This window comes from Rhinolophus ferrumequinum, chromosome 18 (assembly GCF_004115265.2).
Source record: "Rhinolophus ferrumequinum isolate MPI-CBG mRhiFer1 chromosome 18, mRhiFer1_v1.p, whole genome shotgun sequence".
NCBI lineage: Eukaryota > Metazoa > Chordata > Mammalia > Chiroptera > Rhinolophidae > Rhinolophus > Rhinolophus ferrumequinum.
The window spans coordinates 45,655,796-45,799,974 of NC_046301.1; positions in this window are offsets into that span (position 1 = coordinate 45,655,796).

A 144,179-nucleotide genomic window follows, 5' to 3' on the forward strand; every position below is an offset into this window, starting at 1 on the left:
CCAGGCATTAGGCCCGGGGTCCAGGAAGAAAGGTGACAAGGATTTGTGCAGAAGTGAGCCCCCCGAGGCAAGCTTCGCCACTGCAGACCCAGGAAAGTGTCATACACCTGCATGAAGGTGGACATTTCCACAAACACCATGCTTCCTATCCCCAAGTGCCTGGGCCAAGGGCACTTTGAATTCTATCTCAAAGCTCTTATCGACAGAGAGGCCATCTGCCCTGCCATTTCCGGCGTTACTTTCCATGTCAGGGATTTTGTGCTGTGGTCTCCTCACTAATTGTCAGGCTGTGTGTACGAATTTTGCCCCAAGAAATTATCACCAAATCTCCGAAGGTTAAAGATTCCAGGTTACCTTTACAGGTTAATAAATGGGGAGACAATGGAGGCAATTGTGTTTCTATTACAATCTAAAGCTCTAGAGAAAACAGGGAGTCCTAGAGGAAAATCTTGAGCAATCGCAGGGTATTAAGTGCTTTGAGTCTGTCTGAGGGAAAGGCACCTGCGTTTTGCAGGTGCACCTGCAGTGACGACTCGCTGCCCGGACGCTGAGTAGTGTTAGCGACTGTGTTTGGACCCTGAGGCTCCCTCCCGTTGGTACTCTGTCTTGTCTAATCCCCACCAGCCAGAAGAGCCTTGCTGGACCCAGCTGCTGCCCCTCTGACATGGAGGTCCTGGCGTCCACTGTATTCTTAGGTTCTATCCAGGGGGCTCAGCGTCTGCGTTGTGGTACATTCTGTCAGGGTTATTCTAACTTCCTTTTTCTTTCTTTTTTCTTTTTTTTTTTTACCATGGTCCACAGTTAAGAAATATATTTTCACACCACAACACCCATTCAAAACCGAGTCAAAAGTCCCCCCAAACAATACTTACAAGCACTAAGTGTATTTTTATGTCACAGCCTGCAACACCGATACATGACCCTAACAAGTCTCCACTTGCAAAGTGGAAACTTCTCTGTTATCGAGAATCATAAACACTCGTTTATTAATTTACTTCACGAATACTGAGCCAGCACAGGGCATGTGCCCATTTCTGTGTTAAGTGTTGTTCGAGGATAAAGAAGAATACGGACGTTTCTCCCTGCTAACAGCTCACAATCGACGTATTTGCAGAGCTTTGACAGGCACGCAAGGAAATGGAAGGAGCAGTGGCAAAGAGTCTGGTGTTCAGATGCCAAATGGTCTGTGCTGTGGGCACTTCAAGGAGGGAGAGGTGGGGGAAGATATGTACAGGGAGCTGGGGAAAGCTTCTGGAAACTCCTACCATCCTTGAGGGAGGGGTTGTAGCTCCTGCATCTCCCTGTCCCCTACAGGCACCCACACATGGTGGGCTTTGAATAGTTGTGCATTAAATGACTCTATGATTAGATAATATCACAATTGCTACTCGATCCAACAGCTACTGTTTGTTGAGCAACTAAAGTGTTCCTGGCCCTGTGCTGACAGTTTAACCTAGTTGTCACATTTAATCCTTGTGACAAGCTAGTGGAGCGGTTGCTATTATCCCCAATTTATAGGTGAGAAAATTGATCCACAGATATGATCGATGGCTTACCCAAAGGTACACAGCTTAAGTCACTGGAGGATCTAAGAATTAAACCTGGACTCCTTGAATCAAAAGCACATGCTCCTTCCACTCTTTCAGAGGATGGGGTGGGTTTGGGAAGCTTTGCCACAGGCCGATGAAGGCTGTCAGTCAAAGCAGAGAGACGACATAAGCCTGCTGCATGGAGTCTTTCGGGAACAAAAGAGGAAATCAGCAAAATAGAAGTGGAAGAAGTTTTGTTGTAGGAGAAAGGCAAGCAAGGGCCAGGTTAGAGGGTGTGTGAAGGGAACGTAGCTGGTAAATAAGTTTAGATTGCTGAAAATAACAACAATGAAAACAACATCAATAGCAACCACAGTTTTTTCAGTATTTACAACATGCTAGGCACCATTCCAGGGTCTTTACTCATTAATAATCTCATTCTACAGTTGAAGAAACTGCGGCACAAAAAGGATGAATAACTTTCCAAGATCAAACAAAACAATGTTTGCTGCCCCCAGGCATGTGTGACACTGATGTTGCCACTACTAAGTACTCCCTTGGCCCCTCACTTTTCCTCACCCCGTCCTCTCCTGGATGCTCAGTGGGAAGCAGGAGCTCAGGGTGCCTGCAGTGGACACGCGGGTATCCTCCTCAAGTCCCTCATCCGGGGGAGTCGTCCTGTCCCCGGCTGCCTGGGGGCTGACTGGGAGCTGCCCTCTGCCACAAAGAATCACCTTCCCAAGCTTACACCCCTCCCAAGGGACAAGCTGTGGCCAATGATGGGCTGATAGGAGAGTCAAAGGCTCAGCACCTTTCTTGTTTCTTTTCTTTTTCTTTTTTCTCAACTGGGGAAATACTGAAAAGTCATCCTAGCTCAAAGCTCTCCATGGAATTGGCTGAATCCTCAATGGAAACTACATTTAAGGTCTTCTTCTTCTTCTCCTTCTCCTTCTCCTCCTTCTCAGTCTTCCTCTTCTTGTTCTTGGTCTTCTTGTTGTTCTCCTTCTTTCCTTTCTTTTCTTTCTCTCTCTCTGTCTCTCTCTCTGTCTCTCTCTCGGTCTCTCTGTCTCTCTCTTTCTTCTCCTCCTTTTTCTTCACGAATCTTGTTTTTCTCTTTTTTCTTTTCTTTTTTTTGACAGGTGTTTCTCCAGCAAGTACTCCCCAGTGAACCTGGATGAAATGCTCCATCTCACAGTGTGTTTCCAGGGAACCCAATCTAAGCCAGTCAGCACCAGGAGTGATCCTGGGAAGCCGACTATAAAGTGGGAGTGGGACTATAAAGATGATTACACTTTTGCCCCCAGGGCTTTGTTAATTTACCTTTCCGGATACCGAAGAGACTGAACATTCCACAGATTATCAGATTAGTCTACCATCTTGATGATATCATGCTAATTAGGCCAGGTAAGCAAGAAAGGGCAGAAATTTTGGAGGCCTTGGCAAAGCACATGTGCTCCAGGGGCTGTAGATGAACTCTGAGGTTTGGGGGGGTCTTGCCACAGCAGTGAAGTTTTTAGTATTCAATGGTCTGGGGCATAGAAGGGCATTCCCCCCAAATAAATGACTATCCTATTTCATAACTCCCACCACAAAGAAAGGAGCACAGTGCTTTGTAGGCCCCATTGGGTTCTGCAGGCAGCATATTCTATCCTTGGGAAACTGCTCTGGCCCATTTACCAGGTGACAAGTAAGGCGGCCAGCTTTAAGTGAGGTCTAGGAAGGGCTCTGCATCAGCTCCAGGATGTGGCACAAGCATCCTTTCACTTAGCTGTACAACCTGGCAGACCTTGTACTATGAGAGGTTTCTGTGTTTGAAAAAGTCATCAAGTAAAGTGATGGCACGCCCCAAAAAGAATCACAATGTGATGCTTAGGGTTTGGGAGCAAGACCATGCCATCTGCAAAAGACATTTCATTTGAAAAGCAGGAACTGGTTTGCCACAAGGCCTTAGTAAAAATGGACTGTGGGAGCATGGGCATCAAGTGGCCATGTGGCCAGAGCTGTCCATCATGAACTGGGCTCTGTCATACCCACCAGGTCATGAAGTCAGGACAACCCAGCATCTATCCTTTGTAAGCGGGGAGAGGCCCATCAGGGCATGGTGTACCTCTGGTCGGCAAGTAAGCTACATGAGCAGGTAATCTCAATCCTCCTGTCACCTAGCGTTGCTGCACTGGTGCTTCTGTCCCACAGGCCATACCTATTGCTAGGGCTAGGACCTCAGGGGAGGGCTCCCTTATAGCCACTAATGCAGGAGGAAAACTCTGAACTTGGTATATGGATGGGTCACCTTGGTGTGTCAGTGTGAGCTGGAAACAGACTGCTGCTGCACTACAGACCCATCAGGAGGGATCCTGAAGAAGAGCAAATGAGGAGAAATCCTCCCAATTGTCAGGACTTTGGGCAATGCTTCTGGTCCCATTTTGTGGGGAGAGGCATGGCCCAAAGTAAAAATATTCATAGACTTAAAGCATCTTTGATGGGACTGGCTAGTTGGACCAGAGTCCTGAAAGGAGAAAGATTGGAAGATTAAGAACAAGGTCTCAGGAAGCTCATCTAGATGGACAAATAAGAACGGAAATAAAATGTGGACATTTTAGTATCGCATATTAATAGCCACCAAAGCACAGCCGCAATGGAAGAGATACTAAACAATCGAGTGGACAGAATGACTTGGTCATTTGACATCAGCCACTATTTGTTATGGGCCCCCTAGTGCAGATACAATGATACAGTGGGCGTATGAGTGGGGAAGTCACGGTAGAAGGACACAGCTCTACACTGGCCCAACAGGCGATACTCCCATCACTGAGGCTGATCTAGCTACGGGGGCCACTGAATATCCGACCTGCCAGCCACAGAAACCAAGGCTGAGCCCCCTCTTTGATACCATCTTGACGAGATGGATTAGGCACTTGGTGATAACTCTCAACTCCTTTCACGCTGAAAGAGGCAATGATTCTCTTTGACAAATAACAACACATACGGCCAGTACAGGCTTGCCTTCTCTACTCCTTGGGCTTTGGCCAACCCAACTATCTGAGAATTAGAGAGGATTTCTTCAGCTGACATAAAATCCTAACCAACATTGCCGTAAGCCAAGGGGCCCACTGTATGGTAAATAAATAAATAAATAAGGGCAGCGGTGGCCGTGGGCATTTGACCATGGGATCCACTGGTCCTGCCACCTACTACACCTTCAGAAGTCACAAGTAGTGGAATTGTCTCTTCAAGAAGCAACTGAGATGTCATTTTGAAGATGATACCATTGTCTAGAAGCAGGCTGGGTCCTAAATTGTACTGTGTCCCCTAAGGGTAGAATCGTGAGTCAGGAAACCAAAGGTTGGAAAGAGGAGTTGGCCCACTTATCATCATCAACTTACATCCCGCTTTGGGATTTATGCTCCCAGTCCTACAATCTTAGACTCTGTGGGTCTAGATGTCTCATTTCTCAGCGGGAGAACCCTCCAACGTGGGGTCTCAGTAAAAGTCCATTAAACTTGAAGCTACAACTACTAAGATATGACAAAGGCTGGGGATGCTTCTAGACAGTGGGGGCAGGAAAGAATATCTTTGACACTAAATTGATCCACCGAGGCATTTCTTAGTGCTCATATGCCGTGTTTGAGCCATCAATTGACAGACAGTAGCCATGTCCTAAGAAGAGCATAGTAACCAGGATCTCAGACCCATCTAACCACTTGGACTAGTGAAAGTGTCAGCCAAAGGGGCGGGGTATCTAGAATGATGGAGTAGGGGGATGTTGAGTATCGGTTATGGCTTCAAGATTAACTGTAAAGTCGGAGGTATGGTTTGTCCACTAATCCTTTGTCTGTAAATTTCTGGAATATGAGACCAGTCTGAATCCTGAAGGACCTGTTTCTAGATGCCGTAAGAAGTGAGTACAAAGGGTGGACGGCAGTGGATACTGCTGTTGTCCTCCCAGGTCCCTTTTCCTCCTAACAGCCATTCTCCTGCTGTTGGGACTATCGCCGCCAATAGCTCAGAGCTGCATCCCTCACTAGGAATCACCTTTGGCTGCAGGTTCATCCAAAGTTATTCTTCCTCCCGGGAGGTATCCCGTAGCCAGTGACTGGCAGATGCGAGGACACAGCCGCTGCACCCTTGCCTCAGTGTGGGACAACGCTGAAGGTCTGTCTCAGCTCCAGACCTCTCTGTGGGATCAGCCAAAACGTCAGTTGCAAGAGCATTGCCTACCGTTCGTTTCCCCCACTGCCTGATCCGGTCATCTTCATTTTCTCACAGGTGTATCTCCTCAGAGCCGTCCACAGGAAGCCCTGTATATGTGTCTCTTTGTCTCGGGTCTGTTTCCAGTTAAGCTAAGCCAGTACATATCACTTCCCTGCACTGAAGTTTACATCAGTGCACTTTCCTGTGTGGGGTGAGAATGCCCTCCCCCACCCACACCACTCCTTCAGAACGAGCGAGAGCTGATCCCCCACAGATATGTACGGGCTTACGGGGAAGAAGTCTGTGCATAACTAGAGTCTATCCCAGCTTGTTGGATTCACAAGGCTTACAGGCTGAAATGCACCATAAATGAACTGGAATTGCTGCTCTGGAGAGTGAGACGCACATACTTCCACCCAAACACGTGGGAGGCTGCAGACTTGGGAGGTGGAGGGCCAGCAAAGTAGGGCTTCTGCAGAGATGTCACCACCCACATCTCCCCCTCAAACAGCGGAAAGTACAAGTAGGACTGCCCTCTCTACACGTGCACCCACAAGAATCCTTGAAGCTCTCTTGTAATGGGAGTAAATAGTGTGTATCTGGATTAACATCTGAGCAGGAACATGTTCTAAATTACCTCAGTGGCCTCAAAATGTACCTGATTCACATCTATACTTTTTCCTCTCTGCTCCCATGAGTCTTGGTACATTTATAAATTTTAGCAAGCACCCTACTATGCTATAGTTATTTACGAGGGACCGTTCTCCTAACGTCGTGTGAGAACTTTTAGAGCAAGAACCCAGAGTCTATTCATCTTCGTGTTCCAAGGGCCTGACTGAATGAATGTGGCTTCATGTGTAGGTCCCAGGAGATGTAATAGATGACATGTCACCTCAATCTATCTCCAAATGGCAAACATCAAACCAACTGAAAAGGCTATTTAAATATATGTGTGTGAAAAGCATATACGCATACATTCTTGGATAAAACTCTAAGTACATTTTTAAATAAACACTATAATTGTTTTCTATAGATTTATCTGCTTTCTAATTTCTTCACACTATGTGGCATGTGTCTGTAATGTTTGTTTCTTCAAAGAAAGGAAGAAGGAAACAGCAATCTCTGTGGATTCTGTCCATTGTTCTAACGACTGGTTTTAGGCTTACTTTTGAAGGTTCTTGGCTTCTCACACATGCTTCTGTGGAAATGGACCAACAGGTCTGTGAGGGTTCTCCAGAGAATAGGACCAATAGGAAACATATACATATATATGGACAGAGAGAGAAAGAGAGAGAGAGAGAGAGAGAGAGAGAGAGAGAGAGAGAGAGAGAGAGAGAGAGAGAGATTTATTGCAGGAATTGGCTCTCATGATTATAGAGTCCAAGAAGTCCTGCAATCTGCCATCCGCAGGCTGGAAAACCAGGGAAGCTGGTGATGAAATTCAGTCAAGTTCAAAGGCCTGAGAACCAGGAGCACCCACGTCCAAGGGCAGGAGAAGACCAATGTCTCAGCTCTAGCAGAGAGAGGGAATTCCCCCTCTTCCAGCGTTGTGTTCTGTGCAGGCCCTCAGCAGATTAGACGAGGCCCACCCTCATTGGGGAGGGCCACCTCCTTTACTCAGCGTATTGGCTCAAATGATCTGAACACCAAGCCTCTAAGCCCTGTGCCTTAGAAATGAGCCAACGGAGGCCCACCTGCCCAGATCACACCACTATCCAGTGGCAAAGCCAGAAATAGAGACCCTGGCCTACTGACTCCCAAGCTGTTCATTTCATCCTTCCACATTCTCTATCTCATTTGTAGCTGCTAAGGCTCAGGAATCGACAAATGATCACTAAACCTCCCTCCCCAAACCCCTCTTCAAAAAAAGAGGGGGAGGGCAGAGGAGGGGAGGAGACTGGACAGGAAGGAGAGAAGGGAGGGAAGTAGGAGAAGAATAAGGAAGGAGACCAAAGGAAAGCAAAGGAAAAAAAGAAAAGAAAGGGAGCGGAGCTCCTCTTATCACCTGGCCAAGCAGGCAAGGAGCCAGCCTCTCTCCAGCCCCTATCTGTCCCTCCCATTCTCAGCTGCCAGCAGCCTCATGTGACATTGCTTTCACTCCAAAGTACCTTTGATCTGCATGCAGGCGACCACTAGTTAAGAAGAGCATCACAGGGCAGAGTATGACGGTCCCAGCCCCACTCTCACTAGAAATGGGCCCAGTAAGGGGCGCCCAGGACATGAAGGACAGGCCCGGACTGGGGGGGCGGGGGGTTGCCTTACTGGATGAACGGCAGAGGGAGGGAGGGAGGGCACGCTTCTTCCTTGAACGGTGCTCACTTTGCCAGGAAGTAGCTCTGTCTGCCTTCCCTCCCCTCTGTGAGCAGCTCAGAGGAGAAGGGGACGTCTCCTTTATTAAGTGAGGTACAAACACTGAGTGCAGAGCGCGCGTGCACATTAATTTCTGCCGGCTGTCGCCTTTGTGTTATGGAACAAGTCAGATTCCTCCGTGTAATTGCTGGATGAAACATTCCCATCCATTCTGTCAACACTAATTATACACTTACAAACGCGCGCCACCCCAACCCACGCGACAGCAGTGAGAACGCGGCTGACTAGCCCTGGCGGGGTGGGCTCCCAGCCGCAGCCCAGGGCCAGCCCTCCTGCTGCCCTCCTGACCCAGCCCAGCCTCCAGACCTTGCCACTCGTTGTCCACCTTCGAGGGACCGTTGCTAGGAGACAGAGATACCGCTGGCTGAGTCCGTTGCCTGTCCACTGTGGGTGTCGGGGAGTAGGGCAGGAGGGCCCAGAAACACAACACATGGCCTCCAGGTCACAGATACCTCTGGGCCTCGGAAGGGGCTCCTCTGTGGGGAGACTCTTACCCATAGAGAGGGGCCTCCCATGCTCGGGGGGGGGGGGGGTCTTTCACTCCATCTCCGATGGGTTTGTTGGAGTGTTTGTCTAAAATGTAGAATGTATGTGCACGCACACACACACCCCTATGTACATACGCACCTCTACACACATACCCCATACACATACACACACCTCTACACATGCCTACACAGACAGTCCTATAGACACACACACCCCTACACTGACACACCCCTACTCACACACGCCTACACACCACATCCCTACGCACATGCCTGTACATATACTCCTGCACACACCTGCACAGACAGCCCTACACACACCCCTACGTACACCCACATACACTTCTACACGCACAGCCCTGCATGTGCACCTCCACACACACATACCTCCACACACACACGCCCACACACATCCCTGCACGCACATCCATACCTGCATACACTTTACACACACACCTTTTCTCCACATAATAATTATTAAGTCAAAACACATTTGCATGCCATCAGGACAAAGAAGGTGTAGGCTACATCTGAATGTTTGTGTCCCTCAAAATTCACATGTTGAAATCCTAAACCCCCAAATTCTAAGGTACTAGGAGGTGGGGCCTTTGGGAGATGATTAGGTCCCCTAATCACTAATGGATTAGTGCTCTTATGTATAGGCCTTAGAGAGCTCCCTCGCCCCCTCTGTCGTGTGAGGACATCAGCCCTGAACCTCCCCTGACTTTGCGGGCACCGTGATCTTGAACCTCCCAGACGCCATAGCTGTGAGAAATAAAATTACATCACGGTGTTTTGTTATGGCAGCCAGAATGGACTAAGACTGATAGTAGTCAGCTTGGACTGCCATACAGGTGGCTTAAATACTGAAATTTATTTTCTCACAGTCTGAAGTTCAAGATCACGGTGTCAGACCGGTGGGTTCTTTGTGAAGCTTTTGTCCTTGGCTTGCAGACAGCCCCCTTCTCTCTGTGCCCTTACGTGACTTTTCCTCTCTGTGTGGGTGTGGAAAGACCTCTCTCTCTCTCTCTCTCTCTCTCCCTCTTCTTATAAGGCCACCAATCCTATCAGATTATAGTCCCACCCTTAGGACCTAAGTTACCCTTTATTACCTCCTAATAGATAGCGCTGTGGCTCTATCTCCAGACACAGTCACATGGAGAGTTAGAGCTCCGGCATATAAATTTGGAGGGGACACAGTTCAGTACATGACAGAAGGAAGTTTCTTGCCCCAAAGATACCTGTGGATCCTCTAGCTAAGTGAAGACTCCATTTATAACATAAATATCACGGCCATCTGTTCTAGAGCTCAACAGTTATGGTATTAAGGGTGTTTTACAAGTGGGAACACAAAATCAATTTAATTTTGATCACACAACCAGGAAATACAAATTAGGAAGGAACTGCCGTTCCCCACATGTTCCAGAGCCACCCCTTCCACTGTATAGACACTGAGGCACAAGAGTGGGAAAGGTGGTTCCATGGCCCCCACCAGTGCCCTCCAGCCATACCAGGCACTACCAAGGAATCGTGTCCTCACTTGACCCCCATGGGAGGGCTGTGTTTGGTCCACCTCTTACCCCAGGCCGGACAGAGCACACAGGGACCTCTCACCACGCCCTATGGAGTGGGAAGAAGACATAACAGCCTGTACCCCAGCCCACACTTGCACCCAATTTTCCTTCTCTCCTCAGCACTGTAACCAAGATTGTGGCAGTGTCAGAAGAGGCAGCATTTCCCAGATGGTGTAACATCCTCTGGTCCATAAAGCACTCCCCTCCACCAGAAGCTCTTTCTGTGCAGAGGGCAAGAAATGCAAACAGAGCAGGAGGAGGAGAGCAGTTGGTGTAGCTGACTCCACCCAAGCCCGGAGGCCATTTCACGGGACCACCCCAAACTCCTTCCCCTTGACTCACTTGCCAGCTATGTGACCAAGGGCATTATACACGACCTCTCTGAGCCTCGGCTTTCCCATCTGTAAATCGGGATACGAAAGCTTACCTCATCAGGTCCTGATGAGGATGAAGCCAAGTAACGAGCACAAGGAGTATGCACGTGGCCAGTAGCAAGTAAATCCTCCTGAAGCAACACTCCCTGGACCCAGGAAAAGCCTCGTCAACAGCCAACTAAGCTGCAGGAGCCAGAGAAACCTGTGAACTCACTCAGCCAAGGTATTCGGAGCACAAGAACGGGGGTGAGGAAACTGCCTGCAGAGGTGACACGGCTTTCCCAAGGTCACCCATCTGGCTGAGGACAGAGCTGGACTCCTACTTGGGCAAGTAGAATAGGCCCCTCCATAGTCCACTTTCAGCCCAAAGAAAGAGACTGTAAGGGTTTGAGATTGAGCCAATCGCTGTTTGAAGAGTGACAGCTATTTCTAAGGCGGGACTACCATGTTTCCAAATTCCCAACAGATAGGAATCTTCCAGATTTGGAAGCAAGAAATCGGAATTCCCAAAATCATGTTATTTTTAAAATACTTCTGACTTTCTCCCTACTCTTCACGTCGTATTGTGAATATATTTCTTAAGAATAAATATATTACTAAAGAACTGCAGCCTATGGTTACTAAGTAAAACTGGAGTTTTAGGTGGCCTTCAAATACGTGACATCCAGGTCTCCCTACCAGGGTAACGGCAACGCACAAGATCATGTGTCAACTCGCCAAGTTATTTTGTTTCCAAAATTGTTATTTCTTGCAACACCATTCAAAGTATCGTATACAGTATACTGCATACATAAACTTAGTAACACGGGTTTTATTTGCAGGAGTGACTCACCATTAGCAGCAGACAGGGCCATAAACTCAGGCTTTCCCTTGGCAATGACTTATGATCAGATCATGACGAGTCTCTTCCTGTCCGGCTCTGGGAATGTCCACTGTCACCCTCAATTCTGCACCTCACGATTCAATTCTGCACGTTTCCTGCTCTGGCTTTCTACTCCATCTCAGTGGATTTCTTCAAAGCTGTAAGGGTTGTATGTTGACTGAGGGCTTTCATTTTTGCAGGAGACAGTATTTTTTTCCCATTTTCCTGATTTTTCCTCATGATTCAAAAAACTAAATCTCCTCAAGAAATGCCAGGAAAGATATCCTATATGAAACCAAAAGCCAGAGTGTGCCCTTCTGCCTGCCCAGTGGCCTATGCCCTGTGAGGGCTCCTAGCTGGACACAGGGGACTCAGAGGTCACACACTGGACATGGAAGGGGCAGCAGTGTAGGGAGTTCTTTCATTCAGCCAAGGAATGCACTAGACCAGGCACCCTCCCAGGGCTGGGGCTCTTTGTGAGTGTCCTGTGGCTGCGGTAGCAAATGACCACAAGCTGGGAGGCTTAAAACATCAGAACATTGTTCTCTCACAGTGCTGGAGCTTAGAAGTCTGAGATCAAGGTGTTAGCAGGGCCGCACTCCCTGTAAAGACTCTAAGAGAGAATATTTCTTACAGTCGGTCTGCGAGAGAAAGAATCCGTCCTGCCCCTTCCCAGCTTTAGTGGCTCCCAGCGATCCTTGGCACTCATTGGCTTGTCGCTACATCACTCTGATCTCTGCCTACATCTTCACATGACCTTCTTCAGACCCTGTACCTCTACCTCTAAATCTCTCTCTCCTTATAAGGACACCAGTCATTGGATTTGGGGGCCCACCCTAATCCAGCACGATTTTGTCTTAACTTGATTTTATCTGAAAGACCCTATTTCCAAATAAGGCCACATCACAAGCACCAAGGTTAGGACTTCAACATATTGTTTTGGAGAAACAATTCATCCCACAATAGGCTCCAATAGCAAATGAGTCAGACACTGTTCTGGCCAGTGCATGGTTTATTAAGTAAATGGGCAGCAGGTACATGTAGTGTGACAAGCAGCACACAGGGACAGTGGGGAAGCCTGGCCTACCAGTGGAGCAAGAAGAAAGGCAGCTCACTCAGAGTGTGGTGATCAGGGAAGGCTTCCTGAAAGAAGAGGTATCTATGTGGAATGAGTTAGGATTCAGCCTGGGGACGAAGCCAGAGAAAAAGAGCAGCAATGACTGCAGGTCTGGGGCTAAAGGAGCCAGGTTTCACCCAACCTGTCCCCTTTGCTCAGAAGGTGGGTCCCCAAGATGGAGTCCTCAGGCCTCAGTTTGAATGTCACCTCTTTAGGAAGACATTTCCCTGGTCAGCCTTCATCTGCTCCTCTCTACCCATCACTCAAATTATTCCCTTCAAAGCACCATCACAACTGCATTGGTGATTTATTTGCTCCCTTATCGTTTTCCTTCAACACCAGAAGTTAGCTCCTTGAGGGCAGGGATGCCACCAACTTTTTCACAGATATCCCTATAGCACTTAACGCAGGGCGTGGTGTATTGCATGTGATAGAAATACATGCAAAATGATTGAATATATGAATGAACTCACAGAAATTGGTTCAGATGTTGAGGCAGGAAGTGGCAAGAGAGAAATCTGGAGAGGAAAAGGTGAGCCAGAACATTCAGGTGGGACCTCCAGGTGGAGTCCCTGAAGCAGAGGGAGGAGCTTGGACTTGTTCTAAGAGCAGTGGAGGAGGGGGGCAGGTTCCTTTAAATAGGAGACAGTAAGGAGGATTGTACTTGGCATCTAGCATTGGGCCAAGATCCCAAGGTCTCAGTGGGAACAGATCTGGAAGGAGCGGGAGATGTGCAACTAGCAAGTGCATTACACGTGGTAGGTGCTCAGTAAATATTGTTCGAGTGAGAGAGTGTATAAAAGGGCCTCAAACAGGAAGCCATTCACTTCTAAGTTGGACATGGGGAGCCAGGAAGAGGTCATAGAATCCCTGGAAACTCTGCACCCCTGAAGTTCTCTCCTCCTCACAATTGTAGGAAGCTTCGTTTCTTTCTCTTTTCTCATCTACCCTCCTAGCCCAAGCAAAGGGAAGCCTGCACACTGCTGGGAGAAGACAGCGATACCAAACAGCCAGCCAAAAGCCAGAGGACGCAGAAGCTGGCAGGTGAGTGCCAGCACCTTGCTGCTCCAGTCAGCTGAGTTGGCTTCACAGGCCTCTTCCTGCAGTCAGGATACAACGCCTCCTGCTGCGTGAGCCCCTGGCAGCAGCTTGGCTTAGAGAGTAGAGGCCGGGCGGACGCCTGGCCAGGTTCAAAGGGGCTAACAGGCCCCTTCCCGTACTCCCTGGGGGGACTAAAAGTCACCAGACACCTGCAAACCTCAGATCTCCCTTTGTATCTGCACAGCAGGGATTTTTCAGGCCCCTGGGTGTTTCCTTTCTTAGGATGAGCAGGAATTGGAAAAGACTCGGCTTGGTTTAGTTTTGTAGTTTTCTTTTTTCAATGTGCCAGGCTGCGGCCACTGCGGCTTTTGCTATTACTACTCAGTGCAGAGACTGAATTTGCTTGATGAAGCCAGAGAGCCTCTGGGGGCTTAAACAAACCCAGGGTATTTTGATTCATTTCCTATCAAGACACAGAAGTTATCATCCAGTCACCAGGCAGATTAAGTCCCTCCTCTGTGTCCTGTCCCAGAGGAGGCACAGAAGCCAGTGAGGGTGTGGGCAGCCCAGCCCTCTCTTCTGCTGCCCATCGGGTGTGAATCGGTGCTAGGCAATTTTCAGGACTTAACCAAAATAACAAAAACATGAACCCTTTGACATACCTTTTCTCTTCCTAGGAATTTATCCCACAAATGTACTCATATGCATGTGAAACGATACATTTATCAAGCTTTTTATTACAGCTTTGTGTGAAGAACACAGGTGTGGAAAGAGCCGAAATGTCCATCAAGAAGGCACCGGTTAAAACAAACCATACTGTGTCCAGACAATAGAATGTAAAATAGCTGTGCAAAGAACAGACACACCCCCGAGGTACTCAACAATTGTGTTCCCTTAAAGCCAACACAGATACTATCTCCCTGTTTTGCTGAGCAGGAATTCACATTCTGCTGAGCTGGATGATTCTGGCTCAGGGTCTCCCATGAGCTGGAGTCAAGCTGTAGGCTGGAGCCCTGGTCATCAAAAGACTCGTGCCTGGGGGGATTCTAGTCTAGTCCCGTCCCTGTCGGTCGGCAGGTCTCAAAAGACCGGCTTCCACACTCCACACAGTGTGGGAGGCCTCCATCCCTCATCTTATGCACAGGCTGTTTGAGTGTCCCCAGGACACGACAGCTGCCTTCCCCAGATAAGGGATTCAAGAGAGAGAAAGAGCTCCCAAGACAGAAGGGGCAGTTTGTGTAGAACCCAATCTTGGAAGTGTCGCCCCATCACTTTGGCTGTATTCTAGTCACTGGAAACAAGTTACCTGCTCATTCCAGCCCACGGCCAAGGGGAGGGCAGTTCACCTTCTAAGGAGATAAGCATCAAAGAATCCGTGGACATATCGTTATTTTTTTTTTTTAAACACTTTTACCTTTGGTTGTGGTTGTAGACATACCTTTGAAATTACCACACCAAGATATAGATCCCCAAGCAAAAATCAAATAATATAAAGCAAAATGCAGTGTGGTCTGTAAGATTGGCTACTACATAGGGAACAAGGGGGGAAAAGAATAGTTAGTATGTATCCTCTTGCAGATACAGAGAATATCTCTGGGAGGATACACAATAAACTGTTAATGCTGGTTGCCCCCAGGGAGAACAATCTGAAAGCTTAGAAATGCGTAGGAGGAAAATTTTACACTAGGTATCTTCATCTTCCTCTTGAATTTAGCACCAGGCTAAATTACCTGTTTTGAATGGGTATCAGATAGGATGCAATCATTTTGTTATTCCATTAATATTTATGGAGCAGTGTGGACCAAGGCCCTAGGGAGTGTCATACCCTTAAGGAATTTGCAGTCTCTCCACATAAACAAGATTCCAACACAATTAAAATCTTTTGGAGATAGTCTGTCATCAGATAAGTTAAATGTCAAGCGTCCAGTGCAAATAAAGGACCCAATGCATAAAGGACCCCATGCAGGTGGTCTTGGCAGGCTGGGGAGGGGAGGAATACTCCATGGGACTCTGTTGGAAAGTGCAGGATAAGCAGTGAGAAAGGGGAGGTGGAGGGGCATGACAAAGGGACCAAAGTGAGACTGGGGGCTGGAAAAGGGGAAGGAGGGGCTTTGGGGAGACCTGCCCAACAGAGTCAGAAGTTTGTGTTCTTCATTTATTGCTTTTCCCTGATGTCTTAGTTCTGCTCCTGGCTCCTGATGCTTTGAAGAGAAGGCCCTGGTTCTTCCCGAGTCACCATGTGAAAATAAATATGACCTAAGAACAGAGCTCCTGCATCGTCCATTCTGCAGAAGTCATTCTGATGCTGGAAACAGAAATCCATTCACTTCCGATCAAATCAAAAGGTTTCCTGAAGAGTTCAGAGGAACCTCATAGACCCCAAGTAAAGCTGAGCCTAGTGACATGACCTCGTAGCAGGAGAGGTGGAAATCCAGATTCTCTCTCTCTCTCTCTCTCTCTCTCTCTCTCTCTCTCTCTCTCTCTCTCTCTCTCTCTCTCTCTCTCTCTCTCTCTCTCTCTCTCTCCCCTCTCAGGCTGCAAGCTCTGGTGGGCCTGCCTCTCTGCACACCTGCTCCGTTCCATTTTCCCCCTGCAGCCCCTCTCCCCTTAATTGGTCCCAGTTTCTTCTCCTCCCTCGTTATGCATTAAATTGTGTGTCCCCCAGTCCATATGTTGAAGTCCTAAAGTCCAACACCCCGGAATGTGATCTTATTTGAAACTAGGGTCAGCGTAAGTATCATTAGTTAAGATGACTTCATTAAGGTGGGCCCTAACCCTGTATAATCAGTGTCCTTATAACATGGGGAATTTGGACACAGGCACACACACACAGAGAGAGAGAAAATGTCACCTGAAGACGAAGACGGAGACTGGGGTGGTGCTTCTACAAGCCAAGGAAAGCCACAGATTGCCAGGACACCACCAGAAGCTAGAGGACAGGTATGGATCAGATTGCTTCCTCACAGCCCTCAGAAGGAACCAAGACCACCCCCACCCTGAAATTGGATTCCAGCCTCCAGAACGGGGAGACGATACATTTATATTAAGCGACCTGATTTGCAATACTTTGTTACAGCAGCCCTAGGAAGCTCATCCACCCCTCATGCCGACTTGTTCTTGGCGCTGGCTTTCCAAAGATAAGGGATGAGAGAGAGAGAGAGAGAGAGAGAGAGAGAGAGAGAGAGAGAGACCGCGCGCTCCCAAGACAGACCGGGCAGTTTGTGTATAACCTGCTCACCCTGGAGCACAGCACAGACTGACCAATGGACAACAGCTGTCAGCTCACCGTCCCACAGAGAATCTGACGACCTGAGTCATCTGTTTATGGAGGAGGCTGGTCCCGTTGGCTGAGAGGGATGGTTCAGATCCTCTGCTATAAACTGCTCCCCCAGGTGCATGCCCACTGCAGGGGCTGGGGAGGGAGGTTGAGAACAGATGGAGGGTCCCAAAGTGTAGCCATAGCTGCATCCTGCTCCTCTCTTCACTGTTCCCCGGGAGCCCAGTCCTCAGCCTGAACTGGAGGGTGACCAAGAGTAAGGGGTACTTGTGGGGGCCTCACTGCTCAGTGCCCTTATTCATTCAAGAAATTGTAAAAGCCTGTTATACGACAGGTGCAGTGCTGGCTTCTGGGAATATCAAGTTGAAGAAGACACTCTTTTCTGAAGGAACCCCCACCCCAGAGGGACACCGACCGACCATAATAATAAATACCCATGTTACCAGAGGCTTCGCTTACTGCGCATTCATGCTTAGCAGGCTTTACACAATTTGATCCGCTGAACAGCTCGATGGGGTGGGCTGTCTGTCCCTCTTTTACAGGTAGGGAAGCTGAATCCCACTGCAATGAAGAAACTGGCCTGAGGTCACGCAGCTGGCAGGTGGTACAGCAGGGCCATGAACCTGGTCTGGCTGGTTCCCTGCCCCCGACCCCACCCCAGCTGCCTTGTGTTCAGATATGTAAACACTTGACTCTACTGAGAAGTCAGGACTATATCATATGGAGCTAGAGCTGGAGGTGCCCTAGGAAACGGAGAGACAGAGTGCAAGCTGGTCCCAGAGTGCAAGCGTGTGGGCCGATGTAAGGAGAGCTGTTGAGGGTGGTCCAGGCTCTGGAGGACACACCTGGAGAGCATCTTTCTGGCATCGATGGGGGTGGAAGGCAAAGTGGGCCCAGGTGAAGGAGGCCGGACAGGAAGTAAGGGGTCCGGTGGAAAGGCAGAGGCCTTGCACGGCAGGCCGAGGTATAGGGAATGAGAACAGTAGGACCACAGTCCCATTTTCCGCACATCAAGATCTAAGCCTACTTTAAGATGCTTCTGGCAGCCCTATGAAGATGGACTGTAAGAGATGAGAAATGGGACACAAGAAAATGTTGTGGAGAGTGTTGAAACAGAGAAGGACTGAATAAAGAGTGACAGGGGCTTGAAGAGACACTGGGAAGCAGAGGACAGAGGACGTGTTCTGTCTGGTATGTGAGCAGCAAGGGAGAGGGAGGAATTCAAACGGTGTGGGTCTCTCCTGTGTTTCTCCTGCAGGTAACTCTAACATGTGCCTCTAATACAAAATTCCAGTTTCTGCCCACAGTTTCCAGCATTATTCTTTCTACTCAGTCCCGCAGTTTCAGTCTGCACTGCACACACACACACACACACACACACACACACACACTCTCTCTACTCTGACCTAGTGTCACATCTAGCACCTTTATTTTACTGGAACTATCTCTTTGCCATGAGAGAAGGTAATCAGAATATCTTTTTCAGGAAGGCAAGAACAGTTTATATTCTTGACCTGATTCCAAACACCCAGCAAATCCCTGGAGAGCAATTAATTAAATGGTTATCTCTGTGTCTGGCTTAGAGATTTCTCCCATCCCCTCTCTCTGTCTTTGTCTCTAGCCCTCCCTAATCTTCCCTCTCCCCTTTCCCCCACATTGTACTTACCGGTTAAGATGCTAAATTTCATTTCCCTTAGTGGCACATTGCTTTGTTTTTCAAAGACACTCACAATCTAAGAGCTTTATTTCTTTTTCCTTTGTAACCATGTTGATGCTATATTTAGTAATTTTATTAACAAGATAATTTACGTAAATTCCATACCAGAGCCCTGCTGAGCCGCAAACTAACTGATTCTGTCCTTCTTATTAGGGAAAACAGACAAACCAAATGAGATTGCAAGACTAGACGAATGAATTTGCGTCTGTGCTGAAGTCAGGCCTGGGACCTGAGACACGTGTCTAGGCAGCTGAAGAACAGGACACCGAGTTCCACCCACCAGTGCACAGTTGAAAGGAGAGGGGTCGGGGGAGAGGAATAGATTTCGTTAAAAGGACAGAAATGCAGCATCAAGAGTTCACCTGGGCTCAGTGGGCCTCTCTTTCAGAAGAGCATACACAGATCTAAAACGGAATGTCCCTCCTCCTTGCCCCCTTCTGTGGGTCTCAACCACAATTCACAAGTGCAGAGGGAGAGAAGAGCTCCCCGAACGTGGCTCTGTTTGCTCTCTGACATCTTTCAGCTGCTCCCGCCTGGCAGGGGAGGGACCAGGTCTGATAAACCCGCTGGCTCGTTCAATCTCTGTCAGCAGCGCCAAGTATGTATACGTGGGCTTCTTAATAAATGCAAGGGAATCCCACTTCCAACAAAGCCAATAAATAAAAAAACTGATTTGTACCAAAGACATCGAGGGGTGGTTATTAGCTTTACAAAAAGACAAACTAGAGAATTCTTTTAAATCCCAACACCCTTGGTGCATTGGAAATGAGATTCAATTTAGAAAAAAAAAAAAATTCAATAGATACACAACTTTTGAGGATACGCTGCTGGTGCAAAGAAGGCCCAGCAGGGACTAGACGCTGGTGGAGAAGGAAGTGGACATATTTCCTTCCTTCCCGTAGGACTGAGGTGATCGTGGAGTGAGAACCTTTCACACACTTTCGCCAGGTCTCGTTCTCAGGGCCACCCTGGGGAAAGGAGCTTCGCTGTATCACACGGCTGAGGAAACTGAGGCTCAGGGAGGATGAGGAGTTTGCCCACAGCCAGTGAGGGCTGAGTCTTGTACCCTTGGGTCTTGTGCGTCCAAGCCCCGCTTCTACCCCACAATTCCCTCTTCCTCAGAGACACATTTCCATGGAATCAAAGGTTGGATTTCCTTCTCTACACATACCTGCTATAAGATACGACAAGTAAAGTCCCCTCAAAGTCAATATATTCTTCTTCTGGGAAAGCAATTGGGTCACTCAGGCTGGGTTGCCCGTCTGGGCTATTACAGGTTGTAAGACTACCAAGGGCCTTCTATAGGGTCATGTGAAACAGGCCTCCAGCCCTGGGTGCCAGCCAGGGTCAGAATCAAGCAGTGGGCAGAGGATGGAGGGCAGCCGGGGAGCTGACCCCCAAGGGCTCTCTACCCCGTGATCAGTCCCCACCCCCACTGGCAGCGAATGCCGAAGTCCTTTGTGTCCAAGGCAGAGCCGCAGGTCCCCAGCCTCCCCTGCAGTGTGGCCACGTCACTGAGCTGCAGCCAGTAGGCTGTGAGCAGGGGTGAAGTGGCCGGTGAAACCGCCCAGGCCTGACTCTCCACACTGTTTCCTTCTCTGGTACAAACGAGGACAGCAGCCTTGGAAGTCAAGAGCTGCCAGGGTGGCCCCACCAGTTGAAATTTTTAGCGCAAAACTTGGGGGAGTCAGCCAGGAACTTTAAGGACAGGATGTGGCGTGGCAACATAGCCAGGCCAGAGAGACCAGGCAGAACGGGTTACAGCTGCAGCTCCAGCACTTGCTTTGACATGGGTCTGTGGTCACACAGCAGCCTGGCCGTTTGTCCCCCCCCCTCCAACCTTTCCCTAAGGAAAGAAGAATCTGTGGGACTGTGCCTCTCTGGGATGGAGTTTATAATATCCTGAGTCTCTCCATCTGGTCTTCAAGAGAAGGGTCTGCAGTCAACGATGAGTAAGATTCCTCACGGGAGGGACAACTCAAGCCAGACTGGACCCCGTTGAGACCCCAATGAGCTGTTATAAGAAACAATAGGAGGGAGCCTTGCCCCGCCTTCCTCTTGTGCTTGTGGGAAGCTGCTGCTTGCCTCTGCTGCTCCCTCTCACCTTATTGTGAGGGAGGCCCATTAGAGCGATAAGATCTAGGTCTTTCTGCTCAGCTCATGGGACAGTTTCACCCTGTGAGACTCTCTCCCCCAGGGTGGTGCACACCGCACCTTAGTCATCTAGGGACAACATGCTTCGGCTGCTTTGGGACAAATAATTGGGTATTGAAATCATTTCTCTGAAGTGGTGTAAGAGTTTCACAGACCCTGCCTCTAATCACGTGATGTTCATTGTTTGTAATCAATAAATACTGTCAGTGACTCGATTCGGGGCTCCAGTCTCTTGAGACTGTGAGCCCCTTGTGATTTAACTGTATGTGAGTCTCTGTCTCTTTATTGTAGTTTAACCCTGGCCACCTCCCTCGCCTTCCCACGGCTTGTGTTGTGCAGGTCGCAACATGGGTCCAGTTTCCATCACTGTTTTCATTTAGGCCAGGAGTGGAGCTGGCTGAGTCTGACATGACAACACCTCTAACCACCCACAGGAACCAACAGGTGCAGAAGCAAGACCCCAGAGACTGTGTCAGTTCGACGGGCTGAACACCAACCCCGTAGCTTACACACAGCCAGAGCACAGCCTAGGACACCGAATGCTGCCTTTCCTCCCCTTTCCTCTGGTGCCCACACCCCTTTCCCAGGAGTGCCTCTGATACCATAACTCTGCCACCTCTTCCCTCTTTCCACTCTGGAATGACCAAGGCCATCCAAGTTAGGCAGGGAGCAGGAAAGGGTGCTACCAGGTTGTGAGGACAACCCCCTCAGCTTCGCTTGAGGATGATGGGAGAGTGTAGGGGGTCGGTGGATATAGATTTGAGGTTCTGTGAAGGTATTTTTCCCCCTAATACTATCTGGAAGAAGAGAGAAAATTGCATTTTATAAATCTCTTTTACATCCCAAAGGTCATCCTTCCTACGTCTTCTACACACCTCTCACCTTCTCAACAACTTTTTGGAGAGGGTAGGAGAGTCTTGTTTTACGGGTGAGAAAACGGGCTCAGCGAGGTGGAGTGACTTATCCAGTATCAGAGTCCTGAGATTCAAATCCAGGTCCCTCCCTCTGACGCTGGGATTTATACTCATTCCTCTGCCTTCCGGGCCCCTCCCTCCCCATATCTCCCAGCTGTGCTGGAACGGAATCGCTGACAACTGTCAATCACGCTTACATTCTCCCTTCCCAACGGCCTGGGCTTTCTTTGGCTCAGAAAAGAGCCTATCATTCTCTGGATGGCGGTCTTTCTTGCCTAGTCTCGGTGACCTCAGAGGACCACGTGGCTCTTTCTAGGAGCGGAGAGGAAAGAATATCTGTTCATCCACCAAAGTTGGGACTGGAATGAGGCTAGAGAGGTGCCCCAGATGCTGAGTGTAAGGAGGCGCTCCTTTGTGAGAGCAAAGCCTCCTGGGATTTTGTGTCACGGCACCTGTCTGGCTTCACCCCAGCCCCAGGCTAGCTAACCCACATCTCCAAAATCACATGCTCTGAGACCGAGCAGTGCCATTGAAGGTTGTACGTCTAATGGTTTCTAAACTTTTTCAGCAAACTAGCATTTTCATGGAAGCCCAAGTAAGAGAGTTTCTCTGGTGACCACAACCAAACTCACTTCTGAGTAGCAGGAGAGCCCAGAGACCCCCAGGTCACTGTCACAAACCACACACACACTACTAACTGAGGCGCATTCAGCTGTCTGTCACTGATGTTTCTGACCCAGAAGAGACATGGCTTCCCTGGTTCACAACCCAGACAATCTGACAGGCAGATCCTGGAAGCAATCGAGGGAGGGCAGGAGGGAATCCATCTTTGATGGAAAGCTCAGGAGACATTCCTGCCAGCCAACTCTCAGTCAGCTCCAGTCTCTTCCTTCTACAGACTTCAGGCCTTGCTGCGTTCTCCAAAATAGGTATCAGGAGAGACGACGCACAGCCTCCCATTCTGTGCTAGGCCCACCCGTCGGAACCCCAGTTCCCAGCCCAGGACACCGCCCTCGCCTGTGTTCCCTCCCAAAGAAGCTGCAAACTAGCGGAGGAAGCCACACAGTCTTGTTTTCAGCGTTGTTATTGAGAAACACTGCTGTTATCCTATGTCCCCATCTATTTTAAAACTCTTGGTGAGGGCTTTGAGCTGGCTGAGGGGGAAACAGCATTCCAGCAACAGCTCCTGGACGCTTGTCCTAACTGGTTTGTGCTTTGCTGTTCAGACAACATTGAGTTTTGTTTTGTTTTGTTTTTAATTGAGCTATGGAAGAGCAGGAACAGGCTCAAAGAAAATACACAGGGAACTAGAGATTCAGGGTCTGGGAATTTCAGTTCCAGCTCTCCCTGCTTGCAAGGGCTTCTGGACAAAGTATTTCAACCCTCGTTCTGCCTATTTCATGCCTCCTGCAAATGGGCGTAAGTATAATTGTTCTCCTGGTGGACGGGTGGCCACAGTTGATTCTCACTGAGGACATAAAAGTTTGGGGTCGGGCTGGGGGCTGATATTAACTGCTGGAGAAACCAGGACTATGTAGAAGCCCCCAGCACAATGATCACCCCACTCTCAGCCAGAAGACCTGAGAGCTCCAAGGTAAGCTGAGGCCTCAGTTTGAAAATTCAGCCCTAGTTCACCTGGGATACCTGGTCAAGGGCCTCAGCTTCTTATCTGTGGAGAAAGGGAAAGCTGTCTACATTCAGAGGAATATCCGTGTAGGAGAGAATAGGTCTGGCCCAGGGCAGACTCCCACTGGCCTGCCTTCTTTGTTCCTCTGGCTGTAAATGTGCAGCGTCATAGGCTTCACTCTGCAAATCCCCTTCTCTTTTGGTCTTTCTTAGCTTTTTCTCCACTTCTCCTCCCCAGAGGGTTTTCTCTTCTTCAGTCCCTGGATGCCCAGGGGCCCAGGCAGCCCCCCGGGATAATAGGAAACTCCCCTCTTCAGTAGTACCAACCGCACTTCTCCAGGTTCCAGAATCAAGGGAGAGGCTCCCGTGACTTCGAATGGCCACGAACAAGTAAATTTGGGGGTCTAGGCCCAGAGAATATCCTTCTATAGTTTTTTTCCTATGGCCACCTTGGCCCAGAACTTCCATCTTCTAACAGCCTGATTGAGCCTTCTCCTTCAAGACCAGACGCACAAAGCACGGCCCGGGACCTCAGGTGCTGTCTCTGCGGGATTCCATGATGTCTGATACAGGCTCCTCTGGGACATCCAGACTCGAAAAGACTGAAGCAGGCACAGGAGATGTGCTTACCGCTAGGGCAGAGACTGCGGTTTACTTGGTGATAACCAACAGGTAGGAGGGGAATGGGTGTCACCTGTGATGTGGAGGAACCGCTTCTGGACACAGAGGTGGGACATATGGCTTCCAGGCAGGATAGGATTTCTCACGAGCTGCAGGACCTCTCCAAACCCTGCACCTGCTTATCACTGGGTTGTTGTGAGATTACGCAAAATGAATCTGAAAAAATGTGGTAGCCTTTTGAGAATGAAACCTACAGATATTTCTGCTGGATTCGGTAGGTGTTCAGAGGACATAAGGTATTCCTTCTTGCTGGGGGAGAACTGGAAACATGGATAAGAGACAATCTCATGAAGAAGTGGTCTTTAAGACAACCTTGAAAAATATATAGGATTTAGACATCCCTAAATGGTGGGGGGGGGTAGTAGGAGGCCAGGTAAGTAAGTAATGAGACCAAATGTTGAGAAGTTAGAATCAATTTAAGTCAACAAATTTTACTGAGCAACTATTATGTGCCAGCCACTGTTCTAAGTACTGGAGATACAGCAGTGAAGAAAACAGACAAGGTCCTTGCCCTCAGAGGGCTTGTACTGTAATTGGGAAGGACAGACAATAAATATGAACAAATAGGAATACACAGTGACTTCTGATCGTGATGAGTGACAAGAAGATGAAATGTTAGGATGACCTTAGGGAATATACTCTAGATAAGATAGTAAAGAAGTGATGACATCTCAGCTGAGAAGAGAGTGATGAAAGAGATGGGCTGAGGCAGAGCATGTGGTAAGAAACAGCAAGTGCCAAAGCCTTGGGGCAAGAACGAACTTGGCACCTTTGAGAAACAAGCAACAACAAATGGCCATTGTGGCTAGAGCAGGATGGAGAAAAGCAGGATGAGATGAAGTCTGAGGTCCTATCTAATGAATAGTACGTTGTCGACTGGACAGGGATTGAAGTCACAGATGATCCTGGAAACCTAATTTGGAACTAAAATTAGAAAATCTCACACCCTAAATTAAGGTGGATATACTTCATTCTTCAGGGGCAGTTGTCTCATGCATGCACGAGCCAGGTCTGCAAGGAAGATCCTTGGGGACAGCCCCCAGATATTTCTTATAAAGGAGGGTGGCTTTGGGGATGTCAGAGGCACAAGATCCAGAGCACTAAGACAGCGAGACTGTTGGCCATGTTTTACAGCAGAAAATCTGAGCAGACAGTCACCCAGGGCTTCTTCCTCACTGAAAAAGGAAATGAAGCTCAGAGAAAGAAACTGAGGCGTAGGAGGGGTAAGAGCAGAACGTAACTGACGTGCATCCATCCTGCTTCTCTTCTATGACCAGAAGGGATCATGTGTCACTGATGAGCCAAAATAATTGATGGCTGGTGTGAGGCTCTGACATCCTGCCTTGGCCATCACTTGTTAACACGGGGTGGTCATAGATAGCTGCATTGTGGAGTGCCCAGCCAACATCCGGAGGGAAGCTGCAAAAGAGAGACATGCAATGGTGTGTTATGTCCCTGCGCTAGCTGGGGTTGTGTGTTATGGCAGGATAATCTAACCTGCAATGACTAATAGAGTACAGGTAGAATAACCCAATCTGCTATGACTAATATGGTTCCTGTTAGGTGTCCGATTGTTAGGTCTCAGAGACCTTGACTTATAGCCAGAGCCATGTCTGCAAGAAAACAGCAAAATGTCTGCTGGCCTGCACCTGCAGGAAGAGCCAAACTTGCGGTAACAGAAAACGCCACAAAACAGCTACTGGCTTACAGGCAGTCAGCATTTTCTGTTCAAACAATGCTACCCTGTCAGCACAGCCCCTATAAAACCTTCCTCACCCCCTCCCTCGGAGCTGTAGTCTCTTTGGATGCAGCCCACGCAGTAGCCGTCTTTGCTCAGCCCGATAGACTTTCTCTTAATAAAATAGACTTTCTCTTAATAAACTTTCTTAACTTGCCTGACCGTGCGAGTTCCTTTATCGGCCAACTTATCAGTTCCTACTCCACAAGTTCTGTAAGTTTTTAGCAGGCGTGTGTGTGCCCGTGGAAGTACAAGCAGGGTCACCAACGAGGAGCTATATGTGTTCACCTCTGGGGGCACAAGTGTGTCTGAGTATTGCCATGCTACCAGGACAACTGTGGTGCCCTCACCGCACACCCTGACACCCTGGCTGAGCCCGGGCAGACTCTGGGAAACCTGCCAGCCCACCTGTCGTGTCCCTCTAACACTGGGTTTATGACTTGCAGAGCTGGGGTCTGGAACAAAAAGGGGGTACTGCCTCTTCTCGTGTCCCAGCAGGCCATGTAGAGTCTCCTGAGTCACTCATTTCCAAAAACTCGCTCCCACTATTTCTATCCTTCCTAAAACTCCAGCCAGGGGAGCTGGCTGCAAAGGCCAATTGGAGGCGAGCTGCCCAAGAGTGAACGATAGAAGCAGAGACGCTCAAGAAACTAGAGACCTGAGCCCTTTCCTCCCCTCTCCCCACCCTCCAGCCCCTGGGAGGCCCTCTGCACAAGCTGGGTGATTGACACTCACCACAGCACTCCATTTGTACCTTATTTTATAATAGGGAGGCCGCTCCTTGACTCTCTGTCTCCTCACTAACACCCAGGAAAAGGCTGGGCAGCAATGGGACCCATTTCACAGATGAAGAAGTGAGGCCCAACCACAGGTGCTAGGTTTTAGCTCCAACAGCTTGTGATTGAGAAGAACCCACGCCACCTTCTCTTGCCAGCTCGAGTGTTCCTTCCCACACACCTTCTTGGACTGATATCAATTGGCCAAGAAAAATAAATAAATGCTAAATTTTCCACCTCTCTGAAAATATTGTTGATCAACCCCACCCCCTCCCCCCGACACACACAATGCCAACAAGACGAGAAGAAGAAAAGAAACAATTTCATCAATACCTCTGGCTTCTCTGAGTACAATTCTAATTAAAGTTAGACTGCCAGGGCCTTCTGGAAAAGACTAAAATTCAACTAAGGGCATTTTTGGATTGGGGGAAGTAGTAACGGGGAGGGCTGGGGAGAGGGGGCGGGCTGGAGGGCACAGCAGGGTGCCAGACCCTCAGGAGACAAGGCTGCCGGTGACTTTTAATGAAGGCAGCAGCTGCCCCAGCCGCTGGCCCCATTCACGTCTCTTCCTCAGTCTTCCCTTTGAATAATGTGTTTTCCCGCTACTTCAGTCTCAGTCCCCCTGGCCACATTAACATGTATATTGCTTGGTTAAGGGCTACCTGGCCAGTTGGTTCTAAATAACTGGAAAGTGACAAGAAGGTGATGGGGGCAGGATGGACGAGGGGCTCACGAAAGCTCTTGACTGCCTTTGTCATTTAGAAACAAATGCTCAACTGGCTTCCACAGTTCCTTTTTCAACTGCGCTCTCCTAAATAGAGGGGGGCAGCCCACCCAGGCTGCCTCCTTGATCTCCCCCTCCCCCAGCCCTATCACCCCCCCCAACCATGGGGCCCTGTAGTCACCCACTGCAGGGGGCCAGGCCATACTCAGGGCTACCCTCAGGGAGCTCACAGCCTCCAGAGACAGACACTAAACCAATAAAACAACTTATGTTGGTACATGAAGTGCCCAGACATGACAGGGGCAGGGCAGGGTGCTCTGGGAACACAGAAGAGGGGTCCTCCACCCAGAGGGGTTGTGATCCAGGAAGGCTTCCTGGAGGAGGGGAGCCCTGATAGGAGTGTAGACACACAAGTAAATATTAGCCTCTTGTGGGTTTAATAATCCAAACCCACCATCCCCTCACCTCAGAGACTATTACGTTATGTTGTTTACTTCCCCACATGGCCTTTCCCAATCATACATACCTACATATACAAACTAATAAATAAATTCAAAATATGTATGTATTTTGGCTATTTATTCTCTTTCTAAGCAGTGTCTCTCTCCACTATGTAATGTAACCTCCTAGGGACCAAAAACACTGTATCTTGTTAACTGCTCTAACTTCAGCGTCTTACATCATGCCTGCATATAATAAGAGCTCAATATTACTTGCTGAATTAAAGGACAAATGGATGGATGGGAGAGTATGTTGGAGGCAGAGTAACCTGCACTTGCCAAAGCCGGGGCCGTGAGGAGGCAGTGTGGGGCATTGGGACATCACTCACAGCGTTGCTGGGGCCTGGTAAGAGAGGCCGGAGCAGCGGACTTCGTAGCTGTGCTAAGGCCTTCAGACTTTAAAGGCAGGGCCCTGGGGAGCCATTGAAGGGCCGTCAGCAGAGGATGGCCTGATGGGGCTGGCCCTTCCAGAAGATTGTACTAAGAGGAGAGGAGAAGAGAGGCTGGAGGGCTGAGTGGCGACTGGGAAAATGAGAAGCTGAGTTCTACTCCAGGAGAGAGAGGGCTGAGTGCCAGAACCACGCTCCTCCCTCTGCTAGACGGGCAGCTGCGTGGCTTTGAGAAGCCAGCACTGGTCTAGAACCTGGACTCTGGGCAGCTCACACACCTGGTCTGGTGGGGAAAAAGCGGGGTACAGAAGACAACACTTCCCAGCCGGGAGCAAACAGCGGGGGACTCTGGACCAGGAGCTGTTACCTCTGATTTGGCATCAGCTTATCTCCCCCACTGCTGCTCTCTGGGGTCAAAATCATCACAATACAAACCATCCTGCGCACCCCTTCAGTGCCAGCTATGTGTTCCAGGATCTGATACACATCATTTGGTCCCACAACACACTCTGAAGGGACCTGCTCCATAGTGAGCACTCAGTATACAACAGCTGTGCGTGTGCGACCGCTGTCCCCCTTGTCACGCTGACATTGCTGGCTCACCATCATCCTCCTCATAAAACACCTGGGAGGTGTGGGATGAGGTTTTCATCCCTCGCTTCACAGGTATGGAAACTGAGGTCAAAAGGACCTGTCACTTTCCCAAAGGCACATACTATGTTTCCCCAAAAATAAGGCCTAGCCAGACAATCAGCTCTAATGCGTCGTTTGGAGCAAAATTAATATAAGACATGGTCTTATTTTACTATAAGTCCCCAGTCTATAATATAATATATGATATGATATGATATGATATGATATGATATGATATGATATAATAAAATAATACCGGGTCTTATATTAATTTTTGCTCCAAAAGATGCATTAGAGCTGATTGCCCGGCTAGGTCTTATTTTCGGGGAAACACAGTAGTTAAAAGGAACAGAATAAGTGTAGAGTCCAGCTGGTTCCTAAGAGCAGAATGCAGGGCTACAGAAGGAAGGACAGTTTCACACAGACAGGCCCTGAGCTGTGCACGCCTCCATCGTTTCTCCCAGTTACGGTTCACAAACAAGGAAAGTGGATGTCATTATCCCCCTTCTGTTCGCAGATGAGAACACAGATTCAGAGAGGCTAAGAGACTCACTCAAAGTCACACAGCGTGTACAAGGAATAGTCAGAATTTAGTCACAAATTATTCAGGCCAAGGTCCGTGTTCTTTCAATCCCGTCACCCTGCTGGGATTCTGAACGCTAATCCCCTGGACCCATCCGTTCATTCCACAATTACTTATTTCACTCCTACCCTGGGTGTGCTGAGGTCGGCACCTGTCCTTCCCTGATGCAGTACAGAAGAGAGGGTGTTTCAGGCTGGGGTTGGTGGTCCATGGTGACTCTGATTTGGGGAGCTGGGGTACCCCGTATGGCTTGCAGGACAATGCCGGGGGACCTTCCTGCAGTGGGGAGAGGAGACAGCCCTGGTCACTGCCCTCACTGGTTTCCCAGGAGAGCCACTGCTGCTTGTAAACATTTTCTCTTGCAGCCCTCAGGCTTTGGGTTACAAGCTGGTACTAACCTTCTTCCAAAAGCACGCACCCCGCCCCTCCACCCAGCATCGGAGCCTCTGCCAGAGTCTGTGACGCTGTCCGTGAAGCTACTGTGGGTTCAGACCCGGCTCTCCTTCCCTCCATGAGTCCTGGCATGTCGCTGTATTTCTCTGAGCCTCGGTGACCTTCCTCATCAAACGGGGTAATGAGGCACTTCACTGGGCTGAGGCCTGTTGGAGTTGACGCCCTGAATTTCTGAGCACGTGTGGACAGGCCTCATTAATGAGGTCTCCCTTCTTTCCTTCTTAGGGGGTCATGTAGGGCCTGCCAAGAAGACCCAGTCCGGTACTGAGGCAGAGTGTTCAGGGTCTGCCCGTCCAGAACTTGCAGACTGACTGTCTCTTTGGTCTGTCGGTGGGTCTGTGAGGCCAGCCTGCTGCACAGTCAACAACATGCCACTAACCAGCTGCAGAGTCCTGGGAAACCCGTAAGACTCCTGGTGTCTCCTCCCTCAGACGGGGGCCTCGGGCCGGTCTCTGCATCGTCCAGATCCCACGCCCAGGCTGAGACTGGGGAGAGGCGGTAGGTAGCTTTCTTCAGTCCTCTTCTGTTAAATAGCAAGCGCTTCTGGGGGAAGTCATGCACTCCCTCTATGCCCATTAAAGGGGGTTTAACATCTTCTGGGACAACTTCCTTTCAATGTTCCTCCTCAGAGATGTGCAAGCCTAACAAAGAGAAAGGACAATGCGTGGAGACCGATGGGCTATCGGATGAAATCACAATGAATTAGTTCATCTTTACCACAATTCTCACATGCTTGTCATCAACACATATTTGATGAGCACCCGCTGAGTCCAAGCTACTTTGCCAGGTGCGAAAGAGGACAAAAGAGTTTCCACAGCCCCAAAACACCTGTATTCAAGGTGGAGCAAGAGGACACATGTTCATGAAGAAACTTGAAATGATGACGCTCGTCGCCTCCGGGGAGAACAATGAGAGCTGTGGAGACAGCAGTGTGGGTGGGTTTAGGGTTCTCCAGTCCTCCTGGCTCTTTCCCTCTCTCCACCCCACCAGCAGCCCTTTCTCTCTTGTTCTCACCTTTCCCTCTGACACGGCAAGTGTCTCCCTGCCTTCATCCTGCCCAGCCAACCCTTTGAAAGCTCCTCCCAGAAGGAAGGGCATCCATGCAGGTTCCATCCTGCCACTCCCATCCCAGTACAGCTTCTCACTTAAGAATAAGGTCCAGACTCCTAGCAACTTCATGGTCCAGACATCCTATTACCACTTGGAACTGACCTAACCATGCATGTGCCTCGGGCACGCTTGTCTCAGTCTGTCCGGGCAGCTGTAACAAAGTACCACGGACTGGGTGCTCGAACAACAGACATTCACTTCGCACAGTTCCGAAGGCAAGAAGTCTAAGCTCAAGGTTCCAGCACATTCCGTGCCTGGTGAGGACCTGCTTCCTGGTAAACAGATGGTCATCTTCTGGTGTGCCTTCTCACGGCAGGAGGGGTGAGGGAGCTCTCGGGGGTCTCTTTTTATAAGGGCACTAATCCCATTCATGAGGGCTCCACCCTGACGACCTCATTGCCTCCCAAAGGTCCCACTTCCTAATACCGTCACATTGGGGGTTAGATTGGAACATACACATTGCCGGGGTGGGGGGGTGGTTTACAAACATTCAGTCCCTAGCAATGCTCTTCCATCAGCCTTGGAAAGTGTCTTTACAACAGTCCTCCCTCTCCTCCCTCTCCTACTCTCCGCATTGAAATTCAGCTCACCCTCGAGGCACAATTTAAATGACATCTAAGTCGTGAAGCTCTTCCTGATCCTGCAAGTAAGAATTAATGGCTCTGTTCTCCTGCCCCCCCATTGTTCTTCTCTTTCTGTCACAACACTGCACTGTCCACTTTAATTGTAATAAGTTGTTTACACATCTGTGTCCATTGGACTGAAAGCTCTTCCAGGGCAAGAGTCATCTATTATCTGGGGTGCATCCTAGGCCCTTGCTACTCTCACGTGTTTGTGAGTCAGCAGCAATGTCGGACCTGGAGACTCGTTAGGAATGCAGAGTCTCAGGTCCCGCCCCAGACGTACTGAATCAGATTCTAGTTTTAACAAGATCCCCGGGTGCTTTGTATGCACAAGGTATGATAAGCTCTATCGACAGAACACCTCGTGTACAGTGCCATGTACAAGGCAGTCATTCAGAGAGTGTTTGATGAATGAATAAGTGAGTGATTATGGAAAGGATCATCAAAAGGGAGTCAGTTTCATGCACAGCTGTTCCTGAAACCTGGAGATCTTCCTTAGCTGTTTAAATAGAGTCACACACACACACACACACACACACACACACACACGCCCTCTGACATTCTCCTCTAACTTTATTTCTCTACATCCTCCTCTAGAATCAGGCACCGCCCACCTCCCAAGCTCAGAAATGTAATTAGAAAACATAGTTTTGATGGCAGCTCATCTGTAACACACCCCAAAGCCATACCTGTGCAGGGGAAGTAGTTCAGCAGGGGCTGTGAGTGATGGTCCAGCTAGTGGGCCATGGTGGGAAGGGAGCCCCACACCCATCCGTCATCCGTTCCCTCCATAACCCTGCAGACCGCACAGCAAGGCGGGACGCCGCCTCCAGCTCTGCAGGTGGGCAGCTGCTCTTCCCCAACCTCTGCACTGCTTCCCCTCCATGGAGCACCACCCTATAGTTTCCAGGGTCAGAAGCCTTCCACAAACCTGCTGGGAAATCCCCATGAGACAGGCCTGTCACCAGGGTATAACAAGGACAGCAACTGACCCCTTAACTGCCTGTCCCCCTGTAATGGTTAATTTTGTGTGTCACCATGACTGGGCTAAGGGATGCCCAGACGGCTGGTAAAACATTATTGCCGGGTGTGTCTGTGAGGTTGTTTCCAAAAGAGATTAGCATTGAATCAGTGGACTAAGTTAAGATCCCCCTCACCAGTGTGGCCCTCCTCCCGTCCATCGAGGGCCCAGATAGAACGAAAAGGTGGAGGAAGGGAGGATTTGCTCTCTGCTTAAGCTAGGACACCCATCTTCTCTGCCCTAGGACCTCACCCCTCCTAAGGACAATATATCATTGGCTTTCCTGGTTCCCAGGCCTTCAGCAGGGGACTAGAACCACACCGCCAGCTTTCCTGGGCCTCCAGTTTGCAGACTGGCAGACGGTGGGACTTCTCAGCCTCCGTAATCTGATCAGCCAATCCCTCATAATAAATCTCTTTCTATATTTCTCTCCCATTGGTTCTGTTTCTCTGGAGAACTCTGACTAATGCACCACCACATTGTCATCCCCCTCAAACACCTGAAAAACCATATAGATGAGTAGCTTGCCTGCCCATAAAGCAAACAGTAACCGTCATCTGAAAATAAGTCAGACCCATGGATTCTTAGTCAGAAAGGTCACTGAGACTACTCTCCCCGCAACACGTCTGCTTTTAATGAATCAGCCAAGGACTCCATGTTTGTTCTGAGGCATACAAAAGAAAAAGAAATCATATTATTTATATTACTTTGATTTTGTGAAATGCTTTACCCCTTTCAAATGGCTTTTATATCTATTATCTCCTGAGTCAGGCAGACAGGAACTATTATCGCCATTTCACAGATGGGGAACCTGAGACCCAGAAAGCTTAAGCCTCCTCTTGTTTTTTCATAATTTATACCTTCCCTGTGTCAGAAAGGATTTTTAGTAGCTTAAAATAAAAGCATATTTACATAATGACTAGCACTTGAAGTTTAACTGTAAAAACATTTCCACATTTGGTCAAAAACTACGTGCCAAAAGCATGTTATGACAATTTAAGTACTTCAATTCATGAAGAAAATCACCATTTTCAGGTTTTATTAGCTCAATAAACTTATAGTGAACGGTTAAAAAACACAACTACTCCTATACATGTAAATATAAAGTATGAAAGAAATCAGACACCAGATAGGCAAAGGAGGAGAGTTTATGCCAAGAAGCAGAAACGAGCTGTTTACTATATCTAGCTTTCAGTTTGCCTCTGGGCTTCCTAGCAGGCAAAGCAAAAAGGAGAACACGGTGTGTTGCAAGATCTTGTCGTCAGATGACAGAAAGAGAGCACACTTATTCAGAAGAAACAAATGATTCCTCGCATGAGCTGTAAACAAAATTGATCAGTGGAGTCTAAGAAAAGGAAGCGCGTTAGATATTACATTATCTCTTCAGCAATGACCAACCAGGATGGGGGAAGCTCCGAAACACTTTTTATACCAAGGCTTTGCATTTGAATGTTAAATTTGATTCAATGCTCTGTCCTCGCTGAAACATCTCATAGATATTTCACAGATTCTTGGATCCTCTGTAGCTGCTACTGGCTAAACTCCTTCCTTCCTTTCTCAAGCAAAAGTTTGCAAAGAATAGTCCACATTTGCAGTCCCTACTTCCACACCTTCTTGTCACGCTCTCGTTCACCAAAACCACACTTCTGCCCCAACTCTCCCCTGAAGGTGGCTCTCCATAATGACTTCCTGGTCACCACCACTGGGCATGTTTTTACCTTCTGTCATTTGATACTTTACTCCTTGGCTGGAGTAGCACCCACTGCCCTGGCTTTCCTGTTGGTCCCATGCGGCTGTTCATTCTTTGACTCCTGGGGGCTTCAGCCCTCTGGACGCCTCCTCCCCAGTAAGCCTAGGCAGTGTGGAGCCGTGAACCACTACCCGAATCTGAAGGGATCCAAATCTCCATCTCCAGCCTGACTTCCCCTTCCTCCTCCATCAGATTCATCCACACACAGCTGCCTGCTGGACACCTCCACCTGCAAGGCCTCAGATGAGAAGACAGAAAGGCATTACAGGAAAATGATGCAGCTCAAGGAAAGGCAACAAAAGACTCACATGAGCACTTAGGAGGTGTTAGAAGATGAGAATGTCTGAACAGGAAGGAGCTCAGGTACATAAGGCTCTTGACGTCAGGTGTGGGATTGGGGGACCACGGCAGAGAGGAGCATAGATAGAGCACTGGCCTTCGACTTGGCCCATCGGGGTTTGAATCCTGCTTCTGTCTGTGGATTGGATAACCTCAGGCAAGTTACTTAACCTCTCTGAGCCTTTTCTCAATTGTTTGATCTCAGAGTAAGCTCTTGACTTTGGTATTCTTTTGAGGTGCCTCGTGTCATGTCGTAGAGTCACCTGCTTCTTTCCTACAAAACAGCTCAGGCAGTGCACAAGGTAGACTAGCCCGGGTCTCTGGGTAAGATGAGAACAGGGGGACATTGTGGGAGGGAGATTCTCAGGGCTGTGAGCACTTGCTTGGCCTCCAGCAGCTGCCAGACAATTTGAATAATAAAAAGTGTTGCAGGCCTCATTCAAGAGGCTCTCAGGGTAGAAGTAACAGGTCATTGCCTGGACTTTGGGCCAGCTCATAGAACTAATAACGATGATGATATGATGGTGTGTGAACGATAACATACATATGCACTTAATATGCACCAGGCACTGTGCTGAATGATATTCATTAAACGTGTGTCATTTAATCCTCAGAAGCCCTCTGTGAGGTAGCGACTACTGTCGTCTCCATTTCGTATACAAGAAATCTAAGGCTCAAGAGGGATTAGGTAACTTGCTCCAGGCCGCACATCTAAGATGCATCAGAGATAGATTCAAAACCCAGGTAGTCAGATTTCATACCTACACCCTTTAGCCCTGTGGCTTATAGGCCAGATTAAAACTAGACATGATTATGAGAATCTTTTAAAAGCGGAAATTTCTAGGGCTTCCAATCGCAGTGAACATTAGCTGTTTGGGACCACCCAAGCACCCATCCTCTTACCTTCTTAACCTTCTTCTGTTAGCAGCACTGCCCTTTGTTATTTAGAGAACTTCTTCTTCTCCAGCTGACCCATTTGACTTTGTGAAAGCAGCCAATCCGGGTTCCCCGACCCCTTGGGCTTCTACTGTGACCCAGGCTGGACCAATCAGAGTCCTTCCCTGGAATTTTCCCTAGTTGGAGGTGAAAAAATTGCTCTTTCTCTCGTGGGATTTCTAGGTGTAAGGATGTTGCTGCATGGCCCTGTGGAGAGCATGAGAGAGGGAAGCCAACCCACAGATGGAAACTGACTTGAGAAATGAAAGGAGAGAGAGCGAGAGAGAAAAGACTGTTTCTGTCTGTCTGTGTCTTTTTTATCTTTATACCTGTTTATTCGAAAATCAGTTATATCTTTTTTCGTGAAGCTAATATGAACTGGGTTTCGGTCACTTGAAACTGAACAAGTTCTGACTAAAAGATTGTAGAGGAAATTCCATACCCAGCTTTTCCTGGAAGCGTATTAGAACAGAACCTTGATTTTTTATGTTTTATTTCTAGGGCTATTACATTAGAGTACAAATTTTCAATACCTTTGTGTAGAACAGGGGTTTAAGGTGATCCGCTGGCAGGTGATTCACGGTAGTGCCTTTGATTTTGATAACGATAATGACAGTCTTCATTATAGTTCTCTTATCACCACCGACTTGTTGAATGCTCCCTACGTGTCAGCTATTGTGCTTACAATTGTACATGCTTTACCTCACGTGGCCTCTTATTATCCTTATTAACCAGAGAAAGAAACTGAGGTACAGAGAGGGTTAAGGAATAGCAGGCAAGAAGCTCGGGCGAGGTTCAAACTCAGATCCGTGTGATTCTATAGACGCCTGACACACGCAAGCACTTCCCAGAGATCACCTGAACATAATGCTACACAAAGCTGGTGACAAACACAGCCCTTGTGAAATGGGACAAAAGATAATAAATTCATAGCTGCAGGGGCAGGTCATCTGCCAGCTTCTGAGGGTCAAAGAAGAAAAAACAAGAACAACTCAACAGAGGAGCACTTCAGAAAACAAAGCTCAGGAACCTAAACATTACAATAAGCTTTAGAAAAAGACTATGTTTTGAAGAAACTGTTATTGAAACAGTTGTCATTTGGCTGAGCCAAATGTCCAATTATGGGATATCAGCTCCATCTCAGAGCTCTGTGATAAAATGGACTAAAAGCAATGCCATCAAAAAGTGTCCCTAGGGGCAGCCAGATGGTTCAGTTGGTTAGAGCGTGAGCTCTAAACAACAGGGTTGCCGGTTCAATTCCCGCATGGGATGGTGGGTTGCACCCCCTGCAACTAAGATTGAAAATGACGACTGGATTTGGAGCTGAGCGGCGCCCTCCACAACTGGATTGAAGGACAATGACTTGGAGCTGATGGGCCCTGGAGAAACACACTGTTCCCCAATATTCCCCAATTAAAAAATAAAAGTTTCCCTAGTCCAGCTTTCTCCGGATGGCCAACTCTAAGAGGTGTCAGTAATCAGACCTTACAGATTTCACGGTAGAAATCAAAATAGTCTTCCCAAGTTCAAGTGGGGATGAGGGTCATGGAAATGGGAAGGGAATCCCTCAGAAAAAGCCCATATGGGATGGGAAACTGTTACAGATCGTTTCCTGGGGTGACAAGACAACGGTGTTGGTTTTCTTATGCTCTCTTTCCCCCTCACCACACGTACACTGGACCTCCCCCTGCTGCCACTGTTGTGGGATGGTTTAACCACTTCTGTCGTTGCATTGCCCCATGTCTGGGGCCTGTGTTGGCCTCTGTTACTGCTGACTTGCTGTGGGAAGGCACCATCTGTTCTCACAGCCGGCCAGCATCCATCAGAGCCCTCCGAGCTTCCGCAGCCAGGAGGCAGAATGGAAGCCGAAGGAAGGACGCGTTCCTAGGTTAGACCCTGGTTCCTTTTCTGTATCCTCCATATGCCAGGCTGCTGGTCAGCCCATGTAAAAACATCTACAATTAGCCATCAAGGATACACACTTCCCCAACACTGCTCAAAAGAAGAAAATGAAAGATCTTTAGGGTCACATTATGAGAGTCAGAAGCTTTTGCCATCCGATAATACCCATCATCCCTCTTTATTGCATTTGTTTACAAGCCCTCCTTCCCATATGCTCCCTCTTGGTGACTTCTGCACCTACAAAGTTGACCCATTTTACACCCTAGCTTCTCACCCTAGCCAACTACCCACACCAATAACCCCGATTTTGTCATTACCAACGGCACCATCTCTAATATCTTGATGTCAAACATCCAACTGACCATCCACACCAATTTTCCAGTTTACTCTTTCTAGTACCTCCACTTTAACTATTTTTCATCCTCCAGAACTTCCAGATCATAAAACCTATGCTGACTCATTGTTCCATTCCATGTTCTCCTGTTAAAATCAATCCAGTGAATAAACCATTAATTTGTTGTCCTCCTGGAAGTCATCCTGGACACCTCTAACCTTTGGTTAAACCCAACTCTCCCCCTGCCTCGTACCTGCATCCCGTTGAATGAAATGATGGAAAACATGCAAACATCTCGACTCCTCATCCCTTAAATCCGTGACCATTGACCCCAGGTGTGCCAGCATTCCTACTTCATCTTCCTCCTCGTTTCATGCTCTGACTCTATGCGGTAATTCTATCACTTATCAAATCTCCAACACCCCTCTCCACCGCTTCACTCTTAGATGATGGTCTATTTCATTGAGAACATAGAAGCAATCCAAAATTCTCTCTCTTCCTAAAGCCACAGTTCCCAGGCTCTATGCCAGCAGGCTCTGCCTTTTCTTCTGTCACAGAGGAAAATCTCTTCCTAGAGGTCACCGTTTCTACACAGGATCATATTTCTTTCTACCTATAACACTTTAGCCTTGTAGTTTTTCTATCACTCTCCTGCTTCAGTTTTATATCTCTAGATCAATATGTTACACACATATGTGCTGAAATAACACGCATGCTTAAAAAAAAAAAAATGCTGTCACTTGTCCCTAGTTCCCTCTCCAGCTACTACCCTATTTCCTTGCTCCCTTTATAGTAAAATTCCTGGACTTTTCTATAATTCTTATCTTCACTGATTCACCTTCCATTTTCTCTTAAACTCTCTTTGTGGAAGATTGATTATTGTTCCCAACTATTGGCTCCTCCTTTCTCTGTAAGGATTATGTGGCCCTGGTAGTTACCATGTGACCTGTGGCACCTCCTGCAGGCGGAGTCCACCGGCCATCTCATTAGCCGGCTTGACCCAGTGGCTGGCTTTATTCAATAGAATCAAAATAGACATGATACGGGCCATGTTCTAGTAGAAGATTTAAAAGCCAACCTTGCTCTTCCCCTCGGCCACAGTAACTGCAAACCCCAGATTGGAGCTACTCCTTCAGCTTGGGTTTTGAAATGAGAAGTTATAAGGAGCGGGATGAGCTGGCCCACAGCTGCCAATAAGTAACAGAACAACAACGACAAAACATTGCTGTTTGACAAGTCTTTGAGTTGGTAGTTAATAATTACTACAGCTCTCCTCAGCAAATTCTAACTTTCCAAACAGATTTTTGTCTCCATCACTCTACGGAAAAACTGAACTTCTCAAAACCACTTCCATGCTACCAAGTCCAGTGGCCAATGTTTGATCCCTTCCTTATTGAACCTTTGACTATACCACCCTCCTTAAAACACTTTCACGTCTTGGTATCAGGAAACCCACTTTCTCTGTTTTCCTCCTACTGCTTCACTGGCCCCTCTGTTCATCTTTTTTATTGGTTCCTTCTCTTCATCTTGAGATGTAAGCGTTGAAATTCTAGAACATGTCTCTGCTTTACCATTTTCTCTTTAGGTAATCTCTTCCACCAGTGGATGGGATTCTAGAACTAATGTTTCTAGCCCCTATTTTTCCCCTGAACTCCAGGCTTGAGCATGTAATTTCTTACTCAGCATCACCCCAGCCTATCCAAAACAGTACTCTTAATTACCTGCAACCACTACTCTTCCCCATTTCAACAAATGGCACCACCACCACCACTTCACACCTGGTTGCTCAGGCCAAAAAAGACTTGATATCATCTTTATCCCTCTCTTTCTCTCACAGCCCACATTCCATGCTTGCAAGCTCTAGCACTTAAACATCATTATCACTCTGATCTAATCTTAGATTACCTCTTGCCTGGACTGTTGCAGTAGTCTCCATTCTGTTCCCGCTTGTCTCTCCTTCTGCCACCTTGCACGCCTGACACACACTGAGCAGTCAAAATGGTTCATTGTTTCTTAATGTAAATTAGATATCATTATTGCCCTTGCTGAAACCTCTACAATGGTTTTCCATAATTCTTCAGAGAAAAGCCAAAGCCCTATTCATGGATACTAAGGCCCTACAAATTCTAGTCCCTGGCTGTCTTTCCAGCTTTGTTTTCTGTCACTTTCCCCCTTGCTTATCCCCTCAGGTCAAACCAACTTACTTCATATTCCTCAAACCCACTATACTTTTCCCATCTCAGGGCCTTTGCACTTGCTATTCCCTCTGCCTGGAATACAATATTTCCCTTGATGTCCTCAGACTGGCTTCCTCACTTCACTCAGGTTTTGCTCACATGTCTTCTCTTCTTAACCATCCTATCTAATCGGCCACTTCCTCTCTATTATATTTCATTCCCTGATCTATGCTCCTCCTAGCACTTAGCACTAATAGGAGACAGTATAGATTGGTAGTTCAGAGCGGTCTGGCTGGCTTTGGCAATTAACCTCTCTGTACATCAATTTTCCCATCTGTAGAATGGAGATCAGGGTAGCAGCACTTATCCTATAAAACTCTAACAAGGCTTAATGAGTTAATGCCTTCAAAAGGCTTAGTAAAAAAAAGAAACAACAAGAACAACAACAAAAACAAAACATGGTAGCATGGATGCAATTGTTCCTGGCTATTTTACCATATGTGAACTTCTCTAAGTATGCATTGTCTATCTTCCCCATAGAGTGGGACCTTTTTATTAGTTTGGTGCAAAAGTAATTGCGGTTTAAAAGGTTAAAAATAATTGCAAAACCTGCAATAACTTTTGCACCAACCTAGTATTTCTGGCTGACTGCTATATCCCAGTACACAGAAGGTACAGAAACTGTTGATAGAACTGCCTCTGCAAACCCATCTTAAGAACCTATACTTCTTTTTGTGCACCACTTTTTAAAATATCATATTTAAATTGGGTTTCATTTAGTGTGACTCACCCTCTTCCAATCACAGTATTCCTTTATCATTATTTTGAATTGATCTTTAATTGATAACTTCAAGATAAAATCAGGAGAACTGATAAAGATTCCTAATTTGAAAATACTCATTCTCTAATGGTCTGTGTAGAAAAATTTCAGTCTTCACCTACTGGATTTACATAAAATCGATTCGATCACCACTTGGGTTAATGTTGCATAACCTGCCTGGGGTCACTGAAAGTAAATGTCATACTTAAAATGATCACTCATGAGTTCCTGAATCTTTTGCTGACTTCCTGAATCCCAACTACAACCTGGTCTATATGGGAATAGACCACGTGCTCCTTAGCGGGGATACGGTCTGAGAAACACATGATCAGGCAATTTCGTGCGTGTGCGAACATCATAGAATGCACGTACACAAACCTAGATGGTCTGGCCTACGACACAGCAAGGCTGTGTGGTACAGCCTGTTGCTTTTAGGCTACAAACCTGTACAGCACGTTACTGTTCAAAACAACATGAGATTAAATCAAGCACAAGAGAAAATGATGCAACCAAGAGAAGCAGTGAACACACGTTGTCTGAGGCTGCTGCTGCAGCATAACACAATACAGTTTTACAGCGAACTGTTTTTTTTATAAGTTGAAAGAGTATACACTAAACTAATGATAAAAAGTATAGTACGCTAAGGACATAAACCAGTAACAGTCATTTGTTATCATTATCAAGTGATATGTACTGTACATAACTGCATGTGCTATACTTTTATACAACTGGGAACCCAGTAGGTTTGTTTACACCAGGGTCCCCCTAAACATGCGAGTAAATGCATTGTGCTAGGATGTTATGATGGCTGCAGTGTCACTAGGTGACAGGAAGTTTTCAGCTCCATTATCATCTTATGGGTCCATCATTACATACGTGGTCCATCATTGACTACAATGTCATTATGCGGCACCTGACTGTAATTAATAATAATCCCTTATGTAGCATTTCGTACGTACAAAAGCAGCCTCGGCAAACCATTGATTTCATCTTTAGTACTACTCTGGAAGACAAGAAGAGGTCCTTGTCATCATACACAAAGCACAGGGAGCAGAAGGTTCCTGCCCTAGGTCATTTGGAGCAGGTTACAGTGCCAGGGGGGAAATAAAAAGCTGTTTATCACCACTGGCCTCAAATGGAAGCTCCCCAAAGACAGGAGCCGCAGAGAAGCTCCAGGGCTATGAATCACGCTCAGAGCTGTGCCGCTGGGACCCGCTCTCCCATTTCACGGTGCCATAGAATCAGAAGCTGTTAAACGCTGAAGGACCTCAGAAATCACTCTGGAGATAGCCTCTGTTTTTTCCATACGAGGGACCTCCGTATATTGGCCAAGGTTGTGCTGGCTGTTGTAATAGATAAACCCTCACGTGCCCGTGGCTTCAAAGAATGCAACTTTCTCTCTCCCAGTGGTAATTCGGGGATCCCAGCTCCTTGTACGCATGCCTCCACCATCTTTGGCATGTGGCTTCTAGGGTTGCTGAGGAGGAGGAAGAAGCAAGGAGGTCATGGGTGAGAGGTTCTTACCAGCCAGACCTGGACGTCGTACACATCACCTCTACCCACGTCTCACTGACCAACACTCCATGATTTGATTGCCCTAACTCAGAGAGGCTAGGAAATGCAGCCTAGCTGTGAACCCCAAAGGAAGAGAGAATGTGACTAGTGAACAGATAGTGTCAGCCACACCAAGCAAGTCATGAAACTTTCTGGAGTCCGTTCACCCATCCACAAGTGGCGAGCTGCGGGTTGTACCCAGGACCTGTTTCTGGATGTGGAGCCCTGCTACTGAGAGTCCTCACCTTTCTCTCCTGCTCTCCTCTGTGTACTGGCCTTCATTATACAAGTTCTCTCTTGGTTCTAAGTTCATCTTTTCCTTGACTCTCACTCCCTGGGCTATGAAAAAATAAAATAAGAAAAAGGAATCATTAGCTGTCAGTTATTCAGGTGAAAGAGCACCTGAGAGGAGAGACTGCTAGTAACAGAAAGAGGAAGTTGTCCTCTTAGAAGTGTCTGGCATCTTAACCCCACCTGTAATCAACTGTAATCAACTCCGATGTTTCTCCCACTGGCCCCAGGTAATAGAATGTTAGAACTGAAAGGAACTCAGAAACAACTGAAACCGAGGGAAGAAGCGGCCGCTCTTATTAATCCATCATGGAACCTTAGGCAACACCCCGGGGCCTCTCAATGAAACAAGTGAGAATAACGCCTCACACCAGGTTGTCACAAAGATTAACTGTGACATTGTAGACAAAATTAGCTGGCCCAATGCCTGGAACACAGTAGGTTCTCAATCAATGCTAGTGGGTTTTGAACCTGCATCAAGCTCACGGCTGTCATGGTATAGAATGTTCTGGAACCCCCTGACCAGGTGAGATTAATTTGGTGCCTAGGCTAGGGCCTGCACCTGTTAAACGACACCAGTGGGGTATGTAGGAAGCCATTGTCACCTGGAGAGATTCAGGAGCTGCCTGCCAGAAATGAGAGCAAAGGCTGGCCCAAAAGCTGCTATCACACACTTGTTTGTGATGCTAGAGCTAGCAGCATGCCTACCCACCCCCAGCCACCATTCCTCTTTCTTTTTATCCTTCCTTCTGTTCAACAGACTCAATGCCGGGAGCCCCAGCCTCACCCCCACCCCGACAAGCATCACAAGTCCCATCGTGAAACCCACCCAATCACAGATAAATTCTCATTTGCACTTCCATTTCCTTGCTATGGGACTTTGGACATTTAATAAATGGTAGCTATTATTTTTATTATTGAGTTCATTATTATTTGCAGAGCACACTGATGCTACCGCCCTTTGAGGGTCTCCACTGCCTCTAAAAAACACATACTGCCCACGACCAAGACACAAAGATATATTGTCTCATAAGGGAAAGGTGAGTCGATTCACACCTGGTTCTCCTAAGCATCAGATCCAGCCAGGCTTGCGAGGCACTCTCTCCAACCGGCCCGTGAGGCATGGAAAGATGCTTTAAAACAATTACGAAGAATCTCTTCTAATAAAGGTCTCCAGGGTCCTGATGATGTGTGCAAGGAGATCCCGGGCCAGGAGGGAGGGAGCCTGAAAGACGGTGATAAGGTTATTGGCTTTCGCACTGGGGTTTATGAAGTTCTAAGGAATGAGGAGGAAGAGACGACGGCATGGAACTCCGGCCCCCGAGCCCAGCGCTGCCTGAGCTCACAGTGTTGAGACATGCAGGGTCATTTCTGCCGGCCCCTGCACGGCAGGCTCCGGGAAGCTGCCCCGACGGCAGCACCGTCCAAAGCGCCGTGCTCTTCACGCCTGATCACTTCTTACCCTGTCCTTGACCCCAATCAATGGCACGAGCTCTGTCATGTGTTTCCAAGGTCCTCACCACTCATTCCCACCGCCCCCGAGATGTCATTGATTTTTCTTTCATATTCCCATAGCATTTGCACATAACCCTTTACCAGAAACAACACGTTAGATTGCAACTGTCCATTTCCTCGTCTCTGTTTCCATCAGTCAGGAATCAGGTGTTACTCCTCACCTGTGGTGTGCAGCTGTTCTTAAATGTTTGTTGACTGACAATTGGCCTCTTCTGCCAGATACCTAAGTTCCTGACCTCTGACTGTCCCCGGGCACTAGATCCCATCTCTCCCCTGACCTGACTTCCAGGCACACCCATGGCCAGTCTCCTCCCGCGCCGGTGCCCCGTTCTGATATCGGGAACTGGCTCTGCTCCTAAACTCTGGGAGTGCCTTCCCTAATCCCGCTTGGCCTCCCACCTCCACATCTGAGAGCTGCCATGGTAGGCGCAACCCTCCCATGTCCTGGGCCCAGGCAGCAGGGACCAGTGGGACATGCACAGGGATTGGCAGGAAGACGCCAGGGGTCCACCCCAAGTTTCCCAGCTCAGGAATAATGCCACCTACCATAAATCACCGACCATTACCTCTCCTCAGCATGTTCAATTACCCATGGATGAAACGGTACCAAACTCAGAGAAGAAATCAGGAATGAAAATGCAGGTGAAGGCACCTTGAAACCCAGTGTTTGTTCAGTCAGCTCTTTCTTGGACCACAGCAGAAAGCCAAAGAGCATTCGCCCACACTAATGTTTGGATAAGGGTGCCTCCACATGTTCCCTCCACCCTGGAGGACACCTCTGTCCAGGTAAGAGGATGGTTGGCTGGCCCTGCACCTCTGACACTGATATTTCAGACTACAGAAATTCCCACAAGTGGGCTTTGCGGGGAGCAAAGGAAGGTGGAGGTGTTTCTTTGGCATTGTCAAATAAGTGGATCAGCAAAATAGGAAGTGGCAGAGAGCAGAGACTGCCTGTGTTATTTCAAGCTTGTGATCACATCTCACATGCTCTGCTGAGCCAGTGAACAAAGCAGCCCTCAGAAAACTGGTGTTCAGTGTGGGCGGCATGCAGCCAGCCTGCCGCAGCCCCAGCTTTGCTCCACTCCCTCCCCGGGGAATCTGACCTCCCCGGAGGGAGTCCATCACCAGCCTCGGTATTCTTGGGGGTTCGTTCAAGTCAATATTTACTGAACATTTACCAAGACCAAGTATTACCCTGCTCCCTGGGAGAGCTGCAGAAAAGAAGACCCACCCTCCCTGAACTCCATGACCTCTCAGTCAGGAATCATAGTTCAGAGTCCCCTCCCCTAACACTTCCAGCAGGTCGCTGTCCTCCTGAAGCACTTGCAATAGCTCCCTATTCTTTAGTGTCAAGAACAAAGTCCTCGCTTGACTTTCAAACACTCACCCCCAACCTCGGCCCACCTTAGTTTGCTAACTGTAGCCTAAACCCTGCACCCCTGCAGGGAAAATGTTCTAACTGTGCCAGGCCCTTCCTCCTGGCTTCCCTAGTCATGCTGTAATTTCTTCTTACCTAAATCTTTGAAGACCTAGCTCGGGTTCCGTAAGCCCCATGTGATCGCGGTCATTTCTAAATTCCAGATCACTGAGAGTGAACAACGATCCTGCACTAAATTCTTCTGTAATTGCTTCACGCAGTCTTGCTCTCTCACTAGATTATAAGGTCCTGAGGGCAGACGCTATTCAATTAAGCTCAGCTCCACAAATATTTAGCGAACACCTACCGTTATCCCCTGCCTGTATTTGTGGATATGTTGACTGACAGGCTGGTACAGGCTCCGGGCTCCTCCAAGCAGATGGGCAGCTTTCCTGACAGAGTTTAAGCCACAACCTTATGCGAATCTCAGCACCGTGCCCTTCCCTTAATGACCTCAGGGCATCCCTGAAATAACATGACACTACAGCCCATCCTCAGAGCCACCCTGAGAAACAGGAAACTATTTCTTCTTTCCTGTAAGGCCAAGCACCCTGAGAGGCCCACCTGAACATAGCAGTAACAGGCGTGGTAATGGCACCTCCCCTGCCTGGGACCTCCTTCCCACCCAGGAACTGAAGCCCCAGTGTCTGGGTCTCCCGCTGAGCCAGGGGATGAGCTCCCAGATGGGGGAGGAAGGCAGCCTTCACACAGACTGCCTCGTCCTCTTCTGCTGCCTTGAAGATGCTGCAGACCCACCCCATTTTCCAGGACGGATACCAAAGGTACTACCTCTGTGTTGGTTTCCTGCCTCTCCTTTCAACACCCTACCCCCAACCCTTCCTCCCGCAGGGAGCAAAGTGCAGGTTGAGAGAGGGAGGCATCTGGATTCCGCTGGCTTACTTTTTTGCATGTTTGACTATTGCCATCTAGTGGCCCATGTGGCATAAATCAAACTCCCCTCCCACCTCCTTGACCGCTCTTTTCTCCCTTCTCTGAAAGGGCGGGAGAGAAAAGAGCGCTCCTTTTCAAGCCCAAAAGGTCCTAGACACTACAAAGGCTGCCAGGAGCTCCAGTATTCTCAGAAAATTACTCGAACGCCTGCCAATCTATAGAGTTCAGATCAGGGCCCTCCCTGAAGCAATAGCAGAATGGGCACAAGGCTTTCTCAAAACTAACTGAGGAGTCTGAAGACAGGAAGAGGCAAGTGGGGAGAGAAGGGGGAAGAGGAGGCAGAGGAAGAAGGAGAGGGATGGGGAGAGATTAGCAGTGATTACAGACCCTGGGCCTGAGGCCTGAAGAGCCGGACGGATGAGATATACAAATGCCGGGCTAGTGAGGGGAAGGTGTGCCAGAAACACCCGGCCCCACATCATTTGAATTACTTGCAGAATCCAAAGCGAGGACCTTGAACCTTCCCTGGGCTCTGCCCTGGAAGACAGCAAGGCTGCCATGGTACAGGGGTGAGCCCTGTGTTCACCAAGTGCACGTTCCTGCCTTCACAGGGACACAGCTCACCTGGGGGGCTGACCTGCTCCCAGGGGTGGCACACCTTCTTTGTCACTGACATACATCCATTCATGACTGCGACCGCCATCTTTCTGTCACCAAAGCGGTTTTCACTGAACAAATTATCCACCTGGGCTACGAGCAAGGTGACAGGACGCCTGGCATCCCCAGGCAGTAGTGGCTTCACCTCCTAGCCAGCCCACCCCTTCCCTCCTGCCAGCTGCTCCAAACTCTCCTCTTCCCACTCCTGCCTTGAAGCCTCCAGCTCCGTTTGGGAGAAAAATCTTCTTGCTGGAGGAAATAAAAATACAACCCTTGTCTCATCTCCTGGGAAAGGCAGCCAGTCCCCACAGCCTGACTGGGACCCGCCGAGGTGATGAGGAGGGCTATTAAGCAAATTCATTATTGACTATTTCACATTAGATTCCATTTTTTTTCCCTTTGATGCCAACACAACTAATAAAAATGCACTTTATCTTCTTGGATTTATGGGCTCGTAAAGCTGCTTTCATGTACCTCAGGGAATTGGGATTAAAGGAGAATTAAACATCTCAGTGAAAGCCGCTCAGGTAAGGGGGTGGGGAGGAGCCAGGAGGGGGTGGGGGCAGAAGAAGAGGAGTGATTCAAGGACAAGAAATAAACTGAAGTAAAAACCTGGCAAAAATATGGCTTTAATATATTGTAAAAGAATAAAAACCTAATAAAAAGTTATCACCAGACATGAGGAGTTCGTAATGCCACCCATTGTGGATTCTGGGAGGAACTTTCTGGGAGATGAGAATCATTAAGTAAAAGTGAGCCCAGAGCCGGCAGGGAGAGGCAGGAAGGAGGCATCGTGGAGCTGCACACAAAGGTTGCCTGAGAAGCTGCCAGCCCAGGAGCTGTGGGGACCGACCACCATAGAGCTTGTGACAGGGGAAAGTCCTGTTTACAGGACATGGGGCTTCCCACAGGGGTCAACGGGAGAGAAGGCTGGACCCCAGAGTCTGGGGAGGAGGGAGGTAGTCCTGGCTTTTGCCGACCAGCCGTGAGACTCTGGGCGAATTGCTTAATTTCTCAGTTTCTTATTTTCTTCTCTGTTAACCTGGGACAAAAGCCCCTGGCTACCTTCTTCCCAAAGTCATTGCAAGAATCAAATAGAGTAGGGCAAGGCATGGAACTTGCTTTGATTCAAACCAGAAATGTGGAAGCCATTCTTATCATTTCTTTACCTTCATCGCCAAATTTAGGCCATCACCAATCTTGTCATTTCTACCTCAAAAATCTCTCTGCTCCTTTTCCTTTTCTCCATCTCCAGCTCCCAGGTGCAAGCCCCTTTTACTTCTCACCTAGACGGCTGCAGCATCTTCCTGGTCAGCCCCTTCCAAATTCATTCTCCACACAGCGACTGGAACGATCTTGTAAAAATATAAATCCGATTATGGCCTGGCCTGCCTAAACCTCTTCAGGGGCTTCCCATTGAGTTAAGGATAAAATGCAGAATCCTTACCCGGCTCTAGAAGGCTCAATCTACCCGGGCCTGTTTCCAAACTCATTTGTCGTTAGCTGGGCCTTCTTTCTGTTCCTCTGCCACAAGGAGCTTTTCCTGCCTCTGGCTCTTGTCTTTGTGTAGAGAGCTCTTCCCCACTCTTTCCATGGTCACTTGCTTCTATGGATCAATTTTAACTCAGGTGTCATTCAGACTTCCACCAAATGTAAGCCACTTGTGTTTTGACCCTCTATGCTTTTCCTACATCACAACTGAGGTACAATTGACATCACAATTTGATCGATATATTTACCTGTGTATTTAAATTCCATATCTGACTCAACTACCAAATTGTAACTCTTGGAGGGCAAAGAGTATGCCTGCTTGTAATTCCTCAAATCCCCAGAACTTAGCACACAGCCCAGCTCCTGGTCAGCCCTCAGTCAATATTCATTGAGCAAAAGGCAAAAGAACCTTAAATTTCTACTAAATAGAAGTTCAGGGCTTCCCATGGTAGGCGTAGAAAGGAAGAGAGAGTTTGGGAGGAGGCGTGGAAGAACCTTCTGGGTAAGAGTAAGATGGGAGGTACAGAGAGGAGGTTAGGAATGACACAGAGACAGAGGTGGTCAAGCGAGGTACAATCGCCTTTTCCTCAGGCCTTTTCCTCTCTGCATTGCTGCGTTTAATTCAATTCATCACTGAGTGTAGAATGCCTGTCATGTGCAAGACGTCGTATCCAATGAGGCTGGGAAATCCCGGCAGAGTGAGACATTGCCCTGCCTTCCAAGCCAGGTAAGAGCAAAAGTATGAACAGGAAGGGAGCCAGGGACCCAGAGATGAGGACTGGACATCATCGAGCATAGGACACGGTTCTTGAGTCCTGGCATCTTGTCTTGACGGCAAGGAGAGGCAGACCGGCCATCACCCGGGGCCTCACAGCAGCCACGTTTGGTGCAGTACTGACAGCTCTGGATCCAGTCCTCAGCTTTGCAGACAAAAGAATGTATTTCCTGACAGTGACAGGGCTGACTTATCCTAACCAAACTTATGAAAGACCCATACGTAAAGCAGAATGCCAGTCTGTTTCTTTTCACTGGGGAAATACTTCCACCCAGAGGACCCCTTCCGGGTATCAAGACTTGCATGAAGGCTTTTCTGTGTCTACCGTGACACTCTACCAGCCGAATTAGTAGAATTGCTTTCAGAACCTGTAACACACCAAGCTCCTGTTTCCCTCTGACCTTGGGTTCTTCACAGTATCTGACTACCCTGCCCTGACCCTCCTCCCTGCCTCTCTGTATGGATAGCACCAGGTCCCCATTTCAATGCCTCTGGCTCTCAAATCGCTTCTGACTTGTAGGCTAGATTAGGTCTGCCTGCTGAATGTTCTTATCGTCCCTTTTACTTTTGTTCATCACTTACCCAACAAATATTTACTCATACCTCTTTGAGCTACCATGTGCCAAGCATTGCTCTGGCAATTGACAAAAATCCCTGAGCTTTGGGGGCCTAGATTTTACAATCACACAAACAAATACAAATGGACCGTAAGCTCCTTGGGAACATTAGATGTGCATTACATTTCTTGGCATTCATTAATTTATTCCTTCATCCATTCCTAAAATAGATATTTCTTGTATGCCTGCTCTAGGGTCAGGCATTGTGCTACCGTGTTTCCCCCAAAATAAGACCTAGCCGGACAATCAGCTCTAATGCGTTTTTTGGAGCAAAAATTAATAGTCTTATAGTAAAATAAGACCGGGTCTTTAATATAATATAACATAATATAATATACCAGGTCTTATATTAATTTTTAAGGTATTACTGGCATAACAAATACACAAGATCCCTGCCCTTATTTACCATATGACATAAGGGGAGCAATTACCACTAAAATAAAAACACAAATAAACAGCAGGTGCTGTGAAGGAAAGAAATGGAGTGCTGTAAGAGAGCACAATAGGGGAAGGGTCTAGTTGAGATGGTGCGGTCAGGGAAGCCTTCTCAGAGGCAGTTGCGTTTATGAGGAGATTACAAAATTAGGAGGAGGAGGATGAGCCAGCTGTGGGAAACACGAGAGGAAGAACACTGTGGGCAGAGGGAACAGTGCATATGCGAAGGTCCTGAGGGAAGACAAAGTTGGCACATCTGTGGGACTGGAGAAAGGCCAGCTTGGCTGAAGACAGTGAGGAAGAGGGAGAATGGTAAGAAAAGAGGCCAGCTCCTGCAGGGCCTTCTAGGTCAGGATAAAGGTTTTTTATTTTATCCTATGTGCAAAGGGAAGCTGTTGAGATAGAAGCTGAGGTGTTTTAGGGCAAAGGTAGAAATGAGGAAAACATTTAGAAAGAAGGCTGTTGCTGCCGGTGAGAAGTGACAGCGTCTTGGACTGGAATGATGGCGCCGGAGATGGGGTGTGACTTTGGAGAGTGAATCCACATGCTTTGGGACCACCTTGGACATGGTCATTTAACTGTCGTCCACAGTGAATGCGTAGTACAGAAGATTCATCAACTTTTATTTCCCTGATACACATCAATGTTTGTCGACACCCACAACAATTCTTCCTCCTGTTCATCTTGTAGAGTTTTATGTTTCTTTGCTTGGTTTCTTTGTGCCAAAGAATTATCAGTGATCCAAAGTGCCTTGATAACTAGTGGGTACATTTCCCCTTTGTGTTGACTCCAGCTTTGTTCTAAGTCGTTTTGGAATTCCCCAACAAACTTCCTTGCCTTTGAATCCTTACTGTTTTGATCACAAGCCTTACAAGTGTTGTGTTTAAGTGGATGGAAGCAATGCTGCTCTGGGAGGCCTCGGGAGCCAGAGGCCTGGGACGGTGCTGCTTTGAAAAATGAACTCAGAAGGAATTGGATTCAGAGGACATTGATTCAGAGAAGAGGCTGGGCTCGATTCCTGAGAGCCCGTGTGAGCTGGGACAGGACACACCCCCACCTCTCAGAGCCAGGCAGACCCCCGTTCTTCCAGCCCCATTATCGAGGACTCCTCTGTGTCAGATGCTTTCCAGGTGCTAACAAGATAACGATAAGTGACAAAGAAAGCACCTTGGTGGATGAAATGCTTCAGAAGGCTAAAAACTGTGTATATACTCGTACATGAGGTGCTACTACAGCAACTTCTGGCACCCAAGAAGCAGGGACCCCCTCAGCTGTTCAGACCAGGTCTTCAGCGAGTACTCAGCTGTTTCATCAGGTCTTCAGCGAGTACTCAACTGTGAGCTACTGACGGTTCACTTAACCTGTCTTCCTCCCCCTCACGGAGAGATCATGGTTTGAGGAAAATTTCCTGGCAATCAGCTCATGCATGATTTATAAGTTTATGGTTCTAGGAGGCATCTGAACATGGGGCATAGATCTCAGTAATTAATCCTAGGAGGTCGCTAATGACAGAGGAGACCGTGCTGTGTGGAAGTTGCTTTAATACTAAACAGTTTGTGTTATCTAACAAATGAGAACATGTCACACCCAGTAAATGTCACTTTGATAAATGCGACTAGTGGTCGTAAATCTGAGAAATAACACACACGTAAGACCTCACCCACACTTGCCCTTCCCCAGCCCACCTTCTGCAGGTCCTCTCACTCCCTGTACTTTGGGGATGGGGATCCCACTTCTGTCTCCACTGTGAGCCCCAAGGCTCTGTGTGGGGAGACACATGGTCAGCCTCCCCATTGAACCAACACCAAATCCTGGCGGAAGCTTTGAGGTGCAAAAATGGATGATTCAAACAGATAAATAAAGAAAACAAACCAAAACAAGAAACCCATGCCCCTGCTTTCTTCTCTGTGCTCTTATTTAGGACACATCAGAGACTGTTGGGAATTGGCTAAAATGATAACAATCGCCCCCAGCTCATCATCAAAAAGCATTTAAGTGACTAACTGTGCTTTACTGAACCAAGGAAATGGCAAAGATCCAATCTTTCCTCCCGGGGTTAACAGTGGAGCTGTGCTATTTGCTACATGGAGAAGACGTTTGTCTTGTATATCACTGCTTCTCGATTCCACGAATGGGCCGGGATGACCACGGAGGGACAGGAGGCTGGGGGTTTCATCACTCTAGGATGAAGGCAGCAGCCAAATTAAACTGAAACAGAACATAATTGCTAAAAGAGAAAAGGGTCCTGTATGATTCTAACTCTATGACAATCTGGAAAAGGCAAAACTATGGAGAGAGTAAAAGGGTCAATGTCTGCCAGGGTGACCAGGTGAAGCACAGGGGTGGCTTGCAGGGCAGTGATACTCTTTCTGTATGATGTTGTAATGGTGGACACATGAAACGTTCGCCAAAACCCCTAGAATGTACAACACAAAGAGTGAATCCTAGTGTAAACTATGGATTTCAGTTAGTAATAATTATATTGATTATTATTTCATACATATTAATTATATATTAATATTTATATATATATTAATTATACCAACATCGACTCATCAATTGTAGCAAATGCACCACACTCATGCAAGACGTTCATAATAAAGGAAATCTCAGAGTGGGGGGAAGGGGATATAGGGGAACATTCTATACTTTCTGTTCAATGTTTCAGTAAACCTAACACTGCTGTGAAAATTACATCATATTAATTTAGAAAGCGAGAGGACTTAAGGCTTCTTGGGCTCAGGACCACAAGACTTCGTGAAAGTACCCACCGTCCTGACTGTCCTCAATCAGCACGGGACGTCCTGGTCACACCAAGCTCACACTGACAGCAGGCGACGGGGAGCCAGATGGCTCCCAGGTCATCTCCCAAACCACCGACCACTTTCTTAATTTCCTCCCCTCACTTGCATCTCTTCATACCTCAAGTGTCGTGGCCCATGGAGTGTGAGCACTATGATAGCAAGGTAGACCTGGTCTATTTTGTTAACTGCTGTGTCCCTCATGTCTGGAACTGTCCCTAGGATACATGAGGTCTGACAATTAAGTTCGCGAAGTCATCCAAGAAAAAGTGCTACATACCTCACTGCTGGATATCACTACAGTCACCTTCGAAGTACTCCCCTTGGGAAGCTATGCACTGACGCCAGCGCCTAGTCCACCCTTCAAAGCAATTTGGGAACTCTTTTTCTGGAATGGCCATCAGAGCTGTCATCGTATTACTCTTGCTGTCCTGAATGTCATCAAAATGTCTTCCTTTCAATATTTCCTTTACCTTTGGTAAAGAAAGAAGTCATTGGGGGCCAGGTCAGGTGAGTAGGGAGGGTGTTCCAATACAGTTATTTGTTTACTGGCTAAAAACTCCCAGACAGTGCCGTGTGAGCTGGTGCATTGTCGTGATGCGAGAGCCATGAATTGTTGGCAAAAGGTTCAGGTCGTTTTTGTCTAACTTTTTCATGCAGCCTTTTCAACATTTCCAAATAGTAAACTTGTTTAACTGTTTGTCCAGTTGGTACAAATTCATAACGAATAATCCCTCTGATATCAAAAAAGGTTAGCAACATCATTGCAGCAAGTTCGCGAACTTAATTGTCAGACCTCATAGCAGATACTCCGTAAATAACTGTAGAATTACTAAATAAGTGATTATAGTCGCACATCCACCTATTCACCCAATAGCTCTCAAGTTCCTCTGACACACCATCCCAGGAGATGTGAAGACAGTAAATACTTGTAATACATGGTCTCTGCCTTTAAGGGGCTTAGAGTCTGCTGGAAAGAAGTCACCTGAATTGCATATTACAGTTCTAGGCGGTACATGATAATCATTCCAGGGGTCACAGTCTAGTTCTGTCTGCCCAACATCATGAGATACCATGATCCAGTAAAGTGTCCTATACAGTGCCTGGGAGACTCCACAGATACTTAGCAACTCCCCTTTCAAAAAAATGCATAGCAGCAAATTGATTACCAAACCCTACCCCCTCCATTTTCATGGCAGCATCCTAATGCTACCTATGGGCCTCTTGGCCTGATTTTTGATAAACAACAACGACAATCATCTTTTTAAATTGCAATCTTATGGTTTGTAAGTATAAGGTACTGTCATATGTATATACATAATATATGTAAATACTCATTCATATGTGTGTATATATATATATATATATGTATATGCACACATACATTTGGCACCCCCAGCCCTGGATATCAAGACTGATAGGAGACTACCTAGTTGGCATCTGGAACAATTTCAAGAGGGGAAGGAGAATTAAGAATTTGCAGGGTGACTAGGGGTGCCAGGCCCTGCACTGAGTGCTTCACGTAGCTATCTCATTTCCCCCTCCCAATGGGATACTAGAAGGAAGGTGTTATCAAGCTGCTAGAGAGGAAACTAAAGATCTGAGGGATTATGACACTGTGCTAAAAAGCATCAGAGTGGGGATTAAAATCCAGGTCACTCTGATTCCAAAGACCAGACTCTTTCCAGAGACCAATTTATTGGGAGACCCTGATGGCTCTAAAATCTAGAGGTTCCACAACTCTTCAGTGGATGGAGGATTAGAATTTGAATTGTACACCAAAGGCCAATTTGATAGAATAGCCTGCTTCTCCTTCCTTTCTAATAGGATGTCCCTAACATCCTCTATGACTACCCCTAACGTTTACTGTGTGCTAAGCACTTCAAATGTATGCTCTCATTTAATTCTTATAACATTTCTATGATCTTGAGAGTCCTGGTATCTTTATTTTATAGATGAATTAGTTGAGACTTATAAAAGGTAAGTAACTTGCCTACCTTCATACAGTTTCGAAAGAGTCTGAACTGACACTGAACTTCATCACTCAAATTCTGGAGCCTCTGCAGGGAATGCTTTTTCTTCCAAGGTCTCAGGTGTTTCCTAGTCAGTATGAGTCAGCTCAGGCTGCTATAACAAAATACCATAGACTGGCTGGTTTAAACTATCAGAATTTGTTTTCTCATAGTTCTGGAGGCTGGAGGTCCAAGATTGGGGTTCCAGTCTGGTTGAGTTCCATCACGAGGGCCTGCTGAGGACTAAATGTCTGTCTTCTCTCAAAACTGACACGTTGAAACCCTAATCCCCAATGTGATGCTATTTGGAGGCGGGGCCTTTGGGAGGTGATTAAGTCATGGGGGTGGAGCCCTCATTGTAGGATCAGTGGCCTTATAAGAAGAGATACCAGAGAGCTTGCTTCCTTTCTCTCTGCTTTCTACCATGTAAGGATGCAAGAAGACAGCCATCTATGAAACAGGAAGTGGGTCCTCACCAGACCCTGAGTCTTGTCAGTACCCTGATCTCAGATTTCCAGTCCCCAGAACTATGAGCAACAAATTTACGTTGTTTAAGCCCCTTTGCCTGTGTTACTTTTGTGATAGCAGCCCACAGGGACTAAAAGAGGACTCCACCCGTGACCTTGTCTAAACCTACTCCCCTCCCAAAAGCCCCATCTCCAAACACCACCACATTTGATGTTAGGACTTCAATGCATGAATTTTGAGGGGACACAATTCCATCTACACCACCTTCCCTTGGCTTAATCGGACTATCCCTTGCTGCAAAACCAGGTCATTTTCTTTTCAGCCTTTGTGTGTGTGTGTGTGTGTAGCCAAGAATAGCCACGTAAGTCAGGCTTGGTATTGTTCCTCTGAGCCAGGCTTAGATACTGACTCATTAGGCATTTTCAGTCTTAGAAGAAGAATCAACTCAGGTTATTAACAGGACGAGACGATTGTCTTTTCTTTCTTTCCTCCTTGTTTATTCTAAAAGGGAAGAGTAACAAGTTAGCTTCTGTTGTCGGAATAACAACGAGGGCATTTTCTGGCAGTCAGTTCGTAAGGAAATTTGTCTTGTAATTGGAGCTTCAGCAGCTCACCCGGCATCGATGGCATCCATAGTATAAATTAGCCTCTTCTCTACATTTATAGCTTTTATTGTAATTATTGCAGCTAGTCTGGATACAGCCTGTTCAACTTCCTCATTTAAAACTCAGCCATAGCAGGGGCTCCCCAACCTGGGACAGAGCAGGCCCCAGGGTCTTTCATCCTCATATGAAAGCGCTATGGGGGAGCCCACCCAGCATGGTGTTAACACTGCAGTGAGAGGCTTCTCTAGGAAGCTGCAGAGGCCCACCTCCCTCCGCCTCCTGCCAGTGGCTTCTGGATCGACTTTGGCTCCTTCCGGCTTCCTCAGTGCAGGAACAGAGAGAGAGAACAACCATCCTCTGCCTTCCCTCCACAAAGGACCCGGAACATAGCATCATGCTATCTCTCCAATACCAGATCTTAGCTCCCTCAGCCAGCTCGAGCTGCCAGTCCCTTCCTTTCTCTCCAGTCCTACTGACCCCAAGCGGAGCTGAGGTCCTGAGTTACCGAGAGTGGATCTGTCTTGCCAAATAAGGATGCTGGCTCTGCCGGCCCTGGGCCTCAGCAATGGTCTGGCCATAAAAACTGAATGTTGGCAACACAGGACAAGAAATTCTTCCATAGGAAAGACATTTGACCAGAAACCTTGTTGTAGTTCCAGAAGCAGAGTCCTCTGGTCCTCACGCAGGCAGGCTGGCGAGGAATGCTCATCCTAGAATGGGTGTACTAGAAAAAAATCGCAAGATCGGTTATTTGTCTAACCTTTGCCTTCCACAGAGAAGGCATCTCAGGACCCAGAAGCGACGCCTCGCGCTCTCCGGAACCCTCAGCCAGGGGGCGGTTCACAGCACCACAGAAGAGGAGTCAGCCCAGGACAGCTGTGCCCCAGCCCACAGACATGAGCACCCTCAGCCAGGTGAGAACCCCACCCCCTGTTTCCAGCTCCAGGCACACTCCTAACCTCTCTCTACAGAGTTTCTTCCTTCCTGCCTGACCCCCAGCTTTCAAATGAAAAGCTGGAGTCTGGGTTGGGGAATTGGCTTTCCTGCACTTTCCTCAGGAAATGAAATTGCTTTCAGACTTGGCTGTCTTGTGCAGAACCGACCCTTTCATTAACTTGCTTTTACCACGAAGCTTGGGAGGGGTACGAGAATAAGCAGGAAAGTAGGTTTTTCCAGACCCCATTTCCTTTCTTTCTCTCTCTCTGTTTTCAAATGGGCCTGATTTGGGCTTCCTATTACTTCCTAATCCATTTCAAACAGCTTAAGTCCCACACAGGCTTACCAACAAGTTCTTACTAACAAGTGCACCTCTGGCTCCGTTGTTCACCCTTCCTGTTCTATATTCCAGCCTATTGTGCTGTCTGTGTCTTATTACGTAATACCCCCGCTTTGTTAATAGTTTCAGTGGCCTCTGCATTTACAGCCTAGGTGATGGGATAAAGTTGGCCGAGGATAGGCTCTGGGCTGATGCAAATTGAAACTGAAAAGATATTAGACTAAAAGAGTCAGGAAGAATATAAGAAAAATCTGCTTCTTAAGTTGAGGCAGTGCTGCCCTCGAATGCTACTGTTTACCAAAGTGAAACCACATATGGAATTTTAGTGCTGGCTCATGGTATCAACCCCTGAGTCTCTTTTCTCCAAAGCACCATATAATAATCATTGCTAACATTACTGAACACTTACTAGGTGGCAGGAATTGCTGAGTGCTCTGCTTGCAATATTTTCTTCCGTTCTCATAGTAGCAAGCCTATCCTGAAGGTGCTGCTCTTATGTCCATTTCACAGATGGGCTCACTGAGGCTTGGAGATTTTTAAGAAAGTTGGTCTGGTTCACAGAGCTAACAAGTGGTAGGTCCAGGATTGGAGAACCCAGGTTATCCTGACAAGATGGGCTGTGCCCTGACTCACTGCTCTTTAACTGTTTGCTTTCTCTAAATAAATCTCCAGCTTGAGTGCCTGGAGAAAAGCCAAGGAAGATGCTGTGGGCCGAGGAGAGGTAGCTCAAGCCAACATGAAGCAGCAAATCAAAAAAGATGCCCAGTTCTGTCATTCAGCTCCAAGCTGTGGGCTCTAGTTCTGTCTTATCCTCTCTTAGTACTTGCCAAGAATGTCAATGAAAGGGCTGGTCAGAGGGTCTCCCTTCTGTCTTTCGGGGGTCCCATTTCTGGTAACGGGGGGTTAATATAAGAATGCTACTTGAGCAGAGCATGGAATGGCCATCTCCTCATTACTGCCCAGCCTCTTTCCTTCAGTTACATGTAATGAATGAGAATTCTACACCAAAATGAACAAAGCAGAATAGAAAGAGTTTTTCCTACTGCACTATTGAAAAATAGTAAAGTGTAGAAAGCTTTTGGCTAATAGGATTTCTTTTCTTTCACACTCATCATTGATAAATTTCATGTGTTCCCAGAAGCAGTCATAAAATCTGCAGAGGAAGGAAAGAGCAGGGAAAGGCTGAATGACGAGCTCATGTCTCACGGGTCTGATGATTCAGCTTTGTCCTGATGGTTACCCTGATGTCAGAGAAGCCCCGATAGGTGTGAATAGGCTGGTAGAACAAAATTACCTGCCCTGGACCTCTTAACCTTCTGGTTACATATCCTCACTAGTCTCACAGGATTGACGTCTAGCTGGTTGCAGGGAATAGGGACAGCTAGACAAAACCACTAGCATGCTGGTAACTACACGGAGACTTCGTAATATGACGAACTGGACAATGGAGATCCCCGGCGGACAGGTAACAAAGGACCGCTGTGGTTCGGTACTTCCAGAAAACGAAACATTTGATGACCTAATTTCCCAGCTCATAAGCCGAATGCTTGAAATTGGGCTTGGGAGGATAATGGAGCTCTGTGGCCTCTGGATGGAAGATCTATATTTCAGGCCAGTGTTTCCCACCTGAGATGATTTGGAACTAGGTTACAGAATCACTGGTTTGTTGACTTTGCCAGCAGGGTACATAAGCTTCCTGTGTCAAGTTTAATGAAGACACCAGGATCTCCCATCCTTGGAGGAAGAGAGCCTCATAAAGTGACAAAGCACAAATACAATATCTGTGAAACCCTGCGAGTAAACGAGACCGGCCCGGGAGCGAAGGACTAAACCCCAGACTACACCTTATGGATGGGCCTGAGGGATGATTCCTTAGGGACCAGCAGAGACAGCTATTGGTTCAGGATTGAGCATTCTCAGAGTCAAGACATGTTCTTATGGCAGCAAAGTATGGTCCCACTGGGTGAGAAGTTGGAGTTGAACAGAATGAAGACTGAGGCAAGTAAAGAGTCCCGACGTTGACCTCAAAGAGACACGATCCTGACTTCAAATCCTGATCCTACTAATTGTGCCCTTCGTAGCTTCACGTCCCAGGCTTCTTATGGAAAAACAGGGATCATCATGCTTTCTTCCTGCAGATGCCATTGGACTTGAACGAGAAAGTGGAAATACACCTGAAGATGCAGGGCCTACACTTTTGCAAATTTATTCATCAATTCATTCAGTGAATATTTGCTGCATACATACTAAGGGGCAGGAACCAAGGAGGCCATGATCCAAGCAGATATGGGCCACCCTCAGGGCACTCACAGTCTAGGGAAATTCAATAAGAGTTTTTTTCTTCCTTAGAGTTTAAAGATACTGAATTGTTTCTGGCTAGGTTGGATGGTCCCAGACAAATGTGTGGTGTAGGAAACAACTTGCTCTCATTTTCCGGATGTTCTAGGGATGGTTTTTATGCAGCGCTCAGACCTCAGCAGTCTCCCCCACCTTCCCACCAGGCCTCCAGCTGTGCAGTAGGCTTGCATTTTTCTGATTATCTACTATCCTCGATGCCAACATCTCTAACTTCCTGGCCTGACACCACCCCCTTTATTCAAAGCCTTGCTAGCTAACGGATGAATCTACTTCTCATAATGCAGCCTTCATAAGGCCAGGGATTTTGTCTAATGCATTTGCTGCTGCTTCCCAAGTACCTAGTCTTTGGCATAAGGTAGGCATCCAATGAATGCTCAAATCACTGAATGTCCTGTCCATATCAAGGCATTAGATAGCTGAGAACTCAGACACTTTGTCAATAAGGGAGAGAGTGAGCCAAGCTGTCAGTGATGGGATCGGGCTATCAATCAGAGGAGGTGCTTTGAAAGGGGATCTTCCAACCTCTGCTGAACACGGCTGCTATTCCACCTGTGCTAAACGCCTGCTAGTGCACCCCTACTGAACCAGCTGTGAGGAGGGAGAAGCAGCACCCATTGAGAGAGTTTGAAGTTTTCAGAGTGCCGTGACTGCCCACAGTTTCCTCTCCCTACTCCTCCGCCTTGCTTCACTTAACAACAACAAAAAAAAATGACTATGGCATGGATAAGAGTCTGTGAGCCCCCAGGAAGTACTCTCTGCCTTCCGCTTACTTCTCAGGAGCCATCACCATCAATCTCCTGAACAATTAGGACGTCCAGTGGGAGGAACCAGGACTGGAAAGCAGGAGCAAGGATGAGCCCCTGACACCCGGGGTAGAAGCTCAGCTCTGCCTCTGACCCAAAGCAACACACAGCCACCTGGGCCTCGGTTTCCTCAAATGTAAGGAGAAGGCAAAATGTCACTTTGAGAATTAACTGAGGTTGCATGTTTGACAGTGAAGATGAAGTCTGATGGCTGGAATGACATAGGATTCCATCAGTGTATACCTCCCATCTACACACCAGGACAATCGGAGGTGTCCTGTCTACATTAATCTGTAACTGTGATTTCTTACAAAATTACTTCACTGGTGTTTGAGTGTTTCTATACTGTAAGGTTAATAGAATACAGAATCCAAGATGGCGGTATTTTTCTCTGGCATTAAATAGGTCAATAAACATGTTAAAGGATTAAATAAATGGATAAATGGCCTCGTGGTACCTTTCTAATTTTCTCTCTCATTGTTCCCTCACCCAGATTCTTATACCCAGCAATACTGTCTTCTTACTGCCCCATGCTCATGTCTGACGCAAGGGTACCTCCATGATTTTATTTCCTCTGAACCAAACAATAAATATCTAATGTGTACCTATGTTGTGTCCAGCACTATTTGAGGGCCCATAGGGAATAAAATAATAAAAACAGTAAGATGTGGTTGTATTCCCCCAGGGAACTTACAATTTGGTTGAGATGGGGAATGCCAAGTGAACAAGGCAAAGAGTGAATGGTGGAAAAGGAGAGTTGAGGTTAACAGAGGTTTCTTCAAGGTTGTGGTATTTGAGTTGGGTCTGAAAGGACATATGACCTGAGGCTCAACAAGCAAATGCCACCTTTAAATGAGACCTTCTTTCTTTGATGAGATCTTCATCGAATTATCCCTAAAATAGTTGAAGTCTGTCAACTTTAAATATAAAGCTGTGTGTGCCACTTAGTGAAAAGACACAAGTTTGAATTTAGGAATTATGGCAGACTCCGCTAATTGACAGCCACAAATCTATTCTTGCTTTCTTCCTTACTGTCAGAAACCAAATCCTGTTTGGGGTGGCAATGTGCCCAGGTAAAAGGTATTCCATTTTCCACACTTCCTCCCATTTGAGGGTATCCATGTGACCTAGTTCTGGACAATGAGATAAACCAGAAGTTAATGGATGAGGCTTTTAAGCAGAGGTAATATTCAAAGTAAACAACAACCAATTATAAAGGATATCTGATATAAACTGTTGGCAAATCTAGTCCTGTTCCCAGGAAAGTTCTTTTAAAGGAACAGGCTCATTGTTAGTGCTTTGCTGCTTAACCCTTTCCCTTCTTCCTGCCTAGAATGTAATCCACTACCTGAGGACACACAGCCATCTTGCAATGACAAAGAGGAAAGCCAAAGAAGCCAAAGATGATAGAGGTAAAGATAGTAATGATGACAGGGCAGGAAGAGAGAGAAGCCTGGGCCTTCCATGACTTTCTTGACCAGCTAAACCTGAGGACTATTTCCAGAGCACGTGTGACATTTGATAAATGAACCCCTTATTTATTTAAGCCACTCTTAGTCACGTTTTCTACTGCTGGCACCTGAATGGAGTCCTAACTGATATAGGCATCAGGCTATGTATAAATATAAGAATGTCATTGGCTTTTAATCTACTATTATAAAAGGATCTGAGATTTACTTGTGCCTGGCTGCTCAGCCACCCAATGCCTGTTTTATCTCATTAAGAGTTACCCAGGTGGACAGGTGGTTCAGTTGGTTAGAACGCGAGCTCTGGACAACAGGGCTGCGGGTTCAATTCCCACATGGGCCAGAAAGCTACGCCCTCCGCAACTAGAATGAAGTCAATGAGCTGCAGCTGAGCTCCCGGGTGGCCAGATGGCTCAGTTGGTTGGAGCGCGGGCTCTCAATCACAAGGTTGCCGGTTGGACTCCCACAGAGGATGGTGGGCTGCACCCCTGCAACTAAGATTGAACATGGCACCTTGAGCTGAGCTGCCACTGAGCTCCCGGATGGCTCAGTTTGTTGGAGCGTGGGCTCTCAACCACAAGGTTGCCGGTTGGACTCCCGCAAGGGATGATGGGCTGCGCCCCCTGCAACTAAAAATGGCGACTGGACCTGGAGCTGAGCTGCACCTTCCACAACTAAGATTGAAAGGACAACAACTTGACTTGGATGGAGCTGATGAGTCCTGGAAAAAACACACTACTATTCCCCAATAGAAAGTCCTGGAAATACACACTGTTCCCCAATAAAGTCCTGTTCCCCTTAAAAAAAAAAGAGTAACCCCAACACCCCGGTGACCACAAAACAGATGACTCAATAGAGTCCAGCAAATACCTAGTCTGTATTATTACTGCTGCATCTTCTAAGTCCCATTGACAAAGGTGCAATCCTGTCCCAACAAGACAAGGAAAGGTGTCATTTCATTGGTGAGCTGCAGGCTCACCAAAATCCTCTCTTACCTACTTTCAGGATGAGCCAAACCCTGCCTAGAACAGGGAGAAATTATAACTCTTAACTTCTTTGGCTAGAAACATTCCATTTTCTTCTCCACTGGCTCTTAGGAGGCCAGGAGGTGGGTTGCTTTGATTTGCTTGTGTTCTGCCCTTTCCCTGTGAGTCTGTCTCCGTGTAAAGAACCGCTCAGTTGGAGATAACCAACCCAGTTAGAGAATCAGCTTTGGAACTGAAAATTGACTGTCAGTCAAATTCATACTTAGGGGAAAAGTTCAGGAGTCTGAGAAAAGGGGGGAAAAAGGCATTTGAGGGACAGTAGTCAAAGGCATAGAAGTAGGGAAAGATTTGGGTTTTTGCATGGGACTGGAATAGAGCAGTCTCAGTAGGATGGAAAGGACACTTATGGGAGATTTGAGAAAAAGTCTGGGAAGATAAGCCAGGAACAGACTGTTTAGTGCTGGGCAAAAAAAAACCCCTGGGCTTTATCACATAATAATGAAAAACAAAACAAAATTGTAGAATTATTTTCAGGTTTCAAAATGCTTTCACCTATTTAAGGCCACCTGATCCTCACACAACATCTGAGATCAGTGTAATACAGATTTCTCATATCTTTGTTTGAGAAAAAAGGCTCAGAGAAGTGAAATGAGTTGTCCAATGATGTCCACTAGAAATAGTAGATTGAGGCTCAAAACCAGGTCTTTAGCTTCTTAATCCAGTGTTCTCTTCACGCTACCCTGCTGAGAATGGGAGTGACATGACTTTTGTGTTCATGCATTTATGCAGACAGTCGGAGGTAGGTGTGGAGGCCGTGGGACCAGCAAGCATGCTTTTGTAATAGTTCAGTTTTAGACAAGAGGGTGTTAATTAAACTTGTGTCAAGAACACACTGAAAGAAGGAAAAGAAGACAAGAGTTCTGGTAAGGTGGAATCAGCAGTACAGGAGAAGCTTTCTTACTCAGTTTCCACTCAACCAACTCTCCAGATAGACCCATGTTCTTCATCTCTTCCATAAAACAAAATGATTCACCCCCATGGGAAAACGAATGCTTGTGATCAGCAGGCAACGGTCCAGTTCACCGAGCTTTCTACTCCCACCAGTTGAGTTTGTTCCTAATCTTGGTTATTCCAGTTATTCTTGTTGTTGCAATGACATGATTTAATTAAATATTACAAATTTTGTTTTTATGTAAACCAGTAAGTCAGATGCTTCTGGAATAGTCAATAAAGATAAGTCACTAAAATGAACTCTACAGATGCTTTGGCAAAATCTTTAGTACTTGCTCTGCTTTCAAGAAACCTGAAAAGGAGATACAGGATGGAGGACTAGATAAATAGTGTGCCTAATTTCTTCCTTGAACACATTACAACTAAATTATAGAATAATCAACCTGGAGAACCATCTGAAGTCTAGCCAAACAGAAGTTTTATAACTAAGGATATAAAGAAGAAGCCATGTTGAGACTGGTAGGAGGAATGGAGATATGAAATGGGCTAGCCCCAAACTTCCATGTGGTGGTGGAGGAGTGGGAGGAATATCTCTGCCAAAGGTTCCCCAAGAGGAGTGAAGGACCCCCAGCTGCAAACCAGTCTCCCCAGCCCGGGAGCACTAGCGCTGGAAAAAGGAGCCCCTACAACATCTGGCTGCCAAAAACAGTGGGGATTCTGACCATCCGGGTGGGACGGAAAGCTGAGGGAAACCCAGAAATCCTCTTAAATGGCCCACGCACAGATTCTCTCACTGGCAGGCACTCACCTTGGGCTCTGGCAGAGGGACAGTAACTCAGGGGGTGTCAGAGACACACAAGGGGCAGACTGAGGTGCGTGGCTTTGTAGCAAGGGCTGGAATACAGTCGCAATTCTCCCTGTGTGTGGTCCTTCTCTCATGCTGCTAGCATATGGGCACCATTTTTCCTGTGTTGAGCCCACCCCCACAGGCCAAATCTGAATCTGATTGGCTTGGTGAGCTCTGCTCACTCCACCCTGCTGACTCACTGGTATCCCGCCCCAAACAATGCACCCAACACCAGAGGCACTTTCTCTGGAAACACCCAGCCCTGCCTGCATTGCAGTATTTCTTGGAAAACTATCAGAGTCCATAGGCCCCAGGCAGGTGGCAACTGGCCTAGGTGTGCTCTGAGACTTTTGCTGAATAGCTCCAGGCTCAGCACTGGCACCAAACCAGAGTCTACATTAACTTAGTGAACACAACTCTTCCCACTCTAGTGACTCCCTGAGACTCTGCCTCACCCAACTTGTGTACTGCATGAGTCTTTATCAGTGGCTGAACCTTAAGGGAGCTGACAGATGACAACAGGCCTCGGGGTGTCCTGGCATTTTGCAGAGCTACCCCAGGCCCAGTACTAGTGGCAGATGTCCTCAATTTGCAGTGTGGTCTTTCCCCAGGCCCCTAGGTTTAGCACAGGCAGCAAACAACTGAGGATTGCTTTGTAGCTCCTACTAGGTAGTCCCCAGCTGGGCACAGGCAATGAGCGACCTGGGCCTGCACCAGAGCCCCTTACCAGAGGCCCCAGAACCAATATACTTGGAGGTGGGCTCAGACCACAGCAGAGCACCACTCAATTAGTCCCACAAGTGGTTCACCTAAAATGTGGTCTCAACAGGCACCAAAACACACTGGGGCAAATCCCACTCAGTGGAGTAAGCCCCTCAAACAGCAGACTGTAAACTGTGGATGTGACCAAACCCCACAGGCAATCAGCATGAGGGTCAATCCCACCAACTGATGTACCAATAGCAATCAAGGCTCAACTATAACAGGAAGGTACACACAAGCCACACAAGGGACAATCCTGGAACACATGGAACAGGTGACCAGGGAGACTGTACCAGGGCCCCACAGGGCATCTACTATATAAGGACACCCAGCCAAGACTGGGAGATATAGCAGATCTACCTAATACATAGAAACAAACAGAGAGGAAGCCAAAATGAGAAAACAAAGAAATATGTCCCAAATGAAAGAAGAGGAGAAAACTCCTGAAAAAGAACTAAACGAAATGGAGGCAAGCAACCTACCAGAGACAGAGTTCAAAACAATGGTTATATGAATGCTCTAAGAACTTAGTGAGAATTTCAACAAAGAGATAGCAAGCATAAGAAAAAACCACACAGAAACCATAAAAAAGAATCAGTCAAAAGTGAAGAATCAATAACTGAAATGAAAAATGCACTAGAAGGAATCACCAGCAGACTAGATGAAGCAGAAATCGAACCTACAATTTGGAAGACAAGGTAGCAGAAAACATCCATTTGGAACAGCAAAAAGAAAAAAGAATCCAGAAAAATGAGGATAGTTTAAAAGACCTCTAGGAAAACATCAAGTGTAACAACATTAGCATACCAGAAAAAGAAGAGAGAAAGCAAGCATTTGAGAACCTATTTGAAGAAATAATAACTGCAACTTTCCTAACCTGGCACAGGAAATAGACATATAAGTCCAGAAACTCAGGGAGTCAAAAACAAGATGAACCAGAGATGAATCCTAAAAGTAGTAAGAGAAAGGCAACTAGTAACTTAAAAGGGAGCTCCCATAAGATTGTCAGCTGATTTCTCAATAGAAACTTTGTAGGACAGAAGGGATTGGCACAAAATATTCAATATGATGAAAAGTAAGGACCTACAAACAAGATTACTCTACCCAGCAAAGCTATCATTTAGAATTGAAGGACAGATAAAAAGCTTCCCAGACAAGAAAAAGCAAAACGAGTTCATCACCACCAAACCAGTATTACAAGGAATGTTAGAGGGACTCCTTTAAGATGGAAAAAAAAAAATTAAAATTATGAATAATAAAATGTCAATAGCTACATATCTATCAAATACTACTTTCAATGTAAATGGATTAAATACTCCACTCAAAAGACTGGATGGATGGATAAGAAAACAAAACGTATGCTGCCTACAAAAGACTCACTTCAGATTGAAAGAGACACAGAGACTGAAAGTAAAGGGATGGACAATTTATTTCATGAAAATGGAAACAAAGAAAACAAGAATATCTGAAGTAGCAATACTTATACCAGACAAAAATAGACTTTAAAACAAAGGTTATAACAAAAGACAAAGAAGGACCCAGTGATCCCACTTCAGGGTATTTATCTGAAGAAACTCAAACGGTACTTCAAGGGGACCAGTGCATCCATGTGTTCACTGCAGTATTGTTTACAATGGCCAAGATGTGGAGGCAATCTGGTTGTCTGTCAGTGGAAGAATGGATAAAGAGGCGGTGGTACATATATACAATGGAATATTGCTTGGCCGTGGAAAGGACTGTGTTCTTGCTATCTGCAGCAGTATAGATGGACCTGGAGGGTACTCTGCCATGATAGGAGTATAAGACAGAGAAAGACAGATGCAATGTGATTTTTGCTTCTATGTGGAATTTAAAGAACAAAATAAACAAAATAGGAACAAACTCATAGATACAGAGAACATATTGATGGTTGCCAAATGGGAGGGAGGTGGGGAGTAGGTGAAAAATGGGAAGGGATTAAGAAGTGCAAATTGGTTGTTACATAGTAATGATAGGGATGTAGGGTATTTCATAAGGAATATAGTCAGTAATATTGTAATAACTATGTATGGTGTCATATTGGTACTTGGTTTGTTGTGGCGATAGATGGGAAGGGTTTGGGAGGCAGGGTGTAAAAGGTGAAGGGATTAAGAAGTACAAACTGGTGGTTACAAACTGGTGATGTAAAGTAAAGCACAGATAATATAGTCAATGATACGGTAATAACTGTATAGTGCCAGGTGAGTACTAGACTAGTCAGAGAGATCACTTCTTAAATTATATGTGTCTAATCACTATGGTATGTACCTGGAATTCATATAAAATAATATTAAATGTCAGCTGTAATTGCAAAATTAAAAAAGGGAGGGAAAGGTGAAGGGGAATAAGAGGTCCGAATTTCCAGGTATAAAACAAATAAGTCATGGGGACATAATGTACAGTGTAGGGAATAGAGTCAATCATATTATGACAGCGTGGTACGGTGTCAGATGGTTGCTGGACTTATCACGGTGATCACTTCTTTACGTATATATATGTTGAATAACTATGGTGTACACCTGAAACTAATATAATATTGTACATTAGCTACATTTTAATGAAAATGTTTTTTAAAGTAAGTATATATAAAGAACAAACTAATAGAAAGGTAGCAGGGGTATTTGTATCATAAACCTTCTGATTGTACATTGAAACCTTAATATCCAAAAAGTAAAATAAAATAATTTAGTTCCTTAAAAAAAAAAAAAGAAGAAAGAAAGAAACCGGAAGATCTTAGATCAAGCATTAACGATATAGTTTATGTGAAAAAGATTGTCATAGAAACACTACCAGCAGACCCATACTCGAGGAAAGGCCTTGACCCTACATCGAAAGATTGGCTTTCTTTCATTAAAATAAAAAGTTTAGAGTATCTAAATAGCATTTCTCAATTTTCATTGTTCTTTTTTCAATTAATTGAGTATCAATTCTAATCCTGTGATGAGAGGTCTCCTTCTGCAGTTAGAATCATAGAAAGCTGCACAGGACTTTGGAGATCAGCTAACCCAGGGGTTCTGTAACCTTCCTGTGTATCTGAACCACCTGAAGATTTGGTAAAACACACATTTCTGGGCCTTGACCAACTTTTCTGATTCATGGGTTCTAGGTGGGGCCTGAGAATCTGCTTTTTGTTTTTTTTTTAAGGAGGGCGCAGCTCAAAGTGGCCCATGCGAAGATCGAACCAGCAACCTTGGTGTTAATAGCAACGCACTCTAACCAACTGAGCTAACCGGCCACCCAAGAATTTGCTTTTATAACACATTTTCAGGTGGAGCTGATGGTCAGGGACCACACCTTGAGGACCACTGAACCCACGCATCACTGAGGAAGCCCTAAGCCTTGGAGATGAGAGGGGGTTCCCTTAAGCTCACACGTGGGATGGGATAACAGGAAAGCTAAGACCAGCACTCAGGTCTCCTGGAGATCTTCCCTTTGTCCCCTGCTATCAAAATGAGAAGTATAATATTTGTGATAGATTACAGATGGCCACAATTTCTTTGACACTCTTTCCATCCAGAGGAAGCATCAATATTCCATCTTGATTTGAGCTGGTTCTATCATCGTATGACAAGCACCAAATGATAGAAGCAATACTACCTGTGTGTTTAGACCCAGTCTTACGACAGTAGTGACTTCCAGTTACTCTCTCTTGGAACTTTCACTCTGGGAGCTCTGAGCTCCCATTTAGGAAGTCTGACCACCTTGATGCCAGCATGCTAGAGAGGTCATGTGTAAGAACTCTGGTCAATCGTTGTAAGTCTGCTGAGCCTTCCAGCCATTTCCAGCAAGGAGACCGAAAACTGTACTATCTTGCACTCCCCAGACCTGCCAACACTCTGGTGAATTCCAGTGAGTGACCTCTCTTGATGCCACATGAAATGGAGTAATTGCTCGGCCCAGACTCCTGACCCACACAATCATGAGGTATATTAAAATGGTTGTGGTTTCAAGCCACTAAGTTTTGGGAGTAGTTTGTTACACAGCCATAGATAAGTGGAACAATATTGAAAAGACAGAAGCTGTGAGGACCTGGGGTTCTATTCACAGGCTGAACTTGGAGACAAAAGCAATCTGTGTGAAATGTAATAATGGGTGACTGATGAGATATAGGTAGCTAGTGAAAGCAAAAAGGCAAATTTAACCATGTGTTTTTGCTCTGGAGACTGTGAGTACAATTGGTGATATGTAACGAAATCGGGTCGGGAAGCAGGGTTAATTTTCAGATATCTGGGGAGTAGAGAGGTTGATGTAGGCATGAAGCTGTTAGGTACAATTTTAGACAGTTTACGTCTCCCAGCCGGAGCGCCCAGCCTCCACCTCCATTCCCAGATGTCTTTCAGGGCCCTCTTCACTTTCCCCCTCTGGCCTTCCCTGCCGCTCAGTTTCCGCCTGCTCCCTCCTCAGGCCTCTTGCCTTGCCTGCCTGGCTCATCTCCGCCCTGCTTCATGGACTGTTTTGCATTATCATTTGATTTCTTTTCACACGCTTCCCCCGAATGTAGTTGTAAATTCACGATGAACGCAATCTGCCTTTTACCTTCTCAATGCCGAACACAGTGCTGTGCACACTTAATGTCCCCGACATTCCCAAGTGGGAATAGTGTAGATTGGCTCACAAACAACAGTAGGAAACAGAAAGGGGTTGGTTGACGTGGGAGCACCAAGGGCTGGATCTTCTCAACACTAACATCGGGCTTGGCGGCCGCCTCCATGAAGCACGTCTCTGAAGATGCCTATTTTGAAGCGCTATACTCATTTCAGTCTGCTGCATTTTGGGCTGTTTGTAAAAACATTACTTTTGGGTGCAGATATGAATATACCTGTATACCTTTAGACCGTTACTGTGTTATCTGCTTGGCAACTCAATTAAATTTCTCTTGCTGTTCTAATTCTTGGAATCGGTAACCAAGTTCGAAGTTCAAATCAAGTCTTCTCTCTGCCCCTTTGACATGGACAATCCCATAAGAGCCCTTCACCCCTATTAAATTAGCCGATTAGCAAATGCTTTTTCATCTCCTTCCTCTGTCAAGCACTGTTGTCTGGAGTAAACAAGACATATAAAGTTCTCCGAGGGATAAAAGGAAGAAAGTTCACATCCAACTGGTGCTCAAATCAGGGCCTGCTTCATAGAAGAGGTGGTGTTTGAAATTAACCTATAAAAATGAACAAAATTTAGTAGACAGAAGTGATGGGCAGGGATCTGCAGGTCCAAGGAGCATGTATTCTAAGATAGAAAGAACGTGAGGTAATGTGGCTTAGCCAAAGTATGTGCAGAAAGGTGGGTTGGGGCCATGTACACGGGGCCTTGGATATCAGGACTACAGAGTTTGGCTTGAATTTGGCCCATAGTGAGAAGCTATTGAGTTATAAGAATTAGAGGGGCAGGATTTTCTTCCCACTTGATACTCTCCACAGTCCCTAGCATTATGCTTTTCATATGGTAGGCGATTATTAAATATTTGTTGATTGATCAATGAACTGCCAAAGCCATTTGACTGCACTGCTGGTGCCTGAATCTTTTGGGGACTTAATTCTCTCCCCTCTTTCTTCTCCACTGTTCAGGCAACATTTATTCTAGGAAATAGCTCTGGCTTTAAAGACAAAGGAGAAGAAAAACTCCCAGTAAAACCGAGACCGTCAAAGCAGAACCATTTTTAAGTGGAATGATTTCTCTCTACCCAAACTTTACCGCAAGGCCCCATTAAAGAGCTGCAGAGCCCCAGCACAAAAGAACTATAAATTATGAGACTCCAGACATCAGGGACAGAGAGCCACGATTCCCACAGGAATTGGCTGTACATTTCTCCTTGCAAAGCATCCAAGGCAGATTGAAATCCTGGCTGAGAAACTCATCGAAAGAGAGAGCTGAGGCAAAGGGCAAAGGCATTAAATAATATATAGATTTTCACAAAAGATCATTTCTGCTTAAATAGCTGGCTGCTCACGTTGGTGGCCAGTTTCGGGAAGGATGGAGGCTGGCCCTGTGACAGTGGAGGGCGCAGAGCTGATGAAGTCAATAGTTACACAGTGACCGTGTTTAACAGGCTTTTAAATGCCCCCAAACTGGAAGTCCAAATTTCTAGGAAGGCTGCGAGGTGGAGACAATTTGTCCTTGTTTTATTAATCCACATGAAAACCCTTTTCTCTGCTTTAGGATACAATCACCTATCTGATAGTACAAGTCAAAATTCCAGACATGCCCACCCCAACCAGGACACTTTCCTGCCTCCAAGATTTCAGAAACATGCTCTCCCATGAGAACCCCGGCCACGCTAGGGCCCCCATCCTTATCCTTCTTCAAGAACACCATCCCCACCAAGCCTCCAGGGCTGGTGCACTTGCACCGAATGGAACCCTGGCCAGCACAGGGCGAGGGGGACAGCAGGCGGCACTCATATCAACTGCCTGATTTGATTCAGCCTTGCAAATAACTACCTGCCCGTTCACCCAAGGCAAACGTTGATTTATACTGAATGCTAAGTGAGTAGAAAAGAATGATGACTCACTTTCATCGGATGACCTTTCTACTTTCACAAGGAGAAAGCAGACAGTTTAGAAAGGAAAGCCGTTTATCCTCTGCTGATTTTCTCTTGTATGAAGTCTAAATTCCCCTGCCTGATTGTTCAGGCGCCGACCTTCCAATGCATGGCCCACCACTCGCTAACAGAGTCCGCAATCCTTGCTGTCCGCTTCCACCTCCAATACCACAGGCCTACTTGTGTTTCTCCACTCATGGTGTTCTCCTCTCCTCTCTGCTTTCCAAATCCATGTCACTCGAGGCCCTGGTCAGGCACCACCTTTTCTATGAAACCTCCAACTCTCACTCTTCCCAGGAGCACTCATAGACTTACCAAAGAAAGGCAGAACACTGTCAGGCATTTGTTTTCCTCTCATTGTTTGAGGAGCTTATAAATTTTATTTCTCTCTAAACTGTCGTTTGTAAGGGGGAAAAGCCTGTCTTTTTATCTCTGCCTCATGGTGAGCACTGTGGTTTGCAAAGTGGAGGGCGCCGGGAACACTTATTAATAGCAAGGCCAATCCATGTGGCTAACGTATTAGTCCACAGAGGCCAGCTCATTTGAAAAGTTAAGAGCCTTTAAGCCATCCATGTACCGACCACCCCACCACTCCATGTTTTTCTGTACTTCATTGGTTGTTGCTGTAGTGGCTGTGGCTATTCCTCTATCCGATGATGATGATAGGATGATGAGGAATATTTAATATTTACTGAGCGTTTACTAAATACCAAGCACTGTTTTTAGCACTTAACCCATACTGTCTCACTTAATCCTCCTTGCAATTACTGAAGAAGCTATCGGTATTTTAATGCTGAGGAAACTGAGGCAGAGGACATTAGTAGGACATAACCTGCCTGAGAGCATCCAGTAGAAAGGACCGAGTTGGGGTTTGAATCCAAGCCGTCCACCTCCAGCACCTGAGCTTGAGCCCTGAGAGGTACATCAGTCCTCACACTTCCTTTCACCTGGTTTGTACAGTACCTAGAATGACTGGGAAGTCATAACCCTTTCCCTGAAGGCATTAGGAATTATTTAGCACTTTATTTTCTTTCTAAGTACTTTCTCCTGCGTTAACTCATTTGGTCTTGACAAGAGACCTCTGTGGAAAGTAGGTTGAGCGTTTCTATACTTAAGAATAGGTAGGGAGATGGATGCCTTGCCCAAGAGCACAAAGTGGGTCAGCAGGGCCAAGACGTCATGGAAACAGAATCACAGATCCTAGAGAAGGGGAAGAGCCAAGATTATACTAAACACCCATCGTTTTAGAGCAAAGCAATGGAGGCACCAGGAGGCGACGTGCTCAGGACTAGGCCACTAACACATCCAGAACTAAATTGTGCAACTTCTCATCCGGGCTCTTCCATGGCAGCTCCCCAAAAATGAACAGTGAAAAGAAAGCCCTGGTCACGTATGTCGGGACCGACGACAAGAGAGTCATAACTCACAGCCTTCGAAAAATCATGCAAAACGCTTCATAAAGTCACTCGACCAAAGAAAATTTTAAATAACTTCCATTAATATGCCTTTGCAGAACTAGTAGTATTCTATGGAGGTCAATTTGGGAAACAATGCATAACAGTTATATTGGGGTATGTGTATATAAATAAGTGTAATTCTTTTTTTCCGCTCTTGGGATTAAATGCAAAAAGGAAAGAAATATAGTTCCTCTTTTTTTCTTTCTTCTCACCTCCGAAAATCCCCCTTGTGTCACCATCACCAAATCTATGCATCACAACTTCTCTACCCTATAATGAAACATACATGGGGAAAATGTCACCCTCTCAGATGAAACATAATTGAAAATTCACATTCTCCAAAGAAACACCTGTACTCTTGTCTGTATACACACCACATACACACACGTGCCTTGAATTCTAGTGCTATTTTTAGTTTCTTAGGGTTGTCACATTACTGTTTTTGCATAAGCGAGGGTCAATCATATTGCTACTGTTCTTTTGAGATTAGTTTGTAAAACATTATATTAGTCTGATCAGGCTGCCATACAAAATACCGTAGACAGTGTGTCTTAAACAACAAAAATGTATCTCTCACCTTACTGGAGACTGGAAGTCCAAGATCAAGGTGTGGCAAGGGAGGTTTTATTCGGAGGCCTCTTCTCTTGGCCTGCAGGCAGCTGCCGTCTCACTGGGTGCTCACGTGAACTCTTCTTGGTGCAGAGTATCTGCTGGGGGGTATAGAGGAGAGAGAGAGAGACTGAGAGCTCCTGGGAGAGTGAGGCTCTGGTGTCTCTTCTTATAAGAACACTAACCCTATTAGATCGGGGCCCCACCCTGATACCCTCATTTAGCTTTAATTACTTCCTTAGGGGCCCCATCTCCAAATATAGCCACTAACTAGGGGTTAGGACTTCAGCGTATGGATTTTGAGGAGGCCACAGTTCAGTCCATAACACAGATGGAGGACATAATGATGACAGCCACAAAAGTCATGTTTATGGTGAGCAGAGAGGTCTCAGTGGCAGATTAAATTTGATTTTTAAAAACTGAAGAAAGGAACTTGAACAAACAATCCACGCTCTGCTGCCTCATGCCCTTTTCACAAGTTGGTGGGGGGAAAAATTAAAGAATTTCAATGGATCACAACAGCCATGTCTGAAAATATTAATCTGTTATGAGCTGAAGTAAGGTAGCAAATTTATATTAAGGTATAAATAACTGACATTCTTTCCTCTGAGCACATGTCTGTGGTAGAGGGAGACTGGAAGCAGGCTGCACCCACCCAGGACAGACTTGCCCGCCACGCACCCAGGGAGCTCACTGAGGGGCCAGAACCCAGATCCACACATTTGCCATCTGATCTCTATCGCCGAACCCAAAGAGAGCAGGCAGCCCTGGGGGCAACCACAGCCTCTCCCCTGGGCTCCACCCCCACCCATCTGCCAAGTGCAGCCAGCCAGGCAGGACGCCAGGGAGAGAGGAAAAGACATGTAGGAGGGAAAGGGCACCAATCTCTGGGGGGCTGAGGGCGGCCTTCAATGTTCTAAGAAGGACCTCACTGATCACTTCCTTCCTCATTATTTCAGGATTATTGTAATTTCATGCAAACACTCCTTCTTCCCCACGCAGCTTCTGACGGCCAGGGTTCTTGTTTGGTGCCGGCCCCCAGCAATGCTAATAAACGGCTTCCGGATCATTTTTATTCATTTTGCGCATTTCACTCACAGTACTTCATGTGACTTATGTAGCCCCTGCAGCTCATATTTCTATTTGAATTGCAGGGCAAGTAGTGAGTTTTAACATTCCAACTGCACACACATTCTTCTTTCCCTCGAAATGAAAGATCATTTGAACTTTGAATTGCATTAGCATGACATTTTTCTACTAAATTACCCTGGCTGCACTCAACAGCCTGAAAAGAAACAAACCTCTTTTAACTCTATAGGCTATGAGAGTGAATAAATACCGGAGGAGACGCCAACAGAAAGGAGGAGGGGCACAACCCGGCAAGGCTGGGCACTCCCCTGCCAGGGGGAGCCCATCTGTGAGGCTGGCCCGGAGACTGGGAGCCATACCATCCCACCCAAGCCAGGCCGCAGCCGGGTCATTTGGATGGATGGGGGAGAAACTTAATGGTTCTGAGCAGCTGTTGCTTTGCAAAAAAAAAAAAAAAAAAATGAGGTGCGGCGTCTCCTATCATTTTTAGAAAGTAATAATGTTTGCTTCTTCTTGTATTATAATTGTAGGAAATGTTCACTGTGGGAAATCTGGGAAACACAAAAAGAATGAAGAATAAAATGAAAACCACCCATACTCTCACCACTTAGACAGAGAAACTATAGCTTTCAGGGTTGTATTTTCCAAATCCTTTCTAGGAAGGGGGTAGAGCCCCATTGAATTGTATGTGTACAGAGCTTCATTGTGTTTATTTTCCATAAATTAGGAATATATATATGTATGTGTATATATATATATATATGTATATATATATATATATAAATTTGGATCATATGTATGATTTGAATCTTTTTATACTTGACATTTCTTTTGTGAGCATTTTCTCATTTTTTTTAAAAATCAGGATATGCAATGGCTGCATTATATCATAGGATTATATCATAATCTAATCATTTCTTTATTGGTTATACATTGATGCCACTTTCAAGGTTTGTATTTATAATTTTGTGAAACAAAGTTATGATGAACATCATTTTGCACATAACAGGTCTGAAAACTCACACTAGCTACCAATTCTTAAGCACCTACTAGGTACCAACCATGATAACAGACACTTCCCGGAGAATCCTTTATATATAATATTAATATAATATGTCACAGTATAATAATCATAACATATATTAGCCCTTGTAATCTCCCTAAGAAGACTTAACTTAGTCTAGGCTAGGCTAGAGAGTCAAAGAAGTCCTCCCTGAAGATGGGAAACTTAAAGAATTTCCAGTCAAGACGGCGGAGTAGGTAAACGCGGTGCTTACCTCCTCTCATGACCACGTCAAAATTACAACTAAACCACAGAACAAGCATCACTGAGAATCGCCTGAGATCTAGCTGAACTGATGCCCTACGACCAAGGACAGACAGAAGAAGCCACTTCAAGACTGGTAAGAGGGGCAGAGACATGGAACGGGCTAGTGCCACACCCACAGGTGACCATTAAATATCAGGAGGGTTATCTCAGCTGCGGAGGTCCCCACCAGAGGGAGGGTTCCCAACCCCACACCAGGCTCCCCAGCCCATGGCTCCTCTGCCAGGAAGAGAAGTTCCCATAATTTCTGGTGTGAAAACCAGCAGAGATTGTGGCTGAGTGGGATAGAGGGCGGCTGCACTCCCAAGTGCTCCTCTTGGAGAGCCCACACACAGACTTACCTGCTGACGAACTCACTCACTTTGAGCTCCAGCACTGGGGCAACAGCTCAAAAGGCAAAAGGGACATACAGGGAGGAACTGAGTTGTCTAACTTCAACGTGAGGGCTGGAGGGGCAGCTTTCTTCCGGATGCAGGAGCTGGCAGAAGCCATAGTTTCTTTGTTAAGCCCTCCCCCTTCCCACATGCAGATGCAGGCAGATGCCATATCTGAATCTTCATCAAGCTGGCTAATACCGTTCATTTGCCATGCCCTGGTGATTCGAGAGCCAGCCCCACCCAACATTCAGGCACACCCAAGCTGCTTCCAGTGCCTTTTCCTACAAACCGCCTACTTTGGCTCATGCTGCAGACTTTCCTAAAGTCTCTCAAAGGTTCACAAAACCCAGACAAGCATCTGGCTTCTGCGTGTCCCATACCTCTGGCTGAGAGGCCCTAGGCTGGCACTAGCAGCAGACAGCTTTGGTTTGAGGCTTGGCCTCTTGAAGCACCTCCAAGCACAGTGCGTGAGGCAGCGGCCATCTGCAGATTGCTTTGAGGTTCATTCCAGGAGGCCCCAGGGAGGGCACAGGCTGCAGTTGAACGTGGCTTACAGTGGGTCCCCTCCCTGGTGGCTCTGGTGCTGGCACGTCCATTGGCCAGCTTCAAACCAAGCTGGAGCATCACCCAGCTGCCTCCAAGAATGACACACCCCAAGGGCAGACTAGGCAGGCACCAGAGCCGTGCTAAAGAGAACTTGCTCTATAGGTTCATTGGCACCACAGCTCCTCCTCCACTGTAGTCATGACCAATCCTCACAGCCAATGAGCATGAAGGTCAATCCCTCCAACTGATGTGCAACCTGCAACCAAGGCCCAACTACAACAGGAGGACACACATAACCTATACTAGTGACACCTGGAACACCCAGCTCTGATGAGCAAGGGGGATTGCACCACCGGGCCCCACAGGACATCTACTAAACAAGGCCATTCTACTAAGACCGGGAGACATAACAGCCCTACCTAATATATAGGGGGAAAAAAGCACAGGGAGAATAAGTGGTGGCCATTATTCTCCACAATTTATGAGCAAAGAAATTGAGGTGCGGAGGTGAACGAACTTGTTTGAGGTCACAAGCAGTAAGGAACGAGTCTAGGATTGGACCCCAGCATTTGTCAACTCCAGTGTCTATGCTCTTTCACCTGTGTTCTGGGTGTTACCACAATGCACTCCCAACTCCTACAACCCTTCTCTGAAAATTGTAGGAAAAGGTGTTCAAGGTCACCTACATCAAAACCCAGCTCTGCCTCGGAAGTCTCTCTAAATAGGCACTGGGTCAGAATTCCAGGAGCTCAGCAGGAGTTTGAGAGTTGCCTCCCTCGTGGAATAGGCACTGAGCTTCTGGAGGTAGGTTGGGGAGTGGAGCTTCTGCTCTGGACACCTGCAGACGCACGGTTGCTCAGCTGTTTGCCAGGGTTGGACTGGATGAAGGATTTCACAGCCCCTAGCAGCCACCTGGACAGAGACTTCAGACACACTTGCTGCTGGGTGCAGGGCGAGGGTGGCCACCCAGAGGAAGAAAAACGGAAATAGAACTGGCGCCTGCTCAATGCTTCTTAGCATGACAACCCAGTAATATGCTTGACATTTTGTTTCAGGAGATCGTTTGGAACCCCTTGCAGGTTGACCTGTAGGCATGTTATTCCTGAGTGAGTTACTGGTGGTAAGCTAGTGTCTGGGTGGATACATCACAGTTACCTTGGTAAAGGTACACAGAACCGTTTAAATACATGAAGCTCCACGGTAAAGCAGTCGTCTCAGCAAGCCCTCCCTCTCCCCAAGACCGATGCAAGGCAGACTTGGCCTTCCAGCGAGCCGGAAATGGCATCCACGCGCCCCCTCATGTTTACCACCCCCAAAGGTGAGGTCTCAGTTTGAACTCCATCGCTGCACATGCCAGGCAATGTACCCAGGCAGGCACCCGACACGGGCCTAAGCAAGTTGTGCTCCCACAATTCACAGACTCTGTTCAGGGCCTTGGGAGAGCTGACTAGACCTCAGCCCCTGCATTCGGGCTATTTCAGGGTGTCTCTTTATTCCTCTCCCAAATTTTGTGAGATAGGGAGCCACGTTTGGCACAAAAATACAAGCTTAACCTGAGCTCATCTAGAACTTCTGGAAAAGACAGCCCAGTGTTTGCAGCAGAAAGACACAGTGAGAAACAAGCTTGCGCTGGAGATGGGCGACCTGCAATGGCGTCCTGACACCGCCAGTTATTAGTCAAGTGACCTCGGGGAAGTCAGCAAATATCTCTAAACCCCAGTTTATCCAGCTACAGAATCCACTCGTTTATTGCATTCATTTAATTTCATTCATTCATTGACTACCTGCCATGCTAATAACAGGTAATATCTATTGAGTGATCACTAAGTGCTGGCACCATGATAACTGCTGTTTAAACTTGGGCAATGAAACAGGCGCAGTGTCTGCCTTCATGGTATTTGCTGTCCAGTTGGAGGTAGTCAAGAAAACAACGTGAACAAGTAACCATATAAACACAGATTGGGGTGAATGCTATTAAGTAAATAAACAGAATACAATGAGACTGAGAAATATCAGGATGCTACTTTATCTTGTAGGAGATATTTGAAAACCCTGCAAAATACCTGCATTAGTACATAAACAATAATTGGTAGTTATTATTACTTTTATTAAGTGGATATCAATTTTGATTAAGTGGATATCCCTGTCCCTTGAAATCTCCTTAGGGAAAACCTCAACCTCCAATTCCATTCTTTGCGGATGTCTAAAGCCTACTCTAAAATGTTTGTAAAATTCCTAAGGGAAATTTCTCTGATCCTCCCAGCTCTGAGCTCTAGTTCAGTTAATTTATGGATCATTCAACTGTCTCATACATACTCTTTCCGTTATGTTCCACACTGACCCAGATGGGAAATCCAACCCCCACCTGGGTTTCCACCCTAAATAAATAAATGAGTGAATAACACTCAGGCACAGCCATTCACGTGTTTAGCAGAATTCACGGAAGGTGTAGAAGAGCAGTGGAGAGGGTTGTACATGGCAGCCGAGCAAAGAACTTAAAACTGAATATTAGGTCTTTCCTCTCTAACATGTCCTTGGACTTTGCATGATCCACTTCCCTCCAAGTACATCACAGTTTACCATCAAACTTGTCTCAAGACGAAAACTCATTTTCCTCTTTTATTGTCCTTGCAACTGTGAATATCCGTATTCTCCGAGCTTTACCTTCTATCCTAGACATCTTATCAAGATGTTTTCTCAAAGGCAGCATTCTCCTGGAGAGAAAGTCTGCTGCAAACTAATGACTATATCCTTTTTTACTCCTGCTTCTTTGCTATAGCCATGATTTGTGTTATTAGTAACATTGGGATTAAGCCTGACACCTGAGGAAAGGGTTTCACAGATGCAGTCTCCGTGAGTTTTACCTAGGAAGGGTAAGTTTTTACATATGAATGTGCCTATGATACCATCACCTCAATCAAGACAATGAAGCTATGAATCAGCCCCCAAATCTTCCTCCTTCCCCTTTGTAAACGCTTCTTAAAACAACTGCCACTCCTTACATCCCCACACAGCCACTGATATGCTTTCTCTCACTATGAATTATTTTGCATTTCTAAAATGTTATATAAATGAAATCATACAGCACACACTCTTTTGTGTCTGGCTTCTTTTACTGAGCCTATTATTTGTGATTTATCTAAGTTGTGGCTTAGATCAGTATTATATTCCTTTTGATTGCTAAATAGTATTCCATTGAACGGACATACTATCGTTTGTTATATTCATTCACCTGACGATGGACAGTTTGGCTGTTTTCAGTTTGTGGCGATGGCAAAATAAAGCTGCTATGGATATTTATGTACAAATCTTTATACGGAGGTATGGTTCCATTTCCCTTGGATAAAATACCTAGGAGTGGACTAGGTGGACCATATAGTAGGTGTATGATTAACTCTTTAAGAAACAGCCAAAATGTTTTCCAAAGGGTTTGTGTTATGTCACATTCCCACCAGCTGCTGAATGTTCCAGTTCTTCCCCATCTTCAGCAACATTTAGTATGGTCAGTCTTTTTAATTCAGGAAGTTCTAATAGGTCCGTACTGGTATATCATGTGCTTTTCATTTGCATTTTGCTAATAACTAATGATATTAAACACATTTCCATGTGCTTCTCTACCAACAGTATATTCTTTGGTGAAGTGTTGTTTCAATGTGTCCATTTTCTTAAACTGTTTCTTAATTGAGTTTTAAGAATTCTTCCTAAATTCTGAATACAAGTCCTTTATTTACAAGTCAAGTATTTATTGACTTGTAAATAAATACTTCCAGTCTACTTGTTTATTCTCTTAACAGTATATTTTGAGGAGCAGAAGTTCTTAAGTCAAATTTATTAAGGTTTTCTTTTATGGATCATACTTTTTATATTATATCTAAGATATCTTTCCCTAATCCAAGAGCACAAAGATTTTCTTCTGTTTTCTTTGAGAAGTTGCGCAGTTCTGGGGTTCACATTTGGGGATATGATCCATGTTAATGTTTGTGTATGGTGCAAGGAATAAATAGAATTTTATTGTTGTTGTTTGGGGTTTTTTGCCTATAGATATCCATTTATTCCAGCACAATTTGTTGAAAAGACTATCTTTTCTCCACCAACCAAGTTGCCTTTGCATCTTTGTTGAAAATAAATTGACCATATATGTATGGTTCATTTCTGGATTCTCTATTCTGTTCCATTGATATATTTGTCTATCTTTATACATATACCATATTGTTTTAATTACTTGAGCTTTATAAGTTTCAAAGTCAGGTAGTAACAAGTCCTCAAACTTTGTTTTCCTTTTTCAAATTTGCTTTAGCCATTGTAATCCCTTTGCATTTTTTCTATAAATTTAAGAATCAGATATATTAAGGGAGCTAACTGCCCAGTTCAAAAGGGGAGTTTTGGAAAAATGCAACTTAGCAACTATTAAAGAAAAATGAGTATTTTATGATTATGCCTCAACAAGATGTCTCCATTAAACTGGTTATATATTTTTTTTCAAGTTCTTTAAAAAATAATATGGCAATCAATACATCAAGAGTTATAACAAGTTTGTACACTTTGGTCAGTGTTGTACTGGCAACCCAGCTCTCCAAAAACAAAAATAAAAACCAAAAAGCCGTGATTTTGCAGCATTTGAAAAATTTGTGTGGTGTAAATAGTCCTGCCTATCACAGTGGATTCTAGACAGCTCCCTGAGTGCCAAGTTGGGAAGAGATTTGCAAAATAGGTCCTCACAAACTGGTGTGACCCCGCTTTAGCACACAACCGCCTTTGATCCTTCTCCTAGAAATTAACCCCAAACAACATAATTTAAAGAAGAAAAAAAAGCTATCTATATAGGTTGATGCAAAAGTAATTGCGGTTCAAAAGGTTAAAAAAAAAATTTGCAAAAATCACAATTACTTTTCACCAACCTAATACAAAACTGTCATTATATGGTCGCTTATGATAGCAAAACAATATGTGGATAATCTAAATAGTTTATCTATTTGTAGGATGAAACATCATATAGCTATTAAAATAAAAAAAGAATGGAACACTATAGAGAAACATTTAATGTAATGTAAAGTAGATAAAGAAGAAAGTAAAATTTTATGTTCACTATGATTACATGGATGTAAACTATGTATGATTATGGCCAAAGTTTCCAGGACACACAAAAATAAACCTATTTTGTCACAGACTTGTGATTGGTTATTCTTCTTTTAAAAGGGCCTTTAAAGTTGTTAAAATAATATATATATATTTTTAAATACAACAAAACAAAATCAGCAGTAGTTGACTTCATCCCATTTCTAAAGATAAATGCAGTTTCACACCGGAGTAGGCAAAGGTCATCCAGGCAGGTGCAGGGAGCACAGCTTCAACAGGTGCTAAAACGTCATTAGAAATCTGGTTAAGGAAGTATTTACCAGAACATCTAAGAAGGGAACCTCTAGATTGAGACCCCCTCCACCCAAAGGGCAGGCTGAAGTAAGAAGTGATTGTCCAAATGTCTCTAAGGAGGATGGGTCTGTGTAGCTGTCTTTTGTTGCTCTGAAGAGGTCTGAAACTGGGGGTGGTTCCTTAGCAGCCCTTTGCTCGCTCAGCCTTCAACCTCTTTTTCTAAATGATTGTTGAGAAAATATTGAACAATGTTGCCAAGTTGTTAGCTTGTCTGGGGCATACAGGTGTCTCTCTCTGGCCCTAAACATATTCCACTAATTTCCTTCAATTCCATTCAAATCAACAAAAGTTAAGTGAGTCCTGATTCACCGCCAGGCCCTGGCCAAATTCTGGGGACACAGCGAGGGATAAAGATGCAATTCTTGCCTTTGAGAAGCCTGGGATTGTAAACTAGTCGTGAAACAAAACAGCGGCGCGTTGCGGTAGGTGCTGCTGCGTGTGGGAATCTGACGGGTCCCTTCCTGGAGCCTCGCCCTAAGAACCTAGGAAAACATGTTGACAGGATCCCCTGGTGCCCTTCAGCGAAGCCTGCTCCAAGTCGATTAACCTCTCAAGCTTTCTTCTCCATCTGGGTTCCCTTTGCCCTCTGCCAAGATCTGGCCATTCCCTGCACTGACTTGTTCCAAGGCAATTCCAGCCTAAAAGGCTGCAGCTTGCTCAGCCCAGCATCAGGTTGCCAGGCCTGCCTGCCAACTGGCAGGGGCTTCCTCACCCTCCCTGCCCTTATCTGTCTCCTCCAAGCAAAGCAGGTGGCAGGAACCTGGCAACAGGGAGAGGCCACATCATGTGCAGGCCCCAGAGCTTGCCAGAGAGGCCCAGGTGCCTCTGACCACCAGTGCAATGAATAGAATTAGGGCAGCTTTCTGGCTCCCAGAAGCCACTGTGGGCTCTCTAAATGAAAATAGCTGAAGAGAAGAATATAGTACTGATCCCAATGCAGAGGCTAGAGGAAGAAATGATGCAGAGATGCTCTGTCTGAGGGTGCTTAGTGTCTGAGTTGTGAGCTGAGCTTCCATGGCCCTCTTCTTCCCTGCTCTGCACAGACCAGCCTAAGGCATGGGGCATCTTTCCAGCCCCCCTGAGGGCCTAGACAATGGAAGGTGAGAAGACCGACTCTCTTACCGAGGATAGGAAATGATGAAGATGATGGTTATTCAACCCTAGGAAACAGCAGAGATTGAGCTAAGAGAGTTCCTCTACTTCCTTCTCTGGTGAGAGACCAAAGAAAGCAAGAGCTCTACAGGTACACGGGGAAAATACAGTGGGAGTGGATAAAAAGGCGAGGTATTGAACAGTGCCATTAAAATATAGTGGAATTGAATGGCCAAATCAGAGTTCCTAAAATGTATGCATGGCCCTCAGATACACACAAAGAAATGGGGTTGATATCACCATCTTGTAGCTCATCACTCAGCTACTTCTTCCCCCAGAAAGTTCACCAAAGTATGATGCCTCAGAAAGAACACAGAACGTTGCATACTACAAAGTGCACAGAGTGCTCTGTGGAAACTGATGCTTTCACGTCGGAACTGCAAGTGAACCAAAGAAAGAAAGAATCAGTCCCAACAAACTCGAGTGGGTCCTGACTTGACGGAAGTTTACTGATGATACAGATGGTATGCTGCGTGTGCAGGTCCTGAGGTTGGTAAACTAAATGAAGAACTCGTCGGAAGGTACTTATAAAACATTCAGACTTGGGTAGATGGATTCTAATTAGATGGAAGGGAAAGCAAAACTCGTTCCCATGGAAACCGGCTTTTATCTGTCTAGGTTATCTCAAGTCGGAGACATCAATCCTGATGGCTTTGAATGGCCCTAAACGGTACGGTAAATGTGGATATAGTTAATCTCCTAAATATAAATGGACTTATTTTTACATTTGGGCCATCACGCAATATTTTATAGCTGCTGTTCAACAAGAAGCAAGATATTAGCTGGAGGTATTTCAGGTAAATCAAAAGAAAAGCACCCCTGCTTCTTCCGGTCTCGCTCCCCACCAGCTGTGATCCTTGTGTCAGTGTAAGATGTGTTATCTCTTCACATGATCATTTATGTTGTTTTTGTATATTGTAAGTAAAAAGCATTCAACTTCTAAGCCAGGAATTAGACATAATAATAGCACAACACTTACTGAATTCTTGCTATGTGCTATGTGCTTTGCATGCATTTTCTTAATTCATCTTTTTAAATGCCCTGTGAAATACATGCTGTTATTATCCCCCATTTTACATATAGAAAAACCGAGGTTCAATAACCTGCCCAAGATTTCGCAGCTGATAAGTGTGGGACTGCAACTTGAACTCAGAACTTTGTGGTCCTGTTTCCTAGAGGCCATAGATGTTTGCCATCTGCCCAAAGAGTTTCCCATAGTTATTTTTACTAGTCCTCCTCAGTTCTTACTCCACTGCTCGGAAGGGTTGAATTCAATCCTATTTTGCTTATTGTATTGTGCATGTATTCAACAATAATATATTAAGGGCTTCCTATGTGCCAGGAACTGACTAAATACAGAGAGAAGACACAGGTCATGTCCTTGGTATACTCACAGTTTAATAAGAGGACAAATGGTACATAAAAAGTTTAATCCACTTTTCTTCCTTTGAAAAGACTATTGGACTATTGGGTCAATGTATAGCTATCCATCATTTTCTGATGGGTAGATCCATACTGTAGTGAGTAATACTTATCAGTAGTCAGGTGACAGGCACATGGCCACAGGGACCTTCCCTTTGCCATGGTACGCCAGAGTGATGACTAACAATGTCACCCATCAGAGATATTAGCCTGCCTGGACTTCTAATCCTGTCTTCTCACACTTTAAGCCAGGCTTCCTTTGGAAGAAGGCTGGATACAGGACTCCTTTTATGTGACCAGAACTGACCTGCAATGGTTCCCATTTTAACTTTGACCACCACCCACCCACCATAGCCGACTGTCCCTAATTCCTACCTCATGTATTTTGAGGCTGTCCCATTAGTGTAACCATTTTTCTATCTATTCACTCATGAAACAGTCACTTATTAGGATTCCATTATATGATAAAATTAATGACCCAGTCAAGGAGTAAAATAAATGAATGCAAAAATAAAGATACCTAAATGTTATGATAGAAAGGATTCAGGTAATTGTAAGGTGAGTACAAAAACACATTCATCAGTGTTTTATAGTTTTCCATGTATAGGTCTAGGTTAAATTTATTCCTAGGTTTTGTGATGTTGTCTTGTTTCAGGTCTTATGTTTCTATCACTAATGACAAAATAATAATAATAATAATAATAATAATAATAATAATAATAAATTAGAAGGGCAGGAAGAAATTTTGGAGGTGACTAATATGTTTGTGGCATAGACTGTGGTGATAGTTTCATGGATGGATACTTATTCCAATCTCATCAAGTTGTGTACATTAAATATGTACAGCTTTCTATATGTCAATCAAACTCTAATAAAGTGCTTTTAAACCACACATTCTCATTTAGGTTCAAGTGACTATAAAGCACTACTTCTAGGAGTATTTGCTTTTGAAAAGAAGGCTGCAGAAAGAAAGCCACCTTTAACCCAAGGGGAAGAGTGATCAGTGGCTCAGTGACCGTTGAACTTGGGCATGATTTGGAAGACACTGGGAGATAGCAACCTCCCCAGTGACAGCCAGGTTTTACAAGGGAAAGACTGCCTCTCTAGTGCTAAGCCTAGCCCTAACAACCACAAATATTTCATTCTCTTGAGCCCTGTCTACCAGCCTGAGAAGTATTCAACATCCAACTGGGGAACAGAGCGGCATTTTGTCCCTGCGTCAAATGAAAAGGTCTTTTTGCTCCACTGCTTCTATGCACCAGCCTTACTGCAGGTTCGATCCCATACTGGCCCACTCTCCAATTCACTTCCACCTGGTACCATGGCCTCTTTTCCTGACTCGGCTTCCAGGCCCAGGTGCTTGCTCTCTGGCCATCACAAATGATTTAAACCCAAGAGAGCGAGAGCGACTTCAGTAATTGGCCTGAGCAGCACACCACCTGTGGCCTGAATATTTTTCTGTTCTCCATCCCACATAACCCCTACATTTCAGGCGTCTGGTTTGGAAGTGGTTTCGGAACCACCCCAAGAGTGCTGCAAGGCCCAGGAGTTCGAGGGGGTGGGGGAGTGCAGGCAGCGGTCATCCCTTTTTCTCTCTCCCTGCCGTATGCCACTGCTCCTGCCCCCTCTCCCTTCATCACCTCTGCAACTCCAGCTGGGCTCTTACTTCATACGCACCTCCCTTGCCAGCGCCACTTCCCTCCCCCACTCCATACTTCTTCCTCATTTATAAGAATCTCCATCTGAAAGGAATTATTTTTTTCTTAAAAAAAAAACACCTCCCGAGTTGGGAACACTGCCGATTGTAACTATAGTGATACATCAATCAAGGCTCAATAATTGCACAGCGCAGGGTTTCCTGTTAGGGCTGAGCTACCTGCCAGAAAATGGCAGCAATCAGGCTACTGGCAGCAGACAATCAGGCATCATTTGTAATTCTCTACAGCTGCGTGTTTCCTGGCCCGGGAATTGGATGCTAATCAATCAGTTGTCATGGCAACCCAGCATCCCACAGCTATCGATACAGGAAAAAGATGGGAGAAATTATGAGGGCAGCATGTGCCATAATTCCTAGAAGGGAGTGCCAGGTGACCGCAGGAGGTGCCAACCCATGAAAACCAGGACCAAGAAAGAGCCGAAGACTTCAAAGGGAAAACATCGTAGCCAGCCCAGGGAAGAGCTGTTGTCTTAACCAAAAAGTAGCAGCAGGTGGGTAATTTTTGGGTCACATCATTATCCTTGGATACCGGTTGAGCTTCCAGGGGCAGCGATAAACAGACATTTTGAGAAAAAAAAAAAGACAAGCCCTAGTGGGGAGATCAATTATCCAATCGGCCAGCAAATGTTTATGGAGTATCCAGCACGTCTGAGGCCCTTCATGCGGCAAATACTGGGCTGCCCAACATAGACAACACAAGCCAATCAGGACCCACAGCAGCCTTTCAGGTGCCAGAAGAATGGTACCATCTTTAAGTGACACTGTACAGGAGCTCAGAAATGGGAACAACCAATGTGACCCAGCATGGGGAAGGTGATGTATCAAAACCGTATGCCGGGACTACGCTAAACATCTTGCCTACCTTGTATTAAATTCCAACAACCTGGGGAGGTAGGTTTTATCCTGTCTCTCTTACAGCTGAGGAAACTTCAGCATAGAATGGTTGAGTAAGCTATCCAACATCACACAGCTAGCTAGGTAGGGCCGAGACAAGACTGCCCTAAAGCTCAAGCCTAGTCTTCACCCAACACCATAAGGACAGTGGAGCCTGGGAGGGTCGGGTTCATTCAGATTCTCAGGAGCCCTGAAGACCACACAGATAGTCCAAAGACAAGATTTAGTACAAGACAGATTTATGAGTGGCTTTGCTGCTAGTTCAGAAACATCCCCCAGAGATATCAGTTCAGCTCAGTGTGACCCTGGGAAAGTCATTTTATCTCTCGTGTCCTCAATGTCCTTTTCTATAAAATGAGAAAACAAACTCCTTTGACGAGTGCTGATGTTTAGATGAGACAGTGTCCGTGAATGCTTTTAGGGTAATTCCTGGCGCACAGTCGCTTCTCCATTCCTTCTTTCCTTCCTCAACTATACAGAGGTACCCTCGATCTAGTCTGCACCGATAAGCGGTCTCCTTGAGTGAGGTGAAGAGTCTGTTCTAAAAAGCTTTCTAAGCTTTCCAAAATGCCAGAAGAAGAAACTGAGACTGGGCTGGCTTCTGCGTCTTTAGTCTCAAGCCCTGAATCAGTTACGGTTCTCAGGTAAACAGCACCAGTAGGAGACAGATATGAAGAGATTTATTATATGTAACGGTCTCACACAACTGTGGAGGCCGAGAAGTCTCACGCTCTGCCGTCTCCAAGCTGGAGACCCACGAGAGCCAGTGGAGTTATTCAGTGGAAGGCCAAAGGACCCAACGACCAGGGGCACTTAGGGCAGCGTAAGAGCAACGTTGCAGCGCAAGCAATCAGGCAGGAAGGGCTGAATTCCTCCTTTCCCTACCTCGTGCTGCAAACGCAGGCCCTCAACCCACTGAGTGATGCCCACCCACAGGGGGGAGAGCCATCAACTTCACTGAGTCCACCATTCAAATGCTCCTGTCATCTGGAGACACCCTCACTGACACACCCGGAAATAATGTTTCGCTGAGTATCTCTGCAGCCTGTGAGCCAGGCTCATAAAATTAACCATCACAGGCCTTCTGTATCTCCTCCATCTCAACTCTGTGGGAGGCTTTGAGAGAGAAAGGCAAATGGTTCCCACACAACATAAGCCCCCTACCCCAGTGCCAAGCACACCTCTTTTCCATCAAGGCAATAACGTTGCGATGAGATTTCGGCTCATCAGGCAGTTCCTGGCACGACACTGTGGCATTACAAACCGTGACACACAAAGCACTGTGAGTGGGAGTCTAGTTACCAACCAATTAATTTATCAAATTGTTTTTATCAAAATAATTACATAAGTTAAACTCATTGTTTTTAACCCAGATGATATTCAGGCTTATTTCATGATGCACAGCTTTCTTGCCAAACTCTGTCAATTTTGGGGCAAATGTTTCCCAGCCTGAGAAGGGGTTTCCAGTAGCAGCGTGGTAGAAAAAAGTATAAGCCTTCGGTTCTATTCCTGTTTCTGCCACTAGTTGTTAGCTCTGTAACCTTGTACAAGGGACTTGCTCTCTGAGCCTCCAGCCCTCATCTGTGGAGCGAAGGAGCAGCATTTCCAAATGTGTTCCTCAGGGAATCTACATATTCATATAGAACATTAGCATATATGCACTTACATTCAGACCTAAGTAGGTGATTGGGGGAGAATGCTTTCAGCAGTGAAATAGTCAAAACAAGTTTGGGAAACGTTGAGTAAAGCCCTGTTTTTTAGGTTTCCTTCCTGAATGAATTCCTGGAGCCTTTATGAGGCCGTTAGAAGGGTGGCATCTAAAATGCCGTACTTTTCACATTTGTTTAACCTCTAGGCCTTTTTGTTTGTCTGTTTATTTGTTGTGTGTGTGTGTGTGTGTGTGTGTGTGTGTGTTTTGTCACTGAGCATCTCTAAAGGCTTGTATGCTAAGGAGCAGACCTGAGAAAAGGCTGAATTGCAAGCTCTCTGAGCATTGCCTGCAGTGACAACCAGCTGGAATAACCAGGGTGTCCACTGCTTGTGGCAGCTCGCCTCCTCTCCCTCAGGGAATGCTGAGCAGCCTCATAGAGAACAGGGCAGACCCGTGTGTGTGTTGGCATGGAAATTTTCCAACATGTTTCATTCAATGCAAAAAGCAAGGTGCAAACTTTATAAAATGCCCCCTTTGCGTGTGTATGTGTTTAAATCCAGGTGGAGGGGTGTGTCGGTGCAAGACTCTGTACGAACGAGTGACTGTGCATAGTGACTTTCTCAGCACGTGGATAAAAACCTCTTCACAGAAGATCCCTTGTGGAGTGGCACTGAGGGGGGACATAGAGAACGTTTTTCCTTTTCATTTTATACCATTAAGTGCTGTTGGAATTTATTTTTACCAGGTCATGTATCAGTTTTATAATTTTTTTTTTAAAAGTCGACAATTTTGAAAGCTCTCTAAAAACCCTTGTAGCTCAAGTTCCATAAGGTTTTGTTTTCTTGAGCCCTACATTGAGGCTAATTTAAGCCTGTTTTCTTGATGAGAAATGGTCAAAGCTTTACACCCTTGGGTCCTCTGTGTTTTCCAGCCCGAAACCATCAGTAGAGCTGGGGGGGATGGGCACCCAGGCTCCTCTCCTGGGGATCCACACTTAGGGGGCTGCATCTGGGTCTCCAGAAGGCCAAAGAACCCAGCCACAGGGGTAAGAATGGAACTTTGCATCCCTTAATTGTAGGCAAACATGAAGAGGCAAACCATGACCAAGCACAGAATCCCAGAATCCAAAAACATCTGAGTTGGAAAGATCTTCTACAGAGGAGAAATCTGAGACCCCCCAAGGAATGACATAGAAGACCAGACCCCAGACCTCAAATCCAGGACTCCTGATCCTGAATCTGGGAGAATTTCCACCATGGAACATTTCTTTCCAAAACAGAGAGGACACTCCCGGCCACCAGCCCGAGCTGCCCACATGGAGACAGGAGGACGTTCCTGGCTTTGAGAATGACCAAGGCTGAACACAGTGAAACAAAGGCCAACCAGAAAAGGCAGAGCCAAGATGAGAAGAAGGTGAATCTGTTTAGCTAACTGAACTCAAATGGAAGATCTTGAGGAAAGGGTACCAAGGTAGAATAGAGAAACAGAAACAGACACAAATCAAAGATCAACACCAATCTGCACCCACTGATAAAGGAAACGGGTGAGAACTACTTAGCCAGTTGCCTTTGGTATCTACCTGGCATACCTGTGAGGGATTCCCTTCTCAATTTGTTATACATGTTGTAATGGTAACTGTGAGCCACCAGAATTGGGTGGAGATAAGCTCTGCCACCTGAGTGAGTTGCCCAAAAGATGGCTGTCTTCTTTCAATGCCAGAACTGCTATGTATTTTACAGTGTTTATGGAAGTCTCTGTAGAAAGCGTGGTGTGCCTCCCTGCCTTAGTAAACAGAACATGCTGCACATCATTTAACCTTTGCCTCGAGTTTTTGATTCATTTGTTTGCTTTTGCATTCAGAAAAGAAGTCCTTTCTCTAATTTTTTTACACAGAGAGGCCCTTGGAACTGCTGGGGTATAACAGGCTCTGCCCTCCTTGCCCGTCCCTCCCTTTGGACTCTGTGTAGGTTTTACAGAGCACTGTTAGGTCTCAAGGGATTCATTCTGTTCTAGGAACAACAGTTACTTCCGGAAGGAGGAATAGGATCTGGGGGAAGGGGCTGCAGGAAGAGGTAAAGAGTGTTTCTCTTTTAACTCTATGTACATCTAAATCATTCCTTTTTTTTTTTTTTACAAGTAAGTTGTTTTTATAACAAACAAGTTTGTTATTTTTGTACCAAGCAAATGAACAGAAAAAAGAGTGAGTGAAAAATGAGAAAATAGCGCACTGACCCTTGTTCCCTCATTTGACAGGAGCCCAGAAGCATTTGGGGTTGTAATTATTGCCATTTTACAGATGAGGAAGCTGAGTCCCAGAGAGACTTAACAGGCTACCCAGAGAGCTACCAGTAGAACATGAGTAACCTCGGGTGTTCTGGCTCCCAGGCCCCATACCCTCAACTTGGTAATGTGGGCCCCTGGCCAAATCCTGCCACCTTGAGTGCCAAGCTCAACACATTCTTCACGGAGAGTCTAGTCGACCTGTCTGTCTGTCTGTCTGTCTCTATTTCTTTTTCCCACTGTCATCATACCTACTCCTAGCAACCTCTGCTCCCTTCTAATTTGCTGTTTCTCCTGTATCATGGTCTGGAAAGCCAAATACCAACTCTCTAGGCTAGGGAAGAAGAGGAAATAAGTGTCCCTCTGTGTACAGGATTGAGGCACTGCCTCTGATAAGGGCACGAGCCTCACTCCGTGCTCCCTGGAACGATCCTGCCTGCTCTGAAACCCCCTCCCTCCGTCCTCATTTCTACCAATGTTCCAAATAACTGATGTAAACTCTATGATATACATAAAGTCTGTCCACCCGTAGCCAGATTACTCAAAAAACAAGCCTTGTTAAGGATGTCTTGCTTTTGTGATGATGTTGGTTGGTATAAGAGAGTGAAGAAAGGAAGGAAGAAAGAAGGGAGGTGAGATTTGGGCAAACTTTGTTTCCAAGATTAAGCCATAACAGTAGAGGTGACATTCATGAAACATAGGCAGGTGGCATGGGCGGTGGCCGGGGTTACGGGGTATTCTAGTGTTCTATCCCTATAATCCTCATCAGACCCCTAGGCTACCCCTACCCAACATACAGTCCAAGTACAAACATTGTACCTGCTATAAAACATAGCTTCTAGAGAAGGCTTCTAGCTCCCCTTCAACATATTGCCACTCTAAGCTCCTCCTGCATAAAATTTCTGGAAGCACCAGCATTCAGGAAATCTGCTGGTCAGTCCTGGCTTCCCAGCGCACTTGGATAAGGTCTTCCCCAGTGACAAATCAAGACACCATGACCAGTAAAGATCCCCATTGGTTTCCCAATGCTGGAGGGAACTCACTTCCTGCCTTCCCCCCCCACCCCCCACTCCACTGGCCTGCTGAGCCCAGGCCCCCCGTGAGTAAGCACCAGAACCTATGGCAGTCCATCGATTCCTCTCTGTGGCCCGAGTTACAGACGTTTATCTGACATCAGCACACACGCAAACTCCCACGTGTCCTTCAACCCTGGCCCACTGCTTGTAGGTAAGAGGAGCCTGCCAAGTCCTGGGGTCAATGTCTCCAGGCTGCCAGGCGATATTCACAAGGGAGGACGGAGAGGCGAATCCCTGTGTGCTGCTCAGTTAGAAAAATAAAACGACCCATAAGGCTGGTAATAACCATCCCTGTGAAGAGATATGAGTGACACTAAAGCCGTCATGCTAGGAAAAAGGACTGATGGCTCATGTCTTTCCCACTCTCCTCTCCAGTCGCAGGAACCTTAGACACACATGGTGATTTATCCTGGGTTCAGCTGGGGCTGGTCAGAAAAAGAACAGAGCTGGCTGAGATGGATTTCTTTCAGTTCAGGCAGGCATACCAGCCCTTACAATGCACCCAGCCCTGTGCTGGGCAGTGTGGCACAGTGGTCCCCGAGCTGGTGAACTCAGAGCTACCCAGGTAACGAAGACACATCCAACGCTCCACTCAGACCTACAGAATCAGAATCAGACATCTGCGATGTGTTTTGAGCTCCCCAGGTGATGCTGGTATTTAGAAACCTGTGCAGGTGGGGAATATAAGGTACAGTTTGTCTTTACGGAACTTATTACATGAGCAAAGAGATAAGACTCATTCATAGGAGGCCGATTTAATTACTCTCTCATCTGTGTGCAAATATTGCTTGTATACATGTCTCTGCTATGGCTTTTGCTTCCTCATGCTGGAAATGTTCATTAGCCTCTGTCCTTTATAAGCATTCTGTGAACTATTTGAAAGCAGGAACTACGTTTATTCACCTTGGATACATCTATTCACACCATCACTTAACCACTCATTCAGTCCTTCACTTCAGCAAATACTGAGTCTCCCTCGTACCAGGCCCTGTTCTAGTAGGTGCTGACAGTCCAGCAGAAAACAAGGCTGATGAGTCCCAGCTTTCCCAGAACTTAATTCAGGAGGCGGTGAGGGTGGGGAGCAATGAAATAAACCACGAAGAATAAGACGAGTGCTACCAAGAAAATCAAACAAAATCATGGGGAAAAGATGAACCATGAGGCCAGGAGGCAGCACTTAAAACAAGGTGACGGGAGGCTTCTCTAGGTCAGTGACAGTTGAGCTAAGCCCTGCATGAAGATGACCCAGAGTGAGTGGCATAAACATCTGGAAAGAGCACCCCAGGCAGAAACAGCAAGTGCCAAGGCTCAGACGCTGGAAGGCACTGGCATGCTGCAGAAGTGGAAGGAAGGCCGGGAGGCTGATCCCGGGGACCAAGGGGAGAGAAGCAGAGAGATGGCCATGGAGGAGGGCAGAGGCCAAACAACAAGCAGCCTTATGAGCTGTGGTGGGGGTGGGGGTGGTGGTGGAGGGGATGGTGGTGGTGGTGGTGGTGGTGGTGGTGGAGGTGGTGGAGGTTCTATTTTATTTTCTATTTCTATCTAATTCTAATTGCAGTAGAACACCACTGGAGGGTTTAACCAAGGTGATTAATCAGTACTCTGATTTCCTCCTTTAACACTCACTCTATTTCATGGAAAATAGATTGTATGTGGGCAAGAATGGAAGTGGGAGAACCAGTGAGAAGACTGTTTTGGAAGTTCAGACAGGAAATGGAGGAATGGAGGTGTATGTGGCCTGGGCACGGCACACATCTTGGAAGCATCACTCTGCCCACATGATGGACTGGTCATAGGGGTGAGAGAAAGAAATCAGGGTGACTCTAGATTAATGAATAAGCCCAACATCTCGGACAGAGCAATAAGCATTTGATGGTGGTTATGGAACAATTTGAAAAATGAGGATAAGACAACTCAACACAGCATGTAGGACATAACTGCATGCCGACCGGTCTGGTGCAGACAGAAGGGCTCTGGCCCATCAAGAAAGATGTCAGTGTGGATCCCAGCTGTCTAGGAGGTAGGAGTTGAAATTCGACTCAAAAGATGGATAGCTTTGGAATAGAGAAGCGAACACAAGGGGAGATTCTAGACCAGAACATAAAAATAAGCCTGATAGGTTCGGGGGTTTGTTTGTTTGTTTGTTTGGCTCTGGGATATTTTGAAAGGGTACAAGTTTCAGGGTAAGTATAGAGACAACTGTATTGGCAAAGCAGAGGCTAGAGAGACAGTTGATTGAATATGAAGACAGGAGCAGAATATGAACCATCTTGAAAACCAGGCAGTAGTTTGGATTCGAAAAGCAGCAGAGATCCATCACGGGTTCTTGTCTAGGGAGCGGCACACCAGCAGCGGGTGATTTATGTCTTGAATTTGGATGGTCTAGGGCTGGAGGTGGGTGACACAATACGGTGAGACAGCAATCGGACAGAATTATAGTACGCTAAGTGCTGCGTTCACCAAACTCCCCCCTCTCTGGAAAACAAACACACACCAACAAAAACAAAATGCCCCAATGCAGGAGGAATACAGCCGTGCCTGAGGCTCCTGGGGTTGCCCAGAGGGGACAGGAGGGCAAGGGGTGGGCAGGTGGTCTGTAGGAGAAAGCAAGTCAGCTCCCAGCCAATAAAGAGCCCTTGAAGAAGACACAGGAGTTTTCGGCTGCAGGTGGCTAGGTGTCCTGGGCCAATCTGTGTATTTTGCATCTCCCCCAGATTCTACCTCTAAGTCAAATTCTTGGTCCTTCCCTGGGCATTTGCAGCTGCCGTGAGTGGGCCATGTCATGGGGAACATTCTCCTTGATGATGAGAAATTAAAGACGAGCCATGATCCAACCACAGCCTGGCAGCCTCCCAGCCTGTGCTGGGAGTGCAGAGACACGCTTAGTGGAGAGTGGAGGAGAGAGAGGTGAGACCTTTTCCTGTCACGTTCAATATGCTGCTGGAACATGGCCCTTTCCCACCGTATATATAGGAGGAGACAGAAAGGGCGTAGACGATGGAGCCAGGTTTCCTGAGTGGAAAGCTAAGGACAGAAGGAGAGAGAGAATGGCAGCAGCAGCCTCTGGTGGGAACTTGCCGTCTTACAGCCTAGAAGTTGGCTGGCTTCTCCTACCCAGGAAATAGGGGAAGCAGGCCCAGCACCCAGTAGGCGGCAATAAAAGCCCGATTCCACTAAAGAGGCTGGAATGCTTCTAAATGATAACCATCTGCTCAGGAGCGCAGTGGAGCCTGGCTGGTCGGAAATGATTCATGATCGGGCCACACCCGGGGCCGCCTGGCTGGGTCGTGGAGCAGTCGGTCTTTCCTGTGGTTAGACACAGATGGCAGCTTCCATTCTCCTATTTGTTTTTGAATCATGGCAACTAGTATCAAGGATGCAGTCTATTGACAAAGAGCCAGGAACCTGGTGTGTTCCTTTCTGCCCCAGGCTCCTGGCCTGTCTGGGTGTGCACACCAGGAATGCCACACGTGTGCACACCCAGACACACCATTAATCCTTCAACAATATACTGAGCGTCTAATAAGTGTTAGGTATGATGCTAGAACCTAGGGACACAAAGATGAATATGACAGGGTCCCTGACCTCTGGGGGAAGACAGCTAGGTACACAGATCCAACTCTGTATGAGAGGGTAGCATTGTTACAGAGAGAAGGTGGGACAGTTAGGGAAGTTGTACTAAAGATGGTCCCTCTGTGCTGTATCTTGAACGAAAGGAAGGGCATTCCCAATCAAAAAAAAAAGAGTGATAAAGAAATTTCCAGAAGATGAAACAGCACATAAGAGATACACCATTTTCCAAGAGTCTAGGGAAAGGTCCAGGGAAGACCACAGGTTACGTATGACCAGCAGCAATGGCAGAGAACATGAAAGCGGCCCAGTCAGTGGGGACAGATTACGAAAGGCCTTTGCTAAGGGGTCTGGGTTCCTGCGCAAGGTAAAGATACAATCGACAGGGCTTTAGAAACAAATAGATGGTGGCATCTGGTGACCAAGTCATGCCTAGTCATACCCAGCAGGTCACATGGCCTCCCTGCGACATTTTCAAAGGAGCTTGCACATAAGTGACAGGATCATTGGTTGTCAGGCCCCATGTGACCACAATTCAAGACTCAACAGGCGAAGTCTGAGGGGAACATGTGCCTTAGGCTCAAAGACCTATGTGGGACCTTCTCCTCTCGGGACCAAACACATGGGCATAGCTGCGGAGAAGGAAGGCTATTGTGTGACCAGGCCCTGCCTAAACCCTCTCACCACGCGGCTCTTGACAAATGAGCTGTGGCCAGATCGCCCCCTGGAGGCCGGTGGCAGAAGAGCAGCCACCCTGGGTGCCCAGGACCACAGCAAAGTGACAGAGGGAATAAACATTATCTTATGTCCCACATCAAGGGGACTGCTCCCCAGGTTTTCCCTGTGATCTATCAATGTGGTCTCTGAAAAAATCCTGGATATTAGCAGGACTCTTCCTTCAGCACGGGAACCCGGGGTACCTTCCCCTGGATTGAATGTGGTTCCTTCCACGCCCCAAATGTGAATGAATCCAACCCTGAGCCTTCCAGGTGTTCCACTGTCCCCAATTGCTAAAGGATGTGTAAGGTGCACAATAACGTCACTGCACTCAGCCCCCAACACAACTTCAAAATACAGAAGACAGAACTGAAGCACTAGCGCTTCCCAAACAAAAGCTAATCCCTACTTTGTTGCCAGTCTGAAATATAACAGAGAAATATCCAAGGAAAGAGAAAAAAGAGAATCCTAAACTAAGGCAGAAGGAAGTTGCTATTCAGCTGACTTGTGCCACCATGTGCAAATTTGATAGAAACTCAAAGTGTTACTGGGTCTGCAGCAGTGGCAGGAGGGACCATCAGCATAGTGACCTGTAGCTTAGTGACCTGGCCCACCAGCACTGGAGGGTGGGAGTGGGGGTGCAGGCTGGGGAGAAGCTGTGAGTGGATGTAGGTTTGTTAGACTAGCAATTCTCAAGAGTATCTCCAAAGGCCAAATGAGAACACTTTCCTCAAGCTGTCTAGTCCTAGGACCTTGACCGAGCAAAGTGAGCAAAGTTTTACAGGCGTGTGTGACTGTGCGTATGTGGAGGGCATTCACGTAGGGCCTGTGGTTTGTTTTGTTTACCTCTGTAACCCCAGCATCCATTATGGTGCCTGGAACACAGAAGTTGCTCAGTAAATGCTTGTTGAAGATAATGAACGAATGAGAAGAAGTCCAGAAGACAGGTATTCTCCAGGGAAAGGTCAGAGGCCAGAAACAAACCCCTGGAGGCAGGACTGAGACCTCATTCTTCTTGTATGATCTCCACAGTGTCTTGGCCAGTGTAAGAAGTGCCCAGGAAATTCACTGCAACTGATGTATCTACAGTTTTGCTAGGACAGGGAGAGCCTGTCCTGGCTGTCAAAAACGAGTCTCGCCACCAGGGGGCAATGCAGACCAAACACCAGGGTTTTCTGGTCCAAATCCCTGGTTGCTGACTGACAGCAGGGGGCCCCCAAATGCCATTTTGGACCATCAAATACAGCATTCCCTCCCTGCAAACTCATTAATATCAGAATCTCACCTAAGCAGCTTTACTTCTCAGACCTATAACAGACATAGTAGTTTAAAGAGCCATACTGAAACCCACTCAATCAATAAAAATAGCGGCCTGTCCCGGGGGAAAGGAAGAAGAAAACTGTTGTTGGGATCATTTTTAGGAATATTCCCTACTATATATTTCTAAGCAACCAAGATATGATCCCTGAGGAGCCTGGAGCATCCCATGGACGATTCATATTGAACAGATACATAACATGCAAGGAGTACTGCCTAACGCCTATGAAAGCACACAGAGCCTTTCTCAGGAACGAGGTCAAGCCCTGGCATATTATCCACTATTTGCGATCAAACTGGGTCAGGATCTCAGATAGTAGGCTGACCCCTTCAGTGTTACATTGTAAAAAGGGGTTGACAGCAGGAAAGAGACATGCTCACGGTAAAGAAGGGAGCAAAAGGGGGGCAGTTACGGATCTGGGTCCTGCCTCCCATTAGGCATTAGAGTCCTGGATTAATTCCACCTCTTCCAGGCTATCAGTAACACCCGTTTTCTCACATGAGAAACTATGTGAGGGATGACAGCACTTTTTGTTTTATGTCACTCGTTCTTTCCTTCAGCGTTTATTGGGCTCTTATTTTGGGCCGGGAACTGTGCTAAGCAACAGGGATACCGAGAATAGAACATAAGACCTAGATGATGGGACAGATGGACACAGAGATCGTTACAATTGAGTGTCATGAGGATTATAGCTCAGCTCTCCGTTAAGCTAAGGCCTCTACTGTGGTACACTTTGCTGCATCTACTATACAGCCAAACCCCTTCCCCAAGGCAGGGCCTGTCATGTCCTCTCTGCATCTCCAGTATTTAGACTAGTACCTTGTTGCACTCCACAGATGGCTGAGTGACCAAATGCATGGAGAGATGGATGATGAATGGATGGGTGGATGATGGATGGATGGATGGATGATGGATGGATGGACGGATGATGGATAGATGGATGGATGGATGGATGGATGGATGGATGGATGGATGGATGGATGGATGGACAAATGAATGAACCAATGAATGGATCCTGGAGACCACTGGTCAAAAGGGGGAAAGAAATGAAGGAGTATTCAGTGAGACAGTGGTAGGCCTTATTCATAACTATGTTCTTACTATCTGCACAGATATTTGACCTTGTTAGCATGTGATAAACCCCTACAGAGCAAGGAACTTTCCCTGTGTGTTTTCTGTTATCCACAGAGCCTCACAGTGTCAAGTACCCTCTAGGTGCTCAGTAAACGTATGTGGAATGAAATGGTATTTTCAATGTTCATACTCTCTCCTGATCCTTTGACAACTCTGGAGGGTGAGGTAGGGTTCTTCTACCTTTCATGCAAAGAGGAAAACCAAGCAAAGTGCCTGGGATTCTGAACTCCAGGTCTTGGAGACGCCAGTGCCTGGGGCAAGTCAGTGAGAGAGCGTATGGCCTTTGGAAGAGTCCCCAGAGTTCCCAGCCCCGAGGGGTGAGGAGGATCTCCCAGCTGTGCCTAGAGGAACACCTCAGGCCCAAGCATCCTGTGAGCTACAGGCATCCACAAGCATCTTTGAGTGGGTTAGGTGGGCTACCACTGCCAGAAAGGGGACTGTTGGGAGCTGGGGTGGGCCACTCTGGAAGAGAGAGGGGAAGAGGAGGTGGAGTAAGTGCCCATTGGCCAAGGAGGGGCCTTGGCAGAGCAGCAAGTGTCTCCCCACATCCAGCCCAGGCAGCTCAGAGCACGTCCTCCTCACACCTCCGCAGCGTGAGGCTAAGTGAGGGGCCACCCTGAGGACAGGGCCTGTAGGGAGGCAAGAGGCAGACCCTGGATGTCTGAGGTGCTGCGTTTTGTCCCTGTTTTGTAACTAGTAGGCTGGAAGTCCGCTGAGAACCCATCTCCTTCTCTGTGCCTTGGTTTCCTAATCCCTGACATGGTGTCCTTGAGAAGATGATGTGAGTTATTGCATGAAATCTCCTGATGGTCCTGGCACATAATACATGCTCAGGAAACACACTCCCACCCCCGTCTCGTGGTGTTCCTCCCCAGTTTCCTCATACGTGAAATGGGAACAATAGCACCCATGCCAGCCTCGCCTCGGGGGTATGATGAGGACCCAGTGAATAGATGTAAAAGCACTGTGATGTCCACAGGTAAACATGCAAAAGCAAGGTTAAACTAACATCGAATGGAAGAGGCCAACTATCGCAAACCCTCTGAGGTAAAAATATGTGAGTGAAATTTCCTTCTGTCCCTCTCAACCTGCCCTGTCGCCTGCTTGTGGTGCCTAGCCCCCCAGCCTTCCCCACAGCCCCACCTGGTCAAACTCTCTCAGCACCTAGTTCCTCCAGGTGCTAGAAAGGCAGCTCCCGCCTCTTCAGCTGATGGGCCTGGACGTAGGCAGCCATCGCCAGTGCTCAAATTCCAAGCGTCAGCACAGGCAGGCTGCTGCCTGCCCTGCGGCATCTGGGAAGAGGACGGAAAAGGTGAACCCACCGGCCCCTCAGTGTCCTAGAGGAGGACCTGCTCAAATACGCCTCTTTTGTGGAGCCCCCCCCCCCCCGAGAAAGCCCCTTGGCAGAGCTAATTGCTCCTGTCAGTGATGGGCCCGGTGCAAAGTGGCTGGACTTGGAGTGGGGGTGGGGAGCCGAAGGCCAGGTCTGCCTCTGAGGTAGCGCCCTGTGGGACCCTGAATCCATTCCTCAGCTCTGCAGACCTCGACTGCTGCATATTCAAGGTGATGATTGTTTTGAGGCTGAAATAAGGAAATATAAATATAGACTATAAAGCAATATCTGGCCGGGAGTTGGCCCCAATAAATGTGAGCTAAATAAAAGAATGGACGAATGACCCTCAATCTCGGGACCAGTAAAGAGCTCAGCTTTGAGGTGGCTTCAGTAAACCACAGTTTTCAACTGGCTAAGCCAGGCATACCTGTCAACCCTCCATGGAAGAGATGGGGAAGAAACTTTCCCTGAGGCATAGGGCTTGTGAGGGGGAGGGTGGGGGCTGTGAGTGTGGGTACGGAAAAGAGGAAAATGTAAATTCCAAAGCTCATTGCCAAAACAATTTAAAAACTATAATTTTAAAAAATGCCTCTGCTCAATATCCTTCAATGTCTCCCACTTATCCAGATCTGAATTTTTCAGCCAGCATCCAAGGCTCATCCTTGGCGTGACCCACTCTAACGTCCCACCCCGATTTCTCTCTCTTCTCACTCTCTCTCTCTCCTCCTTGGGACTGGTCTGCTCATCAGTACCTGGATAGGCCGCACACACCTTGCCTCCCCCATTCCGTCTTGTGTTCGAAAATGAACCCTTAAGTCTCTGCAGTTCCTTCTCACCCTCACTCGGGTCCACAGGGGGCTCTCCTTTCCCCAAGCTCAGCACTGGCTGCTCCAGTCACTTTTGCCTCTTTTTATTTTCACTCTTTAAATATCAGGTTGAGTCTGTACAGCTAGACTGTAAGCTCCACAGGGACGAGGGAGAGAGAGAGAGAGAAAGAGAGAGAGAGTTTATATTGGCATTTACATGTAAATATTGACATAGTCAAGAATATTGAACTATCTACCCATATCTACGTCTGCATTCACATCTATATCCAGATATAGGCAGATGATAAAGACAGAGACAGACAGAGAGAGAGAGAGACAGAGACAGAGACAGAGAGAAGGAGAACGGTCACAGGGACGCCCTCTCTCGTCCTCTGTGCATGCCCCTTTAAATGGGACTTTGATCTACCCCTCAAAAAATGGAGTCTCTGCCTCCTTTCCTTGAATCTTGGTTAGCCCTGTGACTTGCTTTGACAACTAGACAGGATAATTCAAATATGGCAGATGTGACATGCTTTGGCTTCCTAGCCAGCCTACCTCTCAAAAGCATTTACAGCTTCCACTCTTGCTCTCTTGGATTAGAACTCTGCCACCACCTTCTTGAGGATGAGAGACTATGTAGAGAGGGGCCTGGATGACAGCTGGTACAGCCACCAGATGTGTGCGTGAGGCCATCGTAGACCACCCAGACCCAGCTGAGCCACCAAGTGACTGCAACCATTTCAGTGGCCTCTGGAGAAAGTACGAATCCTGGCACTGTCTAGTAATCTTCCATTTCCTGTCTGGATCTTCTTCCAGAGCTGAGCCCGGCACAAATAGTTGGTCCACAGACTTGTAAGGAAATAGAATGGTTGTTTTCTTAAGCCACCGAGTTTTGGGGTGGTCTTAGTATAAAGCAAAAGTATATAATACTATGCATGTATGTGTTTCTGTGTGTCTGTGTGAATAATTGAATGCTATGTACATATTAGCGTCAGAATTAAAGTGAATAAATGAATGAGTGGTTGATGCACCCTACTTCTAGAGTTTGCCTTCTGAATCCATTAGAACAGAATTTGTTTGGTGGAGCTAACTTTACTCCTCTCTCTTTTCTTTCAGCAAGAGAAAAAAAGTAACCAGGATTTGAAGGAAATTTACCTAGCGCTTAGGAAGGTCAAGGAGGTAGAGGAAAGGCCCAACCCATTGGTTTTTCTTTGATGCACAAAAGGCTCCACAGTTTGGTGTCAGGGAAGGGAACTGGAGGCCAGGCTTTGGCTGCTCGAGGCCTAGTTCTACCACTCGTTGGCTGTGTCCTTGAACATCATCAGTTTCCTCTCTCTGGGCCTCAGTTTCCCTGTGTGTAAGTGGGAGCTTCAGTTAGTTAGGCCTACGGCCTCTCTCAGCTCCAGCGTTCCCTGAATTATTGGGGAGAATGTTTTAACCTTTTTCATTCACCTCGTGACTTGTTCCTTTGAGGACTAGTTTACAGTGAGCAGTAGGACGTGGATAGGGAGGGCCTCTGTCTCTGTGGGGTCACAAAATAGGACTTAGAAACGGGAGTTGAGACACCTTAGATTGAACTGGAAAGCAGGAGGGAAGCCAGAGTTAGGATACAGGCACAAAAGCTGCATTTTGGAGACTGACCCGGACGCTGGGGTTACACTGAGTCTCGGTCCGGTATGTCTCATGTGATGTGGCATAGCAAACTGAGGTGGAATTCACAGGAGATAATGTGTTAGGAGATGATTTTGACTAGGCCTCAGAAATGGCTGTGGGAAAAGATGAATTTTTATCTTGTCGTAAGTCTGACAGGAATGTGCAAGGAACAAATCACGTCTGCTTTTTCTGCCCTCGATCGGTTGCCACCGCTTTTCTGATGATGATAATGGCAGCCTTGATTAAAGGTCTGTCTTGCCAGCCACCTTGCACTGGAGACATTATTCATCTCATTTTAAATCTGAAGAAATCCAGGTTCAGAGTGGTCAGGTAATTTATCCCATGTCACATAATTAGGAAGTTCAAAGCCAAAAAATAAACCCAAATTTATCTGCTTCCAAAACTCACTATCTTCACCATATCCTACAGTCCCTGGCACCATCTGATAGTCTCCTCTTTCCTGCCGGGGTCCTCTTCCAGAGCTAAGGCCGAGGGAGGGGAGGGACTTGGTACAGAACACACTTAGCACCCAGGTTATAGGGCTGTTTTGAAAACTGAGCTGGCTATGAGAAAGGCCACCTTGACATGGCTGTTACATCCACCTTGGATAGAATCTGGGTTGGATTGGATTCATCCCACATTCTATCCTTCTAGAACATTGACATATCGCATAATTCTGGTGGATAAAGATACATAAATGGCTGCAGAAGCTCGGAGCCCTGTCTGAAGCCTCGTAAGACATGGCTTCAGGTCCTCCTCCCAAACCAAAAGCTGTCAGGGGATCACACCATATTGGGCACAGGTACAAGGAAATATGGGACAGGGTCCCCAACCCAAAGGAGATGAACCTCTCTCTAGTCAACGTAAAAATATAGAAACATGTAAATGCTGAGCTTTGTGAGATCCACTTAGGGTAAAACAATAAGAGAAAGATTGTCAAGTACTAGAAGGGAAAGAGAAGGTTTCATGGGACAAAAGGAATCTGAGCTGATCCTTGAAGATACAATGGTCTGGACCAGAGAAGAAAGAAGGGCCCTCTTGGCCGTGGGAACAGCATGTGCAAAAGCCCGGGTGGGAGAAATGACTGGGTTTATGTGGAGGACAGTGAGAAGATAAAGCAGTCTGGGGTCTGGGACCTGGAAAAGGAGATGGTAAATGGCCCCAGAGTGGGCAGGAAAGCCTGAGATCGGCAAAAGAGAGACATTTGGCACCCAGGCTCCATGCGTCTCACTTTCTAGAAGACTGAAGCCATGTCCCTCTACCCACAAAAATCAACACAGACACATACACATGTGTGTGTGTGCGTACACATGAACGTGTATGCGCACACATGTACACACACACACACACACCCTATTGTGTGTTTGTTCCTGTCAGAAACCAGCCTGTGAGATTGTTGTGGATTCCAAAGGAGGGTGGAGAGGGCTGAGATAGCAGATTGTTGAGGCTCTAATTACATATCTTTGAGGTGGAAATTTAGTAAAACCACAGACTTGGAACAACATAAAAGTACATAAAACAGCCCCATCCGTTCATTATGCAAAGGAATTGCTCATTTATGGAGTTTGGATTACAGTAGAGAGCTTATAAAGCAAAAAGATGGTGTTTTGTAGAATCCCATAAGCACCAGCCTGTTCTCCGCAGGAGGAGTACACCTGTTGGATGTGGCCTAAGCACTGCAGGTGGGGTTCCCCCACCCGCTGAGGGATGACCCCACAGTGTCACCCACCTCCAGGAGGGACGAGCAAGGACAAGGGCCAAGAGAAGCTGGCTGAGAGAAGGACTGCCTAGAACAATTCTGGGATCATAGGGAGAGGGGTCCACCAGAGAGCCAGTTATTATTAAAAAAAATAATAAATAACGTAAATATTGTCATACTGGGGCAAAGGACTTAGAAAAGGAAGATGATATGAAGTCATTGCCTTATGCACTAAACAGAGCCATCTATTTGTGATGTAAGGAACCTGCTGAAACCGAGATCCCTCAATTTTAAAAACATCTTGACTCTAAGACTCTAACTCACCTTAGTTTTTCTGCTTTTTATTACCTACTTGCCTTTTCCTTTACATTAAAATTGTTTTGGTGTTGGTTAGAGCGCAGTGCTCATACCACCAAGGTCGCCAGTTCGATTCCCACATGGGCCAGTGAGCTGCGCCCTCCACAACTAGATTGAAAACAATGACTTGACTTGGAGCTGATGGGTCCTGGAAAAATACACTGTTCCCCAACATTCCCCAATTTAAAAAAAATTTTTTTTAATTGCTTTGGGGAATGATTAAGTCATGAAAAGAGCCTTTCTCACAGTAGTAGTTCTTGTGAAATACTAGTTTATGAGAGAAAAAAATGTTTGGTTGATAAATCTGTACATTTGGGAAATTTCAAATTCAATTCAGACCCCATACCACCCCCTCTTGGAATGCATAGCAAACATTCACATGAACTTGTTAAAGGCTGTGAAAAGTCTCACAAGAAAGAAGTTTAAATTTGTTTAACTTGAGCTTGGCATTTCTAAAATTTAAGTAATCAAGAAATCTGTTTTTTTGTTTGTTTCTGTGTACAAAACATCAAGTATCATCTTGAGGAACACGTGTTTTACAAAACAAGCTTTGGGAAATAATGACCTCCTTGGCTGGTTTCTCAGTTTCTGTCATTGGGTGTAAATTCGAAAATTGTTCAGTGATTTTTTTTTCAAAATCTATTGACTTGATCCTTTTGTTTTAGGGTAGCCTGGTCAAGCTGTACCCTAACCCTCTTAGATAGAGTTGTATTACTTACTCACAAAGAGATTTGATTATCAGGTTTCCCCAGGTGGAACCAGGGGACTCTTAAATCACAGGTTCTCTGGGACTTAAAAAGTCATGTCTTCGTCAGCAGTGAGGGAACAGGAATCAGGGGGCGCTGGTCAGGAGCACTCAGCCACACCTGGGTACCAAAGAGAAGACCTATTAGAGTGTCTGGTGTGTGTATGGTAAAAAGCAATAGTGACACCGGAAAAAAATGAAAGCCCGTCAACAGGTAAATGGATAAACCGTGGTATATCGATCCAATGGACTACTCCTCATCAATCACATCGGGTAAACTATGATACAGACAATACGAATGAATCTCAGCATCATTACGCTGAGTAAAGAAGAGTGCATGCTGTATGACAAATTCCTATAAAACTCCAGGAAATGTCGACTAATCTATCCTCAACCTTGCTCCTTTTCCCCCTTCCCCTTCTTGTTTTTTAAGGGACAGCCCAACTCTATGGCACCTGAGTGATCAGAATGGTGAAAACAGATGGGTGATGTCAAATGAGGGGACAGGGCTTTGTGTATCCCAATGCGTCAAGACTATTAGAGCCATAAGACTCCTCCGGTGCGTATTAGTTTCCTGTGGCAACAAAGTACCATGATCTGGATGGCTTAATATAATAGGAACTCACTGTTTCACAGCTCTGGAGGCCGGAGTCTGAACTCAAAGTGTCAGAAGGGTCTGTTCTCTTGGAAAGTCGAGGGAGGAGCCTTCATCACCTCTTTCAGCTTCTGGTGTCACTGGCAATCCCAAGTATTCCTTGACTGAAGACGCGTCGTTCTAATCTCTGCCTCCACCATCATGTGGCATTCTCCTTGCATGTCTTTCTGTCCTGAGTCTCTGTGTCCTTTTTTCTTCTTATAAGGACACTAGTCCTGTTGGATGAGGGCCCACTCTAATCCAGTATGAACTCAGCTTAATTCCAAAGACTCTTTTTCCAAAGAAGGTCACATTCTGCAATCTGGTGGACATTAATTTGGGGAAGATACTACTTGACCCAATGCAGGGTCCTCGATGTCCCATTCCCCTGAAGAGAACGAATCCTAGAGATTCAAGTGCCTTGGTCTAGATTGTACAGCCACTTAACGGCAGAGCTAAGATTGGAGTTCAGGCCTTTTGCTCCATGTCCAGGGTGACTTCTCGGGCACCAATATGTCTCCAAAGAGCACTGATTGGACTCCAAGCTGAGGGTGAGGAAAAGAGACGATTTTGTTTCTAGAGGCTTCCTGTGATGAACTAGACTTATCATAATAATGGGTTTTAGGGGCATGAGCTCTAATCTCTGCGACAACAGTGAACATACTCAGAAAGCGTATCCTAGGCCAGCCTCTGTTCTTAACACTTAAACATGTATTAACTTTTCTAGCTCTCCTGACAAATGGGATCTGTCTGAATCCCAAGCTCATGGCCTGCCTGTAGCATCAAGCTGCCCAAATGAGAACACAGAGTAAAAATGGCACTTTCAACAACGCCACCCCCACCGAATGCCTCTGAGTAATTTAAAACTCAGTGGAATTTGAAAATGTCTACCTAGGGAACGGGGTAACCGCAAAGGACGGTTGTCTATCCAAAAGCCAGCTGCTAGCCAATTAGCTGGGAACCTCCCAAAGCCAAATCTTTGGATGTGCCCATAGATTGAGACAGGACAGTCAATTAAGCCCATTCCAGCTGACTGCTGTGGTTTCCGGACAGGAGATCCGACAGATGTGCAAGGGCAGTCTGTGCCGGTCAGGGTACAGATGTGGGACAAATCCCTCTGGCATGCTGGTGCTGAGACAAGGAGGGGCAGAGAGGAGGAGACCAGCTCAGGCCATCTGTGCCAACGGCTCAGCTTGTAAGTCCTGCTGGTTGGATCCCAGCGGCCCCGGCTCACCTCTCATTACAGTCTGGGGGACTGTGGGCTGTGGTTACCAATTATCTGATGCATTCAATTCAAGCCCAGGAACAGGCTCAGTGGGATGAACTGACTCTCTGAGAGGGGGTACAGAGCAGGAGAAGGCCATCTCCTCCAGGGCCTGTGGAGGCAGAACGTGCTTGGGGATGCCACGGGGGATAAAAAAGGAACTGGAATTTCCTTTGCCCCTGACACTCCCTTGGTAATGATAGTTCTTATTTGAGGAAAGACAGATGTGAAGGTTTCAGGCTCTGGAGAGGATTTATTTTGAGGTCACACTCTGGGGTGCTAGACCAGGTTTTTAGAAGAGTGTGAACAGACTGCTCCTTGTGACTACTCATTTGTAAGGAGGCTAAGGAAGCAGTAAACAGCAAGACTGGAAGCCTTGAGACCCGCGGCCCCAGGGCGCTTCATCACTGTTCGTCATGTGACTTTGGATAAACCCTGGAACCTCCCTGCATCTGAGATCCCTCATTTCTCAAGTAAGGATAACGACATGCATTCTGTCCTTCTCTGTGGGCTATTGTGAGACTCAGATAGGACAAGATACACACAAGCATTCCAAAAAGCACTATTTCGGTAATAGGAACAGAAAGTACTGATGACTAAGAGCCCAGAGGAGCCGCTCAGCCACCAACTAATGAGCTGTGGGAAATGGGGAAAGTTATCATAAAATTCTAATAGTGCACTACAGCCTTGGGTCATGGAGCTTTTTGCAAATCTAACCAAAGTGATGGACCCACGGCCCCAGAAAAATACCCAAGGAAGCAATACTGTTTTCACATGACCTCAGAAGCTTCTGGCCCCTCTAGGCCTATTTGTGGGTCTCCAGCAAGTCCCTGGATCCCCAGACTGTCGAGCAGGAGCACGATAGCAGTGGCCTAGACCTTGGTAACATACCTTGAGAAAGAACGTCTCACTGTCAATGGGGACCATTCCAGGCAGACCAAAAGTGAGGAAATATATTATTTCTTGTGTTTACCAGGATCATTATGAAAGAACTACTGTTCACAGCCTATTTTTCAAGCAGCGTTTAAGGGGAATCCACAGCGCTTTCCTACACATCTTCTCAGCTGTAGCTTGTCTTCTAGTTTATCCTTCTATATGTTCCCATCTACTTCATGTCTTTCAGAAATTCATCAAAATCTCTGTGCCCACAGAGCTACCCCTGTTGTTCTCAGCACAATCATGAGTTGATTTCCTTTTTATATCTTTGCTGCCATTTCAGTGGGATTTTGGAAGCAAGTGAGGCAAATAAGTGAACTCAGGCTTGAGCCAGAAGCTCATGTCTTTCAGATTATTAAATCTCCACCTGCTCCCCCCAGGGATGGCAAGATGGGAGACACTGCCTTGGTTTGCTTTTGTAGTGTCATGTCAGGCCATCCACCTCTTTGACCCTCGGCCGGCCCTGAGTGCCAGCGTCCACGCACAGCACGGTCCCAGCCACCCTGAGCCAGGGTGTGGCAGGGGCGTGACTTAATTACCTAATTAAGTTCCTATCTCCAAATACAGTCACACTCTGAGGTCCTACTAGGGATTAGATTTTCAACATATAAATTTGGAGTTGGGGGGAGAGACATAAATCAGCTCAAATTAGGGACTTGTTGGTCTCTAGAGTCATTCCAGCTCTGACATTTGATTTCTCTGACAGTGGTGAATTAGGGACTTTGGCTAGGCCGTCCTCCCTCTAATGAACAGTTCCTGGTAAAAATGAACATGTTAAACAACACTGAAAGAATAAAGAACCCAATTTAAAAATGGGCAAAAGCCCTTAACAGATATCTCATCAAAGAAGACATACAGATGGCCAAGCACATGAAAAGATGCTCTACATCACATGTCATCAAGGAAATGTGAATTAAAACAATAATAAGTTACCACGACCATGTTTCCCCGAAAATAAGTTAATATAAGACCGGGTCTCATATTAATTTTTTGCTCCAAAAAGACACATTAGAGCTGATTGTCCAGCTAGGTTTTATTTGCGGGGAAACACGGTATGCACCTATTAGAACGGCCAAAATCCAAACACTGACAACACCAAATGCTGATGAGCATGTGGAGGAACAGGAACTCCCATTCATTGCTGGCGGGAATGCAACATGGTACTGCCACTTTGGAAACAGTTTGGCAGTTTCTTACAAAACTACACATATTCTTATTGTATGATCCAGCAATCAGGCTCCTTGGTATTTACCCAAAGGAGCTGAAAACATATGTCTACACAAAAACCTGCACGTGGATATGTATAGCAGCTTTAGTTATAATTGTCTAAACTCGGAAGCAATCAAGGTGTCCTTCAGTAGGTGAATGGATGAACTGTGGGATACCCAGATAAAGAAAGATTATTTATTGCTGAAAAAAGAAACAAGCTACCAAGACATGAAAAGACATGGAGGAATCTCAAGTGCATATTACTAAGTGAAAGAAGCCAAGGTGAAAAGGCTATACACTGTATGAGTCCAACCACACGACATTCTAAAAAAGGCAAAACTGTGGAGATATTAAAAAGATGAGTGTTTGCCAAGGGTGGGGGGAGGGGTGAGTAGGTAGAGCACAGAGGATTTCTAAGGCAGTGAAAAAACTGTATGATATTGTAATGATGGACATATGTCATTATACATTTGTCCAAACCCATAAAATGTACAACATTAAGCATGAACCCTAATGTAAACTGTACTTTGGGTGGTTATGATGTGTCAGTGCAGGTTCATCAATTGTAACAAATGTATCACTCTGGTGGGGACGTTGACAACGGGGGAGGCTATGCGCGTCAGGGCAGGGGGTGGACGAGAAACCTCTGTATCTTTCTCTTCATTTTGCTGTGAACCTAAAAGTGCTCTAAAAAAAAAACCCCACAAAATCCTTCATAATAATTTTTAAAAGACAACACCTTATTGTTTATGTAATCAGCCTGGAAATGGGTAAAACTGGGGGTGGCGGAAGATAAATGCATAGTCCAATGATGTTTTGTCTTCAGCAAGAAAGGAACTGCTTGGTGTCAACCAGCCAAACAAAGCATCCAGGCTTTGAAAATAATGAGGGAAACTAATCAGCATAATTTATTATTATTATTATTGCTATTATTATTTTTATTATTACAACGTCTACTACTAAGAAAGCACCACCGTTTAAAGCATTTAGATATTTTAAACCCATTTAAAACAATGTATTTGGAAGCTTATCATTTGTCAAATACAATTGCACTACATTTTTTAAAATGAGTGTGTCAGGGCACTTACAGATACCGTGTGGCCCCGAAAATAAGACCAGGTCTTATATTAATTTTTGCTTCACTAGAGCTTATTTTCAGGGGAATGTCTTATTTTTTCATGTACAACAATCTACATTTATTCAAATACAGTCATGTCATCTGGAACATCGTCATAACGTACTAAATGCGTCCGTCTGGCTGACGATCTTAACTGGGGCTTATTTCCGGGGTAGGTCTTATGTTCGGGGACACATAGGCTGGATTGGCATCTGTCTCTAGATGTGGTTGTGTTGGGGCCCGGATGCCTCGTCTAGGTGGAACATTCGTGCTGTGGACACTCATTAGCAATAATAAGCTGTGACTATCGATACACATAACCAACCACATGGATGAATCTTCAAGCGATCTGCTGTTTTCAACCAGCAGTGGTCACAGCCAAGACAAAGGACTGTCCATTTGATGCAGACACAGCTGTACTGGCGACGCAGCATTTCTTAGCAATCAAATGAATGTATTGCTTGCTTTTTTATTTTAAATAGAAAATTGTTTTCTGAAACTAAAATACTTGAACTGTCAAACTAATATACTGAGTGAGAGAAGCTGACAACAAAGTACTTTCTGCATGATTCCATTTACATTGAGTCTAGAAAAGGCCAACAAATCTGGAGTGAGGAAAACAGATGTGTGGTTGTCTGGGCAGGCGGTGCAGGGAGAGGCCAGAAGGCAGACTACAGGGGGCACGAGGATGCTTTCGGAGGTGGTGGACGTGACCGCTCTCTTGATTGTGGTGATGGTTTCACAGGTGTATACATTTGTCAAAACTGACCAAGGAGTACATTTTAAATGTGTGGTTTATTGTGTGTCAATTACCCCTCAATAAAGCTGTTAAAAAGGAGTGGCTGGAGCAATGGCAACTGATTCATCGGAGTAAAGTATTTTACAGTTTTAAGGCCTGCAGAGAGGAATACCAAGAAGATGAGAAATTTTCCCTGTAGACCCCTGAGAGGTTCAGGCACCCAGAAAGCAGGGGTGAGAGGGGAGATGCTGGAAACAAGAGGAGTGGATGAAAGTGTGGACACAGAGCGCCTGGACCCCAGGTCTCTATGCCACCCCATCCACAGCTGGAGGCACCTACTCCTCTAAGATTGGACTAAAGATAAGACGACCCAGACGGAAGCCCCTGAAGGCCAGACTGGGGTATCCTACCTGAGGAAAATCCATGCGAATAGTCTTTAAAGCTGGGTAAAATTAGATTGTCCACCTGTATAGAATACTAGGATTTCCTCATTGTCATGCTCCCAACATAAGAACGCAGGACATGGTGAGGCCAAAAAGGAACACCCACGGAGCCATAGATGGGGGAGTCACACCGCTATAGTCTCGCTGGCAGCATCCACCTCTCTGCAATCCACTCTTGCTAGCTCAGCCACCGTCTTCTTGCTAGCCCCCATTTTTCTGCTAGCATAGCCACAGCAGATATATTAGTGGCCAATGTTACAGCTGACAGCCAACTAGCCACAGCTGATGGCCATCCAATCACAGTTGATGGCCATTTACTACCTGAGCCAGCACCTTTCCACATGAGGCTGAGAGCCTGGAAACTGCACTCCTGGCTCTGTCCCCACACTCATCTTTAAGTAGTTTGACACACGGAGGCCCAAAGGACCCCAGCTAAGCCTGCCTGAGAATCTCCCCCCACCGCCCTGTGAGGAAGGCAGGGCTCCCTCCAAGGCCCTGCCTGGGGTACTGGCCGTGTGTCCTCTGGGTCTCCCCTCCAATGTGCACTGTCATTTTCTCTGCACATTGTCAACCAGCTGCTCAAGGCACAGAGGGGGAGGAGCAGGGGCCCTGCGTCAGTCCATCTAGTCCAAACTCGAGCTCCAGCCTTGAGCAGGAGCAAGCTTCTTCACCTGTGTGCTCTGTGCCCCCATCTACAGCAGGGACAATAACAGCACGTGGTGGCAGGACACTGGTGGTGTCAGCGCTTAGAGCAGGGGTGTCAAAACTGCGGCCCGCGGGCCAACTGCGGCCTGCAATCCATTGTTAATTGGCCCACAGCAAATTCCAAAAATATATTTAGTTTACTTAAATAAACCAGGTGAGGCAAGACGTACTTCACCTCGAGTGAGTGGCCCGGCTGTTTGTGTATTTTACCGCGTATGGCCCTTGGTGAAAACCGTTGAAAAAAGTTTGGACACCCCTGGGTTAGAGTGTTGCCTGCACCCTAGAAGAGTCTCCAGCTGTCAGCACTTTCCTCTTATTCAAGGGAAGTTCACATGAAGACAACTTTTATACTCCTTTCCCTTTGCATGCTGGTTTAATTGCATGTGCTCTTTTAGGTCTTCAGACTAAAGAGTTCCTCTGTGTCTGTTCCCAGGTTACCACTAGCTTCTGACTTTAAATCTCTGCTCATGCCCCCTCCTGAACGCCACTGGAACAGCTTCCCAAGGAGCCAGGTATAGATATTCTGGACACACGACTTTCCTCTCTGTTTTGTTCTCCTCCCCCGACTGACCCCTGCCCATGTACGCACCTCCATCACTCCCTCCCACCCATGCCTCCAAGCACCATAACCACTGGGTGCACATTCCCGTCCTGGGTTCCTGGGCCCCTGCGGTGGGGAAGCGAGGCCACCTCTGCCAGGCACACTTCTCAGCTTCGTGTCCTTCGTCACTCGGATTAGCATACCTAATAGCTAATTCTGTTTCAATGACTTCCGTTTATTTCAGATCGTTTGTTATCTAGTTTTAACACACAGGATATGGGGGAAGATCTTTGCTTTCATGAAACCCACTGCCGTCTGTAAATTAGAAACTGTTACTGTCAAATATACATAATCCGAACCTGAGTGCATGGTGTTAACCTGATACTAAAGAGGGTGCAAGAGATGGGGAAGGGGCTGAGGGATTAGTTTGCATGAAACTGTGAACACCGCCCCTGTGTCTAGCACACTACCTCGCTCCAGTGTGAGCGGCCTGGGGGTGGGAGAGGCAAACATGGAAAGGGAGGAGGAGGTGCAGCCTTGACAACTGCTGAGCAAACTTTTCCTCAGCCCTCACCCACTCCCCAGTCTCTTCCTTGTTGTGATTACACAGGATAGTTTACTTTTTGCATGTGAGAGGGAGAGGTTGAATGGTGCAAAGCAGGTAGATGCTGGCATCATATTGCCTGGGTTTGAAACCTGGTTCTGCTCCTTAATAGCTCTGCACCTCAGGCAAGACACTTAACTGCTCTGGACCTGTTTTCCCATCTGTAGAATTGTACCATTAATAGAACCTCTCTCATAAAATTGTTATAAAGAATGCATGGCATGACCTGCCCTCTGTTATACTGGCTGTTTCAACTAGTCCAACTTTTTAAAACTTACAGAGAGAGAGAGAAAGAGAGCAAGCAAGTGAGAGAGAAAGAGAAAGGCTAACTGTGCGGTGGGGATTAGTCCATCTCTCCAGACTCCTTGTTCAAAACACCTCCCTCTCTGTAGAGCAGTAATGGCTCTAAGCACACTCTGTGAAATACCAGTGTTCCCAGGAGGTCTACTCTAATTTATTAGCACCTTAATGCTAGTGATGTGAATTGCTTTAACATCTTTTTTTTTTTCAATTGAACTCTGGTTCAAAAGGAGCACAGACCTGTGTGGGGGAGGGGCAGGCTTCATGCCTGTGATTCCGGCAGCCCAACTTCAGGAAAAAAGGAGTCCCCACTCCCACTATCAGGAACAAGGTGGAGATTCAGGTCTGCGGATCGGACGACACAGTGAACAGCACTGCTCCCCAAACCCTTGCATTTGTGTTCATCCCCAGAGAAGAAAGCTAGGCACAGCCTGATTCCCCAGACTGGTCTCTGCAGTGGGCCTAGGCGACCAGGCAGCAGGAGCAGGAAGACAGACCACTTCAAAGGCCCTAGCAACTGCCCAGGCAAGACAAGGCATGGACTAGTCATTCATTCATTCATTCATTCACTCAGCAGATCGTGAGTCCCTGCTCTGTGTCACAGGTGAATGCCAGTCCCAGACCACAGGCAATGGCTGCTCTGATGCTCCTTTATCACTGGCAGCCTCACAGGCTCCAGATGGCAGGAGGGATGTTTAATCGAGACCTTGAACCCTCACTTCCAGCACCATCAAACAAAAGACCGAGATAGAGCCAGAAAACCCACGGGCCATCACACAATGTCCTCCTTCAAGGAAGGGAAGCGAGGGCTAAAAATGGGATTCCTCCCCTTCCCTGCTTCTTAGAGAACAAAATAAACAGAATAGGTTTGCTGTTCTTCTTAATTAAACCCTCTAAGTTTAGACCTGCAATTCTCTGAGCTCCTTATCTAGTGAACAGTAGACTGTAGACAATATAAGAAGGAAAATATTCTGTCAAAAGGAGGATGTTGTGTTTTGATTATTCAACTCATATTTTCAAAGACTTACTATAGCTTTAAAATATTTCATTTGCTCCTCAGAAACTCTATGAAGGCTGAAGATTATAAGCACATGTTTGTTTATCACCCGTGGCTAATATGAGGGCAGAGTTGGGATGTGGAGCCAGCCCTGGGACCCAGAGCCCAGACTTCCTGGGTACAGCTTCCGTGTCCCTCCAGGGCCCGCCAACGGCCTCCACCCCACACCCCAAGCCGGGCACTGGCCTCCCCAGCCCCTGTCTCCTCAGATGCACTGCCTGGTCTCTGTGAAGAAAACCTACCACTCAACAGAGGTCCCCACTCATGTATTAGGAGTTACCAATTCATCCAGTATCCCCACCAAATTGACTCTCTTGTTCAAGAAAATTCATGAAGCCAAAAAGCCACCATGAATTCTGGGATGCTTTTAAAGGAATCCATACATTACTAATCACAACAGCATCTACGCACATTTGAAAAACAGCTTCACAGAAAAACGTTACTTACTCACTCTGACTCAAACACTCCCTGAGTGCCCACGACTCAGAAAAGCCCTTAAATAATTCACTTTCAAGTCCCGAGGGTTGGGACTGGCTGAGGACACTGCTTTCCATACCATAATCTCTCCCACCTGCTGATCCAGCAGAGAGATCTTGGAAGGTACCTTTGACTTTCTTTGTTTTTCCTGGTTTATTATTACAAGGCAGAATTCCACTCCCAGCACAGTTAGTACTGCCCAAGCTTCTCCTGACAGGGCCATGGGCCCAAAATTATTCTGCCCATCTTTTCCTGACAATAAATAACACAACAACATGCTTACCAATATGAATTCATTGCCTCCTCAGATTGGCCCCCGGTGGATACATGACTGCCCTTTTCCTCAAAACTCTGGGGCCCGGAGAGATTTAGGCAACTTGTTTCAGGTTGCTGGGCCAGTGCGTGGGAAAGCAAGATGCAGACCCCTGGGTGATCTGTTCTCTGCCCTACAACCTCCTCCTCCCCGCCTGTCCTTCCTCTCACCTTCCTGTCACCTCCCTTACAGTCATGAGATGGGAATCTCCTGAAAGCTCAAAACAGGTGTCTGCCCCGGTTTAGTTGCACAGGTGAAAGGCCCAGCTGCCTGCCTTCCCTCACTCTCCAGCCCATTTGGTTTCTAAGGTGCCAGTGTGAAGTGACAACCCTGTTGGTGATGGAGACTGTTCTGCTTTCCGCTTCCTGTCCCAAGAGGCTGCAGGAGGTACAGGAGCAGCCTTTGTGTGGAGGGAATGACAGCCTTAGGGGGCAAAGGCTCATGGGAGCAACCTTGGGAGGAGAGCAGCTACAAAGGGCATTCTGGCCAGCTCAGCCCGGAGGTTTCTCTGGACCGTGTACTACAGAGTGCTCCCCTAAAACCTTGGGCAGGGCAGGGACACACAGGGCCTGGGGAAGTTCTTCCTTTGTTCTCCCTGGGCACCATCTTCCCCTCCAGGAAATCCCTTCCAAATGGCCCTCTCATCTTCAGCTGACATCCCACCTGTGGTATCCAGAGGTCCAGCATCCCAGGCCAGCGTGCCTCCAACGACTCCTCCCCACCCCCACCCCACCCCACAAAGATCTCAGCAGCAAAGCCGGCTGCCACAGGCTGCCACGCTCTGGCACTAATCTCGAAGGCCCTCCAAGTGCCCCAGGTTAATTGCCAAACAAACAGCTGCCTAACAAAGAGGTGTCTCTCCCTCCTCCCAATATGACTAAGGTTGAAATGGAGTTTACACCTTGAGGCTCAAAGGCCGGGGTCCCATCTGGTCCTTCTCCCTCCCCCTTCTACACTAAACAGATTCAGGCAGGAGATGACTGGCTGGGCAGAGGCCCCTGGAGACCCCTCCCCAGATTATCCGGAGTGAGAACACTCCCCATTCAAGGGCTGATGGTGCCATCTGTGCCTGAGCTCTGGGAATTGAGCAGGCAGTGCCCCACGCCTCCAGGGGCCTCCAAGCTGTGAGGAAACTCTGGAAAGCACAGCCCCCCACCGCACTTCCCCCAAACCACCCCCCCACACACACTCCAAATATAACCAGCAATCCTCCTGGGGTGCCCACTTGTCTGAACCTGAGAGCAAGCACCAAGCCAATCTGATTTCCTGCAACTCACCCTGGGAAAAAGCATTAGGGCAGGAAAAAAGCTTTTAGCTACTAATTCTACAGCTGCTGGTAGTATCCAGACAATTCAGGCTGGTGACACCAGAGGGATGAAAAGGAAGGGTTAGGAACAGAAACCGGGGATAAGCCTCCAGTCCCCTCCTTGGACAAAAGGAGTGTCAGTGAATAGTGAGGACACGGAACAGACAAGAGGAATTCTGCAATTTCACTGAAACAACTCCACTTTTCATAAAAATTCTAGAGCAAAAATAGGTCCTTATAGATCCGTTAGTCCAAGCATTTTATTTTAAAGATGAGAAAATTGACACTCAGAAATGGGGATGACATGGTCACAGTGAGCTCATGGCTGATTCCAGACAAGAAACTGCCTCTCCTGACCCCCAGCCAGCCTCCCCCTCCGTCGTCTTCTGTTGTCATTCACTGCACAGCTGCCTCAGCACCAGTCAATCACCCCTTTAGTTCCATGCTGCAGGTTCCCTGTGTGTATAATATTCTGCTGCACAGCAGAGAAGGACGAGTAGGAGGACAAGAGATGTGTGTGAAAGATGGTCCTGGAGATGGCTGTTCCAGGGCTCCCCATCCATGTGGACGGGGAGCAACCCCAAAGACCTTCTCTCCCTCCCGCAACAAGTGAAACTGGAGTCCTGGGTGTTACGCGTAGAGCATGTGACAAGAGCAGTTGCGTTCAGACCTCAGTGCTGACATTCACTAGCTCGGCAGCCTTGATGTAGAGCTTTATCCCTTTGGTCTCCTGATTCCATATGTAAAATATGTACAGAACGACCAACTTCAGCGGCATTGTGAAGAGTACGAGATATCTATTTTAAATATATTGCCTGGGCAGCTATTGTAGTATACCTCATACCATGGTAACGATGGAAGGGATGTCAAGAGTTCTCTGTTATCCTACAGACCTGGACTTCTGATCCCCCCCGAACTAAGAGGAAGGCCTGGAGCTGAAGGTAAATGACGCCAATTCCTTGACATCGGGACCATGCCCAGGAGGTGAAGTTGTTTCCCGGCTGTCTTCATGGATGAATATAATATGCTCATTCTTGCTTTGGTACCTGCCCTCCCCCTGAAGTACTCTCCCTTCCACCTGTTCAAATGCACCCATCCAGAATTCCCAGCTCTGGAGTTGAAGACCCTCCCCCAGGATACTCTTCCCCTCGTCGACAATTTCCTTCTCTAAACTATCACTGTTTTTCAACATCCCATTTTCTTTCATCTTGTCTTTTAACAAGATCGCAAGCTCCTAGAGGACAGAAATCATATTCTGTTCATTTTTTAATCTCCTTCCTTGTGGTCTAGTGCAAAGCCAAGTATGTGTATTAACTGACTGGTCTCAGTTTGCATATGACCATTTTCCTGCCCTCTCTCATCCTAACTTTCTTATTCTGGGTTGTTCCATACATAGGCAAAAAAACAAACAAACAAACACACAAAAACTATAGCTCCAAGGAGGTGGGTACAAAGGAGAACTTATCCACTGGGTTATAGATCTGAGGATTCCTATACCTGCCAAACATAATTAGTGATGGGGGAATCTGGCGAGACGTGGGCAAAAGCCTGGGAGAGTCCATCAGACCTTGAGACAGAGCCAACAAGTGCTATAGAGTCATTTATATCAGTAATAAGTACTAGATGCTTTTCATGCATTAATGATTCTGAGTTTCACCTGTATTTACACATACAAACCTTATAACCGTCTTTTGAAGTAAAGACTATCATTATCCCCACTTTGTAGATAATGAAACTGAAGCAAAGAGATATTAAGTCTCTCTCCCAAGGTCTCACGCTAGAAACCCCGAGTCAGATGAAAGCCAGGCTGTCTGGCTCAGAGCCCGTGGGCTGCAGCATTCCACTGTACTGCCTCCTGGGTCAGGGTCACAGGGCACCCGAGTGTGGGGGGACACAGGGAGGGGCCTGATGTCATTGAGAGACTGCAGAGTCCTGGGGAGCTGGAGCGATTGAAGCGTCAGCCTCCTCTCTCTCCCTTGTGAGCCCTCTCCTGACAAGAACGTCCCTGAGCCCCTCCTGTGAACTGCCACGTGGAGCTCAGCTGATACAGGGCTCCTGAGAGGCAGCCTGGCTTTCCTGTCTGCCTGAGATTAGCCAAGCTACCAACACGGGAGTCTCTGATCACTCCAGAACCCACCCTTTTCCATATCTACGCAATTCTTCCCTGCTCTGATCTTGTACCATCCCCGAAGAGCCCGCCCACACACACTCTTTCAGGTCACCTAGTGACAACCACAGAGTCTGTTTCCTCTGGGTGTGTGTCCTGCGGGTGTATGGTAGCAATGAAAAGGGAGAGGTCCAGTGAGGACATGAGAGGTAATCAGGAGATGCTAGAAAAGATTGGATCCTCAAAGCGTGTTGCTGAGAAAACTGGGGTTATAGGCGAGGGATCCACAACCGCTTGGGCAGGTAGGGAACCACAACCCTTAAAAAGAAAAAGGAGAGATGCTCAGTGCTCTCCTTTTGAATGCCCAAGTAGACATTCAAAGCATGAGTTCCTGAAGAAACCTCCACCAGTTGATTCTACAGTTACTCGTGGAAAATCAACACCTACTTCATGTTATCAAAGCAAGTATAAGCCCAGAGAGCACAAACCCAAGCCAGCTTCACACCTGATGGTATGAGATGAGCAGATCAGGTGACAGTGTGAAAGCGGAGGGAAGCTGGGCTTCCTGAGGAAGACTTCAGTGGAAATGGAAGGAGCGGGTGACACAATCTCTCTACCCCAACGCCCCCTATGGGTGCAAGTGCAGCTCACAAATGTTACTCATCCAAACACAGCGGGGAGGAGGAAGAGGGATTGCACGGATAATGTTTACTCTGGCGCATTATGTTGGTTGTTTTCCGTGCCCATCGGGATGTAGCCCCCACCTCCACTTCTCTGACTTTCTCCTTGACCACTCTCCCCTGGCTCCTTTTGCTTCAGCCTTATTAGCCTCCTGGTTGCTCTTTGAACACACCAAGCACGCCTCAGGGCCTTTGCGCTTGCTGTTCCCTCTGTCTAAAACAGTCTTCCTCCAGATTCCAGAGAACTCTCTCTTCCTTTTGGTTTCTGCTCAAACATCACCTTATCAGATGACCTGACTTCTCCCCCCTCCATATACCAGTACAACTCACCCTCCCCTTATAGCAGCACTCGTGTGTACCCTTAGCACGGCTTCATTTTCTCTAGACACTCGTCACCACCTGAGCTCTCTGTGTTTGTATATGGGTTTGCGTGTGAGAGTGTGTGATCTATGTGGCACTGATAGAACACAAGCTCCATGAGAACAGACTATGTTTCGTTTGTTGCTGTATTTCCGTGCCTAGAACAGTGCCTGACACATAGTTGGCACTCAAAATATTTGTAGAATAAAATTGAATTCTCCTCCCTTAGTCTCTGAATGATTTCCTTCTGAATCAGCCCTGGCAGTTTCCTTTTTGTTGTCTATATTCTTTGTTTGTCAGATTTCTGAACCCATAAATAAAATGTAGATGGTACTCTTTCCCATATTCACAGGGCAATCGCAGCCCTTGGAAACAAGGCTTTACCTCTGTTCCTGCTGCCCCAGGGTGAACCCTCTGCCCCACCACATTCATTTCTGCTCATTTTTACCTCTGGGACCCCCCCACCCCCACCCCCACCCTTACCCCAGCTGGTGCTGTGTTCCCCACCAAATATGAAGCCCCTTCTGCTTATTAAAACCCACTCAAAGCATACTACACTCGACTTGACCTTTTCTTTTTTCTCGGTCTGTTCACCAATTTCTCCATTCTCTGAGTCCTATGTCTTCTCCACACTGTTTAGCACTAAAAGTTTAAAATGTGCTAATGTCATGGCCCTTGTCAGACTGTAGTTGTTTGGGGACAGAATGCAATGCCTTCCACATCTTCTGCCTCTTCCTGGAATGAACAACTTGCAGGGAAATAGCGCTTCTGTGTTGAACAATTTGTCAAAAACTAAATAAAATTATAGGGCATTGCAGAGCAGCATTTCTTTCTTGCTGATGTGGCTCCCACTACCTCCATGCCGGTGTCACTTAGATCACTGAGCGCGATAAAGAAAAGCATGGGAAAGGGAGAGTTTAAGGTAGACATCCTGTGTCCATTTCGTCACTTAGTCAACAATATCCATTAACGGCCCAGCACTGGGCTGGCCAGTCTGAAGACAAATTCTAGAAACACAGAACACTGATCTGGAAGGAACCTTGGAAAGCATCTGGTCCGAACTCTCGTATCAATTCAGGTACTTAGATCCAAGCAACAGACACTGACACAGGCTCAACTGGGCAGGAAAGGAATGTATTAAAAGGATCCTGGGGGAGGTGAAGAACAGGGCCTGGAGCTCTGCTTCCGGGAGCAAAGCCCAACATCACGGTCAGGTGAGGACCCTGTTGTGGCTTTCAAGGACCCCAGACTTCGAAGCTTGCACTGTGGCTGTTGCTGCCCGGGACACAGCCCTATGCGTGAAGGTACCACCCTCACGAGGATCGTCCACTGCTCTTGCTTCCTTTTGATTCAGATTCTGGCCAGTGCACATCTGATAGGGAGACCCTAACTCACCAGTCTCCACCCCTGCTGAAAAGGAAGGCAGGAAACAAACCTACTTTCACATTTTTTAGTGAGATGTGGGTTCTGCTTCTGACCCAAAAAAAATTGTAGGTGAGGGATTCATCAAATGGAAGAAGAGATGCAAAGGCAGATGTCCATCTACCCCTCATACCACAGCGGAGGCAACAGTGATGCAGAGATGGAGCAAATGGCCCAGGTCCCATCATAAATTACAAGGAGCTAGGACAACAACCCAGGTCTCCTGATTCCACGTCTCATATTCTTTCCGTTCACCTATGCGTAAAAGAAGCAACTAGTGTGAAAATTAATAAAAGAAACCTCAACTAAAAATGGAGTTGGGAAGGCCTACACAGGGAGCTCTCACTCCTTACCACTCATCAATTACCCCAAACAGGAAGCGGTCAATTACAGACCCCAACCGGAAGAGATAATGTGTAGACCTTGTACCTCGCACTCCCAAACAGGAAGTGCAATTACTTTATTACTCCAACAGGAAAGAAGGTTTTCCTCCTGCCCAGCAACAAGCCCAGCCAATTGAAATGCCACAGCTCAGCCAATGAGAAGCTGTGGTCACCTGAAATCTTACTTTTCTCCAATGAACATTCATCTTTCTCTTGCTGATGACTTCCTTGTCCCAGCCCCCTTTCTATAAAGGCTTCCATCTTGTATTACCCCTCAGAATATCTCTCTGCTTGCCAGATGAGATGTTGTCCAATTCAGAAGTTGTTTAAGGAAGCCAATTAGTAAATCTGAAGATTTACTCAGTTAAACTTTGTTTATTAACACTAGTTTAAAAGTTAGAGGCAAAGCAGGACAAATCACAGGGAGCAAATGGTCAACGACCCATGTCCTTGGCAGCTATTTTAAGTAATAACTGTCTCTTAGATTTGATCACTGCTATTTTTCAATATTTACTTCTCACAACAGCCTAAGCTCAAATATCATCTCCTCTAGGGCAGCGCTCCTGAATCACCAAGCCCCTTGGTTCACTGACTTAACTCTGCTGCAGCCCTCACTATTTATGTTGCAATATCAACATATATGTCTGCCTCCTCACCAGGCTGTGAGCAGCTTGAGGTTTAGTAATGACCCAGGAAGTATTATGGAGAGAGGCACCTTCATGAAGTCCCCTTCCTATGGTTTTCAAGGGGCCTAGAAGCCAAGAGCAATTCCTGCCCTCAGGCACCTTCCTGAACTTTCTGTCCCATCAGGAGCCACCCATGAATGTGCATTGAGAGAGCACTGCAAGGCAGTCACATTTATGATAGCCACCCCCCCCCCCTTCCTGGATCAATACTACGCCTGTGTTTCACCTCCTGTTTTCAGGATGCCTAAGATCACCTCTGAGCATTTTATAAAGGACCCCAGTGACAGCACAAAGCACAAACCCCAGAGGCTGGCACTTGAGGTGGCCTCACAAGGTCTTGGCCAGGTAGATGGTGGAGGGAGCAATTTGTGGAGACAGGAAAGCATGGAGAGTAAGATTATTTTATAGAATAAGTGAGTTAGAGGCTTGGAGGAATTGCTGAGCACTGGAGAATAGGTGAGGAGAGGGGGTGTTAAGAGACTCTATAAACTGTACTTATATTGCCTTGAACAACTATGGTAAATACCAGTAAGAATCTGATGTCTGCTTGGATTGTTGTTCTTTATATATGACAGCTCCATGACTATTCTATGTGAATTACAATTTTTTACAAGAGTTACCCAAGATACAGTTTACTCATCTTTAGCTTGTTGCCCATTATTGCTGTCTGTTCTTTCTACTCTCAACTTGCTTCCTCATAATGGCAGAGACCATCTAAAGACTCACTCCACAAAGACCTCTAGCAACTTCAATGTCTTCTTCACCACATCCTCAGCCCAAACAGAGAAATGTGTCATTTTTGTCAGTCTCTGTAGTGATATCCTCTCTTTCATTCCTGATATTGTTAATTATGACTTCTCTTTTTTATTTGTTGAAATCAGCCTAGCTAAAGGTTTATAAATTTCATTTATCTTTGTAAAGAAAAAGTTTTTGTTCTGTTTTGTTGTTTTTTATTTTCTCTATTTTTGCTGATTACCCATTTCACTGATTTCTGTGCTTTATTTTCCCTTCCAGGTATTTACCTTGATTTTGAGTCACTCATTTTTTTTTTCTGGCTTTTAAAGTGATTTTGACTGATTTTCTATTGTTTCGTCTTTAAGTTCACTTATCTTTTCTTTGCAGAGTCTCTAAACTTCTATTAATCCCATCCAGTGGATTTTCATTTTATATTTCTATTTTTTATTCCTAGAAGTTCCATTTGTTTCTTTTTAAATATATTTCATTCTTTTGCTCATATGTTCCTTTGAATTCTTCAGCATATTTATTTTCATTACTTTAAAAGTCCATGTCAGCTAATTTCATTATTTCTGTCATTTCTGTGTCCATTTATATTGGCTGATTTTTTTTACTGATTATGTGTCACATATTATATTTCTACTTATCCATATATCTAGTAATTTCTGATTGGATGGTAGAAATCATGTTTTATATTTTGTGTGCTGCATTTTTTTTTTTAACATATTGGAAATATTAGACTTCATTCTGGAAAACAATTAAGTTTCTTCTGGATCTGCTTGATCTTTTCAAAGCTTCTTTTTAAGCTTTATTAGAGTGGATTTAGACAAGCCCTTACACTATGACTATTTTAGCCCCACTATTAAGGCAGGATGTCTCTGGAGATTCCACTGTAAGCCCTAAGTGCTCAGTGAGGATTCTCAACTCATTTGTCAGAACTCAAACATCTTCCAGAGTGTGTTCAGTTCAGTATTTCCCTGAACTGTCCTTTGACTGGCCTGGTAGAGTTTCACCCTATGCATGTGTAGTTTAATATTGAGCAATAGATTTGTGGGGACTACTGTGCAGATTTCTGGATCTCTTTTTCCATGCAGCTTCTGCATCTCTAGTACACTCTTTCAGAAATTCTGACTACCTTAGCCTTTCCAAACACTGTTCTCTCTTTGCTCCATTCTGAAAGACTGCTGTGCTCTGTTTGGGATTACCTCCCTGTGCTGACATCCAGAAAGTGCCTCCAGAGAGAAATTGGAGCAATCTTAGAACTCACCTTATTTGTTTCCTTTCTCTTGAAACCATAGTCCTTAACTACTCCTTAACTACTTAGTCCAATGTACAAAAACTATTGTGTCATATATTTTCCCAGCTTCATAGTTGTTTACAACAGGAAGGTAAGTATGGTCCCAGTTATTCCAACATGGACTGATATGGAAGATTTATATCTGTTTTATAAACAAAGCCACAAAACCTTCCTAAATATGAGCAACAGAGGGCTCTAGAACCAGCACCCAGAGATCTGCTATAGCTCTGCCAACAGAACTAAATGTGAGAAAACTCCAAGAAGAAGAAATACATGGGAGAAAATTCAGGGCTGTTTTTATTGTTACGTTTTTCACCTGAGAGCTTTTCTTGGTTAAAACTTTAGAATCCTCTGTACAGAATTTGGTTTTCATAGATTTGAGAAACACTGAATTCCAAATACCCAAGAGCAAATAGAGAAAGTGATTTGAGGCCTCACTAGGTAGAAGTGAGTTCACAATTTATATTTTTGTAAATATAAATTTTATATTCATATTTAAATGAGTATTTCTATTTATAATAAAATGAATTCAATATTTATATTTTTCCTTAACACAAGTCCTTCTCGCTGACTCTTTACTTTATCACTAATTAAATAAATATGTCAGAAATAATTGTTTATGAGAGCAGAACTGAGTATGAAACAGACATACATCTGTTAAAGAGCGTGTACATGCAAAAGAAGAGATGTCCATTCAACTCAAGTAAGCTTAAGTCCAGAAGGTAAGTATTGGCAGGATGTTAGAGAATCTCATAGTCTGAAAAGGTGGCATTTTTCAGGGGAGGGCAACTCTGAAGTCCTTGGCAGCAGAAGTTCCTGGCCTTTTCCTTCTAGAGCTCTCACATTGAATCTGTTTCAGTTTAAATTTCAAATTCCCAATAGATAGCATCTGAATGACTTGACGAAGGCTTTAGTTAAGATGAGGAAGTTGCTTGGAGGCTGGCTGTATGGACCAGTCGGTGGAGAGGGGCAGCAGATATAAATATGTGATTTTTAAAATGAAAAACACACAAGTTCAAAGATATTTGCATATGCCATTCCTGGGGAGATGTTTACTCTGCTTTACCTTGAGAAGAAAAGTTTGAGAAGCATCAAACTAAATTATCGCTATGGTGTTTTCAAACTCTTAATATTTTCTGTTACTAAATCTCCATAGGTAGCCAAAAACTTTCTTTTTCCTCCTCCAAACTAGCTCATGGCTTTCAAAGTTGATCTGTAGGTGGCTGGTCTGCTGTTTGGAATGTCTGAAGTGGGAAGAGATTAGGGAAGTTGAATTACTGACACACATTGATAGTGGGGCATAAGAGAGCTCATCTCAGCTCTCTTTGTAATTCATTTAATTAACGTTTGTTCAGCATCTACTCTGAAACACAATCTAGCACTTGACAATACAAAATTCATAATATCCTGCACTGCTAGATACTGTGGGAAATACAAAGGAATTTAAGAAGTAGTCCCTGCAGTCAAGAAAGTTATGATCTGATTAGGAAACCAAGATCAACACACAGGCGATATTAATAACCACGCAAGCTCAGGGGCTAAGGATGCAATGTGTCTCCATAGATGCAAGTGCTAACATATGTTATTTCATTACAAAATGCTACATAGACATGGACCAATAGAATCATTTATTGCATGGGATTATTTCTTACAGAAAATTGGCAGTAACCAGATCAACAAAACCCTACATTTCCGAGATATTTGCTAAAATTTAGAAATCGTTTTCTTCAAAGTTTACCTTGAAAGGTAATTTAACCTCTATTCTTTTATGTTTGTCCCACTTCCGATGCTGAACAACAGTGAGTTGGATCTAAGGTTTTAACTACTCACCATCCTCCTCCCACCAACGAGAGACAAGCGAACTTTCCATGTCTTTGCATACAGCCTTTGAAGGGTAAATGAGGCACAGATGGGGGAGGAAGCAGCATAATGAGTTGAAAAGAATCATGAACTGGAAACCAGAAAACCTTGGTCCTGGTCTTAGTACTGAACCTAACTGATTGCAGTGCTTTAAGCAAGTCATTTACCATCTCTACAGCCTACTCCTGGGGCATCTATAAACCAAGAGGGGTAGGAAAAACGTTTAAATTCAACAACATTATAAGCCCCCCAAGGAAATGTCCTTAAATGCCTTCATTAAATGTCTGTGGACAAAATTGGAAACCTAAATTTGAATCATGGGAGATCAAAGATGGCAGAGTAGATAAACACTGTGCCTGCTTCCTTCTGTGAACAAATTTAAATTACAACTAAAGTATAGAATAATCAACCTGGAGAATCATCAGAAGTCTATTGGGACAGAAGCTTTATAACTAAGACAATAAAGAAGAAGCCACGACAAAACTGGTAGAAGTGGCGGAGACCTGGAACTGGCTAACCCCAAACCTCCGTGGGGCAGTTGAGAACTGAGAAGGATATCTCAGTCACAGAGATCCCCTCCAGAGGAGAGGGTCCCCAGCACCACACCGGCCTCCCCAGTACAGTGCCAGGAAGATGAGTCCCCCACCACATCTGGCTTTGAAAAACAGTCGGGATTCCAACCATCTGGGTGGTATGGAAGGCGGCAGAAAACCCAGACGTCCTCATAAAGGGCCGGAGCACAGACTCTCTCACTCCCAGTCACTCACCTTGGGCTCCAGTAGAGAGACAGTAACTTGGGGGGAGTTGGAGACATACAGGGAGCAGAATGAGTTGTGTGGCTGTGGGTTGAGGGCTATAGTATAGTCGCCATTTCCCTGTGAGGAGATCCTCCTACCATGCAGCCAGCAGGTGGGCGCCATCTTTCCTGTGTTGAGCCCGCCCCACACAGACAAATCTGAATCTGATTGGTCGGGTAAGATCCGCAGCTCAAATCTGCTGACTCACTGGGACCCCACCCCACCTAACGCCCCCAACAGCAGCCAGCCCTGCCCACATTGTACTCATTCTTGGAAAACTATCAGAGTCCCACAGACCTCCAGGTGGGCACAGACTGGCCGTGGTGTACTCTGAGACTTGCTGAGTAGCTTCAGGCTCAGCACTGGCACCAAACCAGAATTTACATTAAGTTGGTGACCACAACTCTTCCCACTCTAGTGACTCTTTAAGACTTTGCATCACCCTACTTGTGTACTGCATGAGAGTTTATCAGGGGCTGAACCTTAAGAGAGCCAGCAGGTGGCAGCAGGCCTTGGGGTGTCATGGCATTTTGCAGAGCCTCCCGGGGCCTGGTACTAGTGGCAGACGTCCTTGGTTGGCAGCATGGCCTCGCTCACACGACCCTCAGGTTTTGGACAGCCAGGAAACAACCGCAGATCACTTTATAGTCCCTGGCGGGTCATAGCCAGTAGCTGACCTGGGCCTGCACTGGAGCCCCTCACAAGGGGCCCCAAAACCAACATACTTAGAGGTTGGCTCAGAGCACCACACAATTAGCTCCACAAGCGGACCCACGCAAAGGGTGGTCCCCACAGGTAGTATAGCCCATTGGGGCAAATCCCACTCAGCGGGGTAAGCCCCCCCACCACAGCAGCCCGTAAACTGTGGATGTGGCCAAACCCCACAGCCAATCAGCCTACTGGTCAATTCTACCCACTAATGTGCCAATAGCAACAAGGCTCAACTATAACAGAAGGGTACACACAATCCACACAAGGGACACTCTTGGAGCACATGGAGCAGGTGACCAGGGAGACTGTGCCAGGGCACCTACTACATAAGGACACGTGGCCAAGACTGGGAGACACAGAAGATCTACCTCATACATAGAAACAGTGAGGCAACCAAAATGAGAAAACAAAGAAATATGTCCAAAATGAAAGAAAAGGAGAAAACTCCAGAAAAAGAATTAAATGAAATGGAAAAAGTGATCTACCAGAGACAGAGTTCAAAACAGAGTTATAAGAATACTCAAGGAACTTACTGAGAACTTCAACAGAGAGATAGCAAGCATTCAAACAAAACAAACAAACAAAAACACACACAAAAAACACAGAAACCATAAAAAAGAACCAGTCAGAAGTGAAAAATATAATAACTTAAATGAAGAATGCACTAGAAGGAATCACCAGCAGACTAGATGAAGCAGAGGATCGAATCAGTGATTTGGAAGACAAAGTAACAAAATAACACCCAATCAGAACAGCAAGAAGAAAAAAGAATCCAAAAAAATGAGGATAGTTTAAGAGACCTCTGGGACAACATCAAGCATAACAACATTCACATCTGAGGGGTACTAGAAGGAGAAAAGAGAAGGACCCAGTAATCCCACTTCATGGTATTTATCTGAAGAAACCCGAATGCTAGTTCAAGGGGATGTGTGCATACATATATTCATTGCAGCATTGTTTACAATGGCCAGGATATGCAGGCAGCCTGGGTTTCTGTCGATGGAAGAATGGTTAAGAGGTGATATATGTATGTATATACATATATATGTATATATATGTGTGTGTATATATGTATGTATATGTATGTGTATATATATATATAATGGAATATTGCTTGTCCACAGAAGGGAATGGGTTCTTGCCATCTATGATGGCATTGATGGACTTGGGGGGGATTGTGCTGAGAGGGGTGTCAGGCAGAGAAAGACCGATGCAATGGGAGTTCACTTATATGTGGAATCTAAAAAACATAATAAATAAATAAAACAAAAATTCATAGATACAGAGAACATATTGATGGTTGCTAGATGGGAGGGGGGTTGGGACTAGGTGAAAAAAAGGGGACGGGATTAAGAAGTACAAATTAATTGTTACACAGCAATGATGGGGATGTAGGGTACAGCATAAGGAACATAGTCAATAATATTGTGACAACTACGTATGGTGTCAGATGGGTACTAGATTTGTTGGGGTGATAGATGGGAGGGGTTTGGGGGACAGGGTAAAAAGGTGAATGTATTAAGAGGCACAAACCGGTAGTTACAAAATAGTCCTGGGGATGTAAAGGAAAGCACAGGGAATATAGTCAATAATACGGTAATAACTATGTGTAGTGCCAGGTGGGTACTAGACTCGTCAGGGGGATCACTTCTTGAGTTACACAAATGGCTAACCACTACGCTGTACACCTGAAACTAATATAAAATAATATTGAATGTCAAAAAAAAAAACACAACACTTTGAATATGGGCTCCCAGACTGTCTAATAACAGACAATTCATGGTGAAACATCATCTGCCCTTTTCTACATCCTGGCCACATATCTAAGTAGACTGACCATGTGTCTCCCCTCTCCGATGCAGTGAATCTCTTTGAAAATAAGCTGAACCAGAACATCATTTGGGAAACTTGATCATGGCTCTGACTGTCTTTTAACTTGTTAGAAACCCTCCCTACCCTTGTAAAGGCATTATGGGGATTTAATGGGATTCTGTACACAAAAGCTCACAAACTAGTCTGGCCTCTAAAGCCTCCCTACTAGAAGTTTATTGTTGAGAGCAGTGGGTTTTGACAGTGTGTTACCCAGGGACAAGTCCCTCTATTCAGAAACCCTCCTCCTCCTCTGCCTCTGTTTATGCTCTTAGTTCCGGTGCCTCGGTGGATGACAAAGAAAGGTCAGCTCTGACTCACACAGCGCTGTGAATGCCTTGACCCTGGTGGGCTTCAGGGCCTGAGATGTTTACTTCATTTCCCTTTCATTCCATACTCAGCTGGGCTCCCAGACAGAGAAAGGAGCCCACGTGACTCATCAGTCCAGAAATATTTACTGAGAACTGCCCAGTACTGTGCATTCGGACGGAACAAGAAGAAACATCTCAAGCCCAGGGCTTCAGAGCTGCTCCAGGACTCCACGAGGACCCCCTTATCCCAACCTTCAGAAACAAGGCCCCCAGCCCTGAGAAAGAACACTTTGGCCCTGGGAGTGTGTGGGACGGAGAGGAGCCAGGAGGGGAGGTTGCTGGAAAATGCCCGTGACCAAGGGCCTCAGTTCATGAATGCATTTAAACATGTCCCGGGGCGGGGGGGGGGGAGATGGGGGGGTAGGGCTGACTTTTCTCCAAATTTGAGTGATTTGAAGGGCATAAATGAGTATCCCGAAGCTGGGCAGCAGAAATATATGTGGAGGCAGCTGTGCAGCCCTTTCTCTCCTCAGCCCCGACCCCAGGAACAAACCTTGAAGCCCCAAACTTGGGAGAGGTAGAATCGCGGTGCTGCATGTTTTGGGGACTGAGCCTCTCCCTGTCAGAGCTCTGGGGGAGCTGTTTCACAAAGAAAGGGAACAGAGATGTTGCAAGTCCAGTGCCCAGTGCACAGACAGAGGCTGTGGGACTCCCGGTGCTAGGGTGCCTCCACACCACACCATCTAGGGTGAGCTTTTGCCCAGCCCAAGGTGGAAATAAGAACAGCTGCTACCAATTCCAGCCCACTTTGCAGGGCCAGGCACCATGCTAAAGGCTTTAGTTGCATGATCTCATTTAATCTTCACACCAACACCGCATCTCCCACCCCCATCTCAGGGAGCTATAATTATCACTACTTAATAATGAGGAACATTAAGGCTCAGAAGGATTAAGCAACTTCTCTGAGTTTACACAGGTAATAAGAGAAGGGGGGGGCGGATGCTCATTCAGGTTTGTCTAACTTCAAATTCTGTGTTCCTCTGTACCCTACACTGCTTGCCAGAAAAGAAGTTAGAAACTCTAGGAAGAGGTGAGAAGAAGACGATGACAGCAGCAGGGAGAAAGAGTGGGGCTGATGTTCCAGGTTCAACTTGGTAAGAGCCCCAGGTGTAGTTTCCTGGAGGTGGCAGGGGTGGGGGTGGGGGAGGAGGGCAGTGCTCAGCACACAGTGATGGGAATGTCAGGGGACAAAAATCTTGGGCAAGGAGGGAGGGCCGACCCCCGGTCCTGTGAGAGTTCATGCTTCAAAGTTGCATGGATAGTCTCTGACTTGTCTAGGCAGAGCGGTAGACTCAGGTACTGACACAGAGCCTCTGTACCATGGTAAGCGGTGGTGACACGAGGGGACCCACAGGGATAGGGCTAGGTCTGTGGTGCAATTCAACCGTGATGGACTGTCCCACAGCCATGGGCACAGAGGGGAGGGGGCTGGCTTTCCAATGCCTGTTGTTCTTGGTATTTCTTGTTCCAGCCTTCTCCAAGTGCCTTAACAAAACCGCAAAGGAAAAGGTGAGCAGATGGAGGTGAACTCTATCTCTGCCCAGTGCAGTCTTCAGAAATATCACTAAGAAATGAAATCTTTTCATTGTTTCAAATGCTCCCAAGCCTTGTTAGGTGAGACTCAACCACGGGCAAAGTCAGTGAAGCCCACTCCTTTACTCATAGCATTGCACAAAGATGCATGAAACACGGTCTCTGCCTTTAAGAAGCACACAAAGTTGTTTGTTTTGTTTTTTTACAGTTTTATTGAGGTACAATTTACATGCCATACAATTCACCGAGTTAAAGTGTACCATTCAATGGTTTTTAGTATAGTCAGAATTGTGAGGCCATCATCACAATTAATTTCAGAACGTTTCATCACCCCAGAAAGAAATCACCCTGTACCCATTAGCAGGCACTCCGCATTTCTCTTTACCACCCCATCCCCTCAAGCCCCAGGCAGCCACTAATCTTTCTGTCTCTACAGATTTGCCTGTTCAGTATTTCATTCCTTTCTATGGTGAATAATTTCCCAGAGTATGGATATATACCACATTTTATTTATCCATTCATCAGCTGATAGACAGTTGGGTTGTTTCCACTTTTTGGCTATGACTATTTATGTACGAGCTTTTGGCTAGATATAAGTTTTAATTTCTCTTGGGCTTATAACTAGAAGTAAAGTTGCTGGGTTATATGGTAACTCTGCAGATAACTTTTTGAGGAACAGCCAGGCTGGTCAAAACACTGGAACCATTTTACCTTCCCGTCAGCGAGGCATGAGATTCCAGCTTCTCCACCTCCTCACCGACATGTAGTATTACCTGTCTTTTTCAGTACAGCCGTGCTAATGAGTGTGGTATAGCGCTGTAGTTTGATTATATTTTTCTAATGACTAATGATATTAAACATCACTTTGAATGTTTATAGGGCATTTCTATGTCTGTTTTGGAGAAATGATCCTTTGCCCATTTTTAAATTGGGTTGTCTTTTATTATTTAGTTGTAAGACTTTATATATTCCGATGTCTCTTATCAAATATATGATTCGTAAATATTTTCTTCCAGTCTGTGGGCTGTTATTTCACTTTCTTGATGGTATCATTTGCAACACAAAAAATTTTTTGTAATTTATCTATTTGTTTATTTTTTGTTTTGTCAGTTATGCTTTTAGTATCATATCTAAGAAATCATTGCCGAATCCAAGGTCATGAAGATTTACAGCTATGTTTTCTTTTAAGAGTTTCATAGTTTTAGCTTATAACATTTAAAACTATTATCCCTCTTGAGGGCTTCCCCCCTTTTGGTATGATGTGAGGTAGGGGTCCAAATTCATTCTTTTGCATGTGGATTTCCAGTTGTCCCAGCTCCATTTGTTGAAAATACTATGCTTTCCCTCATTTAATGCCTTGGCACCCATGTGGAAAATCAGTTGACCAGTTTACTATGTTGTTTGATAGGCAGGTCAAGTAACTGAAAAGGACAAGATACTCTGTGAGGTTTGGGGTACTCATAGGTATTAGATTTAAGGGAAGACATTCAGATGATTAACTATTTCAGAGACAAATTAAGTAGTGGTAAGGATGGCAGAAGGTTCAAGAAGCAGAATGAGCTATATAGCTTACAAAATGCAATCATAATAATGTAAAGGGTTCTATTGTTCTTTGAAATGTATCTTTAGAGCAAACACTAAGGAAAAGAAAAAATGGACTCCTTGTTTAGGAACGACGTGCACAGCAGATTTATTAAATACTACTCTTATACTCCTAAGTAATGCAACCTCTCCCACATGGATGAGGGCGAGCACTCCCTCCTCACTCCTGATGCATCTTCCATGGGGAGTGTGACACTCCTCGTCTCTCTCTACTTCTCACTTCCCTGGGGAAAAGGTATAATTTAACTGGATTCATGAGCTTAACGAGAATAAACTGGGTATTCTCATCACAGTTCTCTTCTTCCTTTTTTCCTCTTGGGAGTCAGCTGCCTACAGGGAATTGCCATTCTTCTGCTCCATGCTGGGTCTTATCGCACATCATGGGAAGAAGGAGGAGGTAATGGAGGGTCTTCCTGCAGACTGGCATTCTCCGTGACTGGTTGGGTATGGGTGTGTAATTCAGGGAATTAAGAAATGTTCTTATGACTTTGCCTTTATGTGAATCAGAGCTGAGGTGGGAAAAAGAGGTGTCATTAATTGAGCCCACTCAACGATGCCATCATTTGTTGTATCGGCCAGGAAATTGAATTTTCAGACTAAAAGAGCATATGGAAAGGCTTTTGGTGGGGCCAGGGTGCATGAGCATTGGGCTGAGCTGGTGGGTTTCTCCCATCGCGCAGTTAGTTGGCTTTTAACACTGTACCCTGAGCAGAAGCTTATGATGGTTTTGTCCACAAGAGACTGGCTGTCTCCAGAGTCAAGACTGAATTATGGGTAGCTTCAAGTAAATGCTGCTCAGGCCATACATGCCTTAAGCAAAGATGCTTGGGCCATATGGTTCACCAGGATGCATGCCAGTCTTGCCAGCCCAATGTGGCCATCCTGGCCTCAGCAGAGAAGCAGCAGTTTCTGTGTAGGCCACTGTAATTCTCTATGCACTAGCAGCTTGGACTGGTGTCACAGGCCAGGCTGAGATGGGATTACAGCTTTTCAGGCCTTGATGGGCAGAACAATGCCTGTTCCTTTTAAACTGCTAGGTAGCCCATTCCCCATATGTTATAGACACTAACAGAGTTCTAACTTCTCATCATCTGTGCCAAGCTCAGCTCAGCAGAGCCAACTTTGCCCCAAATTCTATTCTGCATTCAGGGTTGCTAAAGAGAAAAACCACAGGCCCAAAATGGTGTCACTTGACACATGACCTAATTGCAGCTTCCACCTTCACCAGAAAGGTAGTCTTAATCCACCAGTCTGGAATTTTCTGGTCAACACCAATGAGGTCATCTGTCACGTGGGCCCTTTCCATCCCCCCTCTTCCAAGAGAAGAAGAAGCGATCTGCTTGATAAAACGCTTGTTGCTCCTTTTCCCCAAAAAGAAGATGACCTGGCCTAAAATTAATCCTTTCTTTTCTTTTGCTACTAGCTCCCTTGCCCCACCCTTCTTCCTATAAAAAACTCCCATCATTTTGTACACCCCCTTAGAGGACCCCTCTAGTTGCCAGACAGAATGCTGGCCCGTTCATGAATTGCTTAATAAAGCCAATTAGATCTTCAATTTTATTCAGTTGCCTTTTATTCTTTAACAGGGTCAAGAAGGTGTCTGGAGGAATTGATTTTGTATGCATGAGGCTTGTCTTCAAGTAGAGGAGAAGAAAATAGTGAAAGCATTAGCAAGTACGTTTCTAGGTAATAGAGTTATTGTAGGTGGACATCGGGTGCTGTGCCTGGGCCCTGAATGAATAGACCCAAGAAATTTGTGGAATTCAGAAGTCAAGAAAATACAATGTCTTGAAAAGTCAAGGTGAAGGAATTGGTCCTTTCTAGGTTGTAGGGCCAAAGGTTTAGAAACCCACAGGAGTTCCTGGCCAGAATCAGCAGCGGGTGATTTTCCAACTGATGCAAGTGTGGAGAACCTTCTGAAGGTTCTTGGCCCTAAACATTCCAAAACAAGAGACAGTAGTATCGTATCTTCTTGTGTGGTCCAAAACTAAAAATTTCTGCTCACAAGATAAAGCAGAAGCTCTGTTACCAGCTGGGGCTCACCTTGATGAAACACTGAAAATCCAGGAATTCTGGGCTAGAGGAACAATGCTGATGCAAACTCACAAGCTTTGCAAGAAGGCAACAGTGTCTCAATGCCCTTCTCCGAGAGTGCAGGCAGTATGCACAGGTGGATGCTTGTCCCATTTTAGGTAAATGCGTAGTGTCAAAATGCATGCATAGTGCCTCAGTTAAGGTCTTACTACCGTGTTTCCCTGAAAATAAGACCAGGTCTTATATTAAGTTTTGCTCCAAAAGATGCATTAGGGCTTATGTTCAGGGGATGTTATCCTGAAAAATCATGCTAGGGCTTATTTTCCAGTTAGGTCTTATTTTCGGGGAAACACGGTAGGAGCTTTCCTTTAGTTGAGATTAAGTTCATCAGCTATAGATTCCAAACAAGTGATGACACTTAGAGACATAATGATGAAGTAGAAGCCAAGATTTCTTTTGTCTTCCTCCCTCCCCTCAGGTAGAATGGTCCTTGGGCTGCACTAAATATTGGAATTTGAGATCATAATTTTGTCTAGGGTAACTGCTGGAGCTCGACTGGTTTTCTCAATTGGAAGAGTTAAAGAAAAAAATTATTCCTTCTGGTATTTGTGAAAGGACTACAAGTAAGGCAGATTTTGTTCAGGGGGATTATTAGGAGAGGTATAAAGACCACTGCAATGAGGTTTTGCAATAGGGGAGAGAGATCGGGCTCTACTCTGAATATGAGGAAAAGTGAGGATTTATAGCCCAGAGGCAGCGTGGGGATCAGTGGATGGAAAATTACTGAGAGAAAACATCAGGAGTAAGGGGAGATTTTGGTTAAATTATCCAAATTAAGGAGTCTTGCTGAAGGCTGGCCAGCGTGATCAGACCTCACCTGGGGGATGATGGAGGATGAGGAACCTGATTAGATATCTAGGGTAATCAGATAGCAAGGATGGGGGATTATGGCTGAACTGACTTAGCAGGATTCTTGCTAAAATTGAGCTCTCGAGAACACGTCCAAGGGCAAGCCTGGTTAAAAAAGAGCTCAGAGGGGCCTGCTTAGTGTTTGGTCAAGGTAAGAATCTTTGTTAAGAGTCTGGAGATCTACGACGTCCATACTGTGATAAGCTATGTGTTCTATCAACCAATCAAGCTCCTTAAAAGTGAGGTATCTGAGGCTTGGCGTTGGATTAATAAAAATCCTGAGGCCCCGAAGGAATTTACCATCTAGCGAGAGTCCAGGGTGCAGCTGCTAAAGGAACCCCAGTTCAACCTAACCATCAGGAAGTGCTCTGGCTGAGTCTCAACATAGTAAGAAATGGAAGAGAATGAATTTCAGACTTTAATTTCCTTCAACTGTAACTCATAAAAGCGAATTTGATTATGGAGATTAGTTTCTTTGAACTTTGATTTGGCAAGGAAATTGACTCTTTGAACTTTTAAATTCTCCCCGGAAATTCATTAATGAGGGGCATTTATATTCAAATCTGGGGCATTCTAAATTGCTGACATTTTTATTATAGAATTGTCTTTATACATTTATAATTAGAAGATCTTAGTGGGTCATTTAATTTCATTGAAGAACATCGCATGCTATGTTGGAAAAAGTGGCTAGACATAATTTGGGCTGGGAAAGGGAGTCAGTTTTCAACCACGGAGACAGAGAAGTCTTGGGTTTTTTAAACTAGTAGACTGTTCTTACCCATTTCAGAGCCTTCCAGGATAAACTGTAACCTGTCCCTCAGAAGTCCCAGGAAGATTCTCAAAGAAGTCATAACTGGTCCTGGGAAGTGGGCACGGGCACAACTGCCCTAGTTTAGTGCCGATCTCTGGCCTCGGGGAGGTGGGAGGAGGGCCATATTCTTGGTCAACTGGGCTTAAGGGCTAAACCTCATGGGTTAAACATCCAGGGTTGACAGAGAGGAATACTTTGTCCTCGTTCTTGATGTGAAGTGTGGCATTCCTGATTTCACTCCGTCTCCCCATAGGGGGCTTTCTTGGTGTATTAAGAAGTGTGAGGGATATAAACGATAAACGTCTAAGTATTACTTTGTTTTGTGCACCTGGAACTAATGATTCATAAATAAATAAATAAATATATGGAAGCACATTTGCCCACTGACTCAATCCACATTTTCCAATCTGGTGTTTGTTAGTAACAAAGGTGGTGTGATGATTTTTCAACGTCCTCCACTTTTTCTTTGTCCTACTGACAAGCTGTTGTGAATGAAAAGTAGAAAAGAATGGTGCTATGTAAACCCCCAAAAGAACGTCATCTTCCAATTGCATAGTAGTTCATAAGGCTTATTTCACATATGTATACACACGTGTGTAATATACAAAATATAATTTTTATAAATACAAATATGCATTATATTTATAATATCGTTCCATATAGTATGAAAAATAATTTCATCAAATATTAAAATATATATTGTATATATGAAATATACACATGAAATATTTATCAATATAAGATATATATTACATATACACATATAATATGTACATATGCACACACAGTTTTGTTATTTGCCATTATCACTATCTAAAATGTCCATCTGTTTTGACCTTTACCTTGCTTAGTAATATTTGCAAAAATAAAAATGGCCCTGGTTCTCAGACTGAAAGCAGTGATTCTCAAACTCGAGTGTGCATCAAAACCACCTGTTAAAACACAGATTGGTGGCCCCCACCCCCAGAGTTTCCGATTCAGTAGGTGGGGGTGGTGCCTGAGAATTTCCATTTCTAATAAGTTCCCACACTTTAAAAATGACAAGACAAACAATAGGACTATTGATCCCACAGACATGTCTATCCTTGGAGAATTGCTAAAATTTAATGTCATACTGAAAAGGCCTCTCTTGCCTCATTGATCTTAATATACGTTATAATATCTATGACATAGAAGCTCAGCATTTATGAAGGCCAGCCACTCGTTGACTTTATCTTCATTCTTTGCTTGCTAACAACGGGAGGAGTGATTGTGTTCCACGTTTGGAGCAGCCAGTAGTCAATGAACACTTGGTCAGGTACCATTTTGAATGGCATCCCTCAATTTCTGCAGAAACGATCAAGCTCTCCCAAACAGAAAGTGTTGGAACAGCTGACCACAGGGACCACAGATGCGTATGTCTCCACCCCTCCGAGAATCAGCCTTTCCCTCTTGTCCCTCCAAGGCTGGATATAGTGACAAGAAGAGAAACTGAATGACTGCCCATTTCACCACAAGTTCAGACAATGTCTTCGTTGATGCATCAGACATTTCTCTTACAACAGGTATCATTTAACTGAAGGTCTGCAGAAGCTTTTCTTTTCCTTACAATAAACTCCCATAAACTCCGATAACCTGAACAGATTTCCAGTTCCTGCAAACACAACTTCGTTAATAGAAACAGAGACAAGAAAAGATTGTTACAGACTAGAATCTTGGGCCCAAACTCAAAAAAAAAAAAAAAGAAAAGAAAATGAAATATACTTTGATTAAATTGTGAATTGCTTCATTTCAAATAAAGAAATTGATCAGGTCTGTCTGGACAGTAGGTTGTATAGATTTCAAGGGGCCTTCATTTATTAAAAGGTAGCAGGCCAGTTAATCTGGTAAACAGCAAACTCAGTCTTAGCTTGCCTTAACAGAAACTTAGTGGAGAGAGAGAGAGAGAGAGAGAGAGAGAGAATGGACCTAGACATCCTTGTACCTCCCATAGCACCTTGCCTCCTACATAGCATTGCATTCACTTATTTTATTTGTTCTATGACTATATTCCTTGCCAGACCGTAAATTTCATGAAGACACGGATCTATCTGTCTTGCTCCTTATTTTATTTGTTCTATGACTGTATTCCTTGCCAGACCGTAAATTTCATGAAGACACGGATCTATCTGTCTTGCTCACTGCTCTGTTCCTAGCACCTAGCACTGTGGTGGGCACGCTTGGTTCTCATGGAATATTTGTGGAAGAAATGAGAAAAATCACATTGTATGAGTAATGGTAAAGTAACATGGCAACACTCAATTTGGAAAAAAGGGAATTCACGTGGACTGGGTTGTGGTTTTCAAATATGTGCAAGATTTTCAGGTGGAAGAGGGAATAGGCTTGTTTGGGTTACTCACGTGAGCAGGATGAGCTCGGCGTGGTAGACATACAAGGACCTGACGGGTGGTCAGAGCTCTGAGCTCACTCCCCAACTCGTGGCCGCCTCGTCACTTAGACCTGAGCCATCATTTCATCATTTCCGAGCCCTGTTCAGGCTTCAACATTTAATGCTCTGTTAAGTGACGGGCAGACATTACCAAGAGACAAATGTTTACTTTACTTTCACCAAATTCCCCAACATTTACAGATGTCAAACACAGAATGGTTTGTCTCACAAAGTAGCGAGTTCTCTGTTACTATAAATCTTCTAGCAGAGTTGGATAACCACTTGCTACACGTGTTGTAGTGAGGATTCTTGCATTGGGTGACTTTTAGCCCCATCAAATTCTATGAAATTCTAAGTGCAGGCTGAGTGTTTCAGTTTGGACGTCAACAATTGTGCACCAAAGATACAAGTGGCTTCTGCTTTCTTCTGTGGCTTGTTAAGTATGTAACTTAATCCTACTGAGCCTCAGTTTTCTCATCTGCTAAGTGGAGTAATAATACCTGCCCTTTCTACGTTAAAAGGATGACAGAGATCAAATGAGACTATGTTTGGACTTCAAAAATGTGAAGTGCTCTACAAATGCGTTAAGTCTCTGCTCTGGAGGGAAAAAAGGAAATCCTGGAGGACTACATCTTCTGATGTCCAAGACAAGACTCTGTCAGTCTAAAAAAGAGTGTTTATCCTCAATTCCCCCTAGACAACTTAGAGATAGTTCATACCTCTTTGTCCCTGCCTGGTGATAATAGGAATGTTAACTTGTTTTTTTTAGTTGTGGTGATTTCACTTGGTACATAAATGTCGAGTTCCACCTGACTAGAAGTTACCATATAATGTCTTTTCCCTTCTCTCGTGAGCACAATCCTGTTAAATTATCCCTTTAGGCTCACATTGATTTTTTTTTCCTTTTCAGTTTTAAGTCCTAAAATAGCATATTCTGCCCAACTGCTTTCCTGCTTTCAAGGCAATGAGAGTGGTGCCTGGCATTGTGGGAGTTTAATGCAAATCATAGTGAGGCTGGCTGTGTTTCAAGACAGAGAGAGCACCGCCACATGGGTGTTTATCAAGGACAGCCTGACAGTCCCAGGGGTCTCAATTACCTTACATTTGCAGCCTTTCATTCCCAATGCCCTGTCACCCTCACGCAAGCCAAATGGAAACATGAAGTGGATTTTATTATCCCCATTTCACCGAGAGGAAAAACTAAGATACAAAACAATTAAGTGTCTTTACAAAGGTCACGTGGCCCCACCAAGGCTAGACCTGAATTTACAAATTTGGCTTCCTCCTGAAGATACTGAATCTTCAGACATCAGCAGATGATTCTGCCTTCCCCGTGGGTCGATTCTACTTCAGTTCCTACTTGTGAGCATAGCATGCAGATCCTTCAACCACCGGCCAGTCTTGCTAGGAAAGGCTCTGACCTTGATCACGGCACCTTCTCAGGCAATCCGAAAAAACCCCAGGCAAAGAAAATGTCCTCAGAACAAGCGGAAGTGACAGGGACAGCAAGCTTGTCTCTATTGTGAAATTCCAGCGTTTGGCCCTGAAAGCTTATCAGAATATTAGAGAACAAGTATAAGCTAGGAGCTTAATGTCTGCGTGCAGGGAGAGACTCTGAGTGAAAGGGATGTGTCTGTCACTGTATGCAGTGACTTGCGGTTTAAAAGAACTTGCACGTTGTCACCTGATTTGGTGTGGGTGACAAACCAGTGAGATATGTATAACAGATTGGGGGAGAGGGTGGTTCTCTCCATTTTGTAGCAATCAGCTGAGGTTAAATGACATCCATGGCCAAGGAGCTAGTAAATGTCTGAGCTACCTGTGAACTCTGGTCTTCAGACACCACTAGAAGATTTTTGTCTTGCCCTAGATAAATCTCAAGTATTGACTCTCATTTACAGGGATAGATTTAGGAAGTTTCTTTTTGGTCTCCTAGAAACAGTACCATAGAGGTAAACACTGTCCCCAATTCACCCTCTGCAAAAGGCTGACTACATTATCTATTGCAGATTCACTCACACATCACTCCTTCAAGGCAGGGGAGGCCCTTTTCCCCAAGATCTGGCTCTTCTATGATAACCCCAAAGAGAGAAGCTGGAAATGTTTGTTCTCAGCTTTTAAACCAGCTAGAGACCTCCCCATGCCCAGAGGGAGAGGGACTTTCCCAGAAAACACTCTTGCACAAGAGGCCCCTCTTTTTTGTCCCTCCCTCCCCAACCTGCACCTCCCGAAGAGCTCTTCACCTCTCTCCAACACCCCTTCATTACCAGCACAGCCAGCCCACACCTCCTGCCTTCTGAGCAAGCAAACTCTCCCTTAACACAGATTAGTGCCAGGGACAGGCCTGTAAAATGCAGGGGAAGGGAAGCCTCAGAAGCTCTTCTGTGAGGCTGTGTGAGCCAGCCAAGGTGGCCCCAGAAAGCCCCCTTCCCCCTCCCAGCACTGGGTTCAGCCCTGCTGCACAGGGAACCTCACTGCTGCAAGTTGAAACAGGACTCCCCACCTCCCCTCTCAGCAGCCGGGCTTTAAATAGGATTAATGAGAGAGAACATTCTAAACACTGCTCTGAGAGGTGCCAGAACAGGCAGCTGGCGACTTCCTCTCAAGCTGCCATTTTGGACTGGTTCCCCCGGCAGCTTCTCCTTGACGTCGAGCTAGGTTTCTGCACTCGGCAATTCCAGCTCTGCTGGGAACCTAACTTTGGGATGTCAAGGACAGGATGACATCGTATTGCCCTCCCAAGTTCCTCCTCTGCCCACTGCTAGTGCCAGAAAAGTTCACTCTCGCCTCATTCATTTAGCTTACCTTCCTAGGGAGGTAGAGCTGGGAAGGAAGCAACATTAAGCTGTGCATGTCATACATACCTCAGTGTGAAGGACTCTATCGCCATCAGGGTATCCCCAAGAATTGTGGCAAATGTCATTTCATGCTGCTCTATATGTCTTCCTGTTGTCCCTGCCCGGGGACTTACATTTTCAGTGTCACTCACAAACGCCAGAAAATGAGGATATGAGGGAAAGAGACTTAGCCAAGGTCACACAGCTATCAAGTGCAGAGTCAAATTCAAAACCCAGGTCTCAAATCCCCGTCTATAGACTCAAACTCCTGTTCTTTGTGGCCACTACACCTTACTGAGTTGGCTTCAGGCCAAATCACGAGGTCATTTCCAATGGGAAGATGTAGCGTAGAAAAGGCCCTAGGTCTATTATTGGGAAAGGGTGGGGGGACAGAGGTGGCAAAGGAACTACAGGGAACTACTGCTCTCTGACAGGTACTGTGCCACACGCATCGTAAGTACCAACTCATCAGACCATCACAGCAACACTGGGAGGTCAGTACTGGTCCTA